General features: G+C 39.8%; 9 protein-coding genes and 1 pseudogene across 19 annotated transcripts; 5 read left to right on the top strand and 5 right to left on the bottom strand.

Moving 5' to 3' along the window:
• Positions 1-2,787: 2,787 nt before the first annotated feature.
• On the bottom strand, positions 2,788-8,984 carry LOC122972960 (inositol monophosphatase 1-like). Its single transcript, XM_044340390.1, has 9 exons — positions 8,854-8,984; positions 6,399-6,485; positions 6,053-6,192; positions 5,812-5,916; positions 4,653-4,698; positions 4,456-4,564; positions 4,259-4,367; positions 3,188-3,339; positions 2,788-3,033 (listed from the first exon to the last, which is right to left on the bottom strand). The coding sequence occupies exons 2-9, from the start codon at positions 6,459-6,461 to the stop codon at positions 2,906-2,908; spliced, it is 852 nt and encodes a 283-aa protein (XP_044196325.1). The 5' UTR covers positions 6,462-6,485; positions 8,854-8,984; the 3' UTR covers positions 2,788-2,905.
• A 6,739-nt stretch (positions 8,985-15,723) lies between these two features.
• On the bottom strand, positions 15,724-22,239 carry impa2 (inositol monophosphatase 2). 3 transcript variants are annotated; one of them, XM_044340238.1, is made up of 9 exons: positions 22,170-22,239; positions 21,703-21,816; positions 20,535-20,668; positions 19,638-19,742; positions 19,342-19,387; positions 19,012-19,120; positions 18,731-18,839; positions 18,475-18,626; positions 15,724-16,529 (listed from the first exon to the last, which is right to left on the bottom strand). In XM_044340238.1, the coding sequence occupies exons 2-9, from the start codon at positions 21,763-21,765 to the stop codon at positions 16,411-16,413; spliced, it is 837 nt and encodes a 278-aa protein (XP_044196173.1). In that variant the 5' UTR covers positions 21,766-21,816; positions 22,170-22,239; the 3' UTR covers positions 15,724-16,410. The 3 variants fall into 3 exon arrangements, with proteins under 3 accessions (XP_044196173.1, XP_044196174.1, XP_044196176.1); XM_044340239.1 differs by having other exon boundaries at positions 22,011-22,178; XM_044340241.1 differs by lacking the exon at positions 22,170-22,239 and adding an exon at positions 22,073-22,165.
• Positions 22,240-22,327: 88 nt separating this feature from the next.
• Positions 22,328-35,448, top strand: LOC122972868 (ADP-ribosyl cyclase/cyclic ADP-ribose hydrolase 1-like). Its single transcript, XM_044340237.1, has 11 exons — positions 22,328-22,406; positions 27,588-27,883; positions 28,275-28,363; positions 28,516-28,639; positions 31,241-31,367; positions 31,494-31,629; positions 33,086-33,168; positions 33,315-33,388; positions 33,477-33,569; positions 33,951-34,037; positions 34,149-35,448. The coding sequence occupies exons 2-11, from the start codon at positions 27,831-27,833 to the stop codon at positions 34,243-34,245; spliced, it is 963 nt and encodes a 320-aa protein (XP_044196172.1). The 5' UTR covers positions 22,328-22,406; positions 27,588-27,830; the 3' UTR covers positions 34,246-35,448.
• Positions 35,449-35,771: 323 nt separating this feature from the next.
• Positions 35,772-43,460, top strand: LOC122972078 (ADP-ribosyl cyclase/cyclic ADP-ribose hydrolase 1-like). Its single transcript, XM_044338838.1, has 8 exons — positions 35,772-36,111; positions 37,394-37,520; positions 37,638-37,773; positions 39,267-39,349; positions 40,988-41,061; positions 42,531-42,617; positions 42,747-42,830; positions 42,935-43,460. Exons 1-8 carry the CDS (start codon positions 35,921-35,923, stop codon positions 42,990-42,992), a joined length of 840 nt encoding a protein of 279 aa, XP_044194773.1. The 5' UTR covers positions 35,772-35,920; the 3' UTR covers positions 42,993-43,460.
• A 3,184-nt stretch (positions 43,461-46,644) lies between these two features.
• On the top strand, positions 46,645-53,235 carry LOC122972973 (TNFAIP3-interacting protein 3-like). 2 transcript variants are annotated; one of them, XM_044340417.1, is made up of 10 exons: positions 46,645-46,914; positions 48,757-48,881; positions 50,591-50,681; positions 50,951-51,025; positions 51,107-51,172; positions 51,328-51,456; positions 51,575-51,703; positions 51,818-51,895; positions 52,485-52,610; positions 52,724-52,918. In XM_044340417.1, exons 2-10 carry the CDS (start codon positions 48,781-48,783, stop codon positions 52,832-52,834), a joined length of 906 nt encoding a protein of 301 aa, XP_044196352.1. In that variant the 5' UTR covers positions 46,645-46,914; positions 48,757-48,780; the 3' UTR covers positions 52,835-52,918. The 2 variants fall into 2 exon arrangements, with proteins under 2 accessions (XP_044196352.1, XP_044196350.1); XM_044340415.1 differs by having other exon boundaries at positions 52,485-53,235.
• A 7-nt stretch (positions 53,236-53,242) lies between these two features.
• LOC122973000 lies at positions 53,243-55,989 on the bottom strand (annotated as a pseudogene).
• Positions 55,990-57,361: 1,372 nt separating this feature from the next.
• Positions 57,362-81,330, bottom strand: si:dkey-192l18.9 (F-box/LRR-repeat protein 7). Its single transcript, XM_044340414.1, has 4 exons — positions 80,883-81,330; positions 76,511-76,600; positions 59,558-60,175; positions 57,362-58,838 (listed from the first exon to the last, which is right to left on the bottom strand). The coding sequence occupies exons 1-4, from the start codon at positions 80,917-80,919 to the stop codon at positions 58,102-58,104; spliced, it is 1,482 nt and encodes a 493-aa protein (XP_044196349.1). The 5' UTR covers positions 80,920-81,330; the 3' UTR covers positions 57,362-58,101.
• Positions 81,331-82,660: 1,330 nt separating this feature from the next.
• Positions 82,661-88,610, bottom strand: zgc:111976 (uncharacterized protein LOC553663 homolog). Of its 5 annotated transcripts, none has more exons than XM_044340409.1 (17): positions 88,511-88,610; positions 88,220-88,305; positions 87,155-87,230; positions 86,979-87,033; positions 86,263-86,389; positions 86,146-86,174; positions 85,903-85,974; positions 85,740-85,814; positions 85,590-85,666; positions 85,439-85,501; positions 85,145-85,265; positions 84,898-85,022; positions 84,584-84,705; positions 84,259-84,448; positions 84,018-84,143; positions 83,360-83,462; positions 82,661-83,098 (listed from the first exon to the last, which is right to left on the bottom strand). In XM_044340409.1, exons 2-17 carry the CDS (start codon positions 88,301-88,303, stop codon positions 82,750-82,752), a joined length of 1,794 nt encoding a protein of 597 aa, XP_044196344.1. In that variant the 5' UTR covers positions 88,304-88,305; positions 88,511-88,610; the 3' UTR covers positions 82,661-82,749. The 5 variants fall into 5 exon arrangements, with proteins under 5 accessions (XP_044196344.1, XP_044196347.1, XP_044196346.1 ...); XM_044340412.1 differs by having other exon boundaries at positions 84,048-84,143; XM_044340411.1 differs by having other exon boundaries at positions 85,145-85,256.
• ralaa (v-ral simian leukemia viral oncogene homolog Aa (ras related)) lies at positions 87,408-95,340 on the top strand. Of its 4 annotated transcripts, none has more exons than XM_044340420.1 (6): positions 87,408-88,164; positions 90,495-90,529; positions 90,619-90,736; positions 90,891-91,099; positions 91,720-91,894; positions 92,009-95,340. In XM_044340420.1, exons 3-6 carry the CDS (start codon positions 90,623-90,625, stop codon positions 92,129-92,131), a joined length of 621 nt encoding a protein of 206 aa, XP_044196355.1. In that variant the 5' UTR covers positions 87,408-88,164; positions 90,495-90,529; positions 90,619-90,622; the 3' UTR covers positions 92,132-95,340. The 4 variants fall into 4 exon arrangements, with proteins under 4 accessions (XP_044196355.1, XP_044196354.1, XP_044196356.1 ...); XM_044340419.1 differs by lacking the exon at positions 87,408-88,164 and adding an exon at positions 88,794-88,964; XM_044340421.1 differs by lacking the exons at positions 87,408-88,164; positions 90,495-90,529 and adding an exon at positions 88,794-88,964.
• A 2,604-nt stretch (positions 95,341-97,944) lies between these two features.
• cdk13 (cyclin-dependent kinase 13) lies at positions 97,945-107,187 on the top strand. The gene is made up of 14 exons (XM_044339739.1): positions 97,945-100,010; positions 100,472-101,038; positions 101,146-101,304; positions 101,403-101,542; positions 101,664-101,834; positions 101,951-102,140; positions 102,257-102,313; positions 102,463-102,564; positions 102,675-102,752; positions 103,683-103,799; positions 103,884-104,015; positions 104,098-104,294; positions 104,909-105,415; positions 105,632-107,187. The coding sequence occupies exons 1-14, from the start codon at positions 98,863-98,865 to the stop codon at positions 106,330-106,332; spliced, it is 4,266 nt and encodes a 1,421-aa protein (XP_044195674.1). The 5' UTR covers positions 97,945-98,862; the 3' UTR covers positions 106,333-107,187.
• Positions 107,188-116,308: the final 9,121 nt, after the last annotated feature.

Below are 116,308 nucleotides of genomic sequence, written 5' to 3'. Positions count from 1 at the left end.
GTAAATATTGTTTGGTCACTTTGTTTGCTTTGATAGTACAGACTGATTGTGTGTAGGTGGCCAGTGCACATGATTTAATTAGCTGCAATTCTTAAGGAGATGCAATTATGTGAATCCTTAGAACCTATTGCGTACATACTTGTGATCTAGTACACAGCTCATTTAATTAGTGGTAGGCCTAACTGCTGTATTACATTGAAAACAATACAACAGCACATTATTTGATGTTTTAACTCATGATTTTTTTTTTCAAAATAAACATTTAAATTTCGATTCTTGCAACATATTTCAAAAAAAGTTGGGACAGTGAAAAATTTACCACTTAAAAGACGTTTAGGGACTGAAGACACCAAGTGATGAAGCGTGTCAGGTGTAATTTTGTCCCATTCTTCCTGCAAACAAGTCTTTGTTGATGCAATCCTTTTTAAAAATGCGCCACACATTTTCTATTGGGGGCAGGTCGGGACTGCAGGCAGGCAAGTCCAGCATCCGCACCCTCTTCTTCCGCAGCCATGCCTTTTGTAATGTGTGCAGAATGTGGTGTTGTATTGTCTGGTTGAAATATGCATGGGCGTCCCTGAGAAGATGTTGTCTTGAAAGCAGCATATGTGTTGTTCCAAAATCTCTATGTACTTTTCGGCATTAATGGTGCCATCACAGAAGTGTAAGTTACCTTTGCCGAGGGCACTGACGCAACCCCATAACAATGACAGACCCTGGCATTTGGGCTTGTTGCTGGTAACAGTCTGGACAGTCTGGACAGTCTGGATGGTCCTTCTCTTAAAGTAAATTATAAGTAAAAAATCACTGCTTTCTTTTTTTACTTGCATTTACCATACCATCCCAACTTTTTCCGAATTGGGTTTATAATAAAAGGTAAGGTAAAAATAAAATTAGTGAGAAATAGGTGGCAAGTTATAAACAATTTGCAGTGTGTAACGTATGAAAGGTGCTGAGCTGCAAAAAGATGCAGAGTGCAAAATGCACGCAGGATGTGTGTTGTGTAGGTTTTAAGTGTTTATGATCCGTGTGGCCCTGGGGAAAGAAGCTCCTTCTCGGCCTCTCAGTCTTGGCCATGATGGGGTGGCGATGCTTGCCAGAGGGCAGCCACTGAAACAGTTTATGGTTGGGGTGGTGAATGTCCTTAATGATTCAGTTTGCCCTGGACCTGCACCACCTAGTGTACATGTCCTGGAGGCAGTGCAGTGCTGCTTTGGTGATGTGTTCTGCGCACCAGATCACTCTGTGAAGGGCTTTCCTATCCTGAGGGCAGCAATATCTGTATGAGACAGTGATGCTTCCACAGAGCACAGACCCTATTGTGGCAGTGTAGGAGGATTTCTGCAGTGCTGTGGAGATCTTGAATTTCCTCAACTGCCTGAGGTGATACAAGTGCTGCCTTGCCTTCTTGCCCAGGGTCTTGATGTGTGTAGACCAGGTCAGGTCCTCAAAACTGTGTACTTCAAGGTACCTCTAGCTGCTCACTTTGTCCACCGGGGTCTCGTAGATTCTGAGTGGTGTATGGTGGGTCCTCTGCTTCTCTTTCCTTAGGTCTACCACCATCTCCTTGGTCTTGCAGACATTCAAGTCCAAGTTGTTGTCCTTACAAAATGATGACAGCATGTCCACCTTGTCCAGATAGGCTTGTTGTTGGAGATCAGACCTACCACCACCATGTCATCCACAAATTTCACAATGATATTGGAGCTGTGTGTGGCTATGCAACCATAGGTGTAAAGGGAGTAGAGCAGAGGACTTACCAAAAGCCAGGAGAGAGTGAGCTTTATAACCATTCTTGAATGGGGTGTAACAGTGATCCAACATGTTTCCATCCCTGGCTGAACATGTGAAATGTTGGAAAAAGTTTGGCATAACCTGTTGGAGGTTTGCCTTATTAAAGTCAATAGCCGCGATTTGGTTTGCATCCAGGTGTTTGGTTTAGTGTTTGTTGATGGTATCATGTAATGTTGTCAGAGCAGTGTCCATGTCCACCTGTGGTGGAAAATGGCAATGGTGATGACCGTACAGAACTCCCAGGACAGGTAGAAAGGGTGACAGAGGATCACTAAGTGTTCAAGATTGGGCGAGCAGGAGCACGCCAGAACAGAAACTTTCCTTTGTTAACACCAGTCGTTGTTGGTCATGAAACACACTCCACCACCTTTAGATTTGCCAGATTCCTCCATCCTGTCCATACGAAACATGGAGAATGGCAAGAGGGGAGAGCCATGTCCCTGTGAAACAAAAGATGTTGCAGTCCCGCATGTCCTGTTGGAAGTGGACCCGGAACCTGATGTCATCCAGCTTGTTATCCATGGATTGAACATTTACAAGCAGGATACTGGAGTGGGTGGTGTGTCTGTTTCGGAGCCTGGCACATTCCCCTTAGTATTTCTTCTTCCTGCTTCTCCATGGAGGCTGTTTCCATTGTTAGGATCCGCTTCCCAGAGGAACTCTTTCTGCCAAGTGGTCCTATCATGCATAACTTCAGAAAAAAGGTACGTAGCTCTAGTTGCACTGTTCAGACATGTGCTGCAGTTGTAGGTTATTAGCGTAAATGAGAGGGAGGTGAAAGAACACCAGAAAACTACATAAATAACAAACAAAAAGCACAGTCTAAGCGAAGCAGTCACAACGGCATCTGGTCTCAACCATGCCATCTTAGATACGTCAAATGTAACCTGGAGGTCAATTCAATTTGGGACTGAATTGAAATAATTTCCTTTGGTTGAAAAATGTGCTGCTGTGAAACAGACCCAGTATGCAAATCAAGACAATCAGCAGTGATTATAGCACAATAACTTTATTCAGATAACATCCAGAAATGGAGCTGTTCTTTTTTTCTTCTTGTATTCACTTTGCAATGCATTTGGATATTCAGTATAAACAGGGTGTAAGAATTTTCTCACTTCTTCTTTATTGGAGCATCGTCCCTCTCCGAAGGGAATATTTCGATTTCCTTAATGATACGATTAGCAATAACATCGCTGTTTGCAGAAACCATCCTTCGAGACATCAAATCGAATGGTCCCCCTGAATTGTGAAACAAAGCCTTTATTAAACAGAGCTTTAACAGGCAGTCAGAGTTTTCAAAAAACATATCCTGCTTTTATCCACAGCATTCACTTTGTAAGACTTTGCTCTTTGATGCTCTTTGCTCTTTGATCAGATTTGAAAGCATACATACCATCAACATCCAGTAGTATCCCTCCGGCTTCTTTGACTATTACCGCTCCAGCAGCAATGTCCCAGCAGTGGATCCCAATCTCAAAGAAGGCCTCCACTGCCCCTGATGCCACCAGGCACATGTTAGTGGCAGCTGTTCCTGACCCGCGGAGCCTGGCAGCACGGAAATATTGGAGATAAATAAATACAAGTACTGTCCTACGAAGGCAGTGAACACTAACTACAGTGGCAGTGAATTAGAAAAAAAGAGCCTGTTAACTGTTTTGCTACTCTGCTAGCTTTAGCAGGAGTTAAGGTCCTATGTTCCCCACTTCAATATTCTGTTAACACGGAGTCAAGCCTGGGGCATGAGGGGTGGCCAGGGGGATAGGGATGTGTCAGGGGCCTCCAGGAGCCCTCCATCAGAAGACAGATGTGAAGTGTGAGAGTTAGATTCAAAAACATGTATACTAGGCTAGTTTTAACCTGGGGAAGCATTAAACTATGACCTTTGGTGACTCCATGACTCCAAACATTTGATAAGTTTCTTCAAGTGTAGGCTATTATATTGAGAGCCGTATGGCAGAGCTGGGGAACAGAAAACGCCTTTGACGAGATCCCACAATAGCCCATGGGGAACATCTTTTTCAGGTTCCTATTATGTGCTATATAGAGCAGGGGAATATAGAACCCTGGGAACATAGGACCCTGGGAACATAGCAATGACTTAGTTTTGGCTTTATTTAAGGCTTGCCGTGGGTATCTCTCGTAGCTTTCTTGCTTTAGCTGTCCAGTTAGCTGTTTCTCTGTTGCTGAGATTGCAGGAAGTGTTCCGTTGGTTTCTAGACCACACAAAGATTTCCAAACTGTGTAGTTATTGCAGCCTGAGCAACATTACAAAGCCAGAATGCAGTAACTACACAGCCAGAGTGCAGTTACTATAGTTTGGCTTGGTTTTTAGCTCCGTTTTGATGTTACTGCAAATACATGGTGCTTAAAAGAAATGATATGTTTCTATTTTACTGTGTTTTAGCTTTGAAAGGCAGTCCTAAGCATATTAATGAGTTGATGTATGCAATGCAAGAGCATTTACCCATGCACTGGGATGCAGAGGATCCTCTGCATGGTGGAGAAGATCTTGGTTACTTTTTCTTTGGACCTGTCAGTTCCATGCTCAGAGATGATGATGGATTTATGGATATCTAAGATGACAGCACAAAATGGGATTACTATTATGTATCATTTCAGGTGTGACAGTAGTATATAAAGGTGCACACAATCACATAGTACCTTTTACATCCGACACCTGAATTGGTTCGTCATCGCAGAAAGCTCCCTTCCCCTTCCTTGCTTTATACATCTTGTCTTCCAAGCAGCTGTACACCACACCAAACTCCAACTGAAAACAGATGTCATTTTTTACGCTTTCACATATTAAGTATACATACTTTTATTAACTCCAATATTCTTTATTTGATTTGACATACCTCCTTATTGACAGCAAAGGCAATTGACACAGCCACGAATGGGAATCTGTAAATATGAAGGTTCATATACATTAGTATGTAAAAAATGATGGTTAAGAAAAATCCTTAAAGGAAAAGTTTGGCATTATGGGCTTATTAGCTTTCCTGCCGAGAGTTAGATGAGCATATTGATAGGTCACTTTTATACTGTATGTCCAAGGTAAATACAAACATGAAGCTAGAGCTTGGAGACAGTTAGCTTAGCTTAGCATAAAGACTGAAAGCAAGGGGAAACAGCTAGCCTGGCTCTGTCCTAAATAAATCTGCTTACTTTTAAAACTCCCTAATGTCGTTTTTTACACAATGGTTTTGTACAGAACAAAACCAGATGCAAGAGGTGCTGGTAGGTGGATTTTGTTAACTTTGGTCAGAGCCAGGCGAGCTGTTTCTCTCTGTTTCCGCTCTTTATGCTAACTACAGCTAACCTTCACAGCTAATATTCAACAGACTTATGAAATCTAACTCTGCAACAAAGAAAATAAGAGTATGACCCAAAATGTCTAACAATTTTTGTTTGATTAAAGCTGCTACCCAGACATCCAGCAACTGAGATAGTTAATTTCATCAGTGATACCTCTAATCTACAAACAAGATGTAAAAAAAAATACGTATATATGTATGTGTACGTTTGGGTAGGTAAGGGAAAATTGTAAATTCTCCAAAAGCTACTCATCTGTTTTTATCTAGCTCGGTTGGTGGCCAAAAGAGGTGAAACAGTACATATGGAGCTCTGATTATACAGAGGCTGCTGTCCTCAGAAGGGGACAGTTCCTAAATTTTCACTGGCATGAAAGTGTTTTTGCTCCCCTAACAAACTACAGCTCAGAAAGTAATATTTAAAAGCCATTAATCACTCTTTGGAACCACTGAATCATTGAGTCTCACGTACAATCAATACTATCAAGCCATGCAGAGATAATGTGAATATTTGGTGCAATGCTTCAATAAAACTTCACTTAATGGTTATTTAATTGGCAGATTACAATTCTAATGCTTCTTGTAATAACACTGTTGTTGGGTTTTGATCAATAAGAGAAAGTGTTGGCTTGATCTGGGCAAAATGAAGCACATCAATTAACACAATAAATCAAATTGTCCTTCAGCAACACTGACATCTTACCCATGTACAAAGTTTGTGGTGCCATCCACCGGGTCTATGATCCATGTAGGTTTGTCCGTTAAGATACATGGCTCCCCCTTTGCGACTGACTCCTCTCCAATGAAGCTGCAGCACAGAAGAACCAATCGACCAATGAGGATAGCAAGATATGACAGAGTGCCTTTTGTTACAAGCGTACAAATACATAAATACATACATTCATACATAAGTGTGTGTCTGTGTGCATGGAAGTATGTCTCACCAGTGTGTGCCTTCTCCAAATTCAGCTTTAAGGGCCCCGATGATAATTTTCTCCACTCTCTCGTCAGTCTTTGTGACAAGGTCTACAGTGGAGCTCTTTGTCATGACCCTTATTTCACTCTCTCCAGCTTTCCTAATTTCCTAAAAAAGAAAAGGAACATAATTAGCACATGCTTAATCTACTTTATAAACTTAAAATCTGAAGATCTTAAAATTATGATAGGATATATTCCATATTTTGGTCACAGAATCTTAAAGAATTCTCGTCTGATTTTAAGTTTTAGCCTATTTTTGCAAACATCAGTGAAGAAATACATTTAGAGGCCATTATAGTGGCTCAGACATACCGCTCCAGCTTTTCTTGCCACTTGAACGGCAATGTCATATGCCTTCTGCCATGGGTCACTCATTTTTCTCTACTTCTTACTTCTTACCTGTAAAAACAAAATAAAGCCTGTAAAAGTGCAACAACTCAAAAAAGCATAAAACAATTTAAAAAGGTGAAAGAGATTGCATTTTCAAATGAAATGAAAGCCATCAGAAAACACATTATATTATCTTAAAGCAACTACAGGGAGTTTTTAACTGGTTATGAAACAGTCTCAATTTAATACTGATGCCTCTATATGACGTATGTAAGCAAAGAAGACTATCAGCAAGAAGATTGGCTATTTCTATATAGCTATTCTAAATGTCTGCCACTGGGTTGGATTCCCTATGAAATCAGACAAAACAATTTACTGCAAGCATATCAGAAGAGCCTATGTTTACAATACATGTGGCATTGTAGCATGAGGGAGTACAGAGACGTGATTAGGATGAGGGGCAGACCTTTCTCTTCATCTGATAACATTAAAGGTAAAGTTCGACTTGTTTGTTGGCTTCCCGACTCATTTTGAAAAAAAAGAGAGACTGTGCGAGCGAGCTGTGAGCACGAGCGAGAGAGAAAGAGAGAGAGAGAGCAGTGGTGGTTGAGCGAGCTAGAGAGTGAATGAAGATAGGGAGCGGTGGTGCCGAGAACAAAGCAGTTAATCAGAGAAATTTTTTGATTGTTTCACGGTGATTGCATCCTAAAGCACAAATAAACACGACCGCACCTCTGCACAACCCTGTGGGAATGCAGCGGACACAGATGCATTCCACATGTGTGCACTAGTAAACAGGGTTGCAGCGTCATAACTTCCCAGAGTTGTGTGTATTATAAACTGCTGTGTTTTTCAGATTAGTCTTTAAACACAGTAATCTGTTACTCCAACCAGACTTGGTGGATCGTATTTCATTGTCTCACTGGCACTTTAAACAACACGCCCATACTTACACAGCCCTGTTGTTTTACACAGGACTGTTTTCAGCAAGAGTGAAATCTTCAGTCAGACAAGAGGATGGGGGGAGATGGGACTAAGTGAGTATGGGCTTTTAAGCTTATCTTGGGCTTTAAACTAGACTACTTAAAATAAAAATGTCCTGACAGCTCTGATGGAGCTCAGGATTCATCCATCAACGCCGCTTTATTACCAACAATTCCACCGTATAAACCTGAAATCTGTGCGTAACAGCTGACATCTTTATATACAGTCAATGGTGTAGACAGGCAGCAGAACACAGAACATTAATTACTGTCAGATCCTGACCGATCCCGTGTTATTGAAGTTACTGCTGCTGTGCCATGTGCGTCAATGTGCACATCACACTCTCAATTTAAAGACACACTTTCTTTATTCTTGTTTCTTCTGCTGTGTGATGCTGCAAGTGTTTAATAAAGTCAACGGTTATAATTTGCCACACAGCCAGCGGTGGGCAACAAACACAACATCTGTACTGATGTTTCTGCAACATCCTGGTATACATCCAGTGACGACATTCATGTAAAATTCAGACATTAATCTAACACATTTCATACCTACCTGAGTCACATTAATAGCTGTAGCCTACTCTGAAGGACATTTCAGTAGATTATACATGTTATACATGCGAAATACTAGATAAGTGAAAGAAGAAAAACACATGGAAGTTGTTTTGTGTTTGCGGAAAGCCCTGTGCGTGCGCATCTCTGATAATTAAAGCCATGTGATTTGAGGCTTTAGTACTCTCTGCAGTTTTTATTGTGGACCAAACTGTGTGCTGAAACGTGAAGCGAACTGTGAAACACTGCCAACCAATCAGAGTGTTGCAATATAAGGGCATTTGAGGAGATACAGTGATTTGCAACTTAAAAAGAATGTAGGAGGAGGCTCCTCTACTTCCGGGGCCGGTGCTTAGCACACAACAGAATGAGTTATGTAACGCTTCCTCTGCAGCTGGCATCTCTTTGTCCTGTATTGTTCTCAAGCATTGAATTAAAAAAAACACAGGCCACAGGTTTTAGACTTAAAAATCATTACAATTGAGAAAAGATGTCGGTGTAGTCAGTGTAATACATTTTCAGGAGGGAATATCGTCAATGGAAATGAGCCAAAAATTCAGTGAGGTTCATTTCTTTAAGTTTTACTCGATTCAAAGATTATATCATGTTTAAAACTACTCAAAGCAAAAGAGCATGTCCCTATATTTCAGGGCAAGGCACCAACCGAATCTTTAATGTATACTTCATGTACATTATTTCTGCTATTAGAAATCATATGTCTCAGCCTTGTGAAGAGTCCACCCTGCATAAATATGTTTTGATAAGTTAAACAATGATAACAAAAAAAAAAGAGTTATTAGACTACTATCCATCTGCTATGATGATAAGCACATACCTGTACACCTTTTTTATGTTCACACATGTCATCCATTCACTGCTAAAATGAAAGAGAACCTTACCTTGTGAAGTCACGTCTGTCTAAAGGTAGCTGCAAAATGCGAGTGCACCTTCCCTTGAAAAACTTAACTTTAACTTTTCATTGGAGAGAAGTTATAAAAAAAGCTGGCATGACAGAGTGGGAAAAGTACTAGCACCGCCCTCATGCATTTCTTCACAGCAACCTAAGTAATGTAACGTTCTGTTCTTCTACATGCAGACTTGCAACAACATGATGCCACATTTACTGCGCAATGAGTTAAGCAGATCCAGCTATGGCCAGATGAGTTAATGGAAAATTTCCAGTGTCTGCCTAATTCTCCTAAATAATGTGGAGGTGTCACAGGAAGACACACCCTGCTGTCTGTATTTCTACTCTATAGTATATCACATATGTACACCTAACAGCTGACATGACTAGTAATTAAATTCTCAGTGCAGCATGAAAAATTCTATATTCTTAATTTAATGCCTGTTAGACAGAAATTGGATTGACCTTTTACCTCATAAATAATAAGGTGAAAATCTTACATTTTAGAGAAATATAAGGGTACATCCCAGCCCCTGACTTAGTTTTAACACAGGATTTGGCATGACAAACAAAGCCCCTGTCAGTTTTATACTTCCTGACAGCTTCACAGCTATTGAGCTTTTCCTTTATATCCTTTTATTGTACTCCACCGGTGGAAAATACTTTGAAAGGTCCCCTGATGAGTCAGTGTAGATTGTAGATATGTGTGTGCATGCCCATTCATCGCTGTGCCTGCTGAAAATTGGATGAGGTCTTGACAATATCCTCATGAACTGACTGAAAGTGTATACTGCAGGCACACAGTCCTACATGTCTCTGTCTCTACATGTGTATCTATCAAAACTGTTCATTCCTGTTTCGGTGAGGTAAAGCATGCGGTTATTATATCTCACTGCAAGGTGATAACTTTATAACTTAAATATAATTTAATACCCCGCCTACATGTTACCACAACCAGGAGATACTGCCCGGGTAGGAATATCCAATGACGAAGAACAAATAAACAGCAGCTATCTCACACCTTAAAAGTATACAGTACTGAAGTTTAAATCAAGCAAAGACTAGAATACCACTCCCAGGGATGCAGTACAGATATGTGTGCTTGAAATTTTTTGGGTCTGAAGTGACATAATAATAGTGAGCTCCCACTTTCATTCACATGCACGGTGTCTCGAGGGAGTGTCACTCACTTATTCTCTGAATCCTCAGGCTATTTCTCATCAAACGCTGACAGTATTCTGACAGCCTTGCAGGAAAACATATCTTGCTAAAATAATTGTTCAATTAGTGGTACATGCTGCATGTGTCAAGAAAATTACATTGTGCCTCGTACTTGTTTATGACCTATATGAAAATAATGGTGATCCGTGCCTCGTTCTAATTTGTCTATATATTTCTCTATAGTCTTTCAGTGGTTGGTGAAAGAGGGCAGCAGCACTTAACCCTGTTGAGCTGCAGGAGCCTTTTTCACATTTTTGCAAGACAAAACAAAATATGCATTGTCTGTGGTAGTGAAAAAAGCAGAAACAGCCCTGACTGTTTCGACAGGGCTCGCTCAGACATGTTCATTACCACCACACCTTGCATAACATTTCATAAGTTAACGCTTGTTGAAATACCCTGAACCTGTTTTCGGCTGTTTGCCATTGCACAAGTAATGACAGGATGAGAACTACAGCGAAAGTTAAAGAATTTCATCTCATCCTCTTGAAGCGAGTGAGTCGGCTGGTATCAGTCTTCATATGGATAATAGCTACATTAAATAGTAAAGCTGCCAGAAAACATTGTCATCCTACTACGCCGGCTTCTGTATTCACTGCAAATCCGATGCACAAGCCGTGCAGCAAAAACAAACAATCCTCTGTTGGATTTAACAGATCAGTATGGGGTATCATGATGGGGGGATGTGTTGAAAGTTTTGTTTGACCGGTAGCAGCAGGAGAGCAGTTGTCACCCCGTTGTCTCTGTTGTGCACTAAATATAAGACGCTCTCTAAAACGTTGGCTCAGACAGGCTGAGGGAAGTGATAGGACAGGCAAAACAAATACATCGGTCTTGCTGTCTCCCTGGCAGGTCTGTTATGAATATTTTATCCGGAATGATGGATGTTTTGGATGTTTGCTTGCCTGGATTCATGGCTGAAGCTGAGGCCTACTATGATGCTGAAGTTGGTGAAGGTCAATGGTGCACCGTGAAAGATGAGCAGTAGCTTCAGCCTGGTTGTTTCCTGTCTAGTCACCTACACCCCTTCTGAGCTGTATTATTTACAGCCATGCTAGAGGCTCTGTGAGGCTACACAGCAGTGCTTTGAGCATGCTAACATGCTCACAGTGACACATGCTAACAAGTTGATGTTTAGCATGTAAAATGTTTATCATGTTCACCATCTAAATTTAGTACGTTAGCATTCTAACATTTGCTAATTAGAGCTGAACACAAACTATAGGTGAGGTTGATGGGAATAACAATAACTGTATTAATATAGCACTTTTCTTAACCCATTTGTAAAGTGCTTTAACAAAGGACAAGTACATAAATAAATGAATTAAATTATTATTTTATACATGTTTTAATAAAGTTATATAATACTCACCCGGAGATATAAAATTGTACAAATCAGTTAAAAAAGGTGCATTTTTAGCTGATGTTTCAAAGAAAATACAGAGGCAGCTGTGCAGATTGTAAATGGTTATTGCATTCCACAGTTTAACTGCCATGACAGTAAATGCATGGTCACCTTTGGGTGCAAGTCTAGACACAGGCACTGTGAGAAGGGTTTTTTTCTGCAGACCTACAGTACCAGTCAAAAGTTTGGACACACTTTCTCATTCAAGTGAAGGGAAAGGTGTGTCCAAAGTTTTGAATGGTACTGTGAGTGCACGCCCTTGTAGGGCTTAGCAGGTCAGAGGTATAGCCTGGAGCTAATCCATTTAATGCTTTGTGTGTGATTATTAGAATTTAACCAAGGGGAAGTTAATGTTTGGGTGTGTACTGTCTTCTCGTGGTTCCAATTAAAAGCTTAGCAGTTGCATTTTTGACTAATTGTAGACAGTGTACTGCTATTTTGTTGTGTATATGATTCAGAGAGTGATAGTATGTCAATCATTTTGCAGGTATTAGATCATAAACCAAGAAATTTTGTCCTGATGATGCCACTAAATGGAAAGTCAGGAGATCCCCAAACTGATTCCAGTTCATCCTGTGGGGGACATGAATGTCTGTACCACATTTCATGGTGATCCATCTGTTAGCTGTTGACGCACTTGACTCAAAAACACAAATGTCAACCTGTTGGTGGTGCTATAGAAAAAGTAAAGGGATCACCAAAGTCGTTAGGATTCATCCTTAGGGGACCATGAATGGCTGATTCCACAGTTGTTGATATTTCATGCTGCTAGTGTGGCTAAGAGCTAGGGAGCCTCTAAAGAGCCAAAATGTATCAATGAGACTTTGGTTATTGTGTTATCTTGTGTAATTGTAGTTGTTGTGTAATGAATTAAGTCTGCCTCGCTGTATTTTCTGAATTTGAGCTACTGAGCAGTTGTACAGCTGCTGTATGTCAGGCTACAAGTTCAGATTAGACAGTTTCGATTATTTCTAGTAAGGAGCAGAACAAAGATGTTTTCTGTTTGTATGAATTGACTTTAATTTAGTATAGACACGTTGGGTATTGTCTAAAAGATTTATTGTCTAAAAGAAGCTTGTGAAGGTCACCACTGTACACTGTACAGATGAAGCTATGATAACAGATGACTGACAGACTCCACCCTTTCTTGGAGCTGTTCCAAAATTTATTGTTGTGAACTGAGGAGATGAAAACAGAGCAAGGGAATTAAACACAAGATCAAGATCTACATAGCATAATATTTTCATATGGGGCTTGAAATTTGAATTGAATTTGAATGTCACCTCTAATAAGCTTTTCCTCTGTAACTCTGGCAACAAACTTTAGGAGGATAGGCAGCATTTTTTTTGGCCCAGTGGGGGAAGCTTCCTCTAATTCCCATTCTCTCTCTGTAGCAAAGCTGAGGGAAACTTGAGTATATTTGTTCTCCATGACTGATCGCTGTACTCATATTATACAGTTTTTACAGAATGATGTTTAACAAAGCCATCAGCCGTCAACTTTTCATTACATTAATACTATAAAAAAATCCTCAGCAAATAAGACAAAGAAGCACAAGTTGCAGAAATAGTTCTGCACAGTCGTATATCTGACCTTTTTTATTCTTTCTTTATTACCGTGCAGCTATATATATAGAACTACCCATCAATATGTATACTGTGTGTACTGCATTACACTTTTATTGCGCTATTATTAGTATTATACTAGTATCATAATGTATACATCTTTTATTGCAATTTACCTTTTTTTCCGTATTCTGCTAATTTACTTCCCTACGTGCCTCTGCTAATTGCCTGTCGGCGACAAATGGTGTGTTTTGAATTAAATTGAATTGAAGGCAGTGACATGGTTTATACTGCAGCAAGTGGGAATTCTTCCTGGTGGAGGGCTGCAAGGTGTTGTTAGCAGCCTAACACTGTTCCTGCAGGGATCTGCTAATTATCTGCTGATATAAAGAAAAAGCAGATCCACATGCACGAACCGTATTTCAATCAGGATGGACTAACTGAAAATAACTAACTAACTTAGACCAGTAGGTGTGAAATAAATACACTTGCTGTAAAGTGCACAATATAGGTAAAGCTAAAGAAATGCTTTGACAATTAGATCCCTTTGTGAAATCATTATAATCTAAAAAGGGGAAGTCAAGTCACCGTAGGACGCACTGTCGGGCGATCTCTTATGAAAACTTGAGGTGGAGGGGACGACGAAATAATATCACCGCAGACAGTTTCAAAATCTGACAGTAAACAAATGAACAGATGAAAGAAGAAAAGACATAAATAAAAGAGTATGAAAAACTAGTCTTCTTGATTGCTTTATTTAAACTTTATTTCTACTTAGTGTAAATTTAAACATAAATAAAGGAAATGCATGACAATTATGATGGTGCATCAAGCCAAAGGCAGTGCAAGAGAAGATGTGGTAAATCTGAAAACATAACTGAAACATAAACCAAAGGAAATTTAAATAAATTCTTCTTGAATGCAAAACTAACATTGTTCAAAAATGTCTACACATCCTGTAACAGTATCCTCAGGAGAGCACTCTGCATTTTTGCAGCAGGAAAGACAGCCTTGCCAGTTTTTCCAAGAACAATTGCTCTTATTTCCTTAGTGGCAACAAAGACACACAGTAAAAGGTAATGACTTTGGTGGCTGTGCCGTAAATGACTCAGTAAACACGTTAAAGAATATTAAACATTAAAAGACAAAGAATCTACAAGATTTGTTAAGCAGCTGTTGATGCAAAAGGTGGGGATGACAGAGGAGGTCTTGACTTTCAGCTGGCTGACTCCGGAAATCATTTCCAATACTGGTGATTACGTCTGAACCCCCTGCTGCAGACTAACATGGACCATTGATTTCTATTGAGGGGGGGGAGGGGCTGGAGCCCATAAGACCTGGGTTTGCTCAAGTAAAGTGTTTTAAAACCATTTGTTAGCCATCAGCAAACACAAACTCAAAAAACATAGACAGCAGTCCGTGGAGAGCAAAACTCGGGGCTATTTCATAGAGCACATGAGCCCAGGGGGCAGTCCATCACGCTGCATGTGCAGTGTCTGCTATGAGGCACCAGCACTGACTGAAAGGGCAGGGGAAATGCAGCTGGGAATTTTACATGCTGTAATGGCTGTGAATGCTTTTATCTCTCTACTAAATTCACAACGGCAGCAGTCTGTATGTTTTTTTTTCTAGTTTTTATGGAGTGTCAGAGGCCTGTTTTCTGTTTAGTTGGTTCCCTGTTTGCCACAAGAGACATTTCTCTGTGCATGTTTTTACTTTATAGACATTATAAAGGAGAAAGGACAGTTTATCAACTTTCTAGGTCAAAGTGAATATGGGCGTTTATTTTACATTATGTCCTGGACACGTAGCTGATGTGGGCTACTGTTAGGATGTCACTGTGGTGTTTAACAGCCTTGCTAGAGGGATTTTTCATTCTCTACACCAGTTGTAGATGATATGCAGTTTGAGAACATATGGGCTTGCATATAGCAGCTTTTTGTTTCTCACAGAGATGGAGCTGAATTTCACAGGAATGACAGAGTGAGGCAACACAAGAAAGAAGGTGCCAGTTGCAGTTATCTTGAGTTTTGTGTTGTGGTTTTTTGTTTATGCGTTTCAGAGGAGCCAAGTTAGTACTTCCTAGTTTTATCCTAGTAATTAAACATAGACTATAAAAAGATGGATGTAGCGAGGTGTGACGTCACCCATTGTTTTTCATTGGAGCCAGTTTGAAGCCTATATATATATATATATATATATATATATTGATGAAGACTGCTCATTTATAAGTCACAAAGCAACTGATAAAAGTATTAAACACATTAGTCTAAGAGACACTACATCACCTTCTGTTTTCTTTCGGAACAACTGCTGTGAAAATATTAACTACTAGTGGTCTTGAATGTTAATGAAAAAACATCTGACAACAAACAAGGTGAAAGAAGGGTCTTTTAAAATCATGCATAATGCATCTAGGGGCCGTCGGTGGCTTTGCACTTTAAGGTGCTTCTGCATTGGCTTCAGCCTCAAACTGCAGTTGCCACTTGTAAATAGAAACTGCTTCGTCGACATTTTTTCCGCACATATTAGCACACTCCAGACTTAGTTCTGTTGCCAATGAATGGATTTTATGTACAACATGTGGATGCTTGCCGACATCTGTCCCTGAACTGCTTTAATGACATGAAATCATCCATCGGGGGTGTTTAAGAAAGAGAAGACGAGCAGGGGATGTTCATCGTGCTGTTTATTTTCTGCCTCCATTACATCCTTACACAAAAAAAACACACTTAATACTTAAAAACTTTTGGACGTACGGCACACATTTTTAAGCACAATATTAATTCCTGGACGGAATAGGGAAGCAGTAATACAGTACAGTAGTTACATGTGGAGAGTTTGGTGTATATATTCTTGTATTGTCATAGTGCAAACTAATGATGGCTTTGAAATTCAAGAATTTACTCTTTGTATTAACAAATCTACCAAACAATACATTTAACTAAATACAATAACCTAACAATTAAACATCAAAACCTACATGGAAAAGCAAAATGATTGGTCAAAACCTGAACACTGTTATTCTAAAAGGATGTCGATAGTGCAGTATTGAGGTATTTTATCTGTGAAGTTCCTTGATTGTATCCTGGCTGCATTGTCCACATAAATAAATATAAATATCATTTTTAAAATGGGAGTCCATGACTGAGGATTAAGCGATAAAACAGAATAACAAAACAAGAAGTGTGTAGAAGACGCACTGATATAATTGCTAAACCCACTCAGCTGTTCTTCGGAGGTAAGATTATCATTTTTGTTTCTTAAGGCAAAGACAAAATCCTGACTTGTTAAATACGAGAGTTGTGTGTGTGTGTGTGTGTGAATAACTGTTAATTTGGCAGAGGAGACTGTGGTTCTAGCCATCAGTGTCATCTCTGCCAACCTGAAACTCTGTTATCTCCTTTACAATGCGTTCGGCTATTGCTTTGCTGCTGGCCACGATCAGCCTCCGAGACATCAGATCGAATGGTCCACCTGGATGAAAGAGGAAATAATAAGTAGTGTTGAAATGAAGTTGAACGACACATTTTCATGTTGCACATGCTACATTGATAAACGGGAGGCTGTGGCTCAGAAGGTAGAGCGGGTCGTCCACTAATCGGAGGATCAGTAGTTCGATTCCTGGCTCCTCCAGTCCGCATGTCCAAGTGTCCATGGGCCAACACTGAACTGCAGATTGCTCCTGATGGCTGTGCCAGCACCCTGCATGGTAGCTTGCCGCCATCAGTGTGTGAGTGTGTGAATGGGTGAATGTGGCTTGTATTGTAAAAGCACTTTGAGTGGTCAGAAGACTAGAAAGGCGCTATATAAGTGCAGTCCATTTACCATTTAAGAGACTTGAGAATCATTATTAAGTCGTGCTTAACGTGTCTGTTGAAGTTACCTGAATAACTCAGCTGATGGCCCTAAATGTACTGCTCTCCTACTGGCTTTATGGAATCATTTTGTTGACTATTAGAGATTTGGTACAAGTTCTCTTGATTTCTGATAGAACACACTTTCCCAATTTAAAGTATTGCATTGTTTAATTTGGGTACTTGCATATTGTTTGCTCAACATCTCATAGTAAGCAGGCTTATTTGTAAAAAAAAAAAAAGAGTTTTCACACAGTTAAACCACAGCAAAGATGATGAAACATCTCGTGTGACATTTAGAAAGTTGTTTCACCTCCTTGTTGTCGGTGTGCTACAAAGTCATTGACCTACACCAAAGACTTTTTTCTTGACTAATAAAATGATATTTATTACCTGTCAAAGACAGAATAAAACAGTACTAGTCATTATGGCAACAGTTGAGCACAAACACTTCTGACATTGTCAGAAAGGTGATAATTCTACTTTATGTTTATTATTGAGGTTGTAGTGGGTGGTGCTGGTGCACTGCAGTGCATTATATTGAGTGTGTTACTAATATTTTTTTTCACTCCATTAACATACATGACAATGTCAACAAAAACTGAAAATGTATAAGCTCTGTAAAAGTAGAATTTATGGCAGAACTGTTGTACTGGCTTGCATTAGATTACACAGGTGTTCCTAATAAAGTGCTCGGTGAGTGTACAGTATGTGCCAAGGGAAATTTTCCCCTCTATAAATCTGGTTCATTGTGCTGCCCAATCGATGAAACAAGCAGAATGCTTTCATTTTGAGATGCTTGTGTATACAAGAATGATTGTGCAAAGCTAGTCACTATAGAGGGAAAAAGTTAAGTAATTCACTATAACAGCACATGGATTAACTGATGAATTTGCAAGATCATGGTCCCATTCTCATTTTCAAAACATTTTGATTTTGTTCGTTAACCTCACATGACTCCAATAATCATTGCTATTCATGCTTGCATTGGCTCCACCGCCAACACAGACCCCACAACTGTAGTTTTTAAATATACAGAAAGGGAGGATGTTTGCAGAAATCGAGGGTCTTTTACAGTAAACGCTGCCGTTGACAACAGCACAGGTTGAACTTGATACACACTCGTTGGCAGAGTACAACTTTCTTAGCGTCCTAAATGTCAGACCAGCTGTTGTCATTGGCAGTGTTGCTTAAATTTAACATCGAATTTCTCAAACTCCGCCGCTTCCAGTTTCAAGTACAAAGCCACTAGCTGGTCCGTTTCCTCATCTCATGCTTCATTTGCATTTGTGACCAGATGAAGGATAAAAGCCAATAACAACATGAATTAGTAACAATAAATAATTCATAAACATGAATAACTTCTGTTGTGTTTGCACTACAAGAACAACAGCATATTCGCGTTGCTTTGTTCTGTAATCTCCAACTGCAATCTGTTTTTTTATTGACAAATCAACCACACTGCTGCTGCCTGCTTCCCTCATTTTTATCAAATGACTCAGCAGCCTTTGAAAAGTGTAGCAGAAAGTGGTCTTTGAAGAGCTGCGGTTGTCTCAGTGACTCACCTGAAATATCCATGATAACTCCTCCGGCTTCGGTAACAACCGCTGCCCCTCCAGCCATGTCCCAGCAGTGGATACCCATGTGGTAGTAAGCATCAGCCGATCCGCACGCTACCAGACACATGTTGACAGCTGCACTGCCCGGGGAGCGGATACTAGGGGATAGAAACGGGATGTTTGCTTTGCATTCACCTGCACGTGACATACTCTTATCTTCCAGATGGTTTGTAAAAGTTTAGTATGTGTGAGTGTATATTACCCATGGACGGGGATGCTGAGGATGGCTTTGACGTTGGCCAACATTGTATTAAACCGCTGAGAATCCTTTTTGAAGCCCATTTCTGTCAGCACTAGAGATTGTCTGATATCTAAGATGGAAAATTAAAAGAAAATCACTCAACAAATGACAGCTCACAGTGTGTAATTTACAACTACTGCCTCCTGTAGAGCAGTTATAGAATCTCGCTGTGATGTTGCCTCCACCTAGTGGATTTGTTAAATACTGCAACACCAAAGCTTGAAGTGATGATCAGTATTCACCTTCCTGTCCAGACACCTTGATGGGGACTCCATTGCAAAACGCTCCTTTCCCCTTCCGTGCTGTGTACATCTTGTCCTCGATGCAACTGTAGACGATCCCAAACTCTATCTGAGACCAGAGATGCAGCACAGAAAACAGAGGAGGTTCATGCGGTGTGGGTGGAAGGCTAAAAATAACAGCCGTATAAATAGAGAAAGCTGGTACTTATCAGACGTTCACTGGGTGATTGGGGCAATTACCATGTTAATGATTGTAATAATTAAGACATTACAGTGTCATTTACACGTGGAACATCACAAATTATATGAATCACAAACAATAAAGCCTACCTCTTTCTTCACTGTGAAGCCGATTGAAACAGACACAAATGGGAACCTGTGCAAAAAGATGAAAAAAAAAAATCACAATATAAAGCATTCATTTAATGAACTCCCTTTAGGTTTAAGCTCAGAGGAGTCAGTTTCTATTATCAGTTCAGTTTCATCGAGGTTGTCTAATTATCCCTGATAGAGAGGACATTCCATGGGGGAACCTAATTAAAAGATAAAAACGGTTTAAGAGCGACAAAGATAAAACAAACGCAGGTTTCTCAGTGGTTCATACAGTACTTCAGTGCAAGTAGTACCTGTGAACAAAGTTGGTGGTTCCATCGATAGGGTCGATGATCCATGTGGGATTGTCAGTAAGAACACTGGGGGCGCCTGCTGCTACTGATTCCTCCCCTATGAAGCTTCAAAATCACAAAATAGGAAAAAGACAGAAAAAAATAAGTTATTTTTAGGCTTGATGTGACTGTTACATCAACTGTATAATTAATGACATCATTGCATTTGATGCTCTCAACCTACTATGTTTACGTTCACCTTTTTATTTATAGTTTCCAGTAGTCTGGATGTATAGCCATAGCTACCAAAGGTCATGTTCTCAGTATTTATTTTTATGTGATTTTGGGTGCTCTACATTTTGCAGTTAAACTTGTGGATATTTGACAGGCTCACGCCAGTATTTTAAAACTTTGTATATTTAAATTTGACTACTTTTAGGCCAAGAATTTTATTCCTGATAACGTAGAGAAGGCTTACCAACAGTATTTTGGTCTTCATATTTAGCAGTTAACTGCACAAATAAAAAAAACATATATATATATAGTCTTTATTTTTGGTGTCTAATAATTTCTTGTTTTTTGTGTGAAGGGCAGCTCATGACCTCCATATATCTAAATTCTTGGCTCCAGCTCTGCCTGGAGAAGTGATAGGAGCAAAAGTGTGACCACACTCGATAATACTTCCAATTATAGAAAATGATCATCTACGTTGCAAACAAGACATACAAAATGAAAAGAATCATAAAAATGCATTAAAAACTTAATAAATTTTAAAAACAGCATGACAACAGAAACCAAACTTTAAGCAACCGAGTAAAAATTCATTCATCGTCCCTGATAAAACATTCTTCCATTCATGTGTGATCGAGCAGTCAGTGACTATAACACCTCTCTTGTCCATATTAGCCAGTGAAGTACCTGTGTGTGGGGTACTTTTCCTTGATGGAAGAAATAATGAGCTGTTCCACTTTCTGGTCTGTCTCGGTCACCAGGTCGACTGGTGAGCTCTTCTGCATGACGGCGATGTCCTTCTGGAGCGCCTCGCGGATCATCTGGCAGGAGCACAATGACAAAACCCAGCGAGGGGATTTTTTGGATGACTGACTACATCTGCTACAGTAATTAGCCTAGTATGTTGTGTATTATGGTTTCATATTGTTGGCAATGATGCGTCAGAGATGATTGGGTGTAAGCTTAAAGCTTTAATATATTTTGTCTGTTGTCTTTATAGTGTTTATTACACATTAATGCAACTGTCCTTAGAAATCATGCGCAGTCTGTACAAAGGATAGACAGATTACTCTTAAAACCATAGGAAGAAATGAATTAAAAAAAGTATCTTTATAAAGATTTCTTGAATATGGCTGGATGACAAATTAACTTTCCACACTAACAATGATAACCTTTTAAAGAAAGTAACATATAAATTTGTATTTTTCCTTTTGTTTTAAGAAATGTTTTCCCTTTGTAGCAAGAAACAGTCTTATTCAGTCTATATTTTAATCTGTTCTGAATTATGGTGACAGATGTTGAATCACAAACTCATCATTGTAATTCATACATGTTAACTGGATGGACCTCACTGGGAATACAGAGGATGACTCATATGTGCCTTTTCATCTTTATCACCATTGTTGTTAAACACCCCGCCAGCTCTTTGAAATACTTGCAAACAGCTATTGAACCAGGATAATCTTCATACTACACACCCTCAACCTGGAATAACATAACTTCATATGTAAATACTGTCTTCATACCAGGCATTCAAGCTCTTTTATGCCTCTTTATCCCATGTTAATGTGCTACAATTTATATGTAAATTTCAATGTACTTTTATGTGACTTCTATGGTGCCATTTTGGTCAGGATCTCAACAGAGATATTGTAACTCAAGAGATTTCTTGTTTATATGAGTTAAACAAATAAATCTGAGATAAAACTCACTGATTTATTACTGTATCATGACTAGTTGCTGTACTATAAACAAAGGGTATGCAAAACCTAAGTCATAGCTAATATTGTACAACTTTTCAACCCAGAATAAGGTGATTTCCAGGCCAAAATCCGCTGTTATATGAATTTCTCACCTCCCCAGCCCGTTTGGTGACCTCCACACAGTGGTCCATGCATTCCTGCCAAGGATCACTCATGTTGATATGAAGGAGGAGCAGAAATATTCACAAATACGGACTAGCAGATACCTGTGAGCAAGACACAAGACATTCACAGTAGCATGCTGTTATAAAAGCAGTTGCAGATACAACAACTGGTGAGCTAGTGGCTGGAAAAAACTAGGTCAAATAATTAGGAAGAAAGCATATCTGTTAGATGAGAGTGCGGAAGCCTTGATGCTATTTTCAAAGTGCAAAGCTAAACTAGCCGCTATGCTAATCACCTTTTAAGGGGTAAATGACGAATAAACGAGCGCTGAGCTTAATGACAACAACGGCTACAAACCTACAATGAACTGTTCTGTCAGGCAGCTTTGTATTAACTCTTAATTTACTTCGTATAGAGCTCTTAAACGAATATAAATGAACTAATGCTAACTCACCCCGCCTACACACACTGATTGACTTCTCAGTGTTAACCCTGAGTGGGTGGGACTAAAGGGAACGCTCCCTCTCATTGGTCAATCCATACCACTGGGTCTGAATTCGCCGCTCTGATTGGGTGGGACACTGTCATTTCTTCTTAAAGGAAAGCACTGACAGAAGTGAGAGCATGATGGAAGTTAGTAGAAACAACTATAGAGAAGGAGAGGCCGCAACTATGGATGATTTACTCAAGTGTAAGTTTTTATATCTTCTTAGATTTAATGGGCACTCATAAACATGAGTCTTATAAATCTGTAGGTGCATATCTCACAGCCCAAGTGTCACATTCACGCACTGAATGGCTGCAACTAACGATTATTATCGAGTCATTATCTAGTAATCTGCCGATTATTTTCTCTAATAATCGATTTATCAACCTGTCTATATTATGTCAGAGAATAATGAGAAATGCACATTATAATTCATTCCTATTACACAGAAAAGCACCAAATCACCACAGCTGAGAAGCTGCAACTGGCAATTTTTCTGGCATTTGTGCTCAAAAAATGTCTAAAATGATTTTTCTTTATCAAAAATAGTTGCTGATTAATTTTACATCGATTACTTGACTAATCCTTGCAGCGCTACACACATTAAACCTTTGCCTGTTTCCAAAGTGGACACAAAATTATTTTCCACTCAGATGGGCAAGACAGAACAAACAGGAAAACAGGATTAATCTATTCATGTGAGTATGTACATGTTTACAGGAAGAGAATATGATTTATATAACGATGTGGCTTAGGAGTGATCTGATGTGGGCACTGTTGACGAAAAAGTGCCTCCTTTGTGGACCACAAAGCAGGAACTCTGTCGATTTACAGCATCTCTGACTCACTGGTTCTCATCCACAGAGCTCAAACGTCGATTAATCAACTATTAAATTAATCACCAACTATTTTGATAATGACTCATAATGACTTATCATTATGAGTCATTTTGCAAAAAAACAAACAAAAAAAAGGATAAAATTATCTGGTTCCAGCTTCTTAAATGTCAATATGTTCTGGTTTCTTTAGTCCTCTATGACTAATATCTTCGGGTTGTGGACTGTTGGTTCCGGATAAAAGCTTTGTGAAACAGTGATCAACATTTTTCTCCATTTTGCAGCCTTAAACATTACTATTTTGGTATTGTCAGTATTTGCATGCTTACAGGAGGAAGTAGAGAATATGATTTATATATAAATGTGGCTTAGAAATTATCTGAGGTAGTCCAGCTGTGCTGGAGTTTCCTGTTTTGACTCTAGCTTCTCTTTCTGGAACAATAAATAATATATTGACTTAACAGTGCCTCCTTCTTCAAGGATGGGAACATAACTGGATCACAAGACAGTGAGTCAGTGGCTCTCATCCACACAGCTCAAAACACATTCACTGAGCCTTTTTATGAGGTCACCTGAAAGGTCATAAATGGCTAACATACAGGAATTTGACCGTCAAACCTGTGATCATTTGTTTTTGTATATAATAATAAATATACAAAACCACTTCAGTCCAGGAGGTGGCAGCAGCAACACTGTTGTCTGCATTTCTGTAACATATAAAATCATACACAGATACAGTATGTTGGCAGCCTCTGCAGAGGCCTGGAAGTCAAAAAGTAGCCTGTGTTGTTTTAATGTTCAGTTGAGAATGCAATGTCAAAACATGTTCCCAAATACCTGATATTACTTTATAAGCAGATTCTGCTATGAGATTACTTGTAATTTGTGTATTAAGCCTTTGCATATAATTTAAACACTTCTCAGGTTACCTTTGGTCATTTTTGTCAAGTGAAATACAAGACATTTGCTAGATCCAGCTTCACAAATAGGAGGATTTTTTTATTTTATTTTTCTGCATTTCCTGAATCATTTTGTCACAAGAACACTTTCAGGAGTCATCACATAGGGCTTGGGTAACTTGTGATAGGTACTTGTTATAATTCTTTGTTAGTTGTAGCTATAAACAACGGTATTAAAGGCTTATGGATTACTCTAGGTGTCAGTTTTTTCATTATTGTTGGATAAATAGAGTGCAGTGCAGCACAGTGCAATGCTCATGGCACTTCAGCTCGACACATGTTACACTACCTACAGATTACTCTGTTCATAGTGACTAATTCCCACTTACAGTACAGATTTCACTCTACATCTCCTGGTAGAAACTTACAAATTAAAAACCCCTTGAAATGAGAGTGACACATCGCAAAATAACACCATCCTCAATGACGGGAGAAATTAAGTCAGAGAAAGGGCGGTGAGAATAAATTGTGGTCCCTTGAGCAATCAGTGGAGTGTGTCTGCATACAAATGACTTATGACAGCTTCATCAGGTATAACACATTCTTGTATTAATGTAATCCAACCTGCTTTTATATTTTCACATCCTTCTCATCATGTTTGACCTGATGACTGAAGAGTTATTAGTGCTGTAAGAGTATACTAAATGCTTGACTTTTCCCTATTTGCTGTAATATGAAGAAGAATACCTTTTGGGAGCAGACTTAATTATCAATAGAGAGCACACATTTGGTTTGGAGACTTGATAATCAAATGACGTCTGAGACAACTCTTCGATCAAACATATGCCAATTTGTGTCCTTTCCACCTCCTGACCTCTACTGATCTGACCCCTCCTGACTTGCCCCTGGCAAACCTTGATCTTGTATGTAAATGCCCTCCCCTCCTATCTGTTGTTACCATTTGTTGGTCACCCTCCTGACCTCTACTGATCTGACCCCTCCCGACTTGCCCCTGTAAATGCCTATCTTTGGTTCACCAATTGTTGGTCACTACTTTGATCCTTTCTGTAGCTTTTGTTCACCATTTTGTGCTTTGATCTTTACTGTATAAAGTCTTTCCATTTCTTCTGCTCTGGGTCAGTCTACTATATCAGACCAGCTCTGTGTCAGTATGCTCACCGCATTTCCGGAATGCTATTAAACCACTTCCACCACAGCAAACTTTGAACAAGGACTTGAGTGAATTTTCTTCAACAAATATAACGTGAAATAGTGAAGGGAGTCATTCGCATTGTCACTGGAATGATTTACTCCACTTTATATGTGTGTATAATACAGTACTGTCTATTGTTGAATTAGATTGGTGCATTTGGAAATTACCTTTTGAGACTTGCTTTAGCAGACATGAAATAGTTAAATGTGGCACAAAAGGAAGCAGCATTTAGATAAAGTCAATTTTCCCTTTGTTAAATACACACGTCAAACTTCCTGTAATGGAAAGATGTTGGTTCTACCTCCAAGAAAAACACATATTGTACAATAAAGGGGAATTATTATGATTGCAAGAAAGCCTACATATTTTAGTTTGTCAATACACCGGTGAAGAATGTGTGTGAAAAGAGTGCTTCAAATCTGCTTTCTTGAGCTCTTGTTTTAAGGTCTGAGTAAGATTTAGGCTTTGTCCAACATTTCTCTTTGGCTCCGTTCAGCTACTTAACCTAAGAGAATTTTTTGCCAATAAGCTCGGGCAGCCCTGTGGAGACTCTCTGTCCTCTTGTTCAAACTGCTAAGGATGCAATTAGCTTTAAATACATGAGGGCACAGTCTCATCTATACGCTGTAAGCACTTAATGAGGTGTTCTGGCAACCGTTCAGCATACATTTAATCTAATTCCTCTATATAGAACAATGGTTTTTGCATTATGTGCAGACAATATAATGAGAATCCCAATTAGCCAATCACCACAAAGTATTATGAGAGTCATTTTTTTGTACATTTGATGGCTGAGAGTCTCTCTTGGCTCTTGGACTCTGTACCATCTTCTAGTGATTATTACATATTTAAAAACCAGTGTTAAATGCTGTGCAAGCCCAAGATAGGATTTTGTCGTTAAATCGGTTATTATTCAGCAAGATAATACATTTTAAAAATGCAGGATGTGCCCCCCTCACAGCCACCACTTACACATATGTCTTGTTGCCAACAGTCCTGCCCCTTTTGGCAAACTGTTTATATTTTTAAAACACCAGACGTTAGTGATGAAATGTGTCATTTCCTCGGTTTTTGTGTTTTGTGTTTCCATGGGTTATCGTACTGTATGGGGCATGTGGGCAAATGAATCACCAGACAGCTTCTCCCTTAGGCCGGTCACTGTAATTTTTATTATGTACAAAGTAGATACATAACTCCTCCCAAGTTTACACAAAATTCATTCAGCCGTCTGACACAAAGGAAGAAAATTAGTTAGGAAACAGGAGATATTGTGTGGTCTGCTTCAGTTTCATGGAGGGAACCAAAAGATAAATGAACGTGATAAGTTAAAAGAAGGTATTTAAACACCCTATTATTGACATTTGGTATTACCAATCAGCACAATAACACCCCAACCCAACATCCATACAGATATAAGAGATGCAAATTACTTAAAACGTACACGTCTGTCACACTTGTATGAATTCTAACAATGTTTTTTTCATGTGCTCTTGTATGTTTTGCCAGTAAAACTTTCTACTTCTGAGCATTTCACACAAAATGAATGCTTTACACAATACGTCATAGCAGCTGGCAATAGAGTGAGGTTGCATATCACCTCACATATAAATGAATGGATAGATTTGTATTATGTGGCATGTCAAATGGTGGAAAAAGTAAAGGTATAGAATTATTTGCAGTAAAATTTCAAAAAAATCAAAGTTCATTGATACGTTCAGACCTTTATTTAAGCCTCGGAAATCATTGAGGTTTCTCTCATTTGCGATGATGTAGAGATACATAGTTAAAAAGAAAATACACAGAGTTAAATAGATCAAAAGAGGACAATACTCAGTGAAAACAATCACACACTGAAGTGAAGTGGTTTGAGATCACAGTCTTGAATTGTCCAGGGTTAGCAAGAGTGTCTTGAGGATTTGTTGAAGATAATTCCATGTGTCTAAAGGCAGTTCAGAATAAGCCTGTGGGAAGTATAAGACAGTTTGTAGGGCGAGTTCGGGAGGGTCCTGTGGTCCAATCCAGAATAGATGTTATATAGAGTGGGAAATGTGCCTACTGTAGCAGAACTGTCACATTATTGCACAAACCTGTAAGAAGTAGCAGTTGGTCCTACTTTGCACCTTTAAAAAGGGGAAGATAATATGTAAGAATGCAGACATTTTCATACTACATTCTAATTGTATACAATATACTGTTTTTATGCTGGTAGTATAAGAAATCGATATGCTAAACTGTTTTATACTGACAGGAAATGATAAGATGTTTACACCCATAAATGTCAATCACACTTCAACTGGGTGCCACTGCCAATAAACGAAACAAAGAGATAAAAAAAATCTTCATTGCAGTACTTCAGGTTCATTTATACCCTATTAACAGAGTTCATGTCATAATACAGTGTGTCCAGTTACACAAACAGCAATATTTTCTCCTCCAGACCATGGTTCCACTTCCCAGAGAACAGCGCACACTCTGTGTTGGAAGATTCTTAATGGCACCATAATGGGAGTCATGTGGATCTACTCTCTGCAAAAAGGGGTTTGGAAAAAACCATCTCATCGACCTATGAAGACCAGCCTATCAGGCATGTCAAGCATTAGCCCTGAGAGGAGGACACACATCACATCACACCACAACAGGACTCAATTTGGGGAGAATTTTGACCTGAACTAAGCATCGAATGTCACAACAATGGAGCCATTTCTTGCAGTTTTGCCTTCAGTCTGGAAAATGGTGAGCATATGTTTTCTCACTGAATTACAAAGTTGGGCATGTGTTACAGCATGTGATATTTAATCACTGCATGCACTACTGTAATCTGTCATTGGTAAATATGTTAAAGTGATGCATATCTTTGAGTACCAACTCCCTAAAATGCTTGGAATCGTTGTCTAAACCTCAGCCATCATCATCAGTTCAATCTCCTGCAGTGTATTTGAACATTTGAAAAGCTAAAAAACAAAAAAAACAAATGTGGGAGAAAGTTATGAACATGCAACACGATAATTTGACTTCAGTCTATCACATTGCAGTAAACAAACTGGCCTGGAGTCACAGCTAAAACTGATACAGAATGTTTTGTTTTGCTGTATGAAAGCATACACAAACACACATGTTTTCTTAGGAGCAATGAGGTGGTCCGGGGTCCCCATATCACCATCATGACCAACCCTAAAACATCTGTGTCCTTTGTAATGGTCAGCGTGACAATATGTAAGTAATTCCTCCTGACATAAGCACATTTTTTCTTTCTTTCTTATGTTTTCATTTCTTTTCTTCCTTCTGTCCTTTTTATCTTTTGATGTGCCCCTCCCAAATGTGATAGATAATGTGTTCTTTCTTCTATCTTTGTGTCCGTTTCAAAGGGTTTATTATGCTTCTGCTCTGCCCCAGTCAACTGAGAGCCCAGCTCGGGACAACCCCCAACATAAAACACATTGTGGTTGGAAGGTGTTACAGTTACATGACTCTAGTTAACCCCACTTTAAGGTAATGCACTGTACAATGATTTATAACACATCCAATCTATCATGTTTCTTTCTTTTTTTAGCAAACATCAGATGTGTGCATTCTAGTCACATGATTTGGACTAGAATGGGACTCAATTTACAAATTTGATGATTGCACAACTCAATTTTGACCGTAACACCAATGAGTAGAGCTGCAAGACTTGATTTTGTCCCAAAGCCTAAAGCAGGGGAATTTTGGCTTCATGTAATACAGCATATACAGTATACAGTATTCAGCCCACATAAGGGGCAATAACTCTTGTTTTTTAATGTGTTTAGCTTCGGTAGATAGAAAAAGAAACTGATACAGACATGGTTACTGTGGGATTGATCTGCTTTCTATAAAAAGACATTTCGTGTCCTGGGAAATTCTAGTTTTTGTTTGCATGACTTAATTTATTATTGATAAGTTCAGTCATGTTTTCTTAGTTTTCTTTTGAAAAGAGCTTATATTTCATTTTATGTGTAATTGCAGCACAGTTTTCACTTTTGTTGTGTATCACAAACTCTACAAAGAAGAATTGCTGTCAAGGCTATCCATGTATGATGATTTTAGAAAAATAAACAATTATGTGAGGCCTTTATGGATTAAATTCCAGTAATTTGATGCACTACTAACTATTATCCCGGTGTTTACATTTTGAAATGGCATTGAATTTAGTGGAGAACATCTTATCACTTAATAGTAATAAAATTTATTTATATAGCATTTATCAAAACCTTTACAAGGCCGACATAAAAGGATAAATAAAATGCCAAATACACACACATTCCCACATATATACAGTACTGTGCAAAAGTTTTAAGCACCCCAGACATTTAGATTCTTATCCATTATGCAATACCATCAGGGAGGTGTCTGATTGGTCCCAAATTTATTCATGATATGACAATTACCCCAAGCATACAGCTAGAGTCATAAAGAACTATTTTCAGCAACAAGAAGAATGATGAGTCCTGCAACAGATGGTACTGTTTGGCCCCCACAGAGCCCTGATCTCAACATCATGGAGTCAATCTGGGATTACATGAAGAAGCACCTGAGATGGCCTAAATAATAAATCCACAGAAGAACATTTTTTCTCCAGGGTGGTTACAACAACCTACCTGCAAGTTACTATGAAAAACTGAGTTAAAGTGAACCGAGGAGAACTGCTGCTGTTTTCAAAGCAAAGCGTGCTCTTAGCAAATATTGATTTCATTTAGGTTTCTGCTGTTCATTCAACTTTGTAAGAAGTTAATTTATAAATTAAAACAATTTATAGCACTATTTTTGTAAGCATTCTTACTTTACTTTTAGTGCCTAAAACTTTTGCACAGTACTGTATACATAGATAGATAGATAGATAGATAGATAGATAGATAGATAGATAGATATACCATTAAGAACAAATGTAAAGAAATCAATCACTAAAGGCTATAAGAAAGCCTTACATTAAAAGTGAGTTTTCAGAAGCGATTTTAAAAAAGATACTGAAAGTCTGAGATTCTTGAACGGGTCATTGCGTAATAGTGGTGCCTTGACAGAAAAGGCTCTGTCTCCTTTAGTTCTCGACCTTGCATTAGGCACAGCCAGGAGGCTTTTGCCTGAGGACCTCAAACTGCGTGTAGGTTGACAAGGGGAGAGTAACTCGTAATGAGAAGGATTTTAAAGTCAATTCTAAAAGCAACTGACAGCCAGTGTAAGGACAATGAAAAATGAGTATATGGTCTCTTTTCCTGGTCTGTGTTAGACGTCTGGCTGCTGCATTTTGCACAATTTGTTGTCTGTGAATTGAATTCTGATTTCATGCCAGTTAAGTGGCGATTGCAGTAATCTAATCAGGAGGAAAATGGATTCAGTATCTTTAAAACTCAAAATTGAATGAATTCTGGCAATGTCCCTGAGATGGTAAATAAACATGTTATGTCTTGTTTGAGATATTAAAACCAGTGATGGCTGGTTTTGTGGATGCAGATGGTTAGGACCAATGATAAGAATTTCTGTTTTGTCAGCTGAAGAAAGTTTGTAGACATCCTAGCTTTTATATCTGCCAAACAGTTTCTTAAGGTAGAAATGCTAGTGGGATTGTCAGGCTTCACCGGTATATACATCTGTGTGTCGTCTGCATAAAAGTGGAATGGGATGTGATGCCTGCAAATGATGTAAGCAAGTGGGAGCGCTTATAGTGAGAACAGTGATGGTCCAAGGATGGACCATTGGCACACTCCGAGATTTAAGTACTGTCACCAATATCTGGTTGATAAATAGGAAACTATTTCAAGGCTGTTCCAGATCTGCCATTCCAGTGCTGAAGTCTATTACTTAGTATATTGTGCTCTACCAACATGTGCTCATCCAACAATATGAGGATGGAGGAGTTACCTTTGTCCATAGTGCTTAAAAGATCATTTGTTAACCCAATAAGCGCAGTCTCAGGGCTGTGGTACTAACTAAAACTTCTCATAAATTTGGTTACCTTTCAGGGATTTCAGACTTGTTTAAGCCCTGAAACTTACAGGTGACTTTACACCTAATGACAATACATCAAAAACATTTGGAAAAATTACATTTTTAAGTGTATCCTATTTTTATGTGTAGGTATGACTGTGAGGAGATCTGGAGACAGTTTGAGGAGGCGGTTGTCCATCAGTCTTCTTGTAATGTAACAGTGGAGGATTATCATCAGATGTTTCATGTAATACCACAAACCTGGGTTTGTGATAGGGTGAGCAAGACTGGGATTTTAGCTCCAAAATGTCATATATGTTCATAACTTATACATCATTATAATAGGAAAATCTTTGAGTTAAGCTGCTTTATATTTCCCTTCCTGTCCTTTTCTTCTGTCTAGTTCCTCTTCTGGAGTAAAACAAGGACACTGATGCACAGCTATGCAGCTGTTGTACCTGACTTCTGGACACTGGAGGACACACTGGTTGGCTACATGTTCAACGACCTCATCTGGTGTGGCCAAAAGAAGGACTTAGGTAGATTTTTTCTTGTGTTAACAAGACAGAGACAATAACAATAACTCAAAACTCAAATATAAAGACTGTACTAGTTAAATAAATGCCCCTGAAAAAAGACAGGATAGCAGCAACTCAGTGGTTTCCAACCTCTTTGACTTTTGACCCCTTACAGTAAAATAAAGCAGTGTCTACTTCACAAGTTGCATGATTGGTGAGCAGTTTCTCCAGAGAAAGATGGTCTTCTCGAAACATTTTCACAAGAAAAAAAGCAAACACTAGCGAAAAGTCTGAAAAAAAGAGTAAAGAAATCATGTTGCAGAGCAACAATTTTCTTCTTTCCTGTGAAACTAGTTATCTTACGACTCCATTGGGGTCTTGACTGTCAGGTTGGGAACCACTGTAGTACCTCAGTCATGATGTAAAAATTCCAGTAAACGAATTTTTTATGATCAAATTTTTTGATATGGGGTACCAAAAGGGAAACAACTAAGTACACTTATTTAGATAAAACACAGAAAACTAAACACAAATTAAGTAAAAGAAAATATTAAAATAAGTAAGTTATTTACTATCACTTTCTTATTTTTGGCTGATTTGAAATATAACTAATATCGCCTACTAATGTTAAGCATATGGTTTTTGTTTTCATGCAGAGCATTATTTTTTACTCATTATTATTATTAATCACATAGAGTTCTCTATTAACACTAGGAAGCACTATAAGATACTGAAAGACACAGTACATCACAATCACTATATGTAACATATTATACAAATATTACAGTAGTAATATGTGTAGAGATTTACAGTGTATAGATTTAAAGCTGCTATAATCATTTTAAAATATTAACAATGGATCAAATGATTTTATGTAATGTTAAAGGACTGGTTCCCTTTAGCTCTCTGGAGCTTTTTAATGTCTTTCAGCTCATTGATATTGTTTTACAGCTTGCACCTTTACTGTTTTGGTTTACTCTCACTGCTCTCATCAGCATCATTTCCAGCTGCAACAGGTCACTGTTCTCAGCAAAAAAGCCCTAAAAACCCACTGTACATGGATCATTTCCTTCAGGAGACAGTGGAGACCAATAATAGAGCCAAAAGGAGAATGAATATTGGACTTAACATTTGTCAGGTTGCCAGAAACATGATTCCAAATGAATGATAATGTTGCTGCGTATCTGCTGGATGAGTAAATATGCACGTGTTTGCTATTGAGTTTGAGAGTGCTGTGTTTACAGCTCGTTTCTGTTGCTCCCAAAAAGAAGATCACTTGGTAGCACCGGGATTTAAATGAGACATCATGTTCACGCAGCTGTGCTCCCAAATGTCTTATAGTTCCTTTGGCATTAAGTAATATATGTAGTGAGTGATGAACCTACCAGCTGCAGGTCCTTGCACATGTTTTTTTCACTATTCACTCATGTTTAATAATTGCTTCTTTTAACTGACAGTTGTGAATTTTGACACACAGGTTTTGATTTCAGCTCTTGTCCAGAGTGGTCAGCATGCAGAAATCATCCAGTGTATTCCTTGTGGAGGCAAGCCTCACAAAATGTGAGTTTATTGTCCAAACTGCAGAATAGTGTCAGCACCATTCTCCAGCATCCACACACCTTTGTTCATCATTTATATGCAACATACCATACTAAAATCAGCTCTGGGATATTGCTCCCATGTTACTTTCTTCATCCATTTGTTAGTTTGCGGAGATGGCATGTGGCAACGTCACTGTATTACTAAACGGGTCTATTGACAACGCCTTCAATAGGAAAAGGTAAAAAAGGAAAAAGAATTAAGTATTTTGGCATTAGTGTTTGTTTGCGTATTGTTTGTGTAATATAATCTTCTTTTATATCTTACAGCATGTTTGGAAGCGTTGAACTGGACTGTCTGAATCCAAAAAGGGTGAATTATGTCAACATAAAGGTGGTGACAAATCTAGAGGGACCCTTTATGTGAGGATAAAATCAGCACATATTTTGCATTACATGAAAATGTTGGATTTCTTCTAAGAACTATCATATAAAATTGTGTCATTCACTTAAGCCTTACAGATCAGCATTAGTAACAACTTTTGGGTTGCAAGGTTGTGAAAAATTTTCTCTAACGCAACAATTCCCAACTTGGGGGTCAACACCCCCAAATGTGAGGGGTCATGAGATGATTAACAGGATAGGACAACAGATATTTATATATAAATTTTATTTTTATTTTTTTTAAACAAAATTGTTTTTTGTGAATTACTGTGTAATTTTATCTCATCAAACCTCTAAAAGGTATTCAAATAAAACAAGGTAAATAAATCCTAAAAGGTACTTGTTTTCCCTCTGCTACAGAGAATCATGTAGACAAGGATCCATTGTAGACTTGATCCAAATCCTCCAGTCCAGAGGTTTCCGCTGGACCTGCACAGACAACGACCAGTAAGTGACATGTTACATAAATAGATAGATTTATCCAGATGGTGTTTACGACATGATAATGAACATCTGATGTAAGTACTCTGGAGTAACAGAAATGATTTTTGTCCACAGGACCTTGACGATCCTTCAGTGTGTCCAGAACCCCAAACACTCCTCCTGCCAGACATTTGCAAACAGCCTGTTTCACAGAAAGATCACATTCAACTGAGTGCCCTACGTCTGATATTGTTATTTTTTAGTCTTTAACGATTTTATTTTAACATGGTTTTTAATGTAAATAAAGGTATAATCTGATATGAAACAGACTGTTAACGCTGTCATTTTTAGAGGAACATTGGAAACTGATAAAATGAGTGCATTTTTTATACGCCACTTTTTTTTAATTGATCCCATTTCATTAGCAGATTAAGTAGACATACAGAGCCTCTTAGAGTGCAGTTGGTCTGTTTTCTGAAGCCAAAAGCTCAGCAAAGCAAAATATCAGGCTTTAACAGAGGTTCCTGCCATGAAAAAAATCTAGTATTTCAGTTTTGTGCTTAAATTACCACCCAACAAATCTGGGGGCAGTTATACTAGCGTTGAACAAAACTGTTCACGTTTCACAGAGTTGGATGAACTGGGGTTAATTGGGGGTCACCAGTTGATTTTTTTTTTATCTGAAGCACTGTAGCAGGTTGTTGCTGTTGTGTTAAGTCCAAAGGTTAAAATGTTATTGCCCTTGTGTAATATTTTAAACAGTTTGAAATCAGATATCTGTGTTTGTTTGGCTTCATTTCACAATTGGAATAATAACATTTCTTCACATGTTGGTTCCCTGGCAAACATTTACTTTAAAGCGCTCAGATTTCATGAATATAGCTGTAAAACATCCATACTGGTATAGCAAGAGCAAGAAACATCCACCAAAATGATACCTGAGTCATTGTGTCGTTAAGTCATTATATGTCCCGTAAAACAGGTTCACTGGAAAGTCAACCTTTACTTTTGATCCTCCTCACCAGACTCAACGACCTGCGGCATTTCTCATCATAAATGAACTACTCAGATTGTAGCCTCTAACTATCTTTCAACATAAATGAATTTCACACAGCTACCGTAACGGTTCCCTGGTTTAAATATTTATTATTAATTTATTTGCCTTCTGGCATAGAAAAAAGAGCCAATTTGAAAGCACAAAGTCGAGAGAAAGGCAAACATTAGTGAATGGAAGGAAAGAAATGTACTTTTATGCTTTCTGAATGACGTCCATACTGAAGTTCAGTTCAGCCAGACAGGATACACTTAACTCACCAGTGCTTCTTTTATCTTGGAATTTGGATTTTTAGCAATCTGGAGAGAGCAATTAAGTTTGACTTTAACTGTATTATAAATTTATGTAGTATTTTTTCCATGCACCTGCTTTTTATTCTTTTGTTCCTGTGTGTATTGATGGTTTATAGGGAAATAAAATTTACAGAAAATATAACTGAACAATCTGAATAAATGAAATATGAATAGTACAATTATTCCAGTTGTTTTTAGTTTCTTTTGGGGGGGGGGGTGCAATGGTTGCAATGGGGTTGGAGACTCAGAATTTCGCTTGACTTCAGTATTCTGGATATGGTCCTTCTCTCTGCTTGTACCAAACTATTGCAGCTAATTTCAAGTGACTTAATTGAAAGTTAGATTTACTAGTTATTTTTCTCCTGACAGCAATTCGATTCCTGATTGGAGCGGAGCGTAGCCACGAGCCAGTGCACGCGCGCGCACGCTTGTTGTCCCCTCCATAAATAGTTCAGTCCGTCTCAGCGCGAGCAACGCTCTGAACAAACAACTGTCCGACAGCCAAAGTTTCCCGAAGTTTTTCTTATTATTACTAGTAATATTTTAATAACTTCTAATAAATGGAGGGTGAATGCCGTCGAGGGAAGGAGAAGAAGCGGAGGAGACGCTGCATTATTTTTTGTGTTGTCGCTGTCTTGCTTGTGTTTATTATCTTGGCCGTAGTGTTGGGACTGACGCTGCGTGGCAAAACACTTCACACTTCAGACACATTTCAGGGAACATTTATTGCCAGGTGTGAAAAGTTCTCCGGGTAAGTGCTGTGCATATTTAAAAGCTTATCCAGGTCTAAACTTTACTTTCTTACATAACCTGCAGGGATACTATGATACTTGACTATGCCCGGTTGTGCCGGCCGGCTGGCGCCTGTCTGTTTACGTGTTCCTCCTCCGGTTATTGATTAATGACTCCACATTGCCGGTGTCTTACCGTACCCTGTACTCAAACAGGTGAAAAGTCTCATTGAGATTAAAATCTCTTTTTCACGTGTGACCTGGAAAAGAGAGCACCATAAACACTGTTACAACATGAACAACAAAAACATACGAATACAAGTGTTTTGTATGTAACACAGTGGCTCTCAAACTTTATCAAGCCAAGGACCCCCTAAATCAGTTTAGGGGGTCCTTGGCACTAATCAGACCACGGACCCCCATCTGATAACATTTTTGCTTTTAGATGCTTTATTACAGAAAGTGTATGAAACCATGACCCAAATAGTCACACATTCTGTCACTGTGTTACTTATGGATGGAATTACAATGAAAATAAATGATTCCCCTTTTTGCTGGGGTCCCCCTGGAACCTTCTCAAGGACCCCTAGGGGTCCCCAGACCCCACTTTAAGAACCACTGCTGTAATAGACTGTGTGACGACCTGTGCAGGCCTCTCACCCAATAGGCCTATGAGCGGGTATAGAAATATGGATGGATGGTATGTTAACATCAGTGGAACAAACATAGATGTCGAAGTTGTGATTTGATGAATGAGAGTTATTAGAGTGAATGTGGGAGCAATTTTGGCAGGTACCAATTACTCACTTGTCTTTGAGAAAGTATTCTAATAAGAGCTACTATATAGAAAGCTTCAGGGAATCAGTCAGCAATAAAAAAAATATCCAGATAATAAATCTGATGTTAAAGTTGGAGTTTAGTTTAAGATTATGGTACTCCAGTCAGTGTTTAACTGACCAGCCTCCTCTCAGCAGGTGTCAAATGGACATACATGTCATTATAATACAGTTTCTGTATTATCTGAAGCACGTTTTTCAACAGTATGCATTGTAATAAAGCCATTCTAACTGATAATATGCACTGTACATACTGCGTAGGATGCTTCTCAGCCATAACACTGTATTCTTTTGTGTAGTACTTTCTTTACACTTAACGGAGGGAGGAAATTTGTAGGTCAATAGTAAGTAAAGTAGAGCATGTTGGGCATGAATTGTTCACATCTATTCTAAAAACAAGTACTAAAATTGCTGCAGTTTGCATCAAAATGAGGCTGATCCACCTCCACTATCATTTATTTTTCAGATACGACTGTCAAAAGATATGGGGAGTATTTCAGCAGGCCTATGTAGGACGGGACCCTTGTAATGTACCAGTGGAAGAATATAACCCTCTCATTGATGCAGCCCCCTTCAAACCTGCATGCAACAGAGTAAACATCATTCATCACAGGACTGTCTGTGCGACAGGTGCTCATTATCCAGACATAATCTTTTAGTAACTCAGATTGATACGTTTAACGATGTGATATCAACTGTCTTTGGGATAGATGATGTTCTGGAGCAAAACAAAGGACGTCGTCCACGATTTCACTGAGAAGAGAGATTGTTTTGGGACTCTGGAGGAAACTCTGTTGGGATCTGTGCTGGATGGTCTGACCTGGTGTGGAAAGGAGGGCAGCAGCGGTAAGACTCTTCAGATACTGTGCAATTGACAACCTCATAATTGGGCCGAGTTTAGTCTATTTACTTGCAAAATGTAGCGAGGTAGATCAGTAAAATGAACAAAAATGAAGAGTAGTTGCAGTTATTGAACTCTATATGTAAAGTTGTACAAGTTGACATCATGCAAAAGACCGTAAATGCTCTTTGTGTGTGTTGCATGCGTCTGTAACATGATAGCATGGTAATAAACACCATTCCAGTCATAATTGTTGATACTTTTAGTTTTTTATTATCCAATATCACATTGGCTCAGTGGGTTTTACAGCCTTACAACAGTTTTCAACCAAGCCCAAGATCTCTGAGAAGACAAGGAAAAACTTCTTAAATAACCTACCACATGAGGAAGGAAGTTAAACCTGTAGAGAGGAAACTCAAAAACCTGAACAACTAGCTGTGAAAAGTTAGCTTTCTATCATTTTAAGACAGCCAAATAAAGATTTCTATATCAGGGGAAGGTATGATGCAATTTTCTTGTGTTGGTATCAAGAGTGTCCTCACCTTTACAGTAATTGTGTGGTAAGACTGAAAAGTATTAGCCAGGTTCTGTGACGGCACTCATCCAGAAGCTGATGGCCTTTTGAAAGGAATAGTTGGACATTTTGGGAAATGTAATTATTTGGTTTCTTGCTGAGAGTTCGATGAGAAGATCAATGGCACTTTAATGTCTGTATATTCAGTAGGGAAGCTACCAGAAGTAGCCAGTTAGCTTAGCTTAGCATAAAGACTGAAAACAGGGGAAACAGGTTACTTGGCAACCTCCCAATGACAACAAGACTCCAGGATATTACTGCACCCCCAAGAAATAGTCTCAACATGTTTTTTTTTTTTTTTACAAAGTAAACAAATGAGATACATAACATAAGATTAACATAATATTTAATTGCCCTTTTATTGCCGGATCCAGGTCAGCTGTTTATACTTGTATTCAGTCTATATGCAAAGCTAAGCTAAACAGCTGCTGGCTGTGGCTTCATATTTACAAGGGAAATATCTGGCTGTTTAACTGCTATAAATGCTCGACTGTGGTCACCAGCTAGTCACTAAGTCTGTCTATCTGTCGTTTGGTGCTGAGCAGGTAATGTAAAGCGGGTTTTTAAAGCTTTTTCTCTGAAAACAGCTGCCTGCTGTGGCTGAAAACGACACTATGAGCTAAACCATGAGCCGAAACTCACTGTAAAGCTCTGCAAAGTCGAGAGGAGCTGCAGATTTGGATGATAATTCTCTGTAGGTTGATCACTACGAGCCACGCCTCTTACATTGTCACATTGTTTTCACTTACATACAGTATCAATATAAAAATATAGGTTATAACCCATTTAACCCCTAAAGCAGCAGAGATGTTCAGGTTATGTCATGTTAACATGTACACAAGGGTACACATAATAGTTGGCTTATCTTTGTGGGGATGCTTATTTCCATTATTTATTATTCTGTTTGTGTGTGTGTTGTTCTAGAAACATTCACTACTGGCTGCCCAAGATGGACAGACTGTGAAAACAACCCTGTTCGCTCATTTTGGAACAGAGCCTCAGCTGGAGTAAGCTCTCAACAGGAATTCACTAGTTTTGCTCACAAATACAACAGTTTTGGGTTCATGCAATGTGTCGATATAATATCTCTATATAATATATTCAACATATCGAACATAAGGTGAAGCAAATCTCTCCTGAACATAAATGATTATGATGGAGCGGAGCAAGACAAAGGTCACCCTGGCTGGTTCTTTTATCAATGAGGCTTTGTGTCGGTCTCCATGGAGCCACACTGCATAGTTGTCTCCTGAGCAGCAGCGGCCCACTCATTCAGAGGAGCCCTCACAGTTTCACATTAGCTGCTGCTTTAGGGAAGTACAGCTGCTACATGGTGGGGAATAAACTGATGGGGCAAATCTGACCTTACATCACTTTAGAAAGTTTAAATGATCAAAGGTGTTGCCTCAATTGCGCAAGAAGACAAAAAGTGCAGAAGTGTGTTTTTTTGTGCAGAGTGCAAGATGTGCAGCAGCTCACAGATTCGTAATAATAATAATAATAATAATAATAATAATAATAATAATAATAATAATAATACATTTTAATGAAAGAAAAAATAGTCAAACATGACATTCAGTGCTTCAATAGACACAGCATATCTATAAAAATATAAACTGATGTAACTTCAAACTGAAAAACATTGGTTCAATAGGTTTGAGTCTGATGCACCTGTAACTACACCTGACAGTGATGTCAGGTTGTAGGTTTCTACATTCCTGCAGAAAAATGACAAATTCAACCACTAGAGGTCAGCAAAAACAAGATTTTGAGCTGTTGATAAGTTACTCTTGCAAGTCAGTTGCTGCTGGCCTTTGTCCAGCACTAGTTAACTGCTGCCTTACCAGTGGTTCCACTTGTCAACTACTCAACTAGTCAGTGAAGACAGTGGAAAGGCTTAAAGGTGTATCATACTTGCAATGTGTTCCTGTGCACCTACTCATTGTTCTCTTTCTGCAATATTTCATTGTGTGGAAAGTCTGTAAATCAACCTGGTTGTTTTACAAACTACCATCAGTGTGAGTGACTTTTATGTTGGCAGTATTTTTTTATGCACCACCTGTTTATTTAATCCTATTTATTATCCTGCTTTACTGCTGGAATTCTTCGTCTACTCTAAGTTAAATTATTTCCTATACCTGCATTGAAAAAGTGATCACTAAATTTTGACAATAAACTATGTATTTTGGTAAATGTGACCATTTTATCAACATTTTATTGAAGGTCACACCTCCTGAGAAAAACATACATTATGCCCTTCATAAAATAAAGTATTTTTTCCATAAAGGGAATCCAGATACACCCCATATTTTAGTGTAACATTCATATTTATTGTTTTGCATTATTCAATGTGTGCTTGTTCCGTTGTTAAGGATGCTTCTAATGGGTTTTGTAACAACTGCCTCCTGTGTAAAAACAGATTATTTCTCTACTTTTAAGAAGCAGACAACTGGAAAACTGAATAGATATATCCAATTCATTACATTTTATGGGTACAGATGCACTGTTTGTATTACAAATGATCTACATCGTAGGAGAAAAAAACTGTCTGACAATCTTTAAAATGCCATCAAAATCTTTCTATTTTTTTAGCAAGCTGTTGTGGATCTGCTCTCAACAGTTGACATTATCTTTCATGTCTGTAGTTTGCAGATGCTGCCTGTGGTGATGTCACAGCGATGCTAAATGGATCCATCCCAACACCTTTCAGTCCTGCGAGGTCAGTAGCTCTGCACTTCTCATACTGACAGTTTAATGACTCTAGTGATGGTAGTAGGAAAAATAAACGTCCATTTTCTTTCATTTTGGCGACTGTGACTATGGCACTAAAGATGTGGTTAAAGCAATATTCAAGTCTGGCACAGAAGTAGCAATTCAGTCAGATCCTAATACTATAAAAGCACAACACTCTAGACCAAGCCATGGAACGACAATGTCTGTAGACTAACTACTAGGTAGGTTATTGTAAATATTCACATTGCCAGCAGAGAAAATTCTATGATCTCTCTCTGCACAACATGAAACAGGTGTCTTACCTGTTGAATAAAAGAATAAGCCATTCCTTACTTCCTACTTACTGCAATGCTTATCCTATTCCTCTTTGGTTAGCAGACTTTAAGCATGGCTAGTTCTTCTAAGCCTGATGGATGAGATTGCTGTCAGTTTCTCACTGTTGCTGTGAATCAAACAGTAAAGCTGTTCTATTGCTATCCCTGCCACCTAACAGACATCATTTCTGCAAATTTTACAGTCTTGTGACATTTATCTGGTCTCTGCAGGAACGAGACACTTGCACCAAAACTGCAAAGTGTATTGAATTGTGCTATTTTTTGCTGTACAGCTAAGATTAAGAACTTGAAAATAAGTACATTGTAGGTTTACATGTTTTAAGTAACTGCTGTTAACATGTCAAACCCAGGTGTCCTCACAACTGTTTTAATTCTCACTTTCAGATGCTCATTCATCCAAAATTTTATTTGCAGTCTCACCTATTCACCAGCTTGTATTTGTATTCTTATAAAAACCATTTTTATAGGTTACACACAGTGTGGTATCAGTGGTTTTTGGTAGAGAGCAACAATCTAGCATCAAATCCCCCTTAAATCACCATGTTTCTGCTCTAAATAATCTTGAAGTGTGAGGATTATTTTCCTAATTTCCCTTTAAAATAACACGAGGAGAAAAAGAAATCATTGAGGCATTCCTCAGCATGAGAACAAAGATTACCTCCTTTAATTGGCACTTCATGAGCAATTTGGAAGAGAGTGTTGTGCACTGCTGAATACAAACAAGGGTAAACTGAAATGAACTGAACGTAGAATTAGTTAAGGAATACTTAGAGTTGTGATTGGTGTCTGTGGTTTTGATATGTTTTACAGTGATTTTATGTCCAATAATTCGACCTTTTCAGTAAAATAAATAGTCATATTGTTGAGAATTAGGTACAAGAAACATCTGTAAGTTCTTTTGTATCACTTCCTGTGTATTAGATAAATAAATTACATTGTATATTATTACATTATACTGTAAATATACTGAATTTATGAATCCAGCTTTCAAAGTAAAGGAGATTTTAAAATGATAGGTTATGACATGACTTGCGAACTTAAAGAATGTGATACAGTGAACATTTAATCCCCTGTTGACTTGATATCCCTCTAAACTGTGCTCTTTTATTTTTACTGTCAGTATTTTTGGCAGCATCGAGGTGAAGAGATTCAACTCCACCAGAGTGAAGAGCCTGAATATCGTTCTGGTCACACAAGATAATGATGTGTACGTTTTTTGGTTTTTTTTGGGGGGGGGGGGGGGGGGGGGGGGTAAAACACAGAAAGACTAATTTAAAAATATTATCGCTGATAATGAAGTCCTTTTCTGTATCCTTTATTCATTTTTCCTCTTTAGGACAAACTGTACAAATCCATCTTTAAATGACTTGCAGAAAGAGCTGGACACAGGAATTAAATACAATTGCAAGGAAGTAGCGATGTAAGTACAGCGTGTGTGTGTGTGAGAGAGAGAGAGCTGATCACATGTATGTTTTTTCTCTTCACACAGTAGATTAACTGCTCTGTAACACACCTCTCGTGCAGATCTCAGATCCAGGAGTGTAGCTCCCATCCAGAGAAACCCTGTGGAGCCTGCTGGTGAAGATGTGTCAGATTATACCATCAGACAACAATAACCAGCCATAAAAACAAACAAACAAACAATAAAAAAAAAGTCTTAATTTCAATTTCAACAATGTGCCATCATAATGTGAGTCTTTTTGTACATGTGGACCAGTTTGACTTAATGTGAAATGTATCTTTTTACACAGATTTCATGGATATATTTACATTATCACAATGCATCTTTTTAGTGTTTTTAAGTGAAAAGGTTGTGAGTCTGATGGGGGATTTTTTTTTTACCAAGTCTTAAAGAGTTGTGGTAAATTGTCATGTGCTGTACTGTAGAGTAAGATGCTGCTATCTTATTATGCACAAATGATAATAATACATTTTCAGCATTAATTTCCATGAATACCAGGAGATTTCATTGTATTACTCATGAGAAACTGAATAGTTTTTGAATTTCAATACATTTGAATTAAAAAGGTGTTTTTTTTTTTCCCTTCTACCTTGTGTCTCCATTTCTTTTAAGCCAAACACATCATTTTTTGGTTTCTTTTTTGCTTCATGTGAAACTGTAACCTTCTACCTACAGTGCTACACTAAGGCGTAAGCAAATATGCAAAACCACTAAACCGCTGAGCAGAATAGAAAGTGCTAAAAAATACTCAAATATGACTATGGTTTTGTATTTGTAGGTGTAAGCCACAAAATGTCTTATCTGTTATGTGTGTGAATCAAAGGTGTGTGTGTGTGTGTGTGTGTGTGTGTAGTGACACAGACAGAAACTTAAGGAGTGGAGTTACATGTGTGAGACTTTTTGGACGGAGCGATTGTTTGTGGCAGGAAGGAGGAGGCTCATCAAGCGCAACGTTACACTCTCTTTCCTTTCTAGAGACTTGCTGCTGTGTCACTTCGTACCGTAAACAGACTCGACTCGGTGCTGGGAAGAGGCCTCCGGGGTTCTCGCTGCACAGGTGTCATATCAAGAAGGCCCCTTATGTAAAACCACAACATGGGGTACTGTGAGAAGTCATGTCAGTAAGCATCATCACGATTTTAGTCATTGCCGCCGCCACCACCAACACTTCCGCTATTACTACTGACAGTCATCTTTTAAAAACACTTTTAGGTAAATAACAAAGAGATAAGCTTGAAAACTCGAGGGATGATCAGTAACTGTTGTAAAACGGTCATCGATCTGATTACGATCAAACCTATAAAGACATTTTTTGAGATTTCCAAGCTTGAAGTTGAGGTGAATTCTGCCATTTAACCATCACAATGACTCATTATCTAGCTTATCCATTGCACTTTTCATGACCCCATTTTGAGTATTTTAAGTATGTTAATGTTAACATACTTAATAATTCACTGATTTTGGTCAATAGTTTGCTCATTAGGACTGTTTTCAGGCCGTGTGGTCACTTTGTTTGCTTCAAGTGCAAAGAGTCTGGCTGTTTCAGCATTTTTAGGTGCTCTCTCGAGTGAAAGTGTTGATGAAGCATCTGTGATATCATCCAGGAAGTTACTGGAGCCAGAAATTTCACATTTGGCAAAGCCTGGATGAAGCTGAGCAGTGGTGGAAAGTAACTAAGTACATTTACTAAACTACTGTACTACTACTGTACAATTTTGAGCTGCTTTAATGGAGTATTTCCATTTGATGCTACTTTATACTTGCACTTAACTACATTTGAGAGGGAAATATTGTACTTTCTACTCCACTACATTTATTTGACAGCTTTAGTTACTTTACAGATGAAGATTTAACACAATGGATAATATAACAAGCTTTTAAAATACAACACATTGTTAAAGATGAAACCAGTGGATTCCAAACTTTCTGGCTTTTATAAAAAGCAGTGTGTAGTCCGGGTCACATTTCAGATGTCTATGAGTTGTTAACAGCTCAACCAAATAGTGATTTTTCCCTCTAAACTTCTCACATGCTTTCATTTCAATAAATGTTCAAATGATTATTCAATATTTCACCAAAAATCAAAGATTAGAGAAAAAGTCCAAAAACTGAAAACAGATTTATGTATCAGAACTTTGTTTTTTCTTCTTTCCTCTCCCATTAATCATCTCACGACCCCTCAGATTTATCTGGTGAACCTTTGGAGGGGCCTGACCCCTAGATTGGGAACCACAAGACTAAACTAGCTAACTGTATATAAAGTAGTTGAAACTAGCTCCACCTCCGGCAGCTACAACAGTAACATGCTGCTCTAACACTGATGGTGTCATATATGATATCAGTCAGAGGGACAAAACCACTACTTTTACTGCGATACTTTATCTACATTTTGCTGCTGATTATGTACTTTTACTTAAGTAGGATTCTTTTCATGCAAGTCTTTTACTTACAATGTTTTTTTTAACGCTGCTGTATCGGTACTTTTACTGAAGTAAAGGATCTGAATATGTTTTCAACCACTGAGGTTAGGGTGGGACGATCAAATGGAAACCACCACAAACTAAGTGAGACTGGTGGATAATCTTGTAAATGATGCAAACATATTCAGTCATAAGGCTTCTTCTCATTTACACCACCAGCTGTTTTGGTTTCTTTCTATGTTTCATATGTTTTTCACACAGGTGTTTAAGTTTCCTCCCACAGTCTTAAGACCAGCAGGTCAGGTGATTTGGAAACAATGCTGTCACCCTGCACTTATCATATTTTCTTAGAAACATCATCACAATTGGTAACTTGCGACTGAAGACTGAACAAAGATGTTATGGTTGCTGACGTATAGAAAATATCCTGTTAGGGGAGGGCCGTCTCTTTTATTTTTGACTTTAAGAAAAAAGCTGGTGGCTCTCGGGGCAAAGTGGGATATCCCAGAATAACCACTCAACCCTACTAACCCTCCCCAGAGTCTGCTAAAATTAGTACAAGTGGAAGCTCCCACTTCAACAAAAAAAATCCATAAACCACCATAAAAAGTAGGAAAATTTGTCTTTTTTTAATCACATTTAGGGAAAGGAAGGAAAAAAGGGAATCACATTCATGTGTTTTCCTTTTAGGTTAGTTTGTGGGAAGACAGTTTCTTGTATGATCTTCAATTGAAACCACTCTCTAAAGAAAGAAAATGGTGGTCTTACAGCTATTTATGTGTGGAAATGAAATGTGTAAAATAGGCTGCAGTGATACAGGTGTTTGTAAGATGAGCAGCTATAGGTCGAGTCCCCTGCTCTGACTGCCGGTCACTGGAGGAGGAGCAGTGGCGTGCTTTCCCCTCGCCTTCTTCCCTGAAACAAGTCCGCTCTGAGTCAACACCTTTGAGAACAGACGAACAAGATTGTGCAAGATAACCCTACGTGATGTGTGATTTTCCCATAAACCGCAGCCTAATACTTGAGATTTTGTTTAGCTGGGCAGTTTCCTCTCGATATTAGTGACTTTCCGGTATCAAACTGCCTGCAGTTTAACCCACCCAGGAAGTTATAGGTTCGCACACATCGTGAAACTGCAGAAAACCCACTGTAAAAAATTATGATTTTAACAACTCTAACTTTTATTTAAAAAAGAGACTATAAATTATTTTATTAGGAAACTTTTAATTAATTTTAAGATTCAAATAAAATGCAAATACTAGAATTCTAAATACGATATTTTGGATACCACTTCCTAAACACCGGTAAGACTATAGCGTCATATTTTGCAGTGTGGGGTCAGGTTTTTCTCTTAGTCATCAATCTGTACCATAATCCGTCCTTTATTACCGCTCGCGCTGCTGATCATCTGGTTGTACTTTCCTTTCCTTCGATAAAGTCCGTCAGCGGTTCAGCCCTGAGACTCCCCCGGCCCCCACGAGGGAATCCCGGCAGGTGATTGGACAATGCTGGTTTTACCACGTCACACAGGATCGTCAGTATAACTATCAGGCGAGTCGCAGCTCAAATCTCAGCTGTTGTGGGATCAGCACGTGTCGAGGAGCCTAGAGAATAATAATACGGTGAGTTTTATTTATTTATTTTATTTTTATCTTTTTATTCCTGTGCACATTTTGCCTTGTTATTTGTTATTTCTAGATTGCGTATTTGTTTTAATTATTAAGTAATCAAGTGCTAGTTATTAAGAAGTTATTATTATTAAGTCATATTTGGGAAAGTGTATACCTCTAATTAAATAATCCAAAGAGCTTGTTTTCTATGTAAATAGGCTGATATATAACACTGTATGCCACATCTGGATTCCCAACAGAGCATGTTTACTGTTGAATTAGATATATATCTATAATATAATATAATATAATATAACACAGTAAGTAAGGCCCCATGTTTGTATGAAGGTATCTGAGAGCTCAATGTGCAGCCTGAGTTTGGGTAATCACGTGACTGTTTGGAGATGAAATAATTTACATCCTCCTCCCGAGGGTTTGAGTCAGCTGTCACGTTGTGCTATCTTCAGCATGCTGAGGTCTGTGCATCAGCACAGTAGCGCCAAAATATAGAGGATCTCATGATATTAAAGCTGTAAACGATTTTCATTTTTAAAGGGGACCTATTATGCTTTTCCTTATTTTCAGTCATATATGTAATGTTACAATGTCAGATGTTCATATTAAACGTGGCCAAAGAGTCAAATAATTAGATAAACGTATGTAGAAGTAATCCCTGTGAGCAAAAAGCACAGACTGCTCTGAGCACTCGGTTTCGAACTGTTTTTTCTACTTTCAGCCTGAGCTGATGTCGGCACGTGACAGATTTCTTCATATGGTCATTTGTTCACTGCTCTGCTCCGCTAACATTACGGCATTTTTCACTTGTTTTTTGGGGTAGTCATGCCGAGTCATGACTCAATTTGAGCTGTGAATGTTTTTCCATTACACAGCACAGCAAAATAAAATAAATAGTTTACCTGTTGGAGGTGTGCTGGTCATCTGCAGCTCTTCATAAAACACCATCATCACTGTGACTTTTTCTGCTTGCACTATTCCTCCCTGCATTATTTTTTAATTGATCCGTGGAACAAGTAGCTCCAAATATGTCCATATCTTCTTGTGACAACCAGTTTTTAGCAACACTAATGAATCTCTGCTAATTTGTTGAGGAACACGTTTCATTTCCTGTAAATTCTTTGCAATAAAAGTCTTGTTATTTAGTAATTTAAAAGCTTTTCATATGAAGCAGTAAAGCAGGGAATGTCGGGTTTTCATCGGTGGTAACTTAACACGACTCTGATACAGCTGCCCCTTGACAGGCTTCCGGAAAGCCAATTACAACAGTGTGGGCTCACTGGGAGGGGGGCCTTTAAGAGACAGTAGCTATTAGAGACAGAGGCTAAACTGAGGGGCTGCATAAAAGGGCCAGTATAAGAAAAATAAGGAGGTTTTGTTAAACTGTCAATCATGCAAAGCTACTCTAGTGGAGTCCCAGAATAAACATATAGAGCTGGAAATGAGCATAATAGGTCCCCTTTAATGAATCCATATATCTTTTTGGATTGATTACTTGTTTAATCTGACAGTTACAAGTTCTCAGAGCTGATCGTGACATTTTCCAACCAATAATGCAACATCCAAAGTTCACTAAATTTACAACAAAATGAAACAGAGAAAAGCAGCTAATCCGCACATTTAAAAGGCTGGTACTAGCACATTTGTTTGTATCTTTGCTTGATAAATTAAAAATAATTAACCATCAAACAGAATCAGAATCAGCTTTTCTAGTGGCTCTCAATGTACTTACACAATGTAAATACATTGTAAGATTGTTGCTTATTGTTGTTGAAAATTGTTGCTGATGAATTTTCTCGTAGCTATTTCACTGATGATTCTTCCTCTGTGTATTGACAGTCCTTACATGAAAACAGACCACCTATGGAGCGATCACAGGCAAGCAAAGCTGCTCCAACAGAGGGAACACAGAATGACCAGAAACACGTCCACAGATTGTATCCATCGCTGCCGAATGTGCACACGTGAGGCCCATTAACACTCTGTTTACATCTGTTCACTCAGTTTTTCATCTGAAAGTATTGTTGCAATCATAAGTTTTTCTTACAATTTACTGGCTTGGTGCTACTAGTCATTTCAAGTCAATTTTATTTGCATAGCCCAGTATCACAGTTCATAAATTTGCCTCAGGGGGTTTTACAGTCTGTACAGCAATACAACATCGTCTGTCCTTAGACCTTCAGTTCAAATAAGGAAAAACTACCTAAAATACCCTTAAATGGGGAAAAACACCTCATGAAGAGCAACAGAAGGGGGATCCCTCCCCCAGGACGGACAGACATGCAATAGATGTGTGTACAGAATAGGACACAAATTACAGAATACAGCATTGAACAGGATAACAAAATTATAATTGATTTATAATATATATGAAGAATGCAATGAAGAGGATGCCAAGCAGCTTCCAGGCGCACACAGGGGACACTCACATCACATTATTCACATACATGGGAGAAGAGACAAGAAAAGACATTATTCACACAGGAGAAAGAGAAGGATAAAGACATCATTCAGAGAGAGAGAGAGTGACATGAGGAGAGGCTGAACTCCTGCAGGATGGGGAACCAGATCCAAAACCTCAGGAAATGGCACGGACAACCAGTGAAGCAGAGCGGTTCCAGGATGTGTGCCGGTCCAGCAAGAGATGCTTGAGAGACAAAAGAGGACAGGAGGAGAAAATAGGGAGGGAGAGGGAGAAAAGAGAGAGGGCAGACGTAGAGAAGACACAGCTGCAGTTGCAATAATCAATAATCTTGTCAGCAGGAGTGCGCTTAGTAAATTCATTGAGACTGACCCAGTAGTACAAGGTCATGAAGTACTCAATTAAAGGCAACTAATTGTAGGTTAAAGCAAAAAGATGGGGTTTAAGTTTAGATTTAAAGGACTCAACAGACTTGGATTGTCTGACATCAGCAGGGAGGTTATTCCATTAGAACGGGGCCCGATAGGAAAAGGCCCTGCCGTCTGCTGACTTCTTTTTAACTTTGGGTAGACGCAGGAGCCCTGAATTTTGAGAATGGAGAGCATGACAATGTATAATTTGGGAAAGAGGTGAAATATAAAGAGAGAAAAGCAGAGGACCAAGAAATGAGCCCTGAGGTACTCCATATTTAACATCAGAGAATTTAGATGTAATATAATTATAGCCAAGAGAGGGCAAAACCAGAGACACCAAAATTACAATTTAGTTTGTCTAATAGTATACTAATGAAAGGCAAAATTATACTAAATAATATTTTAAATGGGACAAAATTGCTCCACAGGTTGTTTACTTGTGCACTGGTATATTTCACATCGGATTCAGGCTCACACATGTACGGATGTATTTTAGAAGTTAATATTTCTAGTAAAGAATGAGAAAAAGAGGCAAAATGCGACTACTATTTTTCATATATGTAGCCTCCAGAGACAATCAGAACAGAGTGGGCTCATCGTAAGCAGGGTTTACAGAGGCTGAACTGAGGGTCTGCATAAAGAGCCAGTATAAGATAAATAAGGAGGTTTTTTAACTGTAAATCATGCAAAGATATTCCAGTAGAGCACCAGAACAAAAATATAGACCTGGAAATGTGCTTGACACATCCCCTTTAAATGAAACAATCAACTAGGGATTGGAATAAGTTTTCATAATTTTGGGAAAATACACAAGCTCATGAAAATAATTTGTTTTCAGGTATGAGGTTTGTGTGCCAAACGGTTCCAGTAGAGCAAAGCTTGAAGCAGCCGCAGTTTATCGCCCTGAGAGTCTGCCGGGAGACACACAGGTAATGTTAACAGATGTAATATTGGAAGATACGTCTGAGAGAATAATAGATTCATTCTCACGCTATCACTGTCAGATTCCCCGACTGCAAGGAAGTGACCTTGTTCTTTGTGTTACTGGAAACAAAGCAAAACTTCCAAAAATGTGTAAAAGGAAGTTAACAGATACATTCATATTACATAATTGCCCACACAGTCATAGCCACTGCTGATGGATATATGCCACATTTGAATAGTTCCCCTTTTTTTCTTTTTTTTTTATTTGCTTCAGTCAGAAGTGTCTGCTACCAACAGTGATACCAACATGAAAGCACAGATACTTATCATGGAGAAGCAAAGGCAAGAGGTGAGTACATTTCAGAACTGAGATTCATTTTCATCCTAAAACACACATACAAATGATTAATGCTCTTTCTGTTTTACTCAGCTTCTTTCTATTAATGAGAAATGGGCAAAGGAGTACAGAATCATGGCACAGTACTACCAAGAGAAGGTAAGAAAGAGGCAAATACACAGTGCTATTCAATGTTTTAATGAGCATTTTATCAATTTATTTGATTAGGATAATGTCTCGAGTAAATGCATGATAAATGTTAGATGATACATTTTCAGTTCACTGTGTAAAATGTCAATTTCTTTGTCTGACAGGTGCGGGATTTAAAAGCAATACTGCAACATGACAACTTTCACTTTAAAGAAGAGGAAAAAGGAGAGAGGCCCATCACATTACATAAAAAAGTTAAAATCAAGACAGTGAAAGATGAGGAGAACACACAGGTAAATGCAAAATCCAGATTTATGAATCCTGAATACATTTTAAAGCATTTTAATGAGTTAAATCTGTAAAAAAAAAACTGTGTATAATCATATGATCCTCATGGGAAAATTCTCATAGGCTGGAAACGGTGATGTCAGCTCTGAGGTACTCAAAGCAGAGAGGGAAGTAGAGGAGCTGCGAGCACGGAACAACACTCTGACTCAAAGAGGGCAGCATCAGCAGGAAGAGATCAGACGACTAAACAAAGTGAGTAATGAAATATGGCAGAAGAAACAAAAACATACTCCCTGAATACTTCTATATATTATAGTCAAGGCATTTTGACTTGATGTTCATGGCTGCTTCAATATGTTTGTACAGGCTCTAGAGGAGACGCTTCACACCACTCAGCGTCTTGATGCGAGCAGTGAAACACTACAGGATATCTGGAAGCATCAGGTGAGCTTTGTTCATCGTCATATATCTGTTTTTTTTAACCCTTAAATACTGTTCATATTCTGACCTTTTACAGAATCATCTCATAATTAGTCTCTATACCAAACTCCTGAACCATAAATCTGTTTTTCATTCATTAACACCTCACCAATCATTAATAAATAGGTGTTTTATCCTATTTGTTTAAGGAGAAAAAACATTCACAATCACACTATATTATGGTCCTGTGTTACCTAAAACGGAAGAATCAGATAACGATTGATGATAATGTCAATGAATGTTACTATATGTGAAGCATGAAGATTTTTGAATGTTGATTTTTCAATTTTCTAATAAATATGGCTCTATTTAACCCAGAACACTCAGAATGTGTATCAGCTGCAGAAAAAAAGTTTAAATATTTCCATTTTTGCATATTCTTGGTCACTTTGGGAAAAGTCATTACATTTCAAGCCAAGAGAATGGTGTTTGAGGGCTTTTTAACTGCTCTCAAATGTAAAAATTCATCACATTTGACCTGAAGAATATGTAGGTGTTAATCAACTCTCCAATTAGCATCCTCATGTAATGTTTCTTTGGGGTCCACTTTCAGGCTCAGATCTATAAGGAGGACTTTATGAAGGAGAGGAGGGACAGAGAGAACCTCAAGGGGAAGTGTCTGGAACTGGAGAAGAGGTTGAAAAAAGCTCACAATGAGCTGCACGTCCTAAAATCACAGGTATTTGGAGTTTACATCCTTATATTCTTACATGAAGAATCAAACTGCATAGTCCTGGAAGCATTTGAGTGTTTCAGGTACAAAGATTTCATCAAGTGTCTCTGTTTCTCCAGGGGACTTCGACCCGGCCGCCGCAACCTGCACTTGAATGTACCTGCAGACATACGACTGACCAACACCACATCCGGCCTCAGAGAAGATACACCCTTGATGAAAAACGATGAACTACTCCTCCTCAGTCTTTGTTTAACAATGTTTTGCTGCACTTTATGGAAGTCTGTCCTGGAGTATAATGGCCAGATCAGAGTTCATCATTAGCAGGGTGAGACTTTGCTAGTTTCTCAGGAAGGACAACATCAAGGAAGTGAGCTCTGTTGTGTTTCAGCCTTTGCCCTACTGTCTGCTGCAGGTTCATCTTCAGGTAGTTTTCGTTGCGGCCGCGCCACTAGTCCAGGCCCATTTGGAGAACTATGTGTGAGAAACAAAACCTTTAGTATATATACTTCCTAAGGGGAGAAAAGTAGCAAAGAGTGATATAAAATACTCTACCTAGTGCGTACAAAATTTGCTATGTAAGCCATGGCGCGCTTGCTCAGCTCTTCTTCTTCTTGTGACACAGGTCCTTAAGGAGATATCAAGTATTGCGTGACCCAAACACTGGATAATGTTCATCAAAGGTACAAAATGAATGAGAGGTTTTTCTATCTGTAACCAAAGTATGCCCAGTACAAAAGGAAGCCCCGAGGAAAAACAAAACATCATCGTAGTGGTCTGCTTTGACAAAGCCGGGTCTCGTCCCGCTGTGCATCAGAGGTGCATGCTGAAACTCATTAAGGCACACCTGCATCTGTGAGAAGCACAACAAATGCAAGTTGTGAAGTGACTACAACATACAACTACTTTTTTTTGCTTCGTCATGCAGTGTTTTTCACCTTGGTGGTATGCAGCCACTTTTAAGATAGGAAGAACAAGAACCATGTTGCCCAGTATCTCTGTAAAAGTATCCCGTGTGTCCTCCAGAGAGGCGTTTTGTTGCAAGTATTCATTCAGTATTAGTTCATTCGCACCTGAGGACTGTCAGAGAGGGACGGTTGTGGGAGAAAAGAAACTTTATTCAAAGTATTTATTTATATAGCATTTTCTTCTTGTCTTTTTCTGTTTTTTGTTGTGTATTTATCATGAAAATAAACTACTGAATGGCATATGTGTTGTTTCTCTTGCACAATTAATAAAGACAAATTTGTAGGGTTGCCACTCACACGAGAGGGAAAGAACATGTTCATCACTGATGTTACATCCTCCCTCTTCATACCTTGATCCCATCCAGCAGGCCCTAGAAGCTTTTCACAAGTAGATACAGTATGTCAACTAATAATCAGAATGTTCAGGCACAAAAAAGCCTATATTGATACACATAATGCATGTTCATATAAATGTAAAAGTTAATGGCACCATCAGTCTGTGAAAGTTAGTGCTACAGTAAAATGTAAAAACCTTGAGAATTCACCGGGGGAGCATCCATCCAAACTCATGGTTGGTCATGATTGGTCACTCCTATTATCAGGAACTTTCTGGAATTCTTTGTTCTTCAAAACATCTTCAAAGGGGGCTTTCAGGAACACATCATCGATACTGAATTACAATTAAATCCCCCTGTTCAGCATTTATAAGCGTCATATAGACATTTTATAAATGGTTTATAACTCACTATAATGTAGTTGTTAGCAGATATGAGTGTTTATTCATGTACTTTATTTTTTAACTCCTCCTATGGGCACTCATCACCAGTCAGTGCTGGTATATAAACAGAAATTGTATGACAATATAGTAACACAGCTGTAATAATGTAAAATATATCTTCATAGGATGTTATAATTATGAAATGAAAAATGCTGTATATTAATAAACACATATGTGCTTATAACTACATTACAGTGTATTTTAAACCATTTATTTAATGTTTATATACTGCTTATAAATGCTTTAAAAAGGGGGACTTAAATTAATGTGCTTCCAAATAATTCTCATAAGGCCTCCTACATGTTGAGACTGTATCTTAGTGAACGTTTACAAGAAGCTCTACAAGACTATTACAAAATTTGAGGGTCAGAAATCATGTGACATTGTGTCGTGTATCAATAAACTGCAGTCAACATGCTCATGTTTGACAATCAACACTAGAAATTTATATGAGAAAATTGGGAAATGGAATTCTTACTCTAAGATCTCATTCATACTTTTAAGACTGTGTGTATTTACACATTACATTTTGTCTTATGCAGCTTTAACCAGGTACTTCAATGAGATTAAAAATCTCTATCAGGAGACACCTAACTAAGAACACAGATGAGCACATAAATAAAGGACAAACACAACAAATTCAGGAAGGATATACAAATATAAATGTAAATAAGCAAAGGTAATACCATACAAAATACCTGAGATTCACTGTAACTACTTGCCTTTTTAATAACACTCAGTATTTCCTCCTCAGACTTGCCTTTGATACACTGAACAAGTTTCTCATTGTTGTTGCTCTCACAGTCAGTGGAATTGGCTATCATCTGCAAAAAGGAAGCTGAACAATAAAGCAGTAGCAGCAGTAAAAAAAAAAAAAAAAAAAACTAAACAGGTTGTGATTATTTAGTTACCATATGTTGATACCTGGGCCATAGCCAGCGGGTTGCTGGTGTTGTGGGTTTCCAGTGGCGCCACTCCACTCATGGCAACAGCACTGTGGAACAAACCCTCAGCCAAAGGTGACATAACCTGCCCAGGAACATGTGTACAGTAAAAAGTCTATTTTCCATATCTGCTTAGGTATTTGTAACCTGCATGATTACCTTCATACTCACCAACATAGAGACACTGATGCCACCAACAGATTGTCCAAAAATGGTGACTGAGTTTGGATCTCCATTAAAAGCAGCTATGTTGTCATGAACCCATTGAAGACTGGCTATCTGATCCAGGAAACCCCAGTTGCCTGGTGAATGTTCATCTCCGGTGCTTATCAAATCAGCAAACATCTGGTTGAGCAGTGGTAACGTCACACTAGTATCAGAGGAATCTAAGACCTGTAGTGGCCTCTACTGGCCACCAACAGGAATTACAACCACAAAATGTATCGTCTGCTACACATTCTGCCCTCACTCAACACTCCAGCTTCCTTAAATTATGAAAAAATCATCTAGAAAAAAGGTTTTAGGAGGTGACAGTTTATATATTTCAGTATTTCAGTGTGATAACTTAGGAGTCCCTGAATACTGAGACGATACTGAATGACAACCACAACTATGTGCTGATAAGCTGCCAGAGGCGAGCCGTCATACTGGAAGGCTCCTCCTGAGGCCAGGCCTCCCGCATGGATCCAAACCATCACCTTGACAACACAAATCCACATCACTCAGTTGAAAACTTGTCAATTTTCATCATGTTTTATTCATCCTTCACACTTTGTCGGCTAAGTGCTGTTTCACATTTATTTAGATGCAGGTAAGGCTGAATCGGTGCTACCATAATCATATAACACATGTGCATTTGTGCATGTGTACTACCTGGTACACATTAAGGTAAAGACAATCCTCAGACATTCCTACTGATGGATACTTAACAGGGAAGGTTTTCCAGAGAGCCTTAGCAAATGATGTATCCTGTGGACACCTTTACAAAAAGGCAGAGGGTGCACTGGAAATACTGTAGTGTGCAAAGGATGAGGGAATATACTTCTGTAGATAGTGCCTTGGATTCTTGTTAATTCATACATCCTGCAGGAATCTTTATGCATCCTCCTTTCCAACAGCAATCATCAACATACAGGTATTTTGCCCAATTACTTTTCTGCAAGCAAACATGTTTACTTCCTGATTTTAATCTTGCATCATATGCCAAACTAATTACCTACAAGCTGGAACAACTTCAGTCCATTTTTTTTTAATGTAATCACATTAAATGATTCACACCAAATACACCCGCTATGTAGTAAACTCCAGCGGCTTCAAAAAGCCAATATTTACTCACATTTTTGGCATTTCTGTGGCATCCCTCACCCCTTTCCAGGGCTCAGCTGCTTGGGGGGAAGCCAAGCGCAAGTGCCCTAAGGGTGGACGGGCAAATGGGATGCCCTAATACTCTTCCACCTGCTGCTCCGTGGCTCTCACTGTGCTGTAATGTCCTCGCATAGGTCTTTAGAGAAACTACAGGTCCAGAGCTCTCTTAAAACACAGAAGCACAGATTCTTTCTCACAGCTGCCTCTAACAACACTATTTGCTATTGCTTAGTGTTGCGATTATGTCATATACTTGCCTGGTTGAGCTAAGGAGCCCTGCAGGAGCCTAACAATCAAGAACAGGTGGAGGAGAGCTTTTCCCATCGCTGACAGATGCTTGCTTCTGTTAGAAGGCTTTAAAAATGTAACAACTTACACGAAACAGACATAAACAGTCTTTCAGTTCTGTCCCAAAAAAACCTGTGCATAACGCACAACCAAAGGGCAAAGGGTGCGTTCACCACTGTATTAGGTTACAGGCGGATTTTATTCGACCAATGATGTGAAAACAGGAAGCACCTTTTCCTATCCTGCCCTTTGAACTCGCACACTTGAGTCCTTAAAGAGGAACACAACATTTTACAAACCATTATACGGTATTCCTAAATATCCCCAGTTACTTTAATAGCTCAAAAATATGTGCAGACTTAAATCCTTTAAGACTGTAATGAAGGGTTGAGTAAAACACTCACAGTTGTGGAGGCGGATTTTGAAGAAATTTATTGGCACAGTTATAGCAGCAATGTGTTCTTGTTTATTTCAAACAATGATCCCATACCTGTTTGTCTCTTTTTGGCAGTAAAAGTCCTCTCGGTAATAGTAACCTTTAATTAACAGAACCTCAGATGACAAATTGATGACATTTTGAGCTCAGTTGAAGTGATTGTCAGTACAATAGCATAAAGTGCATATGCACACAACATAAAGAAAGTGAAACTGAGTATATTTTAAATCACCAGATCTGCTTTTTTTTTGCTGCTTTGTAGCTACATTCTTAGTGGTTTATTCTGATGATACTTGCTGTTCATAAATAGATGTAGTAATGTAAGATAATGATTATGTTTCAGGGCCTTAAGGTGATGATGAACTTTAAAATAGAATATATTACAATGCTTTTAAATGGTAACACAACTGTACCCAGTGCTCAGTGTTGTAGCATGTTGTTACATTGCAAATTGTGATGTTGACAAAAAAAAAAAGTAATATACTGAAATACTGTACTTCTCTGCCTTTTTTTTTACAGATAAATATGTTAAATACATTCTATGGAAGTATTTTCAAAGGACAGCATTAACAGCCACTAAGCGTATTTAAAAAGACAAATTCTGGCAGTATTGCACACCAGTTTTCAACCAGTTCTGACACATCAGCCGCTACCAACACAATAGCAGGAATATTAGAACATCCACTTGTCAGAGGACCAGTCCGAAAGCTCAAGAGTTTCAATAGAAAGCGGGGTTTGTGTGCTCGATGACACAGCGCCGGCAGTGGCGTCGGACAAACCGCAGTGCCTCTGGCGACACCTCACAGTCCTGCACGTTGAGAAGCTGCAGTTCGCAGCAGTTGGCTGCCAGAGCTTTGAGTCCTCTGCCTGTTACGCTCTCGCACGCTCTGAGACTCACCCGCCTCAGGCCTTGGCAGTACATAGCCAGCTGCTCCAGACCACTGTCCGACACCAGCGGGCATTTACCCACATCCAGAGACTTGAGTTTGGGGCAGCTCCTGGCCAAATGGCCCAGGCCGTGATCTGTCAGCCCCTCACAACCCCTCGCGTTCAAGTAGCGCAGTCTCGGGCAGTAGCGAGCCACGTAGCGCATACCCACATCTGTGATGCGGGTGCAGTGGGCCACGCTCAGGTAGCGCAGGCAGCCCTCCAGTCGGGCGACTTCACGCAGGCCGAAATCCCCCACCAAGCGGCAGTCACTGAGACTCAGCTCTCTTATTGAAGGGCAGTGGAGAGCAAGGTGGCGCAAGGCTTCATCAGTCAGTCTGGTGCAGCGACGCAAGTACAGGTGAGTCAGGCGAGGGCAGTGGGCCGCGATAGTTCGCAAGCCCTCATCCTCAAGGGAAAAGCAGTCGGTCATGTCCAAGTAGTGAATGGAGATCTGCTGGCCATGCATAGGAGACAGCTGGAGCGAGGCCTCTTGGGTTAGGCTGATACATGTCACCTTGGAGCAGCCTGGAGGAGGAAGAGGAGGCAGAAGTTATTTCTTCAGTACATACTGTTTTTTTTTTTTTCTTTTTTCATTGAAGACTCATTCTTGGGGTTAAGCTCACTTATGATTCGCCACTTGAGGGCGCCAGAGTAAAACTATTTGGCTTTATGCCTGCAACTAGAGGCATGAAAATGTTTGAGTGCAAACAACTTGAATAAAACCAAAACTGTGGTCAGTTTTCAGGGGAAAGAAATCAAAGACCAATGTCCTTAACAGTTAGAAAAATTGAACTGATTTCATTATTTTCAGCCTTCTAAATAAAAGCCACACATTTTTTAAAGGCTATTTTTACAACAAAGGGCTTACTTCCTGGTGCTAATGGTGCAGACTGTTGCTCTGCCACCAGAGTCCTGTCTAACTCAATGTTATATGTGTCACTTCCTTAATGAAAGCAGCAGACTGCTCCTCTTACTCATGTTGAGGTAAGTTCTGCTTTCAGCTAAAGAAAGCCTTTCTTCTCCCACATGGGAGCTTAAGGTTGGCAGAACTTCTCCTGCTCCTCTAATGATTTTAGCAGCTTTAGAAGAAATGACTGAGGAGAGGAATTCTTTGAGGTAAATCCACACTTGTGCGTGATGTAAGGGTAACAGCCACTCCTTAATAAAACCCAGTAAGCCTGTACTTGGCCTGTAATCAAGCAGCTTTGATTGATTTTCATAGAATATGACACTGTGGTATTTACCTGAGAGGTTCAGGTGTTCCAGGTTGGGGCAGCGGGACACCACCTCAAACACAGCCTCATTGGAGATGTTATAACAGCCAGCAACCTCCAGATGTCGCAGCTCAGGACAGCACTGAGCCACCACATGCAGCCCCCGGTCAGTGAGCCTCTTGCAGCCGTTGACCACCACCGTCTCCAGGGTCAGACACACATTCGGGGTGTCTTGGCACAGCCGGTGGGTCAGGACTCTAATGGCGCGGTCGGCGTGAAGCAGCTCTCCCGTTAGCCGGATGGTGCTCCACAGCCTCGGGTCCCATGCTAGGTTGTACCAGCGGCGACACACCCGCGCGCAGCGGCACAGCTGATTGGTGGGGAGATGGGAGAAGATCTGCAAAAGAGTGTGGTCCGGGAGGAGGTCGATGGGGGCGTGGTGGTGGCTTTTCGACTGGCGGGAGCGCGTGTGGGTGCCGGGCTGAGGGTGGACAACGGCAACTGTCTCGGCAGGGGCGGAAGAGGAGGAGGAGGAGTTGGTCTCGTGGCCATTGCTGGAGAGGGCAGGCGAGGAGAGAGAGGAGGACTTGGATGGCAGGATAAGACCAGGGCTGGGGGTGCTCAGCGTCCGTGTGCTGGAGTCTAAACCTGAGTGAAGAGGGTTACAGGACAGGTACATAGGAGAAAGAATGGAGACAAAAAAGAGAGGGACAGACAGGGTTACTATCTGAGGTCAACTCTGAATGTGGAGAAAACTTCTATTAAAGGAAAACTTCACCCTCAGCGTTTAATATCATTCGTTTGTGATGTTCAGGACATTCCAGGAATTATTTTGCAATGGATTCTATAAAGTTTTGCTGTACTTTCCTTAAATCTGACTCACGCACCTCTACTTCAACTAGTAATTTCCTACATTTCTCAGGATGACTCTTAACAACTAAAGCAAACGCCTTAAATGCATTCAGTGACTGTGTTGTCATCTGTTGGTTTTACAAGGGGGAGAACAGCTAATGCTGATGCTGTTAGTAAGACCATTAAGGCGAAAGTTTCCAAGCAAGGAAAAAATAGCTTTGCTTCTTAAAGGGCAACTCCACAAAGTTTGGAGAAACTTTATGGAAATTTGGTCAAAATCAACGCAGCAGGGATCAATATATCCTGACTTTAATCCATCCTTGGATCAAGTTCCAAAAACACTGGATCCTACATTTCCCATAATGCAACATTTAACATCTTTTCATTTGACCCGCACCGCCTGGTTTATGTCCCTATTTTTCAAACTCCATGTCCCCAGTTTGTAACACAGACTTCCTTTTACAAATTTGCACTCTTTAAGCCAGAGCTGTGACCCCTTCATCAGGGTTATTTTCTGACTCCATAAAGCTCCTCCTTGATGTTAATAGTTCTGAGAAAAAAAAGTTGGGAAAGAAAAAAAAAAAAAAGATAAAGCTCCTCCAGGACCATAGAAGACATTACACGGCTGCTTTCAAAGGCAGAGTATTACATAGCCTTACTTTTGAAAAGTGTAAAATAGGTGCAGTGTCCCTTTAAAAAAACATGCCTTGCATTGCACTTTGGTCTTTTGAGGCCACTGTTATTGGGGACGTTGGTATAAATTCCTTTTCTTCTTGCTGCATGACTCATCAATGTTGTGTTTTATTCTGAAGGACTAACACCACACTCTGACCTTTACCACTGCTGTTTTAGATCACGGAGATTATTTCCTTGCATTATCCGTCCTAGAAATGACTCAGTGTCACAGTATAGTTTTCAGTTATCTGTGGGAATAAGACAAATAGACAAAAAGTCAAGAAATAGGCTGGGAAGTGCATGGTTCATCATGATGGTGCCATAACCACACCAGCTTTTATCATCAATCGAGAAGAAGAGTTTCCATGGATCTTGTTATCATGTTTTGAGATGTTTGGGGGAAAAAATATGTCACATTTATCTTCCAGGCGTTTGGGCAGCAGTCATAGGGCCTCTTCATCAGATGAACTCTGCAGCTTCAAAGCGAGCAGCTGAGGAGTTTGCTGCTGGGGCTGACAATGGACGGTTAGCCCTGTGTAAACACTGAGGCCCTCCTGACAGATGTGCGCTGATTGCTGCCACGTCTAAAGACGCAGCTGTGTGACTGGATCCCATCACTGTGGCGTGAGATGGTGCAGCCCTCCACCTCCGTCGGGTCAGGGCGTTGGATCTGATTCTTGGGGTCGACTCATCACACCGGGACACTGAGTGCTTTCCTCTGATGCTATCAGTGTCTCCTCATCACCTCTCTAATTCGTCTTGTCCAGTCTTGAGTTTAGTCAGATTGATAGTCATCACTAAAAGCATTTCAAGAAGTTACAAGTATGATGTCACTTACAGCTGTCCAACTATGGCCAAAAAAATAGCTATCATGCTATATGTTTGAGACACTGATAGTTACTGATGAGACTGGGTCTCAGGTGTCTCTTCTTTTCATTCTTCCTCAGTGTGTTTTCTCCACAAAACATAGAGTGTTGAAACTGTTCTTAAGTTAAAGCTGTATTAATTGATTTATGGCCACTTGTGTGCGGTAGCCCAAATTTTAAATACAACATTATCATCTTATGATGCTGATACGGCTAATGTGTTAGCAAACAGTTGTTAATTTACTCATCCAGCAGTCACAGAGCAACATTAGCATTCATTTGGAGTGGAGTTTCTGTCCATCTCCTGAATGTGAGTCCAATATTCACCCTCGTTAGCTCTGTTTCAGTCTCAACCAACTCCTAAGGAATATCCAGCTCCTTAGCTCCTAAATGTTCCACTAGATTCACGAGCTAGTTGCTAACTTCAGCTCAGTCTTCAGTCATTTATCTTTTTTTTTTTTAATTACAACCCTCACTGCCTGAGAAGTTAGAGTGAACCAAAAAAGTAAAGTAGCAGCTTTGAGACCAAAACAATAAGCTAAAAGATGCTAAAATGCTCAGCAGAGCTCAACTGCGAGGTTGGGTGATAATTCTCTGTGAGTTCACTACAAGCTACTTCATATTACCAAAAGTGATCCATCAATAGAAAAATATTTTACTCAAAATTTAAGTTTTTACAATTAAAAATATGGACACCGATTGGCCTGTTTTCACTAAAGTATGTTTTTTAGGAACCTTTGAACTCAGAAACTTTACTGGCATTTCGAGTGTAGCTGTGCTTTGCGTTTAGCGCTAATTAGCAAATATTAGCACGCTAACACGCTAAAGTAAGATGGTGAGATTGTGAACACGGTAAACATTATACCTGCTTAACATCAGCCTGAGTACAGCCTCACAAAGGCGCTAGCGTGGTTGCAGACTTAACTACCACAGAGCTCGTCAGCTATATGGTATTTTTGAGGTGTTAGTTTTCAGTGTTGATAGTGATAGTTTGAATTGCCTTACATTGTTAGGTATACCTACACTTTTGCCATCCATTCCCTACATTTGTAAAGTCAGTCATGTAGACTGATGTATGACTGAACCATGCTGGGTAAGAGACGCTTCTAGACTGATCGTCAGCTGGTTGTACACAGTATGTCAGCATCTACATGACAAATGGACAGCATCCTGCCTGTCATGTGGATTTGTGTGCTGGGACAGACAGCTGGGCAGTGACATCGCCCATACTACTGTCCCTGCAGATCTGAATTCCAGACCTCGGCTCAGTCTGCCTCCCAGCCCGCCTCTGATGACATCCACAGACCGGTCCTCTCGGGAAAATGTCCTCCAACTCACGGCTACTTTAAAACTCCCTCTTGTGCGCCTTGAAACTCTCACTCGCATCCAAATTCGGACAAAATGAAGTGTCACTGTTAAAAATGCGCTGCATATTAAAAATCTGTAGCGTCTTGTGGGTGGTCTACTTTCTGATTAGTTCAAGGTTAAATGTGTATGATTATTTCCTTGAGGTCATCTAGCTTATCTTGGCCTGCGTTGCTCTCAAATGACTTTCTCTGATGATGATGCTTTTTTTTTTTTTTTAGCTTAATACAAAAGATTTAATGGTCTGAGGTCATTATAAACACTTCATCTATTTCAAATTTCACACACCTGTCCAAATATGTCATGTCAGTGGTGGTGCTGGGATTTTTTATTTATTCAACCACATTATAAATATTGCAAAAATTCCTGAGTTAATACCTAGTGTTTGTGGATTTATCAAACATAGCTGGAATCACACAGAGCTATACAAACAAGTGGAAATCAGCATATTTTGGCATCTAGTCCAATGGAGTGCAAAAAATGTAATGTTTTCAGTAAATAATAAGAATATTAATGACATTGTGTTAAATATCTATGGTTATAAAGGGGATCAGTCCTTTGGTATCACAACACAAAGATCTACACAATGCCAAAATCATGACTGATGAATGATTTTTCACATTTCTTGAGTCATTAGTTTTGATGGATGAAAGAAGTCCGAGCTAATGAGACGGACTCTGCACGCAGGAGACAAACTCATCTGCCACTGGCTTAGGACTGACGTTCAAATTGCGTAATTACATGTGTTACTGATCAGAAGAGTGCTCCGATCCCGGAGAAACACGGTGCTAATTAGACTACATCCACCCCCTTTCTCTCCGAGACACACTTTCCCACAGCTGGTGGGAAAAGTTAAATGAAGGCAGCTTCTCGGTTGTGCTGGATTTCAGATAGATAGCACCTTCGTCTCTCTAAGGAATGTGCAGATGTTCTGTATCTAGGGTTTTCTAGTGAGTGAGGCATGTGTTCATTAAATAATCACATAATCATTAGGGCTGCAACTAATGATTATTTTTATTATCAATTTTTTAATTAGATTAGTCTCTTGGTCTATAAAAATGGTGAAAATGATGATCACTGTTTCCCAAAGCCCAAGGTGATAACCTCAAATATCTTCTTTTGTTCCGACCAACACCCCATAACTAAAGGATATAGAGTTTACAATCATAGTGGACTAAAAATACAAGAAAATATTCACATTTGAGTAGCTGGAATCAGAGAATTTTAGCATTTTTTCTCTTAAAAAATGTTATATCTTATAAGAAATGTATAGTTTAATTAATTTTCTTTGTCACCATTAAGATAAAAAATCAATTTATCCTGATTTTTGTATGTGAAAAGCTTCCTCTGTTTGTGTGTGTGTGTGTGTGTGTGCAGGCCTATTTTATGTAATGCTATCTACACAATCCATGCATTTTCAACCCACATTTTCTCATATTCTCAATCAGCACATATTCTTAGCAATTAAGCAATCAGTGCTTTCTCTAAAGTAAGACAAACACACTGTTTCAAAGCCATGCAGATACTGGCTACATAAATGTCCAAGAAATTCAATTCATCAGGTACAGGAAGCTTATTGTCAGGCCTGCAGTGGTTGACATTTTTGCTCTCCATCTTTAGGATATAATCTAGGACTGCAACCTGCATACAGAGTGCACCTCCCAAATATTCAACTTTCTCAAAAATGAAACTGTAACTAATAGTTCTATTAGTCAGATTGTCCAACCCCAACAAAGTCAAATTTATTCAAATAAAAACTCCCAGTTGTATCAGTTATCAACTTCACTGTTGGCAAGCATGACAGCTGGGATACAAAACTGTCATCTGACAAAAAAAATCTCAAGTTGCGGTCCACTCATAAGCTTTTTTTTCTGGAGTTTTTAACCACATCTCAATTAAGTGGACTTTAAGTTGGAATTATTTGATCAAACTATTTCCAAGATCCATGCTTAACTTTTAAGCCAACACAGATGAGAAGTCCGTAACATACATAGAATCATAACAGTTACTCAACTTGCATGGCAACGCTTTCATCTCCATGACGACTGAGCAAACCCCATCCACTGATACGATTGAAAGCTCCAGAAGAAGAAGCTAGTAAACGGACTATGAGTTGGGATTGTTTTGTCATTATTTACTGTTGTTTTTAGTGAATTATTGACAAGTTCAGATCATTTATTCGCAGCTCCAAAGTCTACTGAAAGACTGAACTGTAACTGTTCTGTTACTCTCAGTTACTGCTTAAATCTGTATAAATTAACCGGCGGTGTCGTGTTTTATATCTCTGTATCACTTGCAAACCTATCATTAACAGAACAAATACCATGCAGCTGTTAAACTTCTCTTGAAGGCGCTTTGAGTGCAGATGGTGGAAGACTCAGTTTGGTTTGGGAAATCAGAGGAGAAACAGTGGAACATCTGGTCTTTACCCTGGACAAAGAACAACAGAGCAGTGGTGAAATGAAAGAGAAACTCATGCATTTTGAATGCGCATATAGCCACAGCAAGGCATACTTGGCTGAAATCATTTGCCACTAATACCAAATCTATGCTGATCCGCAGCACTGCCGCAGCAGGATTCCATTAACATCAACTTAGCCTTACTTCTGAGACACATCTGGATCGTGCTTTGATACCAGAAGTTTAATGTAAATCAATCGGAGTGATCACTGAAAAGACAAGATGCCTGCATGATGAAGAGGTGCAGCTGGATGTTCAGAATGATGTCGCCTTAATGACAAAAACCTGATGAATTTTTTTTTTTTTTTTTTTTTTTTTTTTTTAAAGTAACGCACAAAAACAGATTTGAGGGCCTCAAAAAGAAAATAGGGGCAAGAGGAAAAGAAAGAGGGAAGATAAATTGGCAAAAGAGCCTGCAGACTTTACCAGAGACAGAGACAAGTGCACAGGCAGGGTCAATCCTGACTTTGGCGCAGTCTGGTCATAAACTAAAGCTATAGGGATTCTTTTCAGGATCTTGCAGTGCTGTGAAGTTCTGCTAAGACCCTGTCTGGAGCTAGCAGGATTATTACTGCTGCATCTGGCAGAATAGACCAATCCATTACCTCAATGCCATTAGCCCGGTGACATGTTCACTGTGCTCCTCCCCTGCCAAGACCGTGACAGGGTGTGGTGTAGTGCATGGGAGGGAATCAGGAGATGCTTTCTACTCATAAGTCAGGGAATCAAATCAATACAAGAAAAAAAAAAAAAAAAAAAAGAGAGTGTCAGCTAATTAAAAACAACCTGGCAGCTGGGATTTGACCGAAAGAGAATCGAAAACGCAACAGATTTATCAGCACTAAACGGTTACATGCTCCAGTTTTTTAAAAGGGAAACATCCGACTGAGAGAGAGAACTCCTGGGATAAAAAACATCTGGGTCTGTCTTGGGTTTTTATTGAATACATGGAAGTTGATATTACCGTACAGTGTGGCGGCTGGGCTATCAGCAAAGCCTTCACTACAGGAAGGTCTTACGTCACTGGACAACCTGAAAGACAATAGGGCCTGCTGGTTCCTTTACAATGTGCACACTTGGACAGGAAACAGACTCCTCAGCTCTGCACAACCCCCATAACTCCTCAACTTCTAGACTGCAGCTATTCTCACACTCACTCAGTCTCAAGATTCATTTCTGAAGCTTGTGCAGCACCAGATTTTGGCTATAAATGCGCCACGCTTTCCCCACAACACGTCTAATTTCCTCAGAGGGAGTTTTCAGCCTCTTAAAGCCGTTCCACACTCTTGCCCTTGTCACTTTATAAATCCACGGTCGAAGGGGGACGGCAGACGTTCAGCTATCTCAAAAAAAAGCCAAATTTAAACTCACTCTTTCACAAATGAGCTTTTGTGTTTGTCTATTTATCACAGCGCACATTTTCCAGAACAGAGATGACAGTCCAGACTCCAAAAGCAATTTAGCATCATGCAAGACCGATCCGGCCTTTGGCAAATCACTGACATTCAAGCTGACGTCATTTTTTTTTTTTTTTCTCTTTCTACAGGTTGTTAAAGCAGGGACGTCAAAAAATGAAGAAACAGAGAATCGTGTGCATGAGATGTCTTTCTGTACAGTTTATCCTTTCTGGCAGTTGTGTGTGAGAAGGGTTAGAGTGTGGAGTGACAGTCATGTTAAATGACTGAGGAGGGCAACGTTGGCTTCACACAGCACGGAGAAACTGCACATCAGACAGGAATGGAAAAGCGAGTGCTGGCCCAAACGGTTGATTTGGTTGTGATGAGGAGCAAATGTAATGATCTCATGTGGTCGAAGCAACAGAACAAGGGAAGTGCTGGAACTTTTGCGGTTAAAAACTCCTGACAAAAAAGGGTTCACTTTAACTGCATTAAGAGGTTATTTTGTCTCACAGGGTAGAAGAGAATAAAACTCTCAACTCTCAAACTAAAAAAGGTCCTTCATAAAACTTCAGTTGATCAGTTAAACTGAGCTTTTTGCAGCACTGTGCATGGTTGTGATTGGTCTCACACTGCATATAATAATATTTATATGTAGATTGAATGCCATAGTGCATGCCACAGTCCTAATAGTCACCTCAAGAAACCTGGACATTTTAATGTCAATATGTCTGGGCAGGAGCTGGAAATACAAACTCACCAGATGGCAATTTTCTTAGCAGCTTTTCAGGTGGAAAAAGACGTCAGGTGGGGTTAAAAAGGTTTAAAGCATGACTTATTCTGACAAAGAAATCTTTGATTGTTTCTAGTTTAAATGAAGGGTTTGACATTTTGGGAAATACATTCATTTCCTTTCTTGCTAAGTTAGCTGAGAGGATTGCTATCCATCTCATGTCTGTCCATAAATATGAAGTTACAGCCTGGACATGGTTACCTTAGCCACGATTAGCTTAGCATAAAAGACTGGAGGCTGGGGGAAACAGCGAGAAACAGCCAAGAAATAACTCTCCCATGAATCTCCCTGTAAAACCAAAACTTGTTGTTTTTAGCCATGTTGGCCTGGCAGTCGGTCGGTCGGTCCAGCACTGGTCCAGACTGAAATATCTCAACAACTGTTGGATGGACTGTTATGATACTTTGTACAGACATTCATTTTTCCCTCCAGGATGAACTGTAAGTGATCCCTCAAATTTTCCTCCAGCTTCAAAATCATCAGATCAAACGTTTAATTGATCCAATACATTGGTTTATGATTGAATATCTGCAAAAGTAATGAGATTCCCATCATCCCCAGCTGAATTTCGTGTTCCATTTGCTAATGTTAGCATGCTAACACGGTTAACTAAGATGTGTGCTGAGCTTAGTTCAGCCTCACAGAGCCACTTGCATGGCTGTAAACTTGTTACATTTTTGTTTGTCTGTGGATTAAACAAACCAGACATGTGTTAACTAGTCAAATTTAGAGAGGAATTTGGGGAATTTTTTTTAAACTTTGGACCCCTACTGCAGTCTTTATGCTAATGAATGTGCATGCTAGCTAAAGATTGAGCATACAGACATGAGAGTGGTATGCATCCCATCTAACTCTGCAGTAGAAAGTGTATATTTCCCAAAATTTGTCAGAATAAATCACGTAGGCCTGTCTTTATTAATTTACATCTGCATACCACCCAGTGAGTTTATATTTTCAACATTCTTCCTGTAACAAATTTTAAGAAAGGCTGAGTCACTAAAATTTTCAGATGCTGTGATTGCAAACCCAAGACGATGGTTTTGGATGTGGTAAGTTTAAACCTGAGTTATCAAATAAGGCGAAAGCTTTGACAACCACGACAAATGTTTCCTCCTTCTACTGCGGCTGAAGTCAACTCTAACTCGCTCTATATGACTGAGCCACAAAACTGTTCTTCACTTGTTCTGGTGGTTCTTTAAAACACACAATTCTATAAAACACAGTTTATACAACCAAGACCCCTTGAAGAACTCTGTCTAGAGAGAAATTTTCCTCTCATTTTTGTAGCATTGCATCCTCAGCCACAACTGACACTTCCCAGCTTACGTAATGAAACAAACCACAGAATCAAAGTAGGGGAGGGGGGAGTCCACCGTGTCAGTTTAGCTGGTCCACAACTGTGGTCATATTGCCACATAAAAGCCCAAACACCCAGGTGAATCACAGTAAAAACATTACTCGTGAGCCAAAAATCTTACAGGAAGCGAGCATGTGTTTTGGGCCAGGTGGCGTCTTTCCCAACTCCTGTCAAACATGCTCCTGTAGTAGAATTGAAAAATGTGACCCTGTTGAAGAAAATGGCAAACGCATTCAAAACAACAGGGCCAGCGCTTCCTCCCCGAGACGAGAGAACGAGAAGACCGAGCCGTAATCAGAGAAGAGTTATGAGATGGTGCACTCTGCTCACTGAACTGCCTTTTCCTTCCCCTCCTCCTCCTCCTCCTCCTCCTCCTCCGATAAACTGCTTTCACTTGTTTTCTTTTTTCTTTCACCGCCTTATTCTGTGCTTTTTTGCTCAGATTTCCTGGCTCTAGGAACGGTAGAAAGGAAGGGGGAGGAGCGAGGACAGCTGATGGAGAAAATCTGGGGGAAAATAGCGTTGGCATTCTTTTCCTCTCTGTGTTCTCTTTACAAAGACTACTTTCCAATTTCCAATGAGGTTTGGAAGAAAACCACTGATATTTCTCATTACAATTGCTGTAGACTTGTTGAAAAAAAAAAAAAAAAAGTTAAAATAGTTGCAGTGTGCTGCTTTGTGTAAGTCGAAATGGGGAAAAAGTGACAGCAGTCTACAAGAGCATTCCCTCTAATCCTTCATAGGTAACCAAACATAGTCAACAGTCGATCACCTGTCAAACATTTTCCTTCAGTAACAGATGCTTCCTCATCTAAACAAACTTCTCTGCCTGTTTGAGAACTTCCAACGCAGCTGTAGAGCTGCAGGACAAAGTTTAACCGAGACTTCAAAAAGATAAATTTTCCACAACAGCTTGAAGTTTGCCCGGCGTTATTTGACTTAGAAGATATACTGAAGTAATGACTGCAGATGAATGATAAAAGTTACATTTACAACTTAAGTGGAGGATAACAACTTAAATCTTTTCTCAGCAGTGAAAATGTCCCGACGGCAGCGACACACACAAACACCTCGCTGCAGCCTCTTTCACATTTGGCACGGCAAAAATCAACAATGAAACACTATATATCTGGTTAAGTAAACACGACGAAATGGGTCATCAGTGCGTGGAGTTGGTTTACAGATGAAGTGTGATATATTTGTTGCCCTTGGGAGGGCAAAAATATTAACATGTTGGAGACAGGAGTTTTCTGAGCCGAGCTGTTTAGACTGCACAGTGAAGAACAGCAATGTGGGAGTACTGTGAACCGAGACTGATCAATATTTCATTGTTTATTGCTCTAATATTATTATATTAGAGCCTGTGAAAAAAAAAGGAAAAGGATCAGGTTAAACAACATGACATGTCTTTTGAGACAAAAAAACAGCCAAAATATAACAATCTTTTTACACTTGGCTGAGGGGAAAAAGTTAATGTATCTAAAAAGTGAAGTTGTGATGAAGTCTGAAGAAAACTGATGTTTTAAAATACAACTTGACATTGCAGAACATGTTTCAAGGAATTCATGTCATCCTGTCACTTAAAGTTACATGCTTCCACTTCACCAGAAAGTTCAAAAAAAAAATAAATAAATAAAGAATAAAAAAAACAGCAGCAGAGTCGAGGGTGTGCATAACTGTAACGTTCCTGGTTGGAGTCCAGACGGGGGCTCTTGCTGCATGACTCCTCCCATCTTTATGCTATTACCATAGCATAGCCGTCCAATGAAAACACCGTATCCCCAAATTTGGTGATTTGAAATTTTTCAGATAAACGAAGTTAAATGTTCCTTTACGAGTTTATAAAACCGCTGCGTTTTTAAAGAGTAACACCCGCTGAAAATCTTGTTTTTACTGATCTCGAGTGGTTTAACATTCCACCTTGCCTGAGCGATGCACGATTGCACACCAGGACTCTGTGATGTCATTGTCGGGGACGGTTACAGCGCACTTCCAACCACACCCAACAAAACAGACTTGTGCACTTTGAAACACTGCACTCCTCAAGCTAAATAAACCATTTAAAACCTTGCTGGATCTAAAAAAATTTATTGTCACAAAGCCTAGGTCTAGGACGCAAACTCTATATTTGGATCAAAGCAGCAAGGAAGTTAATTGTTATCTTGTATTGATTGTATTGATGTACTGATTTCACAACAGAGTGCCTTAATAACATAATTTATGTCTGATTACTCCATCATGGTGCTTTAAATCTGTGCAATGATTTGACCAAGAGACACATCAAGAGTACATGTTTAACCTCGATCATTCACAGCTTGCATTCTTTCATGACATGCATGGCATGCAAAGGTAATCAGACAGGAAAACCTCCTCCTTGACTTTGCTATGTTTACATCTGTGCGCTGATGACCACTTGTGCTCATATTGGTGAGTGTCACACAGCAGATGTTTTATGTGAGAAGGCAAAGAAAAATCTAATATGCTCATCTTTCTTTCATGCATCTTACATGCGGAATCGGTCGGATTCCACTGTGATAAAATGAACAAATCGACTTGCCTGATGCTTATTTACATTCCCCGTTTTTTGGCCTGATATTGTGCAGTCCGGTCCAGACATTAACTACTTGCATAGTACAGCTGTAATGATTGTATGCAGGAAACAGAGATTTGTGAAGAAGTAGAGTCTAAATGTTTACAGTGTGATCTCTTACTACGATGTTGGAAGTGTTGTGGAAGGATGGAGTAAGCTTTTCCCTGTCGCTGTTATCACTTGTTACTTTGGTCCTTGGCAGACAGAGAGGAAGTCGGCACGTTCATTGTTCCCACCGTTCACTGTGTCTCAGTCACCTTCCTGGTGCCGTTATAAACGTGTGAAGGGGCTCACCCCGAAGCAAGTCTGCTTTGTCATGATCAACGCCCCTGTGAGCCTGCGTTACATCAGTGGTTAAAACTTGGCACCGGCTCCGGCTGATATAGCAGTATCAAAATGGTATTCAAGAGGCCGAACATGTCAGGGTGTTGTCGGTTTAGCTCCTGCCATGCCTGAGCCACATTCCTAAGGTACCCTGAGTTCCAGTGTGCCAAAGCAAACCCTTGAGGCCCAGACGGGGTCACAGTTTAACCCCTGCTGGGAGATACTGAATTTCATCCCACAGGAAGGATTTACTGTTCAGGACTGTGCCTCTCAGTCTGCAGCTAATAAGCAACTCAACTGGGTCAGGCCACCGCAAGCCTGTCTAAATAATAAATGAAAACAGAGACACGTCGCAAAAACTTGCCAGATGACTGCCCAACTTAGTTTGTTTTCGGGAGGAGAATGAGTGCAACTTCCTAATGTTGATTTAGTAGGAATACATGTTGGGCCAGTAGAGGAAGACAGGCAATGGCCTACTTTCCGTCTCAATACGGATATTAGGGTTGGATGATAATTCAGTATTATGGTTTTCTGGCTTTCAAGCAAGCGGCAAACTACCACAGCTTGAGGCTGAAGCCAATGTGGAAGTAAAGTGCGACGCGACCGACCGAGACGATCGCTCCAACTGATTCCTATTCAAAAAGCATCAACTTCTCTCCAGAAATACTCTAGTCAATCATTTCTTTCAATGAGTCTCAATCGCTAAATTCGGGCCATTTAATAAATGTGCTGGAAATTATTGCTCTATTAGTAAGATTTCATGTCTGCTAGGTGGATGTTGAGTGACAGCTGTGATTGACAGTTGGTCCACCTGCTGATCTCCTTGGCAATATTTCAGTAAGTTTAATGTTACTTGATTGCAATACCTGCCCAGTTAGCACAATTTAGCTAAAATAGCTAACGTTAGCCCAAGTGTGCACCGCTCGGTCTTCCCAGTAAGCTAGACAATCCTTGTGAAAAGCGTTGCAGTCTGCAGCCATGACAGTTTCACAGTTTGTTTGAAACTGTGCACATGTTACCTCAAACTTACTAACTACATTAATGCAACAGCGACATCACTACAGCATGTGGACACTGTATAATATGAATACTCCCAGTGTGCGGTGGGGAAACAGCCCAGACTGCTTCCTGATTAGTTTAGTGGACCACAGGACTAGGTGGGCAAGGACCGTGTGATCTGCCTGTGTGTGTGTGTGTATGTGAGTATGTGAACGTGGGTCCGCGTGTGTGTGTGTGTGTGTCTTTTTAAGGAGGGGGGATTTGACTGTGGCCGTGGCGGTTCCAGACCATGTAATTACTCCCACTTAGCATGGAGAACAAAATAACAATTTCAGTCATAACACAGGAGGGAAATTATGGTGGGGAAGCCACTGGCCATGGTCTATACTCTATATATTCCTATCTGCACAGGTTGTTCTCCAAGTAGACACATTCAGGACAATTATCAATTTCCCCAAAATACTCTGGGTGCACTTCCAGCAGCTCTTCAATGGACAGATCCTAGTGAGTCAGCATTTCCAGCAAAGTTGAATGTGTAACAGTAATCTGCCTTGTCTCAATGCACACTTACAGGAGGAAGGTACAGCCTGCTCTATATTTAGTGAGGTTAATCAGTGAATTAACCTCCCTAAAACAAACTAATTGACACACATCTTGCGTGAAACCGAAAGAACATCCGACGTCTCGTGAGGAGCTCGCCCGACGCTTTTCTTCTCTGAGAAACACCTTGAAATCTACAGCTGATTGACAGTTACAAACACAGGCTGTAGCTGGTATTTGTTTTCTTGTGGCCGGCTCGAAACCACAAGAATACTACATTCATCATGCCAGAGCAAATTTAAGATTGGTGATGACAATGCATGAGAGGAACTGGGTGAGTATATGTGTGTGAGCGTGCAAAGCAGTCCATGAGTCACTGGTCCGCTCTGAGAAAGACAGGGTGACAGCGGCACAAAGCGACAGCAACAATACAAAGAGACCACAATGTATCCGTGGGGGACTTTGACAAGGTTTTTGGTCAGAATCAATGACTCACTGATTACTTCACTGAGCGCTGAGTTTTCAGGTTTTCTCATCGTCTGACTCATTCTTTTTTCCTTTTTGGAACATGTCCTATCTATTGGATGTTGCTCCCAAAGCCTGTCAACCAATGTGAAACACGCTTGTTATGTTATACCTTTTTATTGCTAGTAGACATTAGCCAAAACATAATTAAAAGGTCCTATAAAGCTAATGAAAATCAGTCAGCCTAATGCGGCTATAATCTATATTTTTCATAATACGTATCAAATGACGATGTGTAATGCGAGGGGCGTTGCTCGTAGTGAATTATTACTCGACTCTGCAGCTCTTTGCAGCTTTACAGAGCTTTATACTGAGTATCAGCTCGTTGTTTAGCTGTTCAGCTGCAACTTTACTAGTTTTGGTTCACTCTCGCTGCTCTCATAGCGTATTATTCCTATGAAAAGCTCTAAAAACCCGCTGTACACTACCTGCTCAGCACCAAATGGCAAACAGACACAGTTAGCAACTAGCTGGTGAACATAGTGGAGTATTTAGTAGCTAAACAGCCAGATATTTCCCTCAGGAGAAAAAGAGAGTAGAATATTGGACTTACATTCATCAGGTTGCCAGATATATAACTCCAAATGAATGATAATGTTGTTCCGCAACTGCTGGATGTGTACATAAGCAACCTTTTGCTAACAAGTTCAACATATCAACTTAAAAAGTGATGATAAGTCAATGTTGTGTCTCCAAGAGGCCAAAAATCAGTTAATTCCAGTTTAAAGTTACACTAATCAATAGTTTTACATTAAGAATGGATCAATGTATAATGTGAAAGAGGCAGTGAATTAGCACCCTTCCACCTCAGCTCTATTGAGCGTTTTAGCGTCTTGCAGCTAATTGTTTTGGTTTTACTGCCCACAACTTTACTGTTTTCGTTCATTCCCGACACTCTCATCAGCTAAATGTTTCCAGATGTGGCGCCTTAAAAAACAACAGTGTGCTACCTGCCCAACACCAAACAGCGGACAGATAAAGTTAGCAACTAGCTGGTGGACATAATGGAACATTTAGCAGCTGAAGATATTTCCCTCAGGAGTTGGTGACCAAGCGTTGTGTTTTCAGCTAAACGCACTGCTCTCAAGTGATCAAAAAATGTAATTAATGAGGTTTAGATGTAGAATATATCCTCACAGTGATATCCTACAAAGAGTCAGAGGTTTGTATGCTAAAGACAAGATAAATAAATCTGAAAACGGCTATGATGTTTTTTGAGCATGGGAAAATTATTACAACAATGGGATTTTTGGTCATGACTTTGCTTGGTAAGCAATTCTATTGTAAAAATAAATTAATAAATTTAAAAAAAGAGTCTGGTTGAGATGATGTGGTCTGCAATTTTTCATACAAATTTCTAGAGAGGACAATTTGTGAGGATACAGCTCCTGGCATCGCAGTGCTTCAGAGCTTCGACACCGAGAGGCGACTCTTTAAAGAGAAGACTTGACTTTTGTAGTTCGTTCTGTTAAGTCGAAATAAAGAAGAAAAAAAAAACTGCCGCTTTGACAGACAGATTGTTAAAAACGTATCAGGCAAATCCACATTCAAGACAGCTGCTGACAGGAGGATTCAAAAGGCATCTGTCAGCTGCAAAGTATTTCTGAATCCACTACAATGAGCATACAGTTTACATTTGTAACACATACTGTACACTCCTTACAAAGAGGAGCGGTTCCCTACGCTTACACTCTGCCAGGGTTGGAAGATTGCCTGGGCAGGCAGGAGGCGAGGAGAGGAGAGAGGGAGCCAGAGAGCTGCATGGAGAGGAGTAACTACGGCGTCTGAGCAGAAGGTGAAGCCCTCTTTCCCCATTTTCACTCCCCACACCTTCTCTATGTCCAGCAAAAAATCCCTCCTCTCTCTCTCTTTCTCTCTCTCTCTCTCTCTCTCTCTCTAAAGCACATGCACCTCCCCTCCCTGGCAACGTTTTGAGCCTGATACGACCACAGTTTAGATAAGCATTCTTCCACAATGAGAAGCCAAGAGTGTTTTTTTTTTTTTTTTTCTTCTTCTTCTTCTTCTTCTAAAACAAAGCCCGAGAAATGCCTTTGGTTTCTGATGGGAGCTGTGAGTTTGTTTTCAATTTAGGGTTATCCCAGGAACACACAGGTTTCTCTCCAAAAATAGGCAGTACAGAAAGTGGATGAGGAGGGAAGAAGGGTGGGAGGAGGAGGAGGAGGAGGAGGAGAAGAAGAAGAAGGGAGGGGAGTTTGGTTAATGAGCACCAGATGCCTTACCTTCGGTGGTAGCCACATTCTTTGGAGCTTTAGTTGGTGTGTGATCTGTGCTCGAACTTATGTCAGAGGAGATGCTTGAGCTCCCTTTACCTGCGGGGGGAACGGGAAGAAAAACAGAAGTGCTATGACACAGTTTGGCAACTTTAAGATGACAAACTGCATCTATGAGTCATGTTTTATCACTTAAACGTCACATATATAACGTTGACTGAATTCTCTTAATGTTTTTCCTTTTGTCGAATCGAAAACGTGCCTTTGAGAAAACTACTTATACGCTCGATTCCTGAAGAGTCTGTCAGAGATAAAGTGGAAATACGCTTTTTTTCCTGATGAATGTAATGCGGTAAGGAGGTATGAAGTGTAAGGAAATAAAAAGCCCATCGCTCTCTGCTTTCATGACTTTTATGTTCCTCGGTTTTAGATGAAAGGTTAGCCTTGGCACGTGCAACAAAGTCCGCTGGTTTGTTTGAGTATGTGTCCGTTTTTTGATATTTGGAAGAAGAATAAAGTCTCCCCAAAAAAAAAATCCCCTTCAGCCTTCACTTCCACGGAGGATGAGAAACCCTCCTGCGCAAGATACAAGCAATCACTCTAATGTATGATTATATGTATCATTAGCAGCATACTTTTTAGGCCGTACTGTCTGTGTGACTGCCACATGAAAGTGCTCCTCTATGAAGTTTACATGAATTTACGGCTTTTATTTATGAGCTATATGCTTGTATTATCGGATTTAGGTGTTCTGCACGGTCACATAAGAGTGCTAAATTTCAAAGAGGTATTCTCTGCTGCCGGAGTACGACAGGCTTGTCTGCCATGGTGACTGCAGGCTGCCTGCGGAGGGGTTGTTTATGGCATTTCATTCCTCTGTCAGATCATAAATGCAGCTTTGTGGCTTTCCTGAGACTAAGTATGTGCCTTTCACCCAGCACGACAGGCAGAAGAGGTACTCTCAAACAGTCACACCCACATGCACATCAAGTGCAACCACCTAAACAGACTAGACAGTTCCCGAAATAAGTTGTAAATACGAAAGCTTGTGCAAAAAGGGGGGTCGGGAGGAGGGGGAGGGGGGGGGGAGTACGTGCCAAAAAATGCAACCTGTGTCTCCAAACTCAGCCGCAAGAACTACACGTGATCACAAAAGGTATACAGTTATTTCAAAAGCAATGCAGCTCATATGAGTATGAATGACATTTTCGCGGTGACATCACCGAGCAGGCACATCTGCCACGGCTCTGAAGTGACTCAGATATTCATGAGGAGCTTGTAGACGTCAACGCGAGAAGCTACTTTTTCTAATATGGAAGCAGAGCAGGAATCAACATAAGGCTGCGTCAACACAAGCAAAAAATATATTTGAATATTACAGGCATTTCTCTGCGGGGCTGTTGGGTTGAAGCATGTGGATCTGTGCAAGGCCAATTGTTTTCTGTCTTTTGTGGAAAAACAACTTTCAGAAAAGCTCCTGCTTCCTGACTTATGCTTATATAATGTGTTGGTGGAAGGCTGCTGCATAGTTGTGACCAGTGTGTAATTAATTGCGGAGTCACACTTGAAAACAGATGTGGACAGACGGACTGCTGAATACTGCAACTGTGAGTAAGACACTGGTCTTAAGACAATACTGAGATGATGATAAATACTATAAAGATTTTATATTGTGAATAAATACCATGTACAAGAGTGTTAACACTGAGGTGGAATGGTGAACACTAGCTCACATCTTCTTGTGAAAACTATCCACTGATACTGAAAACGGATCCCTTGAAAAACTCATCCGATGACAAACAATTCTCACATAAAAAGTGATTTTTTTTTTATCAGCAAAAGCAAATTAATGCACTTAACTTTATGTTTCTTATAGAGCTGCAACCATCAGTTTGATTCATCAATCAGTCGATTGGCAGAAAACTTTAATAGTCATTTAAGCATGTTTTGAGCAAAAGTGGAAAAATATCACAGCTTCCAGCTTCCCAAATGTGAATATTTTCTTATTTTCATACTTCTCTATGATATATAATGATTATCTTCAGGTTTTGGACTGTGGTCAAACTAAACAAGACATTTTAAGGAGTAATAATGGGCTCTGGGAACTTGGGATGGACATTTTTCACAATTTACTAACTTACCAATTTACAAACCACATGAATAATCGTGCAATCGAGGAAATAATCATTAGTAGCAGCATTAGTTTCTTGCAATAGGTGTGCTTGAAAATGTCTCAAGCTGTATTATAAGGGTGAATGTTTTAATCGGGAAAACGTAGACATCATCCAGTTAACATGTGATGATGTCACATCAACAAAAAGCAATGAGGTGCGACCATGCCAGGTGTTCACTATAAGTAAATCTAATGCTATGACAGACATGTGTGCAATCTACATAGCCTATATCATGTTTTTTTTTTCCACCTGAAGAGTAAAGAAACATAAATTTGTTGCAATTCAACCCAGGGACAAGTTGAACTGAGTCAAACCTGTGATAGAATCTGCTCATATACCTTCGCAGGCTGGATTCCTGAATGCTCCTAGGTGGAGCTGGTCCACATGTTATTTTTAACATCATGAGTTCCAATCTTTTCTCTGCAGTTATTGACTTAGGAAGAGATCACACTGGAATGTTATTTATACAAACATTTCTGCTCTGGAGACAGAAATAATGTGTTTGCAAGAGTCAGGCCACAGGTTTTTTTTTTTTTTTTTTTTTTTCCTTTTTTTTTTTTCTGAATAAGTAATGTTGAAAGATTAGGCCTTAGATTATGAAGCGAAGGTGAGTCTGACTCTCTGCCTGTTGAACTGACATTCCAGGATCATTAATGCTACGGTTGGAGATTTTTATCAATATTGTGTTTTGAGAGTCTTGGATTTTGGTTATCGTAATACTGCAAAGAAGAAAGTTTCATGTCGTCTTTGCAGTGGATTTAAACTGCATTCCAGTTGGGTGAAACAATTTTCCTGAATTTATCTGCGAGCTGAGTGAGATGGACAGTGAATACCTTGCTTGGCTGGCCACCATCTCCACATTACTGATGACCTTCTTTTGTTTTTTGTCTGTTTGTTTAATATCAGCACATTATAGATCTGATTTATGTGGTGTTATTAAGGGCGAGTCAATTCTGCTATTTAATTAACTTCTCCCTTGAGATACCTGCTTCTTTTGCTCCGCCCGATGACAACATCCAACATTTATCAGCTGCAGCAGATCACTTATTAAACTCAAAATTAAAAACTAAATTAGGAATCAGTTGTCTTTACTGTTAGGTATATCTGCGCAAGCCTCAGCCTTTTCATCATCATAGCCATTTAGTGTATTTTCAAGGCGTCGAATACACATTTTCACTGACACAGGGATCATATGGCGTTGACCGATAATGCACAAAATGGCTACCACATCAAACAACAATAGGTGAAGGGCCTGTGAACAAAAAAAATCTCTGGAATTGGCTCTTATCAAGATAAGAATGACTAAGTGCCCACATGCCCAGACACTCATGTCTTCAGACCCGCCTCCACTAAACATTAAGAGACCCACTTTCAGTACAAAATATATGGCATAAATTAGGCTACTTGGTGTTGTCTGATGAACTTGCTGCCCTGCCGAGTCATGTGTTGTTGACTGATGATGTGAGGTGATTATTTGTAGCGTTAAAAATGACTGTACAGAGTTAAAATCTCTGCTACTAATTTCAACTCTTAGAGCCTTAAGTCTTGCATGTCAAATAATAACTTACCTGTGCAAGCTCTTGTTCATGCAACTGTATTATAACACACACATGCTTTTAAACTGGACAATAAGAGCTTGAGGAGTTAATTTCCTGGATAAAAAAAAATCTAGAGAAATGGCTGCAGTGGGCTCCAACTTCATGCTGCATACAGTTAGAAACAGTTCATTAAGAATATAAAAATGTTTAAAACATGACCACCAGATGTCTCTCTCTTTCCTGAGGGATGAATATGAACGTTGCACATCATTAAAAAGGTATAAAAAAGTAGGTAATATAAAGTCAAAACGTATCAGCACCATATCAGCACATATTCTACTCAACTGGGCGTTTTTTGAATGGGGGTATGGGATAGGTTTAACTCTACAGAAACAGTGAAAACACTTATTGTGTGAAAAATAAAGATATAGAGGGAATAGTGCTAGTTTTAAGCTAGCTAACTTATGTCTGGGGACAAACTCAAGGAAGCTAAAGACACAAGAAACTGCGCATTGCCTTGAATATTTAGTTTAGTTGGACATGAAGAAGGAACAAACGGTGACATGCTAGCATCTTTTTACTAACTAACGTTACAGCAGTGGAGAAAACTCCCTCTTTGAAGCGTAATTGAAATAAAAGGCGTTTTAAAGCTGTAATTGCAGCACTTACCCTCGCTTCCATACTGTTTTCCATTGTTCGCACCCATTTTAAAGAATACATAATCTATGCGCAAAACTCGGGTTAACAAAAGGAGTTAAAGTCCAGAGTAAAAGGCAGTCTTTTCCATAAAGATAGACTAGACAGTCAGAGTTTTGTGTTGGGCCGCTAGCTCTGACTCCAAATAGTTAATCCAGATGTTGAACAGAGGACGCCTCAGCATTACGCAAACCTAGAATCCAGACTTCAGCTTCCAGCGGTGCAGACTGGCTATATCTGAACATCCTCAGACACACAGCGTTGTACACACACACAAAAAAAAAATCCCGATTCGAGAAGTTTAGAGAAAACTTTGTGAAGTGCCCTAAATGGTAAGCAGCTGTTTATCAGGCTGAGTGCGGGCAATCACAGCGGCCAGACAACTTTCTGAGGACGCGCAGCTCTCGTCCAGTGGATTTGGATTTAAAGAGACCGCAGGCCAGGGAGGGAGATGTGGATATTTAAAAAAAGATAAACCAAAGACAGGCCCGAGACTGCGCCTCAGTAACAACAGCAGAATAAAGATGTAGCCTATTGTTGAACAAGAGCTTTTACAGTGCAGAAGATTTGTAAATTATTTCAGAAAACAGCACTGAAACAGAACAATCGCAGCTTATTCTCTAACAGCAGGACACAGAATGGAAGCAGCCACAGTCCCAACATGTGATTTTCCATTATATATACCTCATTAATATTCAAGTCATCACAGGTGTGCCTTTCATCAAATTCACACTTCACCAATCAGAAGCTATGCCACATAATCTCTTCTTTATTCTGAGGATATAGGCCAAGTGAAAGAAGAGCATGGTCTAACCACACATGCTGGGATGTTTCTATGAATAGCAGTCATACAGGTCATTGGATATCTACAAGTAAAGACTCTGGACAAAAGCAGTTGCTTGGTGTTGACAGTTGACTTAATATTCTGGATACATGTTAAATTCCTTTCTGAATCCACACAGACTATATATTTACACTGGGATAACCATAGGTCTTTACAGAGCTGGTTACTATAGCACTACTATATCTAATATTCTTACAAACACCTTCAATGTTACATGATGAAGATATACAATATGCAAACATAAAACAAAGTATTTCTTATAGTACACAGACTAATCATTTGTGCTATATTGGTAGCTGTTCTGGCTGGCACCCAGGAAAAGCACTGTTGTGCACAGGGTGCTCCGCAGTAATCAAGAGATTTCAGACTGTGGAGTTTCCATCCCACAGAAGCACACAACTCCTACACTTTCACACCAAATTGCATTCATTGTACAAAACATTTTGTCTCAAAAGAGAGAAAAAAAACTGGCTTAGCAAGTGTACTAGGAGTCATCATACATTTCATGTTGATCAATCAAGCCGTGTCCTTGATGTTATTTCTGTATCCAACAGAGATTTCTTTTTTTTTTTTTAATTTGCAGTGTGTTGATCTGAGTTTGCTCTTACAAGCTGTCAAGAATGCATAATGTATTTTAACAATGTTTGATTGGCTCACATGGTACTAATCAAATGGGCTCTTGGCTGTCTGAGAGGTCAAATGCCAAACCTCAGACCTTTACAGCCAGCAATCTCTGCCACACTGGAATGCATAGCTAGAAAGACTTCAGCTCTAATATACGCAAGCTCACAAAACTCAACCTGCTGCAGTTATAAAGCATCTCTAGCTGACAACAGCTTGAAAATTGACAAAATATAAATGACAGGTTTCATAGTTTTACTGATCTGAAGTGTGAAGGAACAAGATGCTTTATCAAAAACCATTTATTCAAGTCTAAAAATATTAATCTAAAAAGCTTAACTTTAGGACATCACATGTAATGCACATACAAATCAGTTAGATCAGCTCTGACAGTTGGCCGTTATTGGTGATCCAGTGTGAAAACACACCCACGGGAGCGAAGGGGTAAGGGTTGACAGCAGGACTTGTGTTTATTTCAGAAAGAAGTTCAGATTTGGCTACAGACATGGCATAGCAGGCTGAACCGGAGATTGTGAAGCCGTCCTCTGGCACAGCTGCACTCTGGGAGAACGTGGTGTTGGCGTCCGTCAAAGTGGTAATCGAGGGAGACGAGTGGTCATTTTCGGCCTCTGCGGTGGACGTGCGGCTGGGAGAAAGTGGGGTAGAGGTGATCTGCTCTATCTTGCTGTATAATGCTTGCAGGGTTACAGGAACGGACATGCACCTGAGTCAAAAAACAAACAAGTATTGGAAGAGATCAGACTGGAGGTAAGAATGCAAAGATGGCAGGGTCTGACATATTTTTTATATTAAAAATTTGGTAACATTGACATTATTGAAGTCAATCCAGTTCATATTCCTGCATATCAAAACAATCTTCAATCTAATTTCCCCCAGGAAGCAAGACGATGATCCTACTAAGGAAGGAGGCAGCTTTTTCAAATTGTAGAGCAAGGAGGGGTAGATACAAGTTATGAAACCATACCTCTTCAAAACACTGGAGACATATTCATCCATAGAGGAATCCCCTATTCCTGCTCCAAACAAACTGCAGTTAATCTGATGACAATCAGAAATGTCCATCAGTACTGTGGACAAAAAAAAAAAAAAGCACAAACAAGTAATTTAAGACAGATTTTTATGTCATATTTATCATTGACCTGACCTTAAAGGTGCAGTGTGTAGGATTTAGTGGCATCTAGTGGTGAAGTCGAAGATTGCAACCCCTCACCCTCACCCCTCAATTTCAAGCATGTAGGAGAATCTACACTGGCTGCGAAACTCGCTAAAAAACACAAAAGGCCCTTTCTAGAGCCAGTGTTTGGTTTGTCCGTTCTGGACAACATGGCAGGCTCTGTGGAAGAGGACTCGCTCCCTATGTAGATATAAAGAGCTCATTCTAAGGTAACGAAAACACGACAATTCTTAGTTTCAGGTGATTATACACTAAAGCATCCATATGAATATTATATTCCATTTCTGCCAAGTCCATTCTGCTAGATGCCACTAAATTCTATACACTGCACCTTTAAATAACCCTCCATATGGCTTAAAACAAAATCACAACCAATTAGGTAAATTGATTTGATTAAGAAACGTTTTTCAGATGTTGAGGCTCTCAGACAACAGCACTTATTCTTGACCTTTAATAAAAACGTGTGGGAAATGCTCACAAACAGCAAGGGAGTCGGCGTCAGGTCGGTGAAAGGTCACAGAAAAGCTGGTGTCAGACTCCGGAAGGACTTCGAAATGCAGGTCACAAGCAGATCCTGATAAACAGAGCCATCAATAAAGTATTACATGATTGTGAAAAAAGAAAAAAAAAAAAAACAATTTTGTTCCTGCCAATTTTACAGAGATGACTTTCTCCAATTCCTCTCCTACCTGGACTGGTGCACATACAGCTTCTCAGTAGGGTGTTGATGGCACATTGATGGCGCAGCAGCTCCAGCAGGGCTGGTACGTGGGCCGGATGGGTGAAGGGAATATTGTCCATCACAGTCGCTCTCTGGGCAGGCACCTCCCATGCAGCTCCAGGGAAAATATAACTGTGCATCACATCACCAGGAAGAGGCTGGACAGAAAAGGCTATTGATTAGTTTTGTGTCATACATTACATTCAAGGCTTGTATAATCATTTAGCTTACTGTGTGAATTGTAGTGTAACACACAACGGTGTCAATCACTAAGGCAACAAGCGTGTACATACCACAGTAAAAATAGTATCCTGCTCATCTAATGTCTCCCCATGGCTGTTTGCACTTAGTGAACCTCTCTGCAGAAGCTTGGGTAATGGTGCCCACTGCAGGTCAACATCTGGTATGGTCACATCTAGGATGTGTCACAGAAGGAAAAAACAGCAGAATACAGATGGGACATAAATATATGCTTGAGGACTAAAGAGGAAAAAAAAAAAAACCCAAAAAAACACTAAATGTAATACTTACATTATGTGCGAAAAGAAATAAAAAGCATGTGTGAATTTCACACAGTAGAAGAATTTATTGTGAAATGTTTCCAGACCTGTAATTTGGCTAAGCTTCTTAACAAAAGACAGCATCATTGGTATTGCTGGCTTCAGTTTGAGCAGAAAGCAGGCAGGAAACGTCTCATATGGCCCCTCACTCAATGGTGTAAACACTGGATAACTGCAACAGCACACAATTTTACTACTTCTTATTAACACAGTTTGACACTGAAATCCAGATTTACTGTGGGATGTAAAATGAAAAAGTATTCCGTTGAGTGAGAAGATTAAACAACATGTTACCCCTGGAGATCCAGCTGTGTAGGCTGTGGGATCACAGATGCCATCTGAAGCTTGTGAGTGGCATCGCTGGGGCTCACGGTCACCTGAGCTGCCTGCACAACTGGCTCCATACCTGGAATTTAAATAAAAGAGCTTTTCAGCGGGGAATTATACAGATACTAAAGATTCTTTCAGAGACTCAAAATGTAAATGTTGCATTCACAAGATATCTGATAGGTCTATTAGTAAACTGCTTTAGTTTAACATGAGATTACATTAGTGCATTTCTGTCTGTTAAGAGCTTTGGGATCTTACGTGCAACTGAAGTCTTCATCCCATCAGTTGGGATTGTATAGAACTGGATAGTCAAAGGGCAATCTAGTAGTAGAAAATGTTATCGATTAAAAAGTTAAATGACTGAAGAAAATATTTTTTTAAATAGTTTTTGCCTCTTGTCAGTATGAACCTTCTTTTCCAGCTATTAGACACCCAATCCTGCTATTGGTAATCATGTCCATTTGGGGGTCACTGTCCTCTGTTACCCTGAAAGCAGATAAACAGTGTCGGTTCCAATCTTTCTAACAAGTTTTAAGCCTTCATGTTTCATGTCACTCACCTTGACAAATGTGATAGTACTTGCAAGTCTTTTCCAAGGTATTGTAGAGATGCAAACAGTTTTAATTTGACATCACTGGAAAAAAAAAAAGACAGGGAAAGTTAAAATGACTGCAAGAGGCCCCGTACTGTTCAAACTAATAAACATTTTTATGAGTAGGTACTTGTCTCCAGGGATGTTGTACTGGGTGAAGAGGCCTTCCAATTTCATAGAGAAGTCAGCAAAATTTTTTGACCTGTGGAGAGCCGTACAGCAGTACACTCAGCACGAGCATCTAAAGCTGTTTATCTTTAGGTAATCATTTAAATAGCACTGTCATCTCAATCCCCATAATGTGGGGGATAACAGCAGTGCTGCTGCAGTGTGCTGGCTGTGAACTAAAATTTACCATCGCTCTACCTCTTACCTCAGCAGCTGAAGAAGGGATTCACTGGACTGCAAGAAAATTACATTTTATTAGCACAGTACAGGGTAAAGGGGAGTGTTGTAAATTGCTTGCTGGAAACCCAGACAGTCCACTTACAACAGGGGAACCTCCGTGTGGGGCCACTTTTACTTCCTCCACCCCACCACACGGCAGCAACACCACTTCCAGGTAGAATAAGTCGGCTGTCAGGTAGCATGTGGCCTCAGTGATGTGAAAGCCCATCCTAGAGTGCAAACGTGAATATGGAAGAAAGTTAGTGGAACCACATTATTAGATAGGATGAGAGGTAACAAAAGAAAAAGTTTGTCTTAAAACGATAGTCAGGTGCCCAAATAAACATTGAAATAGGTTTTTCTTGCCATAATCATTCCTCCTGTTCATACTAGCTATTAGAAGGTCCCTTCATATTGCACTTACAATGTAAGTGATTGAGGCCGAAATCCACAAGCTAGATAGTATGAAGCTATGAAATGTTAGTCTTTTTAGTGCCAAAGTCACTGTTTGTTACGATTCTTCCACCACAGCTCAACAGGGAAACACTGTCTGAGGGAACACAAAGAGAGAATTTGATGCTAAAAAGACTGTAAATGTGGCAGATATCCACTCGACATGACTAACTCGCACTGCTGAAGCCTCATATAAAGCTTCATATAAACTTGGAAATGAATTTTTGCACAAAATGACACACTGTGGATTTTGTCCCCCATCACCTACATATGAAAGCACATTTGAAGGAGATATTTTAATAGCCAGTATGAACAGGAGGAATGATTACATCGAGGAAAAACCGCATCAATAAGTCAACTCTTTACCCTCGTTGTTTGGCTATCATCTCCAGACGAGACCTCATGGCGTTCATAGAGGACACTGAAATATAGAGAGACTGACTGATTCGCAAGTAGAGCCAAAATACAAGTCAATTCTATATACACTGAACTACATGAAGACCAAAACACATACAGAATCATCAGTATATTGTTTTTTTTACCATTAAACACTTCCTGGAGCCTTTCCAGGGATCTACCCAGCAGCTCACAGGGTTTGGATTCATCTCTGGATTTGTCCTATTACGAGAAAAGCAGCAGCAGCAGCAACAATGGAGCAGTTGTGTGACAATGTCATCCTTGTGTAAACAGTCTTTGGTCTTCCAGGCCCATCCCACTGTGCAACACAAACTGTGTGACACAGTGGCGCAGGGAAATGTTGACATTTGGATGCTTTGCACTTTGGGATGGGTATGTATAGGGAGGCAGTGAGCTTAATGCACCCGGGCGTGTAAAAATGCATTGTGCATTGCAAGTACCCCTAGAGCTCTACCCTCATTACTTATAGTCCTATAAAAGTCCTCTTGAACATTACTGCTGGCAGATAGCTGCCTTATCCCTTTGGACCACACATCACTTCAGACCACCAAGTAATCCAAGTTTCTTTACCATACTTTAGAGACTGACCACTGCCAAGCTCAGCTTCACATTAATCCAGAGTATTATCTGTCCTGGTGCTCCACCCATAACAAATATAAAAGAAAACTAACTAACCCTCTTTAGAGCTTCAATATATCAGTGCTACATGTGCATTATATACTTCATTTCAGCCTTTTTGTTAGACAGTAAATATCTTTCCGAACAGGATAGCGTTAAACATAGAAACGAATTCCAGTCATTAAGCTGCAAAATTAAAAATGAGGAAAAAAAACTGAACTGAATCCAAGTAAAGATTTGATAACTCTCAATGCACAGACTGCTGATCAAACAACAAAGACTTGAATGTTCTAGCATAGATGATCTCATTCTCAGTGCATCACCACACCAGTTCCTGATTAGCACATCATCATATTAGAGAAACCACCCAGTGACCGGCCAAATATCTGTTATTCATGCATTTATCACGTCTTTACCGACATAAAACAAACAAGAAGAAAAAGATGACTTTTGTGTGATCTCATATTGGCACTGTGACATTTAAAAGGGGACAGTAAAGCTGATGTGAATGTGAGATGTGAGTATGAGAGCGGAGGATCAGATATGACAGTGTTTACTGGAATTAGTCTTACCATGCATCTTCTTACAAGCTGGAAGGTTTCATTCCAAGTCTTTTCTGCATATTTCAAGCGCAGGTCAGAGATTATGGACTTCATCACTAATAGTACACACAAGAAAAAAAAAAAAAAAGACAAAATATAAATCAGCATCCACACCCTTCAATTTGTTATGGTCTTTTCTTTAATTTCAGGCAATTTTAAAGCATATCTTCACAGTAAACAAGCATGTTTTGAGTTAAAAGTTAATGTGTTTGGATTTAATTTTAAAAAATATCTGTTCATTTTGTACAAAAACTTCATTACCTGCCTTCTGAAAAGTCTATTTAACACTTGCTGACTTGACAATACGCCTCCTTCTGCACAGGCGTGCAAACATTTATGCGGATTAGCCAATTAATCAATTATGTGTCATGTTCAACCCACTGCTCTTTAATGCATATTTCAACCGCAAAGCAAATAACAAAGAGTAATTCTGAAAATAATGTTATTAGTAATAACTGTTGGCAAGAATGTTATAAATAAGAAACAGTCATTTAAAAAAGTGAAAGGAAATGTCTTGTTGTCCCAGGCGGGCGGGCGTTGTCAGACTGAGCCGAGCCCACAGGACGCGCAGTCAGTCTGCTGCTAACAGCTACCCAGCCAAGCTAGGGCGCTAGCCATGAGCTAACAAGTAGCTAGCTGAGTCCTTTTTCATTTTGCCACCACAATTGAGCCTTCGTGAAACGCTGCACCGAGCCGAATACCATCTAATTTACCGGTAGGTGATGTCAGTCACACATTTAGCTTTGTTGAAACGCTTGCTGCTGTTCATGTTAGCTCTCTTTGTACGTCGCATCATTTAGTTGTGATTAGCTGCTCGTTATCGTCTGCTAGCCTTTTCGCCTGTGTGTGTGGCCACCCTTAGCTGCCTAGCCGAGTTTGAAAGGGTCGAAGGAACATCTGTTGCTGTGTGTATCCGATTTTAATGTGTTATCTGAGCCGATGTCTTTATGCTTATTTAGAGGTTAGGTGATGCTAACCAGCTAGATATATATATTAGTTGGCTTGTTAGCCACATCGCCCAAAACAGCCAGCCAGTTCACCTGCAGGTTGACATGTCAGCAGCTAACTTGCTAATAAGTTAACATCATTATTAAGAGTATTGTTCAACGTTAATTGTGATTTCGGTTGTCTGTTGTTGCTATAATTAATTAGGTAAAACGTTCACTTGCTCAGCTAATATGTAGACCATCCTGCTGTGCTGTATTATCGCCATTTAGGTTAGTTGCCAATGTCATGATCCGCTGATTTATTATTATATTAGTGTAGGCAGTCTAATGACCTTACACCAAATTGTGTGGTCATCTTTGCAACCTGAACACGTGTTGTTGTCATTGTATTTCTCATTCCTCATCTTGAGTCTAATCAAGCGTCTTGACAACGTAACTTTTGTTTAGAAATAGTGAAATCAGTTGATCAGGTTCATCAGGCAAGGTTTCATCACTTACCTGAAAATGTTAGATATGAATTAACATGAACATTTTTTCTTAGGAGCGATATGTTCTGACTATGGGGGTTTAAATGGTTAAGGTAAAATAAAAAGCACCTTCAGTACTAAATTGTAATATTGGCTTTCAGTGCATAGATCCCCATTTTGTTAATTTGTATAATGACCTATTGGCTGCATTCCCACCTTTATCCCTCATCCCCAGAGGTCTTTGTGAACCTGGAAAGGGCATTGATGCACACTTCTGGACATCATCTTATTTCCATGGTCTTCTTGGACAGTTCAGTGTGGGGAAACTGGCCACTAAAAAGCTTTAGCTTGTGTCAGATTTGATCCACTCCTGTCAAACATAGAGGGAATACTACCAGATTTCACCTAGAAGTTAAAAAAAGGTTGTATTACTTTGCTAAATGGTTTTCACAGGTTCATCCTGGCTTAGCGGATTGTGTGCAATATTGTTACATTAACTGATATGAAATCTTTCCACTGACCTGTACACAGCTGTAGGGAGGAGCGATAACGTAAAAAGCTATTAAAAAGCAGTTCTCGTGCATCAAATTAATGGCTGTGGTTATTATCGCACTTTATTTTCGGTTGTCTCGTTCAGGTACAGACAATCACCCACTGCACCCCATTTGTGGAAATTTCTCCTAGTTATATTCTTCATAGTAGTGGAATTTATTGCGATGAAACACAGAGATGGCAATGTAATCTCACTGCAGACGAGTTATTTTATCAGAAATGATGATGAAACATTCTTCTCCCTCCCTCCCTTCCCTTTTTTTTTTGTTATCTCCCCAGGAATTCTCAGTCAACCCCTGGTTGCAGCTGGAATCGTCAGTCTGATTTTCACGGTCTTCATTTCACAATCCTTCCCTCCACCTTGAACTTTCTCCCCTTCACACTTGAATCTCTTGGTACACAGAGCCATGGCAGCTGCTAAGCCAAAAGGGCAGAACTCTCTAGCCCTTCACAAAGTGATTATGGTGGGCAGCGGAGGAGTGGGCAAATCTGCCCTTACGCTCCAGTTCATGTATGATGAGGTGAGTGTGTGTGTGTGTGTGTGTGCGCGTGTTTGCAATTTCATCAATTTGCATCACAGCTGTCTCATGTTGGTTTAGTAGATTACAAAGTTGACCAAAGTTCACATTATCGTGATGTTTGGTCTACTTTTTTCTTTTTCCTTTCCCCTCATAGTTTGTTGAAGACTACGAGCCAACCAAAGCAGACAGCTACAGGAAGAAAGTGGTGCTGGACGGAGAGGAGGTACAGATCGACATCCTCGACACAGCTGGACAAGAAGACTACGCAGCCATCCGGGATAACTACTTTCGCAGTGGCGAGGGTTTCCTCTGTGTATTTTCCATCACAGAACTGGAGTCGTTTGCAGCAACAGTAGACTTCAGGTGGAGCCTCAACACTTCCACACCCGTTACAGTTTTAATTACTGTCATCATTAGCTATCCCTCCTTTGTTATAGTGCTTCAACAGTCCTTTTTCGGACATGTAGGAACACAGCTGAGTGTTTGGTTTTTGCTGTTTGACCTGATACACAGTAAATACAAAACCTGTTTACTTAAAGGTGCAGTGTGAAGAATTTAGTGGTATCTAGCAGAACAGACTCCAGCAGAAATGGAATATAATATTCATAAGTATGTTTAAATTAGTGTATAATCACCTTAAAATAAGAATTATTGTCTTCTAATTACCTTAGAATGAGCCCTTTTTTATATAACACAGGAAGCAGGTCCCCTTCCACAGAGCCCATGATGTTGCCACCACCATGTTTCTACAGTAGCCCAGAACGGACAAACCAAACACTGGTTCTAGAGAGGACCTTTTGCATTTTTCGTGGCCACTGTAGGTTCTCCTACATGCTTTGAAAGGGGAGGGGTATTCGGTTGGTTGCAATGTGCAACCTCCTTGCCAGATGCCACTCACTGCACCTTTTAAGCCAGCAGTAACCTGTTTATTTACATAATTCATGGCTGAGTGACATTTCCTGTTTTTCTTTTTTTTTTTGCAGAGAGCAGATTCTGCGAGTGAAGGAGGATGAGAACGTGCCCTTCCTCTTGGTCGGTAACAAATCAGACTTGGACGACCGACGGCAGGTCAGCGCGGACGAGGCGAAGGCACGCGCCGAACAGTGGGGCGTGTGCTACGTGGAGACTTCTGCCAAAACCCGTGCCAATGTTGACAAGGTTAGTCTGACGGTTTAAGATAAGAATCGACCTCGATGACTTTGAGTAAACTTTTGATGGTGAGCAGAGAAATGTGAGGATTTTTTTTTTTTTCTTTTTTTTTTTTTTGAACAGGTGTTCTTTGACCTGATGAGAGAGATCCGGGCGAGGAAAATGGAGGACAGCAAAGAGAAGAACGGCAAGAAGAAAAGTAAAAGTTTGGCCAAGAGAATTAGAGAGAGATGTTGTATTTTATAGTGGTAAAAGAGAGCAGGATAGCTGCTTATGTACATATACATTTCTCAGACTTTTGCATTTATTTTGTGCCCATACCTGACCACGACTCTCTGTCCCTGGTCAACAGGACGTCTGAGCGTGCGTCAGGGAGTAGTAAGGTGGCACTCCATACACCATTTATAGCTCTAACTTTTTATGTGCTGACACTCCAAATAATTTATGTACTCTCTCTCTTACTCTGACCACGTTACAGAGTGTAATAAATGGACGGTGTTTTAATTTAGGCCTAAGCTTGACAAGAAGCTAAGGCCCCATGAAATGTTCCAAAACCTTTTCATTGTAAAGTTTGATGTGTATAATATATTCAGACAACTGTGCAGTTCAAGTTCAAAAGATGAGATGAAATGAAAGTGTCATAGCCAAGGTTTTAAATGGGGAAGCTATAACTGGAGCTCAATATTGGGAAAACCCCAAGTCATGTAATCAGTCCACCGTCTCGGGTAGGAAATGTAAGTTAACACACTCAGCAAAGGGTGTCGACCCACAAATTCATCAAGTGCCACCGAGGAAAATCTACATTTGCACTGGTGAATCTACGAAACATTTTAATTTGAAAGACTGTTGTGTTATCTTAGCCAGAGCCTAAATTTGATGCCATTCCTGTTTGTTGTTTTATTACGTGGTAATGGGTTTTGAACACATATTTTTTATCTGTGAAGTTTTTTCTTTCTTCTCTTTTTTTCTCTCTATCATATCAACCAGTGTAAGATAAGCGCACTAATCCTTTTTCTCAATTTTCTTTCCCCCCCTTTCCAGTCACTTTGTTGAGTCCTTCTCAAATGCACAAAAAAAAAAAAAAAACATCGATCGTTACCCTTAAATCTGTGAGGGATCTTACAACACTTGAACTTTTTTCAATTCTAACATTTCAGAAGTTTTACCTCACTTGGCTAATGACTTTTCATTGCCTTTTTTTTTTTTTTTTTTTTATTTGGTTGCGATAAAGGAATCCCTGGTGCTCTGATAAAAGGTGATTCCTATAACACTACATCCTTTACATGCTGTGTTCAACACATCTTAAAGTTGATAAATTGCTTCCAGTCATGTAAAGATTCCGTTTGCCAATTTTACTTTACTGGCTCAGACTTTTAATCACCAATTGTTTACCCCCCTTCTTTTTTTTTGACTTGTATGTATTTCTTAATTGGGCTAAAATGGGAATACATTAATGGGTAGATGAATTTTAAGGCATAAAATATAGAAAAAAGGAATACAGGCTGATAGATGTAAGGTGGTACCTGCCCAAAAAAAGTTGCTCTCAGTCACCAAAGAACAATGCTAGCTAGTGCAAACAAGTGCCCACTTTATTAATTGAAACGAATCACAACTTGCATCAAAAGGAGCGACGCACCGCATCTCGTCAGCCGTGTTTTGTGTAAACACTATCTATGATGGAGGTAAAGGTTGGACGGGTGTCAGGGGAAGTAAAATAGGTTTAATTCTAAACGGCCTGGGAAAGAAACGCAAGGTTACGAGGGCTTTAGTAATTCATGTACAGTGCACACCGTTGCCTACCTGTCCACTGCGAATGTGAATAATCCCCTCTTTCCATCCTGTTTGCCTGTAATCGTAGGCTGCTAATGATGTGCAGAGTTTCTACACTCTGCTTTGTTTACCTTTTTGTTACGGTTTGTGCAAAACCACCCTGTGTTATAACACTGTTGTAACATCGAAATCAAACACCTGATTACGTTTACTTCATCTCGCTCATGTAGCTGAATAACTTGACAGGCAAGTGAAGATTGAAGCAGTGTAAAAAAATTGGAAAAATGAGAATTTAGCACATGATTAACAGTTAAATTGCATAGACCAAAACACACTGTGAAATCTGCCCCTCCTATTATTTTTTTTTAGTTTACTTATAACTGAGCCATTTTTTTTTCCACCATTACACTTTATTTGAATGTTATTTTAAAGTCTAACAACCATCTATGATTCAGTTTTTTAAGTTACTAACATAAGAGTAAATGTTGCGTGCGTTGCCGACAGCAACAGCTCACCATTTACATTTAAAGAATTTCCACAACAAATATGATGCCCAATACTGGAGTCTATGCAAAAACAACTTCTGTAACTGCAAAGAGGAAGAGTAAACGAAACTTGGAAATAATTCAAAACATCAGTGCTCGACTGTGGTTTGGTATTGTGTTGCACTTCTTGTTTGTAGATCAGACCACAGCTTCAAAAAATGAACACTCATCATTCAAATATTACGAAAATACAGATTCCCTGAATTAATACAAGAACACTAAAGAATCCCTGGCTTTGATTACAGGCTTTGTCAGTTCGTCAACCGTACTGTGACAAAAAGACAGTAATGCAAAAGAATGTTTTGTGGTAGTTCTTATTTATTGAAAAGCACACTGTAGAGTGAGAGTTTAAAGATAGGGAGGGAGGGAGGGAGGGAGGGAGGGAGGGAGGGGGGGTTGTGAGGTAAGCTCGAACCCAAAATGTTAGGAATCCATGGCGTCAGAATGTTTGGAAAGTAGTTTGGATTAATATGTTTTTAAAGGGCTAACCTCCCGTACACCATACCATGATTGAGACAACCCCCCTGAAAGTTACAGAAAATGACGTAGAGCGAAAAGAAAGTCTTTTACGGCGTACCTTCCTCAGCTTACGGCCATTACATTAAGTGCTGTGTGTCTTCATTGTTGAGGATTGTTGAAGCTACTATACTTAAAAGTGACCACCGTAGTGCTTGCTTACTCTAACATTGGCTTTACACAGTTGCATTCTCGTTTCAGAAGCAAACATCCATAATCGATCTAATTTTTTCCCATCGTCTTCATGTATAGCTAATAGACTCGATGGCCCAAATATTTTCAGCTGGGTTTTAAAGGGTGATACTAAAACAGTGAAAGTTTGTGTGTGAAAGCTACGAGCAAGCTGTCCTACCGGGTATTCAGATAAGTTGTTTTGCCTTTTATATAAATACCCTTGGAATTTGAGAAAAAAAAGAAAAAAAAAAAAGGATATATACTGTATGTCTTTGGTTGGATGGTTGGATGTATGCCATCAATTAAATGTTTCCTTCATGTTTACTTATTTTAAACATAACCACTAATGTAGCCTATCTGTTTGTGAATGCAAGAGGTGAAGCTTACATTTCAATTCATTTTTTGTGAGTTATTTGGAAATGGCAAATAAAGTGGATATTACTAATAACATTTTCAAATGTATTCAGATCTTTGTGTTAAGGTTTGTGTCTTGACTTGAATTATTATTATTGTTGCACTGAGCAGGCAGACCGGTCTTTGGGAGTGTCCTCTGGGAGTGTGTGCGCACATATCTGCTGCTTAAATTTCCATGAGTACACTGAATTTCAACCACCTCAGGATCCTCACCTATGATCCTGAAGGGGGAACTGTATTATCACTACATCAAAACACTTTACCTTACCGTGAGTCATTATGTAATTTACCACAGTTGTGGTTTTGTACGTCACAGAAACATGAAACTGCGTCACTGTAACGTCAGCTGCATAACTTCCTCTGCAATGTGACTTCTGTTTTTTTTTTCAGAATCGGTGAACTTAAAGAATTTTACAGTATTTCACTCAAATCAAGGGATTTTTCCCCCCAAGTTAAGACATTACTTTACATTACCAAGTTGTTTTTGTTGCACTATAATATGTGTACAAGCACAGACAGCTCGGCACAACCCACACACAATCACACTAATTCTTTTTGCAACATATAGGATCATATGCTTGATTCTACACATGTCACGGCATGTTATGGATGGGAGGGTGAATCATTGATTTACTATAGTACAGACATGGACATATTGCTGCTTGTGTATGTTTTTACAGTATGAGTGTTCAGATATAGGTGCTTTATGCATGGCTCAGTGCTGAAGCATATTTTTTTATTACAACATCAATATTCAGTATTCACAAAAAAAGCAACACCACACCCGAAAAATACTGATATGATTCAAAATGTGTCAGTGTTTTATTACTGGATCATTATTATTGATGCATCAACATGTCAGCAGTACTGACAGGCTGAAGCTTTTTAACTGTTGGGTAGTTTAATCTTTGCATCATATGTTATAAAACTGATATTTCATATGTAAAATCTTGCCATGAAAAGTAACTAGTTACTATAGCAGTTAAACAAATGTAATGAAGTAAAAGCAGCAGTATTTCCCTTATTGTATGTAGTGGAGTAGAAGTGTAAAGTTACACCACTAATATCAGTTTTTCAGACAATACAGTTTTTAAAAGCAACAGTTTCACAACATTATCAACATAATTTATTATGTATGTAACAAAACACTCTTAACAGCCTTCTTATCAGTGCAAGAATTAATGGTGTAAGTACTGCTCACATTCTTTATGAAACACTGAGAAGATGAGAGTTTTTGCCTGAAAACTTGCACTTATGAATATGAAACTTAGCCAAGATAATTAAAAGATTGATGATGTAAGCTTGTTTCCAATTGTTCCTGTTGTAACTTAAAAACACAAACAGTACATGTTTATACAGTAAAGCAAAACCAGCCATAAATGTATCATTAATAAACTCAGAGACCTCCTGCCACAGTCTTATAGTACAGTAACGTGATGTGAATTTTCACAAAGGTAGAAAATATGTTAAGTATGATTTGTCTAAAAGTAAGAGATCCCTCTGTGATCAGATAAGATGTTACCACATTTACATCTGAAACAGGAAGATACAGAGGTGTGATTGAGATTAAAGAATACTGTGAGCTGAATGAGGTGAAGAACACTCTATACTGTCCTTTATACCATGATTTATGACAAATATTGTTTATAAAAGTTCCAGATTAAGCTTAGATAGGAATTAAGAATGGAGTTTATACCTTTTTTACACTGTTTTTTGTGTTTTCTGAATATATTTCTTAAGATAGGGATAGGAGGAGAAAAATAACATGATAGATAAAATCCTCATACTTGATTCTATATGGATTGCAGACTATTGGTTTATGAAATGGATCAAATATACAATATTTGGCACTAATGGATGCATATGTAGATTTGTATATTGTGTTTTGTGCTTGTGGAGCTGTGTTTGCATTGTGAGATATCTCCTGGAGCATCATTTGTAGGCGGTTTATATTTATATTTGGATGATGCTTGATGTATTGTGCTGTTAGATAATGGTGGGTTATCATGCTATAATAGTTGTTTTGTTGTTAGTTAATGTGTCTATGAGGGATTGTTCATGCAAATGAGCAAACATGAAAATAAAACTGTTCATTCATTGAGTAACGATGCCAAAATAAACAAGGCACTGATTCAGGATGTGCAGATGTGCGCAACACTTTAATGTTATTCTTAAATATCTCCTCCAGACATGTCTCCTACTTCACTGTAAAGTCTATTCTCAGTGTTTATGCACCTGAGGCTTCAAGTTCCCACATCACACTTGTGTAATCTGAATATTGGACCAAGATTGGCCTCAAAATTATTTGTGATGTCATAAATCACGCTTGTAGTTCCACCCCTTAAAATCAGATTTTCAATGAGCACAGAGAAAATTTCCACTTTCTGCAGATAAAAGTGAAAACAGCTTTCAAGTGTCAAACTCTGCACACACATCATCCTGCACAGTGAAGCTCAAACAACCAACTGAAAGAACTAGAGGAAAAACATATTTTTTTAAGTAAGGAGTGAGACTTTTAAATGTTTTAAGAAAATGTTTTACAGGTTATTATACAGTATGTGGTTATTATCAGTGTTATATTGTATTGTGGAGGTAAGGGTTTCCCTCGCTGGTGACGTAACCTCTGATCTGGATTACGCATACGGGTATCATTGGTTCACACCGACGCACCAGGCCTGTAGTTTGAAAGCTGTCTGGGCCCTGGCGAGCTGCACAATTAGCCACACTGCGAACAAAGTTACATGATTTTTGAAATAAATTCAAGGAATTGTTGAGCACATTTTACCCGGAAAGACGCCTGCTGCCTCTGTTTTTGACATCGCGGTTGCGAACGGGAGCAACGACCCCGGCAGGATACGTGAAAGCAGCCTTTGAATGGCAGTTGTTTTATTGCATCTTCACTGAGTTGCCTTGAACTCCACGCAAGGAGAAAAGAAAGCTAGCCAGCCAACTCGCGTGCTATCCACTTCCTTGTTGCACACTGGAGAGTGATGGGAGGCGAGAAGTTTGTGAGTTTTTTTACTTTCACTTTAACACTATCCGCTTAATGGATATACATGCTTGCAAGAAGCCGCAACATTTCAGAAGATCTGGATTTTAAATGTGGAGGCCTGTGCTTGGACCATGAAGTGGAATACGACTGTCTTAGCAGGACGCAGCTAGTGGAGGCTAGCTGGCTAAACTGACTAGCATTAGCCGGAGATGTCCGTCCCGGAGTAACTACAATGGTTGAGTATCGACTGGCTTCTTTAACTAAACACCATATTGTGGCTGTTGTGTGACTGAATCTGCCAGCATCGAGTGTCATGAATTATCGTCTGAGTTAACTCCGCTTTATCGGGTTTCTCAGCCGAGCTAGCTTCGTAATGCTAACGTTAAGCTTGTGATTTAGCTGGCTAGCTGGCTGGCTGTCTAAATGTGAATTCTGGTTTAACGTCAGCTAACTAGCCTGTTACACCGCTTACCCAATGTTTTGTTCCACAGTTTAAGTAAAGTAACATAATATATAAAAGGTTATTCTCAAAACCGTGTTGGCTATAGCGTTAATTTTGTAGATAAATGCCTAATTCAGAGGTGCTTCGCGAGGGTCGGGGACGTAGCCCCTCCGCTCAGAGAAATGCTAACAGGCAGGACAGGCGCAGTAAACCGGGGAGCGGTGCTGCCCAGCGGGAGAGGCACCGTGAGAAGAGGCGCTCATCGGCTTCAAGTAGAAAGAAACGTAGACAGGCCAAGGGAAGAGACTTGTGGCATGTCGGTACAACAGAAGACCCTGGCAATGACCGAAAAGGCACTTTTGAAAAAGAGGTTGAACTCCGGACATTGGTAGAGTATGATGACGTGAGCTCCCAGTCAGAGCGGTTTTCTGGGAGCCCCTCTCCTAAACTTGACCCCCATGCTGACCGGCTTTCAGTGGAGCGGCTCAGCGATGTTGACTTTGGTGACTATAATGGACCAGCATCCCCTGACAGAAGTCACCCAAGAGACCGGGAGGCAGTCTGCCTCACCAAGGACGAGCAAACTAGAGGACCATCTGAAAGGAGCAAGCAAGACAAGGAGCAGAGCAAGAAAAAGGACCGCCAGAGCCGGGAGAGAGACTCCTCAAAAGCTAGGAGTGGAGGTAGCCTGAGTGGCTCTAAAAACCACAGAGACACTACGAGGAGCAATGACAGAAATGGTAAAAGGACATCTACAAGTCAGTCCTCACAATCTGCAGATAAAAGGGATTCAAAAAGGCACAGAAGTAAAACAAGATCTGATAAAGAGCCCCCATCTGCATACAGAGATGCTCCACAATCTTACAGAGATGACCGTGAAGACCTCAGGGCATACAGGAGAAGTCCTGGTTTCAAAGCAGAAAGTCCCTATGGGACATCATACTCGTATAGCTACCAGTCGCCTGGTGGTTATAACCAGCTGATATCTAAAAGAAGTCCAACTTATGGGAGCAAAAGACTCTCTCCCAGTTCCACATATTACAGCCGGGATGTAGATGTGTATGGGGCATATAATATGCCAAAGTCACCCAGTTCATACTCCAGCAACAAAAGGAAGAGGTCCCCTGTGAGCCCAGCGAACTGGCGCAGGTCCCCGAGTTATGGCCGACACAGTCCATATGAGCAAGGAGAGTTTGGTTCAAGTCCTTATGGAAACCGCAGGAGATCACGAAGTCCATACAGAAAGTCCCTGAGCCCAAGTCCAGATGTCAGGTGAGGTCTTATAAATTAATGTGTGTTTATTTGTTTGGTGTATTGATTTGATTTGTTATAATAAGCAACACTTTCAGATTTGACGGCTAATGCTTTAGGCTTATGAAGGAACTTTGCCTCTTAATGAAGTTTATGAATGTAATTCTTACAGTTGTACAACCCAGAGAAGGACAAAGTTACAGAATTTCTATTTAATGTGGCTTTGTGGGTTTTTTCCACTGTTGTTGGCTTGCCTGTTCCTTTCCAAAAGTCTGTTTCGCAATCTGTTGAGCAATTGGTAGGGTGGGTGTAATAACTTGATTGATATGTTGTTGTATATGTGCCGTACATAAAAATTCTCTTCAAACTGGGAAACCCACTAGATTTTTATCTAATGCCAAAAAGTCAAATAGTCATGTGAAGTTTGTGTCGTAATGACAAAATCTAAAAAGAGTGTTCCTGTTTTCTTTTTTGTCTTCCAGGCGATCTGCTAGGTCACGTAGCAGAAGTCCATACTCATCCTCAAGGCATTCACGTTCTCGTAGCCGTCACCGCCACTCTCGCTCCCGCAGTCGCCCCTCTAGCCTTTCTCCGAGCACGCTCACCTTCAAAACCAGTCTCGCCGCTGAGCTCAGTAAGCAGAAAAAGGCTAAAGCTGCAGAAGCAGCCGCCAAGGCCAAGAACTCCAGCAACACATCTACACCAACCAAGGGCTCCTCATCTGCACACCAGCCCAGCCCTAAGTCCAATCACGCATCCAGAAAGGGCCGCCCTCCCTCTCCACCACCACCAGAGAAAGGTCCCAGAACTCCCACATCCAGCCAGCCTCAGTCCCCCTCTGACAGGTCGTCCAAGAGGACCAGCGAGCACCAGACCAGCAGGGACAGAGACGGAAAGGGGAAAGATGACTCTGTACATCGGGATAAGAGGAAAGCACCAGCATCTGGACAGGGCAAAGACAAGGAACGAGCCACTGGTCCACTCATCTCTAATATGTCATCCCTCCCATTGCCCCAAACAGTTCTTGAGCACATGGATAAAGGAGAAAGGTACGCGTGTGTTGTTGGGTCATTTGACTTAAAATGTTTATGCTTGATTGTCATGACTTACTCACTCTCTCTGTTTCTTTTATCTCCTGCATTTTTTCTTCCATCAGCTTGAAGGACAGCTTGCTCTCAGGGAAGAAGAAGTCAGACCGGAAGGCCCGTCAACTTCTGTCTGACTTGCCTCTCCCCCCCGAACTTGCTGGTGGTACATCTTCCCCACACAGCCCACCTGAGGACAAAAAATCCCAAACACTGCGCAAAAGGCCTAAGTATGTTACATTGTATTTAATGTTACATGTAAGTATTTCCTCTGCCACTGTTTATCGTGTATTCACGTTTGTATCTGTAATTTTCTTGTAAATCCCAGAATTTGCGGCCCAAGATATGGTGAGATTAAGGAAACTGAGATAGACTGGGGAAAACGCTGTGTGGACAAATTTGAGATTATTGGAATCACAGGGGAAGGCACCTACGGTCAGGTGTACAAAGCTAAAGACAAAGACACAGGTGAGTACTGATAATCCTCCGTATTTAAAGTTAGACCGTCGTCACTGCTGAGAATCTGTGAGGATGAGACCGTCTCATGATCTGGTCTTAAGATGCAGTTTCCCCTTTTTTTGTCCCGTAGCTGAAATGGTGGCTTTGAAGAAGGTTCGATTGGACAATGAAAAGGAGGGCTTCCCGATCACAGCCATCAGAGAGATAAAAATTTTGCGACAACTCAACCACAAGAGCATCATAAACATGAAGGAAATCGTCACAGACAAGGAGGATGCTCTGGACTTCAAGAATGATAAAGGTATACAATATGTTTTTGCCCTCACAAGTAAGACTGCACTGATAAAACAAATAATATTACAATTTATCAATAAGATATCTGTCTTTTGATGATTAAATCTTTTTCTTCCATTCTAGGTGCTTTCTATCTTGTATTCGAGTACATGGACCACGACCTGATGGGTTTGCTGGAGTCTGGTCTGGTCCATTTCAACGAGAGCCACATCAAGTCTTTCATGCGGCAGTTGCTGGAGGGCCTCGATTACTGCCACAAGAAGAACTTTCTGCACAGAGACATCAAGTGCTCCAATATTCTGCTCAACAACAAGTGAGTCCTCAGGGTTTTTTACACTGCAGCAGAATGAACACTCTTTGTTACATTTTATTACATTATCAAGCATGTTTTCTGGACTAGATTTAATCAGTTTTCTTTTTCCTAATCAGAGGTCAAATAAAGCTTGCAGACTTTGGTCTCGCTCGGCTGTATAACTCTGAAGAGAGGTGAGCCTGGGATATATATCCTATATAGATACTCATTGTTCCTCACATGCTAAGCTGTCTTCCCACATAAGAGATTAATATTTACAAGTGTTTGCAATCATATTTTATGATTATGATGGTAACAAACTCGTATGCGTTCTCATTTCCAGTCGACCATACACCAATAAAGTGATTACACTATGGTACCGTCCCCCGGAGCTGCTCCTGGGAGAGGAGAGGTACACGCCAGCTATCGATGTGTGGAGCTGCGGGTAAGAGCAAGACTGATATTAAAGAAGTGTATTTATGTAATTGTTTATCAAGTCAGTGGCACTGTTCTGTTATTATAATCATGAATTATGTGTTGTTTTGTCTATTATAGATGCATACTTGGAGAACTGTTCACAAAGAAACCGATCTTTCAGGCTAATCAGGAGCTCGCCCAATTGGAGCTTATCAGGTACGTTTACACTAAATGAGGAAGACGTTTTGGTTTTGAGTCCCAGACTGGTTCCTTCATAGTGGTGAACCCACTTGAACCAGAGACATAGACTGAAAAAGAGATTTCAGCTATCTAAAGCTATTGAGAAGAAGTGAAGAATAAGCTCCGCTAATTTGCTCACTGATGGTCTCATTTGGCCATAATACCGCACGGCCGCAAATGTGTTTTGATTAACAAGCCTTACTTCACATCACTGCCCTTGTTAGAAGAAAGGTGAAAACAGTCATTAATTCAGTGAAAGCAGCTTTCTCTGCTGCAGGAACTGTAGAGCTAGCTGTAAGGTATGTAGGCTTTTATGAAAATGGACATAACACAACTTCTCACTTAGAATATATTTTACATATTTTTATTGTAAATTCTTTTTTTTATATTATTTAGGTTTACTTAATTTTGTCTATATTTTTGACTGTTAATCACAACAACACCGAGGCAAATTCCTTGTCTGTGCAAACCTATTTGGCGATAAACCTGATTCTGATTTACTTTCTTCCCTTTTTATTTGTTCACTTAGCCAGTTGGAACAGTTGTGGTAGTGTGGGAGGAGATAAAATTGGCTCAGTGAAGACGAACGTGATGCACTGTAAAGCAACAAGTCAGGCCAGTTATCTTGTTGTTGTCAGAAGTAATTTTGGGAAAATGCTGTAAGTCACTGACTGAGGTAGAAACTGTAGGAAAAGTTCATGATCAGAAAGCATCAGTAGAAACACCAGGTAGGCTGAAGGAAACAACAAAACTCCTGCAACACATTCAGCTTTCCCTCTTTTAAAATGTATGAAACATCATCACTTTTGATGTTTTACTTTGTCTATTATTTACTTATTTAACCGTCAGAAGCTGTGTCCACACGTTGCTGCGTTCTGCTCGAATAAATGTATCTCTGTCTTTTAGCCGAATATGTGGAAGTCCATGCCCCGCCGTCTGGCCAGATGTAATAAAACTTCCCTTCTTTAACACCATGAAACCAAAGAAACAGTACAGGAGACGACTACGAGAGGAGTTCGCTTTGTAAGTATATGTATATCATGTATAATTATATATATTTTAGGGACAGCAATTTCCTTTACTGAGAACCCATTTGTTGTTGTTTAGCATTCCTCCGTCTGCCTTGGACCTGTTTGACCACATGCTAAACCTGGACCCCAGCAAACGCTGTACGGCTGAACAGGCGTTAGGCAGCGAGTTCCTCAAGGACGTGGACCCGGACAAAATGCCCCCACCAGAGTATGTTTCGGTTCCTATTTTGTTTTTGTTTGGTTTTTTTTCTTAATCAGGTTTACCATGTTAACCATTTCCATTTCTCCAGTCTTCCACTGTGGCAAGACTGTCACGAGTTGTGGAGTAAGAAACGCCGGCGGCAGAAGCAGATGCCGGAGGAACTGGCAGCTCCTAAGGCGCCCCGTAAAGAACTGGGCCTCGACGACAGCCGCAGTAACACTCCCCAGGGCTTCCCTGCTCCTGGAGGCATCAAAGCCCAGAACGCAGCTGCCTCTGCGCTGCTGGGTAAGTCTGACCACCGTTTATATTTGTACTGTCATATTGTGACATGTCAGTCACCTGTGGAGCACTTTGAACTTGCACTAACCTGCATGGAAGGTGTTACGTAATTAAAATTAGATTCGAGTAATGCAGTGAACTCCAATAACACAAGTATAACTGGTTTAACTAATATACTGAAAACTCATTGTAAAATCTGTTGAACATATGCGAGTTAATTTAGACTTAAATACCTAATATTACTTTTAGAGGTCATAAAAGCCTGGAGTAATTGATCTTGGCCAAACATGTCTTGGATCCAGAATGTAATTTATTCATTCGCTTACTCTCAGTTAACCTGTCTTTCCTAATGTACGTCCTCTAAAGACCATACACGTGCATAGACGACACACTGAACAAAGCTCCTCTCTAGACTACTGTTGGGCTCCATATCCTCACACCATTGGTCCTTGTTCTAGGAATGAGTCCACCTGGTCAGACATACTTGTAGTCTGACTTGTTTCACTTGATCTTTCATGTCATATTGCCAGTACAAATGTCCTTTTTTAAATTTTTTGATCCAATGAGCATACGCGCTGACACACTGAGTTATAATATGGCTCTGCTCCGTCTTCTTGCAGACCCAAAGGGTCCAAACTCCCAGTTGACCCAGGAGCAGCTAGCAGTCCTCCTAAACTTCCTCGGCCAGCCCAAGAGCGCAGTGAACACGGCCCAGTTTGTGCAGACCATGAGCACAAAGGTCAACCAGGAGACATTACAGCAGATCTCCAAAGTCCTAGCTCCCACCGACCCGGCCGAGCCGCCTCCTCCTCAACCTACACCCACCAAACCTCCCCAGCCCGCTGCTCCAGCAGGAGTGCCCCGTACACCCCCGATGCCCAAGCCTCCTTCACCCCCCATGTCTGCGCCGTCAAGTCTCCCGGAAGGAGAGGCCGCAGCCGCCACTCAGACAGCCATGACGATGCTGCTGGCTCAACTGCTCCAGGCTCAACAGGCTCAGAGGCAGGAACCGAGCGATGGTGGCGGAGAAGGGGTGGAGAGCACCAACCCTGCAGCAGGAGCACCCGGGGGCCCTCCTCTTCCTCCAGAGGTTAAACAGCCTCCAGAGCCCAGCCCTGTCTCTCCAGGTAAGCCTTTTTCTGTTTTAATCTATTTAGAGAGGCAGTTTAACACAAGAGTGTGAGAGTTTTGTTCTCGAATTATGTAAAAAGAAAACGGATAATACCAAGAAAGCTTCTTAGGAAAGAGCCGTAGTCAGTACAAGTAAAACTCATTACCATAAAGATAAAAGGAAATAGGTTTGAAACATAAATCCTCAACGTTTATTTTATTTTGTCTTTCAGTGTCAGAGGTAGGTGGAGTGTCCATCCTGCCCCCAGACCAGAGACCACCCGAGCCTCCAGAGCCACCTCCACACGCTGACCTGGACTACCGGCAGCCACCACCTGAGCCCAAGACAGGCCACGCTCCCCCCATCGCATCTGCAGGTGGAGGTGACGGAGGGAGACCCCCAGAGCCGGACTACCCACCTCTCCCTACCGCAGAAGGGCCCGGATACGGGGGAGAATACAGCCATCCGCCTCCCCCACCCTTCACTCCTGCGGGGTTCGGGGAGAGCTACATGGGCCACATGTTAGGTGGAGGCCTTCCACCTCACACTCTGAGGGAAGTGTTTAGCGGGCCCAGCCAGGCCGCTGGCTCCTCCTCTGCCGCAGGGGTTCTGGCCCCTGCCCACCCTGAGCCCTTCCCCCCAAGCGCAGGAGCCACTGGAGCCAGCAGCATGGTGTTCACCGGGGACAAGGACCACCGCTTCGAGTACAATCACAGCCCCTTACATGTGGAGGGACAGCCCAACCCCAGTGCTATCCACCTGTACAACCACAGCATGACTAGAAAGGATGGTGTACCTCCTCCCCCACCCATCCCGGCACCAGGCCAACCTTGGGGCTCCCCTTCTCAGGTCGGGGCTCCGCCACTACCCCTCGGTTTTGTCCCACACGTGAACTCAACAGCAACAATCAGAGGACGAGGCCTGCCTTTCTGATAGACTGGAAATATGAAATGGCAGTTTGTAACAATGGACAAAAGGCTAGAGGACTCAACTTTGAGCCTGGAGCCTCTCAGGCCAGACCAGAGGGATCTGGAGATGCACACTCAATTTGTAATAACTTAATTCTGTGTAAGGCATTGTATTCCTCCTCGATCTGGAATGCGGAGTACGTTGCAGAAGGACAGCTGAATAACACCGGAGGAGCTTTTCTTGCTCATACCATTTTCATATTTTTTTGTAATCTATTCTGCTGTCTTTTAAATTAAACTTTTACCTTTTTGAGTGTACATTTATCAGGCCGGGTAAATTTTAAACCTCTACCTTTAGCCTTTCTGTAATTTGCTCCAGGGCAGAGTAGTATTAATGTTTTGCACTACTGACTGAAGTAGGCGGAAACTATTTTAGCTATGAAAGGAAACGGATGATGTGCTTTATCTGCACAATTAGGAATATGACCAGTAATGTAGTTTCCTCTTTTTTTTTATGGTCATGATTATGTTGAAACAAGGATGGCTCAGTTGATTGGGTTGATGGCTTTAGGTATCAGCACAGGGAGCTATTTGAGGAAAAGGACTGTTAGTTCCAGAGAGACTGGTAGCACTTGGATGACTGCAGCAAATCTGATCTGACTTCATGGAGAAAGGCTGTTTTCACTTTAAATTCCACATGCCTTTTTTCCAATAGGTATTGTAAAATCATGAGCAAAACAAACACACGTAACCCAACTTCAAACAAACAATGTCTTTTTTTTTTTTTTTTTTCTTTTTTTTTTTTTTTTTGTACTAAAATGATTTTGTCCCCCACCCTCCTCCTTTGGCAAATGTTTATTAAAGAAATGCCAACAATGTATCATTGTGTGTTTTAATTCTTATAAAGATCATTTTGCTATAATAGAAGTGGTGACTTCATGAATTATACCACTGGATGGCAGTATCATGTCAAATATCACCGCACTCTCACTGAACTGAATTATGTGCTCATTGCAATGGATGGACATAGTTTCACTGATGCAGGCAAATGTACTTCCTTGTCTGTCTTACTCAAAACCAATAGACCTTATCCTGCAACCACAATTAAACTTAATCTCCGAGCAGATACATCATCTTACAAATGATAAGATGATGAGCCAGCGTATGATGCAAATAGACATATTTTGACACCAGATGTAGCATGAAAACCCTTAAAGTCTGTCAGGTTAGCACTGCTGAGACTACATGTCTTTTATCAAGAGAGACATTGCTAAGAAGATAGCAGCAGCACACATCAAGTTTCAGACAACATATTACACAACCCTGAATACAGATACAAAGCAGTGCGACTGTCAGGAAGAAAGGAAACGTTTTAATGGATGACAGCTCCCGGTGGACTCGATCCTCAAACACTTTGAACTTTACAGAAAACAAGTTTCTCACAGATCACAAATCAGCCCTCCTCAACGCTCCCTCTTAATGCCAACTTTGATATGATTTTTTTCTGTATGTCAGTCGACCTTTTTGCCACTTGCACCTTTTATCAAATGAAGACTTTCTCTCAAAGAAAATAGCTGTTTTCTTGCACACGGTGTTCAGTTAAAATGATTTTGCCAGAGAAAAATGGTGTCTCAGGTGTATAAAGCATCAAATTAGGGAAATACCAGTTCAATTTAAGCATGTAATAATGTACATCAACATGCAAACCTATGTACAAAATGTATCTGATTGTAGATTATTAGTCAGAATTAAATCACTAATTAAAAATCATAACTTCTTGCTCCTCAATGTCAACATTTCACTCAAGATCCAAGTGCAAAGACTCAACAGAAACTATTTAAATATTGGCAACTGCCATTTAAACAGACATTAAAGGCTACATAATGCTATAAGTCAAAGGTAAAGCTTCACAGAACAGGAGGGTTATAAAACATATGGTTTTGTTTGTGATACACAATAAGCCGCAAACGGCAGAAGCGACGTCCGCTGAACGATATTCTGCATGCTAAAACGTTGAGACACATTCCACACACATCTGTCCTTTGTTTTACCCATTATATCCACATCTGAATTTGTCACGTCACATCGCCGGTGATGAAAAAGTTATTATCTCAGAGGGGTTCCGTTCTTGCAAAGCTAATTCAGGACGCGGATGGCAGCTAGTCTGTGATTAATACGGCGTGAATGATGGATTGCTGGAAATTTATGGGAGCTTCAGCGAGACTGGCAGCATCATATTTTTGGTGAGTGACTGTAACAACAGTGAATATTTAAAGAGAAGAAGAAAAGAAGAGGCAGCGTGAGGAAAGCAAGGTATTTATGGAGGACATGCACTGTAGATTTGAGCCAAAACACCACTTTTTGCATTTTAAATTGATTCAAATAGGGTTATAATACAGATTTTAAGATGACAGGTTTCCCTTGCATCTAATTTAGTAGAACATTTCACCTGCCCATAGACCTGTGGTTCTCAACCTGGGGTCCAGGACTCCCACTGGGGTCCCTAGACAAATCTGAGGGGTCACAAGATGATGAAATGGTAAGAAAGGAAAAATATATATTTCAGTTACACAAAATCTATTTATTTTTTTTTACAACTTTGCTCTAATTTCTGCTTTTTCTTGTGAAGTTTTGAATGTGTTCACATCCCTGAGCCTCTAAAAATCATTTATATGAAACAATCTGAGATGAAAAAATGCCTCTTGGGTTGTACTGCTCTTTACTCACAGCCGCATTAAGGAGTAATGTTGCCTCAATTGAAGGGTTCACCAGCCAAAAACACCACACTTCCCAGTGTGTGGCGATATTTAAGTGAAACTACATGCCACAAATGTCATGTGACCTACATTCCAGCAAATGTCTCTCAAGAGGGTTCAAGCATTTCAGCAGACCTCAAGCTTTCATCAGTTCAAAAGCACACAGAGTTGCACAGCAGTGTACAGCAGGTGAGCTGATGACCTATAGTCACGTGACTTCCTGTCAGGTAAGCAAAAGAAAAGGCTATTTCTATGAATCCTAACAGAATAAATGATAAATAATAAGAATAAACAAGGAATAAAACCTCTGTAAAATCATGCAACTCTAATAATAATAATAATCACCCTTACCGCTTTTCATAGATGAATGAATCTGCAAGAAGTTACAACAAAGGAACAGCAGGAAAGGCGCTCTTAAAAGTAGAAAACAAAGGCAGTGAAATAGAAGAAAAGACAAAAGAGTCTCATTTAAAAGTAAAAGCTGTAAAAGCTGAGCATTTGTTGAAAGTGGCTTTAAAAGGGTGAGTTTTAAGAGCTTTATTTTTTTTAAACTAGGGTCACAGAGCATTTAATGTCCATGGGGAGAGAGTACCAGAGGGCGGGAGGAGGCTCCGTCACCCCACACCCTGATTCCCTCTTAAATGGATTTGAATTTAAAGAAAACATACATACTTACATACATTACACAGTATGTAGGACACTTGGATGGATAAACCAGGTCACTCGAGTCCCTGAATGATTCTTTATTATCATCAGGATGTAACTGCTGACCAGCTTATAGCAGTACAACACCGATTTCCAACAGAAATTACCTTCTCTTTCTAAAATGTGTGCATCAACAATACAAGAAAGACTAAAAAACTGTCCTTGTATTGTCCAGAAAATGACAATTGTGAGTTCCCCATATACTGCATGTGTCTGCTTTTCTACAGGGTAAGGGGTCAGTGGGAAAAGCATCCTGGAGTGGGAATATGGTGGGAACAGGATTGCTTTTGCTTTGTGGACCCTGAAAACATCCCCCGTTTTTTTTTCCCCCTGTGTCTTTAAAAGAAAACAGCTACTTATGAAATATCAGACAGGATTAAAAACAAACATTAATGCAGACGGAATGAATAGTTTCCTTGAGGTTGATGGTAAACACAGTTGCAGGGAAGGACACACAACAACTAGGCTGACGGGAAAATTGGCAGGGAGACAAAAAAGCTCCTCACAGCATGATCCCTCTTTTCTGGTGCATGGCGGTGTTTACTGAGCCCTCTGATTCTCCTACTTTCTGTCACTCACACACACACACACACACACATATTTCTATTACTACACTTAGAGGGCCTTAAATTGTCTAGATTCATTCCCCAACCAATAACTAACCGTATCCTTCTGAAAAACAGAGGGATCAGCAACATGCCACACGCACTTAACTTTACACACATGCACACTGCAGCTCTTTGCACGCACCCACACGGTCTCTAGCAACTGTACCGCCCGTTTGAGACACAGCGTGGCGCTAAAGGACCGGAGAGAGAGGGCTGAGAAAAAAAATCAGAAGCATCTCAGTCCATCAACTAGATTTCATAAACCTTGCAAAACTGAAAATTATGACCAAGATATACCTTTCATCCTTGAACCCAAGCCCATAAATATCGACACATGTCCGTTAATAAATGTGTCTGACAAGCAGAGCAGACAGGGAATTCATTTTTACTCGCTTCAATGCACGAGGGAACCGGCAGAGGGCTGAAGACTTTATTTAACTTCCTTAGCTGCTGGCTCTTACTGAAAATGAGATGCAGCCAATTTCATTATGATCCACAAGCTTATCATATTTGGCTAATCAGAGACTTACCTAGACTTGAGCTTGTTAACTCATTAGTCCTCCGTACTGTCCCAAGGTGGCTCGAGGGCAGGAAGAGGCGCTACTTGTGCTAACTGTTGACAGTTAAATGCAGGAGGAAAAATAATTAGGACTTAAGGATGATTTATTGAAGAATTAAAGTGCTGACTTTGAATTAACCTTTGAGATTTTGCAGTAACTGAACCATAATGTGACCCACAGTGCATCACTGCACCTTAGGCCATACTGTTCCTTGAAGAGGTGAGTCAGCTGAACTAATGGCTGTTTAATGGCCTCTGGTCAAACCTTGTTTTCTTTTTGTGTGTGTATACGTATGTGTGTGTGTGTGTGTGTGTGTGTGTATGTTTAAAGCGAGTGAGACAGAAAAGAGAGAGGAAAATGTATGCAGCTGACATTTTTAGATAATGTTTTGTTTACAATTTTCGGTTTTATTTCTGAGTGATTCCCTCCCGGGGCTGCGTTCAAAGTAGTTTTTAATTAAAATATGAAATCTAAAAGTAGTGGCAGTGAAACAATAGTTGTGCAGTCTTCCACATGCACGCACAGCAAAACTTTCATAGTGTCAGTAATTACGCCCGCGGCATATTATTTAAGCTCAGGTAGAAAACCAACCATTAACGTGACTACATTACAGAGTGTTAATCTCTCTTAATGAGCGGTTTCTTTTTAAGGACAGCGCATTAACTGTGTAATTTCAGAGATAGTGATTTACTTAATATTCACTGAATGAAGAGAGTAAAGCCTTCAGAGCAGATCAATCACAATGGAGTGTTAAAGGGCAGCTTTTCCACCCTGCTTCTCTGTATCAGTGTCTGTGTGTTCAGCAAGGTGACACACTGCCCAAAGGTTACGCTGCACTGACCTTTATTGTGCTGTTGTCACACACGGTGGCAGAGACGGCCAATGGTTAGTGAAACCATCACATTACCGAAAGGTCACTTGTTTGGTCCGCAAGGCCGATCAATAAGGCCATCGATAGCCACGTGTGCTGTAAAACTGCTGATTTCTCATCTGCTTTGTCTCTTTTAGAGCTTTCTGAAGAGGAAGATCAGCTATATTTTACACAAACGACAAACACAAATGTGTTACTCCTACCGTATGCACATGTTCATCTGTGTTTTTCTCTCTTCCGCTGTGAGACGTGGCCTCACATTCTTCCTGACATCCCCATTAACTCCAACCATGGAGACAAAGGGCGCTCCAATCATTTACAGCAGATGTGACCCATCGATGTCATGCTCAACCTCTCTTTACACCTTACCTTTGATATGTAAGGTCAGATTCCAGTAAGTCATAGAAGTAAATTTAGCCCTGTCAATCTGCACGACTGTCTTTGAACCCCAGACTTTCTTTGGAAGGGCACAATAGAGCTAAAAGTTGTTGGAGAGCATTATTTCTTTAAAAAAGTTTGACTATGTGAAGCTTAAACAGACAAACATTTGTGCAGTTTTAACACAGTTTGTGGACCCTGTTGTTAGGTGTTTGCACTGGAGAGCTGTTTGCGCTTTTCAAAAGCATGAAAAGAATATTAATGAACCAGGAGGATGGTCTTGTTAAGCTTTAAGATGGTGTTAAGTGCAGCCTACTTCTCTCTCGGTGTCTACACACAAAGATCACAAAGGTCAACACAAAGTAGGTGTCCCTTGGTTTGTTAAAGGATACGTCTGGTGATTTTCTATATTGTTCTTATTGACAGCAAATCACATGTGCAGAGTCAAACCAACAATGAACTGATCTACCAACAAGTATTGTGGTGACATGTTTCTTCACAACAAAGATTACAGTCACGTTAATTTGTTTAGAAACAGCTCCAAAGAGTAATGACAGCAAATCACGTTTTTAGTCTCCAGAGAGTAGTTCTGTGTATGGCAGATGCCACTGAGCATGTGCAGGAATGTGGTTCAGTTTATAGAGCTTTGCTAGCTTGTTGTGCTACATATCACAACCTCTTGAAATTGTACTACATTGTACATTGTAAGGAACTGTAGTATAAAGTCAAGAGGTTGTGATATTTCACTTTAAAAAAACCACTTCAACAAACTAATACATAAATCACGCACACAAATCCTCGAATGCAACACATGAAGCATAATCCTAATTTATGTTGTAGAGTTGACGCTCTGTTCAAATGTTTTGTTCTGACGTATTTTTGTCACATAATGTGAGTTTGGAATTTAAGCAGATCATTTCAGATTGAATAGTTAAAGAGAGACTGTAGACCTGTAAATTGTTGTGGTACGCCATCATGATGGACACTGAAAGGGACTAAGATCCAAGGAAACGTGGATGCAATTAGTGGAATTGGGATGCTCCCAAAGACATCATCATTAGGTGATCTGAATGAGCTATAACTGTTGCATAAGAAGAGCACAGGTGTGTTTTATTGCTTATAAATGTAACTTTTCATTTGCAAGAGGAAGATTGTTTTATTCCCCCTTTTCAAAAGATACATAGTCGAGCTTTAATTGTTCCCATTTTTTCAAATTGTAGAGTGACAGCCCGACCACTCACTCAAGGAAAGAGCTGGTATATTATCATTGATGTGATGTGATGATTTGTCACATCATTTTTGAGACTTGTTTTTCTTGATAAATGTAATTATTTCACCATTTTTCTTCTCTTTTCTAAATGTTTTGACTAATTCACCTGCAGATTTTCCATGAGGTGTTTACAGTTTATCAATCACTGTTTGAACCTTTCCTGCATGGCTCTTATTTCTATAGTTTTATACTTCTCTGTCCTCATAAAGTTTATTCATATTCATATTCACTGTAAATAATATTTGTACAATGGACAGTGTAATATTGTTCTGTAAGTAAATCAATTATGGCTTTATGCCATACAAATCTGATATGTCCAAGGTGAAATGAAGCTAGATGATCTGTGACAAAGGGTACAACTGTTTTATAACGCAACTTCCCACGCCTTATGGCTGTCCAAGCCATGGAAAAACAATCTCCAGAGCCATTAACTTAAATGTGCCTAAGCAAACACAACTGCTTTTCCACAAATGTGGAGAGAAATATGAAATCAAGCGTGAAATGCGAGCGTTGCAATCCAGAGAATTATTGTGGCTCAAATTGAAATGGCGTGGGGGGATGGATACAAAGCAGACAACCACTTTGACGTGTGTAAAGGTCGATAAGTCAATAAGACATCTTGTTTATGATTCATTGCTTGTTCTGTAGATGACGCCTTTGCTAAAATACAGCACGGTCTGTGCTCAGCAGTTTGCCGTACTGTAAAGCCTTGATACTGCACTGGAAGATGTAGCATATACTGTACATGTTGTTCTGCAGCTTGTTCTCCCAGCGGCTGTGGAAACCAACAATTCCCATGTTGAGTTTTAAGTGTTCTTTCCAAGTGAATATGCTACAGATGAACCACTGACATCTTCCTGAGCAAACAGCCTGTCAGAGAAAAACATACTACTTCGCACCAAGGAAGCACATTTACCTGGAGGGAAAAACTCACCCAACAGAGTCTTGAAGCCATCAGAATGAACAAATAAAACCAGTTTGTTGTGTGGTTATGATGAGTGGGGGGGAAAATACACAAAAAGTGATGATGAGTGACACTTTTTAGTGAATATGCCAGCTAGGAAATTTAAATACATACTTACCAATGTCTCAGCTATCAGTCAGCTCAAAAATAATCAAAGAATTTACATACATATAGCCTTTACATATAGTATATGCATATACATGAGTAACCAACAGGAAAGACATAAAAGCTAAGTATTTATTTCAGAAATAAAACGGATGTCATTGCACAGCTATGTCTTAGTATTATCAGTAATACATAAGTTAAAAAAAGCATAAAAAGAGTATATTTAATATCATTTTTATTGATAGATTCAGATTCAAAGTACTTGAGGTAAGACTTGTGACTTCCACAACAAGGACTTTGTTATACCGCTGACTTCAACAATTTACTATTGCACTTCCACAAATTTAGGGTACTCAAGAGACAAATTAAACCAAATATTGGTCAAAATTGATGCATCAGAGCCTGAGGGTGAAGCTCCAAAAATACTACATCCTACACTGCCCATAATTCAACTTCACAGCGTCTTTCATTTGACCGTCCCTTCCTGGTAAACACCAACATCTTTCAAACTCCACAACATAACTTTATAGAGCAGCCTTTTTATTACCTATATGAAGTCTCAGAGCCTAATTTGTTATTACTCAAAAGATATCACTTGGCAAAACTCCCCCAGAGCCAAAGAAGTAATTGCACAACTGTTTTCACAGGCCGTGCAGTACTCCCTATGATGAGAAAAGTGACGTTGACACGTAAAAATCAGTGGAGCGCTCCTTTAAGGGGTCACAACTCTCAGATTTCCCTGTGGAGCTCTCGCACTCATCCCCTTCTCCCGAGAGAACAGGATGAATCTTAAAGCTGCGTCGAATTAAAGCTCGCAGTTGTGGTAGAAGACATTTATTTTCAAGATAATTGGTGTTGTGTGGATGTATTTCATATTCTGAATGTGATGCTAAACATGCAGAACAATCCACGCACACACAGATAGTTGGTAAGTCCTTAAACAGAAAACAATATCTAAAAAAAAAAACAGGGTTTGTTTGGATTCCATTAGGGAAGCGACCGCTCCAACCTCATTATGTTTTCCTGTGAATCATGCAGCAATAATGCCGTATGAGTTTACGTTGCAGGTAAATGACTGCCCTCCAGTTGGTCTTTAATGCGGAGGCCCATCTGAAGCAGAATAATTAGAGGACGGAGAATATAAAAAGGCATCCTTATTGCAGTGTCCTCTTTTTTTTTTTAATCAGATCCTTGACATCACAGGACATTGTGTATCTGTTGGTTAAGTATGTTCTTGGTGCAAGCTGTCCTCCCACAAGACTTGATTTGACTTGGCATTTGAACGGTTAAGTAGGCTACATCACGCATATTGCCAATTTATTTGAATTTCTGATGCGTGTTGTCTGTTGACTGATGAACGTGCCCTTCTGAATCACAAATTCTCCTTCGTCTGTAAACAGTTGAAAATTAGTGGTAGCAGTGAGCCTAGAGGGGCAAGTGCTGTCTGCCCTTATTACAGAAGATGTTTTTTCATTAAACAAAAGTGTCCCCATTTGCATCCTTTGGACCTCTGAGTTCAAAAAGTTCATTTGGTGTACACAAAGTTTAACTTTGGGATGACATTGGCAGAGTTTTCATTCAGTTTTTTGTATGGATGAAAATGTGAAAATGTCAAATTTCTTACTGACAGGGAACAAATACTGTACTTTCTCTCCAAACGACTGTCCATATATATATATATCCATAGTTATGAGGCAGGAGGGACTGCTGGTTCCAGAAGTGTTTTTTCCCAATTCTGTAATCTCATTTCATATTCAAAAGGATATCTTCAGTGTTACTAAACA

The sequence above is a fragment of the Thunnus albacares genome, chromosome 21 (assembly GCF_914725855.1).
Source record: "Thunnus albacares chromosome 21, fThuAlb1.1, whole genome shotgun sequence".
Taxonomy (NCBI): Eukaryota; Metazoa; Chordata; class Actinopteri; order Scombriformes; family Scombridae; genus Thunnus; species Thunnus albacares.
The sequence above is the reverse complement of the archived record's forward strand: the minus strand, read 5'-3'. Positions and strand labels throughout refer to the sequence as shown.

Coding starts and splice junctions, on each gene's coding strand:
- LOC122972078 (XM_044338838.1), top strand. CDS start 35,921: ATGGAGGGTGAATGCCGTCGAGGGAAGGAGAAGAAGCGGAGGAGACGC. Junction 37,521..37,637: donor TCAAACCTGCATGCAACAGA/GTAAACATCATT, acceptor TCTTTGGGATAG/ATGATGTTCTGGAGCAAAAC. Junction 39,350..40,987: donor GGAACAGAGCCTCAGCTGGA/GTAAGCTCTCAA, acceptor TCATGTCTGTAG/TTTGCAGATGCTGCCTGTGG.
- cdk13 (XM_044339739.1), top strand. CDS start 98,863: ATGCCTAATTCAGAGGTGCTTCGCGAGGGTCGGGGACGTAGCCCCTCC. Junction 101,039..101,145: donor CACATGGATAAAGGAGAAAG/GTACGCGTGTGT, acceptor TTCTTCCATCAG/CTTGAAGGACAGCTTGCTCT. Junction 103,800..103,883: donor CTACGAGAGGAGTTCGCTTT/GTAAGTATATGT, acceptor GTTGTTGTTTAG/CATTCCTCCGTCTGCCTTGG.
- impa2 (XM_044340238.1), bottom strand. CDS start 21,765: ATGAGTGATCCTTGGCAGGAATGCATGGACCACTGTGTGGAGGTCACC. Junction 19,743..20,534: donor GAAAAGTACCCCACACACAG/GTACTTCACTGG, acceptor GTGATTTTGAAG/CTTCATAGGGGAGGAATCAG. Junction 19,388..19,637: donor ACCACCAACTTTGTTCACAG/GTACTACTTGCA, acceptor CTTTTTGCACAG/GTTCCCATTTGTGTCTGTTT.
- zgc:111976 (XM_044340409.1), bottom strand. CDS start 88,303: ATGAAGTCCATAATCTCTGACCTGCGCTTGAAATATGCAGAAAAGACT. Junction 85,667..85,739: donor GTACTATCACATTTGTCAAG/GTGAGTGACATG, acceptor ATCTGCTTTCAG/GGTAACAGAGGACAGTGACC. Junction 83,099..83,359: donor GTCTCCAGTGTTTTGAAGAG/GTATGGTTTCAT, acceptor TTTTTGACTCAG/GTGCATGTCCGTTCCTGTAA.
- LOC122972868 (XM_044340237.1), top strand. CDS start 27,831: ATGTCACAACAATGGAGCCATTTCTTGCAGTTTTGCCTTCAGTCTGGA. Junction 28,364..28,515: donor AATGGTCAGCGTGACAATAT/GTAAGTAATTCC, acceptor TCCGTTTCAAAG/GGTTTATTATGCTTCTGCTC. Junction 28,640..31,240: donor CTAGTTAACCCCACTTTAAG/GTAATGCACTGT, acceptor TTTTATGTGTAG/GTATGACTGTGAGGAGATCT.
- ralaa (XM_044340420.1), top strand. CDS start 90,623: ATGGCAGCTGCTAAGCCAAAAGGGCAGAACTCTCTAGCCCTTCACAAA. Junction 90,737..90,890: donor TCCAGTTCATGTATGATGAG/GTGAGTGTGTGT, acceptor TTCCCCTCATAG/TTTGTTGAAGACTACGAGCC. Junction 91,895..92,008: donor CCCGTGCCAATGTTGACAAG/GTTAGTCTGACG, acceptor TTTTTTGAACAG/GTGTTCTTTGACCTGATGAG.
- si:dkey-192l18.9 (XM_044340414.1), bottom strand. CDS start 80,919: ATGGGTGCGAACAATGGAAAACAGTATGGAAGCGAGG. Junction 60,176..76,510: donor GAATGTGGCTACCACCGAAG/GTAAGGCATCTG, acceptor CTCTTCACTCAG/GTTTAGACTCCAGCACACGG. Junction 58,839..59,557: donor GGAACACCTGAACCTCTCAG/GTAAATACCACA, acceptor TTCCTCCTCCAG/GCTGCTCCAAGGTGACATGT.
- LOC122972973 (XM_044340415.1), top strand. CDS start 48,781: ATGGAGCGATCACAGGCAAGCAAAGCTGCTCCAACAGAGGGAACACAG. Junction 51,026..51,106: donor TGGAGAAGCAAAGGCAAGAG/GTGAGTACATTT, acceptor TGTTTTACTCAG/CTTCTTTCTATTAATGAGAA. Junction 51,173..51,327: donor CACAGTACTACCAAGAGAAG/GTAAGAAAGAGG, acceptor TTTGTCTGACAG/GTGCGGGATTTAAAAGCAAT.
- LOC122972960 (XM_044340390.1), bottom strand. CDS start 6,461: ATGAGTGACCCATGGCAGAAGGCATATGACATTGCCGTTCAAGTGGCA. Junction 4,699..5,811: donor ACCACAAACTTTGTACATGG/GTAAGATGTCAG, acceptor TCATATTTACAG/ATTCCCATTCGTGGCTGTGT. Junction 3,340..4,258: donor CTCTGCATCCCAGTGCATGG/GTAAATGCTCTT, acceptor CCGTGCTGCCAG/GCTCCGCGGGTCAGGAACAG.